This window comes from Malaya genurostris, chromosome 1, assembly GCF_030247185.1.
Source record: "Malaya genurostris strain Urasoe2022 chromosome 1, Malgen_1.1, whole genome shotgun sequence".
NCBI classification, from domain to species: Eukaryota; Metazoa; Arthropoda; class Insecta; order Diptera; family Culicidae; genus Malaya; species Malaya genurostris.
The window spans coordinates 18,733,352-18,877,530 of NC_080570.1; the positions used below are offsets into that span (position 1 = coordinate 18,733,352).

General features: G+C 38.7%; 9 protein-coding genes across 12 annotated transcripts; 7 read left to right on the forward strand and 2 right to left on the reverse strand.

Moving 5' to 3' along the window:
• Positions 1 to 26,373: 26,373 nt before the first annotated feature.
• On the forward strand, positions 26,374 to 33,083 carry LOC131434193 (protein HEXIM1). Of its 2 annotated transcripts, XM_058600856.1 has the most exons (3): positions 26,374 to 27,500; positions 27,564 to 27,848; positions 31,426 to 33,083. In XM_058600856.1, the coding sequence occupies exons 1-3, from the start codon at positions 26,879 to 26,881 to the stop codon at positions 31,812 to 31,814; spliced, it is 1,296 nt and encodes a 431-aa protein (XP_058456839.1). In that variant the 5' UTR covers positions 26,374 to 26,878; the 3' UTR covers positions 31,815 to 33,083. The 2 variants fall into 2 exon arrangements, with proteins under 2 accessions (XP_058456839.1, XP_058456833.1); XM_058600850.1 differs by having other exon boundaries at positions 26,374 to 27,848.
• Positions 33,084 to 36,213: 3,130 nt separating this feature from the next.
• LOC131434220 (single-strand selective monofunctional uracil DNA glycosylase) lies at positions 36,214 to 37,382 on the forward strand. The gene is made up of 3 exons (XM_058600876.1): positions 36,214 to 36,743; positions 36,800 to 37,063; positions 37,113 to 37,382. The coding sequence occupies exons 1-3, from the start codon at positions 36,330 to 36,332 to the stop codon at positions 37,380 to 37,382; spliced, it is 948 nt and encodes a 315-aa protein (XP_058456859.1). The 5' UTR covers positions 36,214 to 36,329.
• Positions 37,383 to 37,436: 54 nt separating this feature from the next.
• LOC131434229 (tRNA-specific adenosine deaminase 2) lies at positions 37,437 to 38,011 on the forward strand. Its single transcript, XM_058600884.1, has one exon. The coding sequence runs from the start codon at positions 37,437 to 37,439 to the stop codon at positions 37,920 to 37,922; it is 486 nt and encodes a 161-aa protein (XP_058456867.1). The 3' UTR covers positions 37,923 to 38,011.
• A 111-nt stretch (positions 38,012 to 38,122) lies between these two features.
• LOC131434210 (tetratricopeptide repeat protein 30 homolog) lies at positions 38,123 to 40,413 on the forward strand. Its single transcript, XM_058600867.1, has 3 exons — positions 38,123 to 38,262; positions 38,326 to 39,034; positions 39,091 to 40,413. The coding sequence occupies exons 1-3, from the start codon at positions 38,203 to 38,205 to the stop codon at positions 40,278 to 40,280; spliced, it is 1,959 nt and encodes a 652-aa protein (XP_058456850.1). The 5' UTR covers positions 38,123 to 38,202; the 3' UTR covers positions 40,281 to 40,413.
• A 13,264-nt stretch (positions 40,414 to 53,677) lies between these two features.
• LOC131434239 (WD repeat domain phosphoinositide-interacting protein 3) lies at positions 53,678 to 56,410 on the forward strand. Its single transcript, XM_058600896.1, has 4 exons — positions 53,678 to 54,085; positions 54,942 to 55,564; positions 55,623 to 55,845; positions 55,912 to 56,410. The coding sequence occupies exons 1-4, from the start codon at positions 54,019 to 54,021 to the stop codon at positions 56,016 to 56,018; spliced, it is 1,020 nt and encodes a 339-aa protein (XP_058456879.1). The 5' UTR covers positions 53,678 to 54,018; the 3' UTR covers positions 56,019 to 56,410.
• Positions 56,411 to 57,472: 1,062 nt separating this feature from the next.
• Positions 57,473 to 62,484, forward strand: LOC131434248 (uncharacterized). 2 transcript variants are annotated; one of them, XM_058600916.1, is made up of 5 exons: positions 57,473 to 57,559; positions 57,748 to 57,942; positions 58,418 to 59,473; positions 59,754 to 59,989; positions 61,368 to 62,484. In XM_058600916.1, coding segments are annotated over exons 2-5 (1,839 nt in total). In that variant the 5' UTR covers positions 57,473 to 57,559; positions 57,748 to 57,940; the 3' UTR covers positions 61,913 to 62,484. The 2 variants fall into 2 exon arrangements, with proteins under 2 accessions (XP_058456899.1, XP_058456892.1); XM_058600909.1 differs by lacking the exon at positions 57,473 to 57,559 and having other exon boundaries at positions 57,593 to 57,942.
• Positions 62,485 to 62,507: 23 nt separating this feature from the next.
• LOC131434263 (hatching enzyme 1.2) lies at positions 62,508 to 67,445 on the reverse strand. Its single transcript, XM_058600928.1, has 2 exons — positions 66,521 to 67,445; positions 62,508 to 62,815 (listed from the first exon to the last, which is right to left on the reverse strand). The coding sequence occupies exons 1-2, from the start codon at positions 67,164 to 67,166 to the stop codon at positions 62,544 to 62,546; spliced, it is 918 nt and encodes a 305-aa protein (XP_058456911.1). The 5' UTR covers positions 67,167 to 67,445; the 3' UTR covers positions 62,508 to 62,543.
• An 11,475-nt stretch (positions 67,446 to 78,920) lies between these two features.
• LOC131434258 (uncharacterized) lies at positions 78,921 to 84,980 on the forward strand. Its single transcript, XM_058600924.1, has 3 exons — positions 78,921 to 79,551; positions 83,751 to 83,857; positions 83,937 to 84,980. Exons 1-3 carry the CDS (start codon positions 79,494 to 79,496, stop codon positions 84,963 to 84,965), a joined length of 1,194 nt encoding a protein of 397 aa, XP_058456907.1. The 5' UTR covers positions 78,921 to 79,493; the 3' UTR covers positions 84,966 to 84,980.
• A 5,711-nt stretch (positions 84,981 to 90,691) lies between these two features.
• Positions 90,692 to 112,494, reverse strand: LOC131434272 (protein TRC8 homolog). Of its 2 annotated transcripts, none has more exons than XM_058600939.1 (8): positions 111,682 to 112,494; positions 100,633 to 100,909; positions 99,869 to 100,558; positions 99,669 to 99,810; positions 99,427 to 99,601; positions 98,886 to 99,082; positions 92,433 to 92,606; positions 90,692 to 92,360 (listed from the first exon to the last, which is right to left on the reverse strand). In XM_058600939.1, the coding sequence occupies exons 1-8, from the start codon at positions 112,007 to 112,009 to the stop codon at positions 91,929 to 91,931; spliced, it is 2,415 nt and encodes an 804-aa protein (XP_058456922.1). In that variant the 5' UTR covers positions 112,010 to 112,494; the 3' UTR covers positions 90,692 to 91,928. The 2 variants fall into 2 exon arrangements, with proteins under 2 accessions (XP_058456922.1, XP_058456926.1); XM_058600943.1 differs by having other exon boundaries at positions 98,886 to 99,067; positions 111,682 to 112,493.
• Positions 112,495 to 144,179: the final 31,685 nt, after the last annotated feature.

A 144,179-nucleotide genomic window follows, 5' to 3' on the forward strand; every position in this document is an offset into this window, starting at 1 on the left:
CTTTCATTGCCAGGAATGGAGCAATGAGCCGGGACCCAGACTATAGTGATTAGATAATTATTGTTCAATATGTCGTTCAGGCACTGTTTTATTTTGCCCAGGAAAAACGGTTCAGTCTTGCCAGTCATGTTTGAGCGAATGGCTTCAATTGCACTCAGACTATCTGTGAAGAGGAAATAATGGTTTGGAATTAATGTGACGATTACACTCAAACTATAATGAACTGCTGCTAGCTCTGCTATATAAACAGATGCAGGTTCTTGAAGCCTAAATGAGGCCGAAACATTATTGTTGAACATACCAAACCCTGTCGCTTCTTCAATTCGCGATCCGTCCGTGTAAAACATTTTCTCAGAGTCAATATGCCTGAACTTACTTGAAAATATTTTTGGGATTTCCGTCGAACGTAGATGATCCGGGATTCCACGCACTTCGCGCTGCATGGATGTATCGAAAAATAAAGTTGAGTCAGGGACATTTAGGAGGCTGACACGGATAGGAATATATCTTGAAGGGTTGATTTCCTGTGACATATGGTTAAAATATACTGTCATGAATTTTGTTTGAGATCGAAGCTCGACTAGTCGTTCGAAATTATTAATTACCATGGGATTCAGCACCTCACATCTTATTAGCAGGCGTGATGAAAGCTCCCAAAATCGATCTTTTAATGGAAGAACTCCCGCCAGAACTTCAAGACTCATTGTATGTGTCGAATGCATGCACCCTAAAGCAATTCGCAAACAACGATACTGAATTCGCTCAAGTTTGATAATATGAGAGTTTGCAGCGGAACGAAAGCAAACGCATCCATATTCCATCACTGAAAGTATCGTTGTCTGATACAATTTTATTAGATCTTCCGGATGAGCACCCCACCAAGATCCTGTTATTGTTCGAAGAAAATTTACTCTTTGTTGGCATTTTGTTATCAGAAACCTAATGTGTCCTCCCCACGTGCATTTGGAATCGAACCACACCCCGAGGTATTTAAAAGTTAAAACCTGTTGGATCATTCTTCCCATCATATGGAGCTGAAGCTGCGCGGGATCATGCTTTCTTGAAAAGACGACTAACTCTGTTTTCTCCGCAGAGAATTCGATACCAAGATGAACAGCCCAATCGGACAAGTTATCTAAGGTATCTTGCAATGGTTTATGCAGATCAATAGCTTTGGGTCCAGTAACTGAAACCACGCCATCATCTGCCAATTGCCTTAGTGTACATGGGGTTACTAGACAGCTGTCAATGTCATTTACGTAAAAATTATAGAGGAGCGGACTGAGGCATGAGCCTTGCGGGAGACCCATGTAACTATTTCTGAGTGTTGCCAAATCGCCATGTGAAAAATGCATGTGTTTCTCTGACAAAAGGTTGTGCAAATAATTATTTATAACCGCTGGGAGTCCATTTTGGTGAAGCTTGTCTGAAAGAACATCAATGGAAACTGAATCAAATGCTCCTTTAATGTCTAAAAATACAGATGCCATTTGTTGCTTTTGAGCGAAGGCAATTTGGATGTCAGACGAAAGTAATGCAAGGCAATCATTCGTCCCTTTATTTCTACGGAAGCCAAACTGAGTATCTGACAACAAACCGTTCGTCTCGACCCAAGTGTTGAGACGTCGTAGAATAATTTTTTCGAACAATTTTCTGATGCAGGACAACATCGCAATGGGTCTATATGAGTTGTGATTGGAAGCTGGTTTCCCCGGTTTTTGAATGGCGATAACTTTCACTTGTCTCCAGTCAGGTGGAACAATATTTTGCTCAAGAAACTTGTTGAACAATTCCAACAAACGTCTTTTTGCGAGGTTGGGCAGATTCTTCACCAAGTTGAATTTAATTCTGTCCAACCCTGGAGCGTTATTGTTACAAGACAAGAGTGCTATAGAAAATTCCATCATTGAAAATGGGTTATTAATAAAACCATTATTTGGAGGAGATTCCCGTATAATGCTCTGCGTAGGAACAGAATCTGGGCAAACTTTCCTAGCAAAGTCAAATATCCATCGGTTCGAGTATTCATCACTCTCATTGCCCACGTTACGATTCCTCATTCGTCTGGCCGTGTTCCAAAGAGTGCTCATTGAGGTATCTCTTGACAAACCTTCGACAAAATGTCTCCAATAGCTACATTTTTTGGCTCGAAGTATGCTCTTGTACTTGGTTTCTAAAACCATAAGTTTTTCAAAATTCTGAGGAGTTCCTCCTCCCCGTTTTAGAAACGTCTTGCAAGCATTTTGTTTTGCGAGTTTAGCCTCTGAGCACTCTTTGTCCCACCAGGGGTTGGGAGGCCTTCTGTTAGTCGTTGGCCCAGGAAAGCGTTTAGTTTGGGATTGTTCGGCTGCCTCCAGAATCGAACAAATGAGGAAGTCATATTCTTCAAGTGGAGGGAGCTCTTCCATTGAATTCAAAATACTAGAGATACTACTTTGGTATTTAATCCAGTCGATATTTTTTGTCAAATCATATGGAATACTAGCGGAAGTAGCAATGCAATTGCTACTGCTAATTGAGATGATGATTGGTAAATGATCGCTACCGTGTAAATCAGGCAGTATTTTCCAGGTGCAATCTAGTCGAATTGATGTTGAGCAAAGAGATAGATCTAATGCACTTGGGCGTGCCGGAGGTCTTGGGATCCGTGTCATGCTACCCATATTTAATACCGTCATGCTAAAATTGTCACAAATGTTTTGTATTAAAGATGATCTGCTATCATTGTAAACGGAACCCCACATAATACCGTGCGAATTTAAATCCCCCAGAATCAATCGTGGTGCAGGAAGGGCTTCAACCATTTCATTAAGCTGTTGCTGTCCAACTTGTGCTTTTGGAGGAATATAAACCGAAGCTATGCAAATATCTTTGCCTTTAATGTTTATTTGGCAAGCAACAACTTCTATACTAGAAGTTGAAGGGATGTTTAATCTATAAAAGGAATAGCATTTCTTAATTCCCAAAAGCACTCCACCATACGGAGAGTCTCTATCGAGACGTATAATGTTAAAATCATTAAAATTTAAAGCTATGTTTGAAGTAAGCCATGTTTCGCATAAAGCAAATACATCACATTTTTGACTATGCAATAATATTTTAAATGAATCAAGTTTTGGCATGATGCTTCGACAATTCCACTGCAGGACAGTGATTGTATCATTTGCGACGGGTGATAAATTATCCATCAAAAGATACAAAACCTGAGACAATTGGCCATTGAGCTGATAATTGCTTCAAAAAGGTTCTAGCTATTGGAAGGAATGCCATTATGAGGGTCATTAAGGGTTCAGATATATTGAATGCTGAGAAAATCCATTCAACAATTTCCGAAAACTTCAGTAATCCTGTTGGTGGCTGTGAAATGGAGCCCACTGGATTATTATCTTTTTCTGTACTAGATCCTGGATTGGTTTGTGAATTTGACAAACCAGGAGGCACAGTCTTTGGTTTTGACTTTTTTTGTTTAACACGGGGATCTTTTTTTGAAGATGAAATTTTAGGTGTCTTTTTTGGTAATTTGGAGGAAGACTTCTTTCTCTTAACTGACCCTTGGGTAGTGATAAACGAATTACCTTCACTATTTTCGTCAGAGTCAGAGTCCTCTGGTTCCTCTAGATTTGAAAACCCGTTTTCGGTTTCCAAAGGGGGGACATCAATGACCGTTTTAAGCATTTCTGCATATGTGAGCTTAGACCGTGCTTTTAAAGAAAGCTTAATTTTGTCTTTGTGCACTTTAAATGCAGTGCATACTGAAATATCATCATGAGGACTATTCCCACAATAAATACATTTTTCAATTTCCTTGTTGCAATCATTATCTTTATGAGGCCCTTCACACTTAATACATTTTGGTTTATTACTACAGTAAGTAGCTGTGTGGCCGAATTTTTTGCAGATCGTACAATTCATTACATTTGGAACAAAAAGCCGAACAGGGAGGCGAATTTTATCGACATAGACATGGGACGGCAACGCAGACCCGGCAAATGTCACTCGAAACGAGTATGATGGGCGATAAACTTTTTTTTCCTCTTCATGAACTACTGAGTACAGTTGTTTGCACTCCAGTATTTTCACACCCTCAAGCATAGAGTTCTTGAAACGACCAACACCATGCTTGAGTAAATCATCTACCGAAAGACTCGCTTCGGTAACAACACCGTCAATTTCGACATCTTTGGAGGGTATGTAAACTTTATACTCTTTACTGAAATGTTCCGAAGAGACAATATCATTCGCGTGTTTCAAATTATTTACCACAACACGAATTTTATCGTTATTTACTTTTATGATCTCTTTGATTGAAGAGTATCGTGATGTCAAACCTTTATTAATTTGAAAAATGTTTAATGGCTTTCAGGGCTGGAAAAATCACCAAAAATCAAAAATCACCAGTGATCGACGATCACTGCTGATCTTAAGATCACTGATCTTGAACTTTAAAAAATCACTACTGATTTGATCACTACTGATCCTAGCCTAAAGAAAAATCGTCGTTACATAATCGCACTCATCTGATCCTTATGTGATTTGATTTCGTGTAAGATCATGATTATGGAATTAGGAAATCAGAGAAGATTTTAATTCCAAAAAATCACTACTGATGCGATCAGAAATGATTTGAGTAGAAAATCGTTTTTGATGAAGATCAGCAAACATTGTACAAATGGGTGAGCAAATGATACAATTGTATAAATTTTGCATAATGCAGGTGATATGCGTGCGAGTGTTCAAATCGGTGACAATTTTCTGTTTTGTCGCTTTTGGGAATCTAATGATGGGTGAAAGAGCGTGTCAATGGGGCTTCAAAATCAATAAGTTTTGATGTTTCGAATTCGTGGAGGTGTTCAAATCAAATCAAAATCAAATCAAAATCAAATCAAAATCAAATCAAAATCAAATCAAAATCAAATCAAAATCAAATCAAAATCAAATCAAAATCAAATCAAAATCAAATCAAAATCAAATCAAAATCAAATCAAAATCAAATCAAAATCAAATCAAAATCAAATCAAAATCAAATCAAAATCAAATCAAAATCAAATCAAAATCAAATCAAAATCAAATCAAAATCAAATCAAAATCAAATCAAAATCAAATCAAAATCAAATCAAAATCAAATCAAAATCAAATCAAAATCAAATCAAAATCAAATCAAAATCAAATCAAAATCAAATCAAAATCAAATCAAAATCAAATCAAAATCAAATCAAAATCAAATCAAAATCAAATCAAAATCAAATCAAAATCAAATCAAAATCAAATCAAAATCAAATCAAAATCAAATCAAAATCAAATCAAAATCAAATCAAAATCAAATCAAAATCAAATCAAAATCAAATCAAAATCAAATCAAAATCAAATCAAAATCAAATCAAAATCAAATCAAAATCAAATCAAAATCAAATCAAAATCAAATCAAAATCAAATCAAAATCAAATCAAAATCAAATCAAAATCAAATCAAAATCAAATCAAAATCAAATCAAAATCAAATCAAAATCAAATCAAAATCAAATCAAAATCAAATCAAAATCAAATCAAAATCAAATCAAAATCAAATCAAAATCAAATCAAAATCAAATCAAAATCAAATCAAAATCAAATCAAAATCAAATCAAAATCAAATCAAAATCAAATCAAAATCAAATCAAAATCAAATCAAAATCAAATCAAAATCAAATCAAAATCAAATCAAAATCAAATCAAAATCAAATCAAAATCAAATCAAAATCAAATCAAAATCAAATCAAAATCAAATCAAAATCAAATCAAAATCAAATCAAAATCAAATCAAAATCAAATCAAAATCAAATCAAAATCAAATCAAAATCAAATCAAAATCAAATCAAAATCAAATCAAAATCAAATCAAAATCAAATCAAAATCAAATCAAAATCAAATCAAAATCAAATCAAAATCAAATCAAAATCAAATCAAAATCAAATCAAAATCAAATCAAAATCAAATCAAAATCAAATCAAAATCAAATCAAAATCAAATCAAAATCAAATCAAAATCAAATCAAAATCAAATCAAAATCAAATCAAAATCAAATCAAAATCAAATCAAAATCAAATCAAAATCAAATCAAAATCAAATCAAAATCAAATCAAAATCAAATCAAAATCAAATCAAAATCAAATCAAAATCAAATCAAAATCAAATCAAAATCAAATCAAAATCAAATCAAAATCAAATCAAAATCAAATCAAAATCAAATCAAAATCAAATCAAAATCAAATCAAAATCAAATCAAAATCAAATCAAATTCAAACAAATATATTTGATAGAAAATAATTATGAAACTGAATATAGATTTCTACTTTATGAAATGTAATAACATGAATTGTAATACAGTTAAAAAATTTAAATTTAGAACTCTAATTTGTATCTTTTGTATGTATTTTGCTAAAGCCGGTATTAAAGCAGTCCCTAGAGCGACTGCCAATTAGTGATATTATGCTGTCCAGATTGGAAACCTGGGGAGTGTTGCAATGGTCGTATTAGTGACGGCGCAAAAAAGGTGCGAAAACTTCAAAACTGTCGCAAAAAATATTTCAATTTGTAAGTGTTTTTAGTTGATGGCAAAACAAAGTCACTATAATCCGGTTTTCGGTAATAGTTGTCAAAAATCTTCTAAATGAAACTTATATTGTTTTCTTAAATATGTCCATAAAAAAGTCATCATTACAATACTAGGTATATACCCTTGCAGCAAATAGAAATTCTTAAAAAGTCAGGCTTATGTTAACTTAGGAGCGTAAACAGTTTTTGTTGCTTTGGTTGAAAATATGTAACATCAAACATATAGCATACTAAGTATTGCCATAACATAATTTATGTGACTATTGATAACAAAATCGTTTGCCATCGAATAAGATGGAATATAGGCTAAACGGCTTGAACGATACATCAAATGTATATGTATATGTATGAAAATGTATTTACTATTGTTGGAACCAAAAAAATGCTTTGTTTTCAACACACGTTCTAACACCAACAATGGATAAACAATAATTTTTATTCTGAGCATAACCTTGCAAGCATTACACTATAAATGCATTCAAAATTCGATTACATTAACATAAACATGGTCGTTATTGTAGAATTTAGAATCATTTTTAAACTAACCAGTTTTCCTTCTAACTCTTTTGAGATGGCATCTCGTGTCACAGATGCTGCCTTTGACACCATTTCGCGCAAGTGTTTTCTATTCATGTTAAGATCGGCAGCTTGCAACAATGGGCTTATCAATGTTTTGAATCCCATCCAGTCAACGAAATTTAAGGGCAGTGAATTTAGTGTTGCAAGCTGTAGAATGCCCAGTATTATCCGTTCTCTGTTGCTATCTACGGACATTGAAGATTTTTTACCTTTTTTAGCTGGCGCTTTCGAAATTGACGTGTTTGCCATACGCTTCTGAGCAACTACGGGCAAACCCAAAACACTTGTAACTTGTGGGTGCTTTTTACGCAGATGCCGCAGAAAATTGCTGTAGTTTAAATTATTGGTTTGCTTATACTCACAAGTCTCTGAAGCAACGCATTTAAATTGGTTATCATTTTTTTATTACACGCTCAACAAGCTGTTTTTGTGTAGAATTTGAATCATCCATACTGTATCGGTTAAGTATGTACTATCTATCACCTTGTAGCTTCAAACTTCGTTTCCAAACTAATTGTATTCCTTTACTCATCCTTTAGCTCATCGAATTCGAAAACAATGCCTTTTGTTCTAAATATTTGCATACTGATCTTAAATCGTTTAGAATATTAGAAGGCAAAACATGATCAAAATAAGACTGTCGTTTATTGTGAGGGTTTCTAATGGAAAATGAAGACGATCTGATTTACAGTCGCATTTATACAAGTTTATCATACATTCTTTAAACAGTTTGTATCTCATTTCACATATAGTGCCATTAGAATTAATATCGATTCACAGAATGTCATTTATATCATCTATTGCTTTTGTTTTTTTTTTAATTAAGACGTTTATCACCCAACTAATAATGCTGAATTATTTGCGTGTGAAATGATCAACTATCCTTTTGAACATCCTCCCGCATTCAATGCGTTGGAACTACCTCGTTTACAAGTCCTATTGACACACTTATTCACCCATCATTCTTGAAAGAAACATATATGAAAAAATTCATCGATTTGAACAGTCTCTCGCGTAAACAAAATTAAAACTTTTTCATTTGATTCAATTCGTTTCGTTTAGATTTAAGATTTTTTTTATTAACTAGTAACAAGTAAAAATGTTGACAAAAGGTTTGCCTTGTGGCCTAATATAAAAATATATAATATGAAGGAAACATAAAACAACTTTTGATATCGTTTGATTCGATTTGATTTTTGATTGATAATCCTATTGACAGGCTCTGTCACCCATCATTAGATTCCCAAAAGCGACAAAACAGAAAATTTTCTCCGATTTGAACACTTTCACGTATTCGAAACATCAAAACTTATTGATTTTGAAGCCCCATTGACACGCTCTTTCACCCATCATTAGATTCCCAAAAGCGACAAATCAGAAAATTTTCTCCGATTTGAACACTTTCACGCATTCGAAACATCAAAACTTATTGATTTTCAAACCCCATTGACACGCTCTTTCACCCATCATTAGATTCCCAAAAGCGACAAATCAGAAAATTTTCTCCGATTTGAACACCTCCACGCATTCGAAACATCAAAATTGATTGATTTTGAAGCCCCATTGACACGCTCTTTCACCCATCATTAGATTCCCAAAAGCAACAAAACAGAATATTTTCTCCGATTTGAACACCTTCACGCATTCGAAACATCAAAACTTATTGATTTTGAAGCCCCATTGACACGCTCTGTCACCCATCATTAGATTCCCAAAAGCGACAAAATAGAAAATTTTCTTCGATTTGAACACCTCCACTCATTCGAAACATCAAAACTTATTGATTTTCAAACCCCATTGACACGCTCTTTCACCCATCATTAGATTCCCAAAAGCAACAAAACAGAATATTTTCTCCGATTTGAACACCTCCACGCATTCGAAACATCAAAACTTATTGATTTTGAAGTCCCATTGACACGCCCTATTACGTACCGCTAATCTTTTGTTGGATGCATAATTTTCTATTGTCATCAATTTTCGCACCCCTCACCAGATGAAACACAACATCAATGATTTAAAATGTAAATCAATTTGCATTCATGTCTGATCACGATCACATTTGATTTTTGTCACAATGCTCAAAACAGATCAAATCATCCAATGATTGATCTTACAAAAATCTAGATCAGCTGTGTTTCAAAATCAGCAGTGATTTTGTGTAACGGAAGATCATTGCCGATCGTCCTAGATGTGATTTGGAGATGACTGATCAACTGATCGTAAAAAGATCAGATCAGTAGTGATCTTTAAAGGAAAGATCACAAGTGATTCATGATCAGTAGTGATCGTGATTTGATGATTTTTTGATCGTGATTTTGCCAGCCCTGATGGCTTTGATATACGTCTAAAAAAGACTATCCAAGGCCCAGAAGAGCTCTCCTGATATTTTTTCGTTCGTGGGGGTATCGGATTCATGCTAGGATTTACGTCCATGGATTCATCCATTACATTAAAATTTTTAACTAAACTTTAAAATAAAACTTGAAACCAACACTACACAGTACTCAATCAAAAGGAAAAGAAAAAACTTCTACCTTGAAATTGTTGTCTATCTCCGTTGCACTGCCGTGTAGATCCTCGTTGCTCTAGATGTTCTTGTTGGATGTATCTGGACGTTGATACAATGCTGAAGCTCACTGTAGCGATAGAATATGATGTGATGCTACTGCTACCTGACATCCAGCACCACTCGAATTCCGATTTGCTTTCGTCTTCGCCAGCTGTAACCAGCGCAGGTCACCGGTGTATACCTGCGTGTTGTATGGCAGTGGAAAGACCGAGTTGTCTTGTCTCCTTCTTCCTAGTGCTCCGCACCGATATGCTTCTGCACCGAAGTGCCTTCGCACCGGTGTGCCTTTGCACTCTCCTGCTTCTATGTGCCTTTGCACTCTTCCTCTTCGATGTGCCTTTGCACTCTCCTGCTCAGCACTTGTGGCTGTATATTGCGGCCTGGGTAGAGTTTGGGAAACGCCCTTTGTTGTTTCCTTCACCAGCTTGGCCCAGCACTAGGGCTCTCTTATGCAGCACGACTATACGTTTTAACGGCTGCTGCCAACAGGTCTCTACCTGTAGTTCAACCGTTGTCGTATTTAACGCGTGTAAACCAACCAGCGTTATTAAACTGTACGCTTCTATACACAACCTTCTCGGTTGAACGGCTATTACTGAATGAAGTTTCAGGCTTTGTTAAATCGTATTTGCCCATTTCGTACACTCTATTGTTCACTACACTGTATTGTCTTTGTTTCTATCGTCTCGACCGTAAGCAATTGTCGACTGTGTCTGATGAGATGCCAGCACGAACTGAGTTCAATAATTTGAAACTAGATTTGACACTGGTTTCAAACAAATGATTTGGCAGCAGTTCGGGTGGAAACTTAGTTAGCGAAAACGAAATGAGAAAGCCTTCATATGGGAAAAAATTTGATGATACTCAATGATAACCAATAAAGGCGCGCCTACTTCGTTTTTAAGCTGAATACTTGTTAAATAATAGGCATGCGACACGTCATGTGTAATCTGAAAGCATATGTTCGTTTATAATACTCCATTACAACGGTGTACCACCAACCTACCGTCGCTCGATTTTGACTAGAATTGAAGCATCTGCCGCGGCCAGAAGGTCAGCAAAAAGAAACGATAAGAAATTTGTTTCATATCGGGCTTTGCTATGATGCAAACATCGTTTTAATTCTGAAAGTTATGGTAGTTCCAAGTGAACAGAGTTTCACTATTCAACATCTTCAATGTGAAACACAGAAATGTTTTCTCTGGAAACAATTCAAATTGTCTTTGTAAAATATGTATAGGATAATTTACGCTCAACTGGGGCAATCCTGTGGGTTTCCTGAATAGTTAGTACTATTTGGATTTTCGGCAAGAGACGGAAAAAACAAAGAAAATGTTGTTGATAGATGTGTATGTTCACGCTCGACCAATACGTATCTGCACTGCTTAGAATACGTTTATCGCACAACCGTAGCATCAATCTTTGATATATAATTTTAGACACTACTTTGTTCTAAGTTGAAAAACAGCATGCCTAACATGTACATATGTTTGGAGCAGGCAAACTGTTATTGTATTCATTTCAGGCTTTGTATTGTTAGAATCAAAACTGGATCGCAGAGTGCCAATTTTATTATCCCAAAACACAGTTTCCCTCTGTAGATGAGCGTTTGATGGTATTACCTTTGAAATATAAGGCATAACGTATGAATGACACTTTATACAATAAAGGCCGTTGGAACTGCCAAACGGGGATGAATATATAAACGTTTACCTTAGAGAACCAATTTCCATTCTTCTGACTCGTCGAATCACGTAGGGTGACTTGACTATTTCAAATGTCACACACTTTTCAATGGTTACTAAACAATTCTCGAATCTAATTTAAGTCCTCATTTATCAACGAACTAACAAGAGAAATAATCTAATCAACGCGAAAAAACTAAGAGAATTGTGTGTAATAAACTTGTTGCAGAGAGAGAAAGAGAGTTCAATTAAAAAACATACATTTCGATTATCTTTTTTGAAGTGAGAATCATATTTCACTGAAATAAAAAACACACCTATAAAACTTTAAAATGAGTAGTGCGATATTTTGTGTTACAACAGTGTAGTGCAATTAGGCCCAACACCCTGGACATTGGTTTAAGACAAGGGTGGTTCTAAATTAGAACTGTGTTATACAGATTCATAATAGTTAGCAAGCAATCTATTTATAGTACAGGAATGGAAAAAGAAATGTTTTCTCTTTCGTCTGGTGTTAAATTTAATAACTTCGCCAGAAATTTCTCCTCATGGAACAACAGTTTTAATGTTTATAAGAAAACAACAACTCTACCTTTCCGTTTCGTCTTCGACGTGTCGGCGCACAACAGTTCCTGTAGAACTGCTAGTGCAGCATAGCAAGGCAGACGTACATTTTGACTCTACGGAGGTCGAATCTGATTCTCGTATGATTATGGAACTAAAAAAGTTGTCAGTTTGCCGACTGTGCCACCCTATCGTACACCGCTTCACGCAGTTGGGTATGTTTCTTCTTTTTTATTTTCAACAAGACTGTATTCGTAAACTGTCCATGTGTGCACATCGCTTGAGAATTAAACAGCGTATGGTATGGTCTCTATTTGAAATACACTCCAAACACTAGCACTAGCACACCTTCACAATCCGGTATACCAAGTCTTTTGCAGCGTTTGGTTTGCTTGCACCGATGTCGAAAACATGTTAGCGCTATACGTTTGCCAAACCATCCGGCAGAGATGAAACGGTACGAAGGGGGATAAAGCGATGGCTCACAAGGAAAGCAATAAACGCCAACTGTGTGTGTGCCATTCACCTAAAAGTATGAATTCGAAGTGAACATTGCTTGAACATTTAACAGACAACAGTAGGCTTATCAAAATTAAAAAAAAACTGGTATCACTTGGGGCTCCTAAAATAAATTCACGATTTTGCAACCGTATTGCCACGTTACACTTGATTACGTACTGATGATCAAGTGTATGAATTAAAATGGATTGTAAGCCTTTTCCGTGCAAATCGAGAACAAACAAAGTAAAGCATGAAAAAAAAATTCACTTTTGCTTTCATGTTATTTTCGTGCTGTATGATTATGCCAGTTCTTCATGCTACTACACAATCATAGAACAAAATCAAACAGATCTGTTGGATGATCTGGGTGCATACTTTGCATGACTTTTATCAGCTCGCTTTGGCTGACTGTACCCTTTATGAAATAAATTCTGCTTCAGTCGATCGAAGCTACTTTTTTCCAGTGATGCAGAAATAATGCTTGCTTACGGCATCGAAACGAAAAAAAAAATATATACATTTGACTGCTGCGTCATATATATTCACTCGAGTCGTCGTCGATTTGTTCATGGAAAACAGGTTCGCATAAAATTGCTCATCGCCAAACTCGATGCGTGTAGAGTAGCCTAGCCTAATATGGTCAAATGGTTGTGACAGAAGAAAATCAAAGGTCTCAGTGAACTGAAGAACTGCGAGCTAACGTTCAACGATTGTATCTCAATGAAATTTTCTGTTCGAATAAAATATCTGTTTATTAAATTGAGACAAAAACTGTCCACAATATGTCATCCACCGTACTGTTCATATTCCCCGTAGCAACGTCTATCATCGCGCAGTGTTGTCTACACCCTACAGCATCGCAATCACAGCCAGTTAATGCGGTTCAGGAAGGGATTGCTGAAACAGGAACGGTAATTTGTGGGCGAGGTAGATGATTTAGTGTGGTGACAAAGTTGAAATGCATCGTTTTGCCGTTAAGCTGCATAGGATTGCGTATTGTTACTACGAATTACGTGCCACAATTTCTAGCTCTTCAATGATAATAATTTTCATGGCAATAAATAATTATTCATATGTAATATTGCCACTCAGCCGCTAATTACCGACTCGTCTCTTTCCCGGTAAGCTCATTATTTTATTGAGTCTGCTGGATCAGAATCAAGAATTATTTTTACCGATTGGCTGATCAAAACTTGAAGGTGGAACATTTTCTGCTCTAAACGTTCTAAAACGAAGTTACTCAGGTAACATCTCGGGTATGAATTTTAGTTAAATGTCACGTGACAAGTGACTTTTAACTTGACAAGTAGTCATTTGGGAAATGTTTGGGCCTCAATCTGATCCACCCTCAGGTCCAATCATGAAATTATTCTAAACGATTAAAAACAAAATAAAAAATATTCGTGGGAAAAATTTAAAATCAAAGTTTCTGTTTTTTTTTCGCGGAAATTTCGTTGCATGTGTGAAAAATGTGTGAGTAGAAAAACAGTGCAGTTTATCGGTCACATCATTTATACGATAATATCTCCGAAATCGAATGTGTCCGCCATGAGCGTTGAAAAATAATATATTAAATAACCTAATAGTAGCGACTAAGATTTTTTACGAAATCGGATCAGGAATTTCTGAGGAAATTTTCCGGATTAAGAAACTGCGTTTTGTCGGTTAAGCCATTTATAAGATTTTATCTCCCGTGCCGGGAATGCGATTCAGTGTGTGTGTGTGTGTGTGTGTGTGTGTGTGTGTGTGTGTGTGTGTGTGTGTGTGTGTGTGTGTGTGTGTGTGTGTGTGTGTGTGTGTGTGTGTGTGTGTGTGTGTGTGTGTGTGTGTGTGTGTGTGTGTGTGTGTGTGTGTGTGTGTGTGTGTGTGTGTGTGTGTGTGTGTGTGTGTGTGTGTGTGTGTGTGTGTGTGTGTGTGTGTGTGTGTGTGTGTGTGTGTGTGTGTGTGTGTGTGTGTGTGTGTGTGTGTGTGTGTGTGTGTGTGTGTGTGTGTGTGTGTGTGTGTGTGTGTGTGTGTGTGTGTGTGTGTGTGTGTGTGTGTGTGTGTGTGTGTGTGTGTGTGTGTGTGTGTGTGTGTGTGTGTGTGTGTGTGTGTGTGTGTGTGTGTGATTGTGTGTGTGTGTGTGTGTGTGTGTGTGTGTGTGTGTGTGTGTGTGTGTGTGTGTGTGTGTGTGTGTGTGTGTGTGTGTGACAATTAATGTCACTCGATTTTTTCAGAGATGGCTGAACCGATTTTCACAAACTCATATTCAAATGAAAGGTCTTACGGACCCATAGATCGCTATTGAATTTTATCTTTATCCGACTTTCGGTTCCGGAATTATAAGGTAATATCACGCGTTTTATTTTATAAAGGCCAATAAGCCATCCATCAACATTCACTTTGAAGAGTAATTTCGAATGACTCGGCACTTGCTGAGAGTAAGTCATAATAGTAAACGGCAGAGAAAAGTTTTCTCTTTCGTCTGGTATTAAATTTAATACTCTATTTTTCATAGCTCGACGGCAATTTCTTTCGAAAGTGGAAGTTGACAGGGGGCTTATTGGCCGTTAAATAAAAAAACACGCGTGATATGTGCAAATCTATGAAAAAATGCGCACTCAATTCTCTCGGAAATTTCTCAACCGATTTCTACAAACTAAGATGCAAATTAAAGGCCTTCAAATTCCTTACAAAGTTTCCGAAAAGTTGATCCAGATCCGACTTCCGGTTCCGGTATTACAGAGCGATTAGTGAAAATTTTCAATTTCATGTGTATTTTTTCACAAGCGATGGCGAAACGAGGTGCACATTTTCATGAAACTGACTACTAAATCTATCTAGTTAGCAGATTTGCTCGTTAGTGGATATATAAATCTACTTTGGGACTACTAGTCCTCGGTTTCCGCTTCCGGAAGCACCGATAATAATGAAGAAAAGCTTCAAAACCGGAACTCACTTCGATTTCTCAGCAACGGTTCACAAATCATGATTCAAATTAAAGTTCTCAGTATCGTAAAAGATACTGTACAATTACAGTATGAAATCTTTCATACTTTTATACGAAATAATGAAAAATCGGTACGCATCGGTACGTGCTGGTAAAGAAGAAGAAAAAGCCACCGTCTAGCATAACTGACATAACTGCTTCCAAATTGAAAAAGTGATGGTTGTTTATACCAGAGATTGTTTTTGATTTTATTCAAGTTTGAAAAAAAATCTTGACAGAATCTTCTAGTGATGTTTCCGAAAATATAGGTAATATGAGAAAGGCATCATTGCACCACTAGCTGGATTAAAAAAGGTTTTTTTTTTGTTAAAAACTCATTAATTTGATGTGTTACTTTCTAACTATCCATATTGAACGGCCCTCCAAATTGCAGTATTGCGTGAGAAGATAAGTGGAATCAACCAGGTAGAGGTATTGAGGAACACTAGGAACAAATGTCTTTATCCGTGATATTTTTTCGGGATTTGCATTTCTTTTTATTTTGAATTAAAAGTGAGCATTAAGGGGAGGGTAAGGTCTGATACTTTTGCAAAATCATTTATTTTTTTCTTTGTATTTTCTTATAGTTAAACCGACAGTTAAACATTTCAAGAAAATTCTGTGGAATTTTCAAGCCTCTTGGTAACAAATCTCAGCAAATTATGAGCCTTAATCTTTGCTTATCTCATACTGCGAAGAAGTATGAGCTCGGCGCACAGGTCCATGATCTCTGCTTCGATTAACCTGAAAACTTGACAAAACATTCTTGAAATGTTTCATAATAACAAAATGCAAAAGAAAAAATATGATTTTTTTGAAAAGGCTAGAGCCTACGGGCTCCCTAGAGCAATAAATTGTAGGGATGGTCCTCGGAATATTGAAATATTGGGTATCGATATTCGCATAAAAAAAGTCGCATCGAAAAAACCGCATAAAAAAAAGACCGCATAAAAAAAAAGACCTTAATGTACTAGATAGTTAGATCCTACTACCAGAGATCAATTGCCTGCATATTTACAATTGCCTTTATGATCGCTGGTCACCCTTAATGGGGAGTATTGATATCAAACGTGAATCTCAATAAATGACTTATATCCTTTAAGAGACGGAAAAAAGTTCGGAATAGAAGTCAACTGTATACGATAAATAACATATTGTGTATCATAATAAATAAGATCATTGAGATTTCATGACGCTCTATTAATGATTGACAAAGGATGAGAACGCAACAGATTAACCCTTAAACCCAAATTTACGAATTACCAACCGTAAAAGGTATTTTTGTTCCAATTTTATATTTTCTTTATGCGAGGTCATGACTTTTATGCTGTTTGAATAAAGCTCAATTGAAATTCTTATTTTGCAACGACACGGACCGGAATGGGTTTGCCGGTGCAAAGTCAAGACAAGGTGGAAACCCACAAAGGATGTAATAGACGATGGATGGGGGATCCGAGTGGAATGACTGCAGTGGGTGGATGAAAAGTGTGCGCTAAGCACACGATACACCGAATAATACACAAGATTCAGTCACGGACATTTTGACCGTGCGAGGCAAGACGGTGATAACAGAGTTGGGTGCCAGCTTGAACCGCGTTGTTTCAATTCCGTTGCTTCAAACTCGAGATAGCAAACCCTATTTTGCGAAACCACTTTGCGGTCATTCTTGTGCGATGTAATCGCTAACAAGCAATTTTTTTTCTCTCGATATATGGTAGCGGATCGCTACAAGCCTAGAATGAGAAAATGATATTCGACACTAAATTCGTATTGGTTAAAAAAAAAGTTACCCCATCACGAGTAATGTAAACCATTGAGTATTTGGGGTTCTTGTGCAGCATGTTTCTTGACGGGAATGTCACATTTGACAGATCAGAAATATGTCGGGATCTATTCGCCAGCTATAGCTACATTTTGCCAAAGGAAACGAAAATGTTGAAACAATGCTCTACCCTTTTATCTCATGATAACAGCAATTTTGTTGCAGCACAATCCATCGGCCGCACCATCACGACTTCGTCCGGCAAACATCCGTAACGGAATGCTGTGGAACGTAACCGACAGAAAATAGAGAGAAGAAAAAAAAACAAAACTAAACACAAAACGGAGAAGCAAAAAAACATTCAAAATACCCTTGATTGAGTGTGTCGGTAGGTCGAAAAAAGAATATAAAAATTCAATCAAAATACAGATGCTTCTGGTGCGTTGCCACTGCATCGTGGTACGTGTCACGTCGCACAGTGCCATGGATCGTAGGTTAATAGCGCGTGAAAACAGCGCGCGCAGTAGGCCGAAGTGCCGTAGGAAGTGAATTATGTTTATGCCATTTTTGTGTATTGCGCTGCACAACGCCAGTGTAGAGCATCGACTACACTCGCTCTAATTTGACTGTAATCAAGGCATCCTTTTCTGTATTTCATACCAGCATGGCACTAGAAGTAGGAAAACGGAAATGCTGTTAGAATTTTCTTTCTGGTAAACTACAGTTATCAAACTGTTCTGGCAGCAGAACATTAAAAGCAATTGACTAACCTCTAAGCTACCGTAAATAATGTATGTACAGTATTTACTACCCAGTAAAAAAATCTACTCTCTCGTTCTGTTCGTTTTTCTAGTCGTTCGACCACTTTTTATTACTCTTTTAAAGTACTGGATTTAGCCAAATTTCTTTGTGTAAAATTGGGCGTGGTTACTCAAAAAACGCAAAAACGAAGCAATTAAAAATGGGTTTTATCAACGATGATAACAATTTGGCAGTCTTCAACAAAAATACTAATTTTACTGTTTCTGTGGCTAACGACAAGCTTTAAAATGGAAACAACTTCAAAAAAGCTGCAGCTCCTTTCATACGTATATAATGGAATCGTTATGCTATTTTGGGAAGTATGGGCCCCGTACAATGCTCGCCGAACGAAACCGAGCAATGCAGTGTAGAGCCCAAGTCTCCAAAAATACATTTTTGTTTGTTTCCAACCGTTATCATCCGTCGCCCGTCCGGCTTGGCTTTACATTATCTTAGACGCCTCTGCTGCATACCGCAGCCGATATCCCGAACAGAACATTTGATGTGTTTTATGAACGTGTTGAACTCCGATGATAAAAGGTAGTGAAAAAGCATGTGCATCAATCTGAGCAGAGTTTCGAACTTCCGGTCGAAATTGGACATTCTCTAGATAAATGCTTGGAAAATGAGGTGAAGTTGGTGATTCACATAATTCTCTCATTATGTCATCTCGACGCTTCTGGGTGAAACCTCTACACACTCTTCAACGTTAGGTCAGGAGCAGCGGTGAAATCATTTCCATAAAAAGAGTTATACTCCCGGTAGTGTTTTCACCTCCCACAACGAAAAAAAGGGCGACTGTATAGGGCAGGAAAACATGGGCTCAGACCAACATTAACTAGTGTAACAATTTTACATTTGACATGGTAACCGAGTTGCAATCATTTTAAAAACCGACACGAATGCGATCGTAGCATACTATTGAAATTATTTTGGATCCAATTCTGCCGTGTTGGAGGTATGCGTCAATTGATTATTAACGTATCAAATGTACAGACATTCACAGTTACGATTTAAAAAATAACAAGTTTCAACAATTGCTCATTTTAAATGCAATCCAAGAGAATCTGCATGAAGAGCTAAAAAGAACCAAAATTTAAACTAGGGTCACTATTCAGAGTAGCGTCTTACAATCCAGCCAAATTTTTGTTATGGCGTAGATTAATATAAAAGCAAAGTCTTGGCATTACATTCCTGTTCCAGCAGACTTCGCAGCCGATTCTTAGCGTACAGAATCATTGCATGGCTAGTACTATCCAAGGAACCATATGCATTATATCACTGCAATTTACACTAATCCTACATACTTTAAAGCAATGTGCATTAAATTTGCATTCGAAATGTAGCTGAGGATTTACTTACAACAACCTTGCGCCGTGCTATATATCGATATTCAATGCTATATTTTGAAGCAACGAAACTTTAATAATAGCAGTGCAAGAAAATTGAATAGCTGCATTAAATCAATGTCATGGTATTGATAAAAAGTGGAGTAGTTCTATGATTTAAAGCTAGTCTAAGTTTACCTTTATTCATCAATATATGTCGATGGAGCAGAAGTAAAATGGATTCCGAGTAAAATTTGCCCTTTACTTACATCGAAACATTCGAAAACAACACTGTTAACATTGTGCAGCGTTATGCATTGAAAAAATATATAAATGTTATGTAAAATTGTGAAAAGACTATAATGCTATTAGTGATAAAGTAAGATTCTTATCTGCGAGCAAAACATGTCAAGGTTCCAGGTGAATGGTGCTAACTACGAAACCAGAGAGCCACGGTTTATGGGTTCAAATCCAAATAAATATAAAATTAATACACCATAAACAACATTAATCGTGATAGTGATCTTCATTTATTTATGTTGAATAATAAATATATTTTTCAATATTTGAATTTCATTCGTAACGCATTATTTAAGCACTCTTATTGCTTTGTGACATTTATAATCTACAGTTGAAATTGTTACCATCGATAAAGTAGATATTTGCATTATAGCTACTTTAACAATGTGCAGTTCCTGCTTCACCTGTCAGATCCTATAAGAGTCTAATAATCGCCCTTTTCAGCTTTATAATAGCATTGTAAAAACAAGTGTAATTCCGCTGCATTTAATCAATTTCTTTTCGTGAATTTTTAAACCTGAAATAATGTAAAATTATTATGCGTCGTGGTTATTTGGGTACGATCCTACAGACACTATGAATCCGTAGATTAATATTGCAAGTTAATTTTCCTGTATTCCGATTGAATTCACGTGCAATTCAAACGACATAGGAATAATATGTGACTCTGTGAATGGAGGAAATTGTGTGCAAAGTGTACCAATCGCTATAAAGGGTGATTTTTTTGCTGGTATCTTTGTGGTAACACTGTTTCTGACTGATCACGCGTGAATCGTTTCTGGTGTCATTGTCAAACTTGTTCAGTTTGGTCTCTCATTAAATTATGAATCTTCGTTTGTTCTATAATTTAATCATAAATGGTTTCGGAGCGAAATGGAACGTTTCGTAAGATTGAGAGGAACATGGCCGAGTAGATGACAGTAGCGAGCCCATTATTTTCAACGTAAAGTAAATTTAAAATTTTGACCGGTTTTCGAAAAACTGTTGTTCGAGCCTGTATGTCTATGTAGCTTTGAAATGTTAAACCGAGTACGAATTAGTAGGAGAAAGTAGGGAAATTCTAACCACGGGGTAGTTCGAACCACCAGTCTTATTTGTCATTACCCGACATCGATCTATACGAAACATCTGTTATCGTCTATGAAATAGCACCAAGAACAGACATCCGAGTAGAATTTTCAATTTGTGTAAGAAAGTTAACGGTTATTTTAAAAAACAATCACCAAGTAGCAATTCTCCTGCAGAGGCGCTTCGAGCAGCCCAGTAATCCCTTATGAGCTCTTGCGTTCGAGCTTTCACACAATGGTAATTCATGTGTGCAAAGGCGTGCGCAACGGTGATTTTTAACGGAGTTACTTGTATGCTTTACACATCTTTTTCGAAAAAGTTTGTACTAAGGAGTGTATCGATAAGTAGTTAGCAACATTCAAACAGTTATTACTCTGAAATGGCTTAATTTTTTGCAGCGTGTTTTGCGGTGACATGTTTGTTTACATGTCAATAACAGATGCGCAATCGATTGGTTTCGGTACGGTTTATCGTTTCAATGATGAGTCGAATTGATCCGGAAACGCGAAAGAAAATTCTGCACACTTGGTGCTCAGAAAGTGGTGTCCCGTACAACGAAATTGCAAAACGGGTGAAAGTGTACCACACCAGAGTCAAAAATATTATCGAGAAGTTCGGTAAGACCCTTTCCATGAAGGATTTCCCCGATCCGGTAGGAAAACGGGTCCCAGCCAGCCCGGCCGGGACCTAAAAGTAGTTGAGTACATCAGGAAAAACCCATCGGTGTCGACGCAGGATTTGGCCATGCAGTTCAACACCAGCATCGGGATGATTCAACGGATCAAAGTTCGGAACTCCCTGAAAACGTACAAGAAACAGAAGCTGCCAAAAAGTCCCTGGTACAGGAAGTTCAGGCCAAAACAAGAGCGCGAAAACTGTATAACCGGATTCTACAGAATAAAGACGGATGCATCCTGATCGACGACGAAACCTACGTCAAAGAAGACTCACGAGCGCTGCCCGGACCGCAATTGAGGTTTCTATGCCCGGTGAAAAATGATGGGCGGCCCTACTGAAAAATGGATGGCCAACACGTTTCCTGATGAAAACAAAACAATATGTAAAAGCGATTCACACGTAGCATCAAGCGACTATCGCCTGCATGGAACGATTACGGAACAACAACATTAATTGTGAGCAATTCATATGAAAGGACACTACGTCAAGTTCACGGAACATTTCAACGTCGGATACGTGAGTAATATTCGGCTAAAAAAATTAATAAAAATAATCTGGACGTCGACGGAAGTTGATTGATTGTATGAATCGTGTTTAATGCATGCGTTTCCTGATGAAAACAAACCAATCTCATTTACATTTGTGATTGTAAGTGAGCTGTCAGAGAGCCTAATATTATACGAAATCGGTGTACAAGGACCTGGACGACGCTGACACCACGGTGGCGATGAAAAAGTTTGGGCAGAATTTGTACCTGTGATTTGCGGCCGTCGATTTTCTTCACGAAGGGCACAATTAACGCCAAGGTGTACGAGGAAGAATGTTTGAAGAAGAGAATGCTGCCACTGTGCAGAAAGCATAAGGCTCCTTCTCTCTTCTGGTGGATTTGGCTTCAGCCCACTACGCCAACTCCGTTCTACAGTGGTTGTCAAAAAATAATGTGCAATTCGTGGAAAAGGACATAAACCCTCCGAAATGCCCGGATCTTCGGCCAATTGAAAGGTATTGGGTAATTGTCAAGCGGCACTTTCGGAAAAACGCCACTAGTAAGTTTGTTTTTAAATAATACTTTCAGTGTCCCAAAACATACAGGAGTTAAAAAAAACTGGACAGCTGCCACCAGGAAAGTCACAAAAGTAACTGTGCAGAATTTAATGAATAATGTCAAGTCCAATATGCGAGCGTTTCACAGAAACTAGGATTTTCTTCAATATAATCAGTAAAATGTAAAAAAAATGTAATTTTTCGACAATATATCGAAAACTAATATCAACATATGTTTTTTTCGCTTTTTTATTCAATAATCAATGTTGCTAACTATTTTTCGATACACTCCTTAGATGGCTGTATTGGCCATCAGAAAAAAGTGATTGAAAGCTATAAAATTGAGAATTTGATCGATTGTGCATAAACTTGGTTTATGTTTTTCAAACTAAGATATATTTATTATCGTGAATACGACTTATTTTACTATGGGGTAACTTTTCAAAATTTATCCTCTGAGAAAGTGATAAGTTTTTGATCGTGAATATCTAACGCCATCGGAAATATGATAATCAATTTATGAAACATTTCAGTATATAATCAATTTCGGGACGTTCACAGAGCCGCAACTTCACTTCAAACAAGAGCGATTATATTATCCAGCTGCTGGTTGTTTGCATTGAAGCCAAATACAACGAAAAGTGAACAACAATGGGGAATATTATGCAAAATCAGCCCTTCTAATGGCTCCAAATGTTATCTAAAGAACTATTAGAATTACTTATCTGTTGAAATATGAAAATCGGAAGTGAATAAAATTAGTTAAGTGAAGGTTTACAGTCTGATAGATTCTAGAATTAGAAAAGTTTCGTATTTTTTTCTCGGCTGTTTTTTATTTGGATTTTGATGATTTCAGAGTGTGCAAGTGGTGTCAGATATGTTATTTTTCATTACATTTTTTTCGTATGATATTGAATAAAGAAGGTTTTTAAAGTGTATGTCTTCCTTTTTTACTATACAGAACTATGAAAATTATTTCATAATATTTAATTGTATGTCATTGATGTTACTCATCAGTGCTTTAGTGTGGGTGTATCGTTTTAAATTCTCGTAGTGAAGAAGGGGAAAGCTTGTACAATTCCCACAATCGATTAACTAACTGATGTTCAGAAGTGTGAAAGTAGTGTGCCAGTTTTATCCGTATTCACGCCATCTAGTTATGTCTCTGCTACCACCTGCTTTAAATTGAAAGTTTTGCTTCTAGGAACTTCTTACTGGCTGTCAATAAGCGATTTTTGTGAGAAAAAAACTCAAAACGTCGATGGTATTGAGCAGCTGCTGAGAAGAACTACTAATGATGAGATTATTTAATTAATGAGATCTGTTGTCTCTGTAAGAAAGATTGACTTGTGTCGCTATAACAGCAATATTGAACAATTTTCGAAATATTTTTTTATCCGGTATTTCTTCTTAGAGCCAAAGCAAAGATATTGTATTCGATTGTATTACAATTCGAGCAATCGGTAAAAAAAATTGAATGGTTTCATTCTGAATCCAGTCAATTCCGACGTTTAGCAAACTGCTTTTCAACTTTCGAGAAAGTTTTTTTTCGCGGTAATCATGCATACAATTATTAATTTAGCATTCGTTCAATCACAAAGCCATTAACAAGTTTGTTTTTTAATTATATGGTTGACAATAATTGAGTCAAAAGAAATATTAATTACTTTGTGACGCAGAAGTTTCACCGATTCGATTTATTTTCTACTGATAATGTTAGAACCAAGATTAGTAGAACAGTAAGGTTATGGTGAATCACAATTCTAGCTGCTTGCACCTACAGTTCTATAGGATGGGTCGTTTATAATCCAGAACTACTCATAAAACATAAACATTCTACAGGACACACTTTTGCAGCTTACATTCAGCCATTACCTTGCTAATAAATCTGACTTATTGAAGGACAATTCTACACGAAACATTTGTAAGTCATGCTAAAACTGCACATAGAACATGGCTATAGGTAGGCATATAAAGGGTGATTTTTTAAGAGCTTGAGAACTTTTTTAAACAATAAAACGCATAAAATTTGCAAAATCTCATCGGTTCTTTATTTTAAACGTTAGATTGGTACATGACATTTACTTTTTGAAGATAATTTCATTTAAATGTTGACCGCGGCTGCGTCTTAGGTGGTCCATTCGGAAAGTCCAATTTTGGGCAACTTTTTCGAGCATTTCGGCCGGAATAGCCCGAATTTCTTCGGAAATGTTGTCTTCCAAAGCTGGAATAGTTACTGGCTTATTTCTGTAGACTTTAGACTTGACGTAGCCCCACAAAAAATAGTCTAAAGGCGTCAAATCGCATGATCTTGGTGGCCAACTTACCGGTCCATTTCTTGAGATGAATTGTTCTCCGAAGTTTTCCCTCAAAATGGCCATAGAATCGCGAGCTGTGTGGCATGTAGCGCCATCTTGTTGAAACCACATGTCTACCAAGTTCAGTTCTTCCATTTTTGGCAACAAAAAGTTTGTTAGCATCGAACGATAGCGATCGCCATTCACTGTAACGTTGCGTCCAACAGCATCTTTGAAAAAATACGGTCCAATGATTCCACCAGCGTACAAACCACACCAAACAGTGCATTTTTCGGGATGCATGGGCAGTTCTTGAACGGCTTCTGGTTGCTCTTCACTCCAAATGCGGCAATTTTGCTTATTTACGTAGCCATTCAACCAGAAATGAGCCTCATCGCTGAACAAAATTTGTCGATAAAAAAGCGGATTTTCCGAATGGACCACCTAAGACGCAGCCGCGGTCAACATTTAAATGAAATTATCTTCAAAAAGTAAATGTCATGTACCAATCTAACGTTTAAAATAAAGAACCGATGAGATTTTGCAAATTTTATGCGTTTTATTGTTTAAAAAAGTTCTCAAGCTCTTAAAAAATCACCCTTTAGCAGTGTAGCGTACTCACGGCTAGAGTGAGATCTTAGCAAGAAAAAAAAAAGTTTTTTTACTGGATGGCTACTTGGATTCTTTAGGTTCAGTTGCCAGAAAACTCAAGGATATAAAACTATGTTTTAACTCTTTTTTTAAGTTAAATCGGTAATTTGAGCTGTCAGGTGAATGTTTTCAGGCCAAACTTTAACCATGCTTTTCCCCGTTCGTTGCTATTGTATTGGAAATACGGTAACGAAATTAAACATTTTTCAAAAATATAGTTTTTCAGTTAGTAATGGAATAATTTTGTAAAATAATGATAGCCAAAAAAAATTACCCTCTGCTTTATACTAAAGGCCCATGTTGTTCTTATTGATATAACTTTTCGTTACATTGGGCAAACTTCGCGAGAAGTTTGGGTATAAATTCGTTAATGCTGTATATGAAATCCGTTTGACTTTATAAAACACTAGCGGCGATTAGTGATTGGATATCTTCGAATCGAGGCAACTGACAAATTCGGCCGCGAAACGTTTCCAACAGAAATATAATGCGACCAGGCCGTGGCAAGAAATGAAAAACAAAACACGTTAGTATGGGTGGCGTACAGAAATAACGTAACTTTTTTGATTTTCGAATGGAAACTGTGTTCAAAGGAGAATTCTATTGAACTGTCGGTTTTCCGTTCAAAAAATTCATTCATTAAATTTGTTTGATCACCTTAGTGAAAGCTTTCTCAATTTCGATGGCTACGCGGTAAAAACATTTCCCGCCATTGTATTAACCTTGTCGTATTAAAATATTATTTAAACGGAAAGTTGCAAATTGGAAAAATTCCCGAAAAAATTGGTTACTATGCGCATCAAACAATGTAAGCTAAAAGTAAATACGTAAACTTTATTGGTCGAACCAACCAGTTCTCGTAATATATGGACACTGCCTGAGCCGAACACGATCCCCGCTTCGCCACGAACAACTAGACGAGCTGTAGCGCGAGAGGGTACGAGCGTATCACCGTTGGTCCGAACGGCACATTTCGTATCGAGAAACGTACGTGAGAACATGCTGCTCCAGAGTGCACTAGAGTGACTATCTCTACTTATACATCCACATCCCATATACGGGAAAGACATCGAGACTTGGAAAATCGTCAGCAGTCAGCAGCGACGAAAGAAGAACAGCAACGGAGTGATTATTTTATGAAGTGAAATCCAGTGGTGTACCTGGCAAGGGGTTCGGTATTCATTGTCGGCCGTGTCAAACGGTGGGAAGTGTGAGTTGGCATTGTGTGGGGATTGAAAAGTGATTTTAGAGCACATACCGTTGGATACAACCCTGGTGGTCGTTTCGTTTTCTCTTTCGCCTACCCTTGCTTGTATAAGTGCGCCACCACCGGTTCCAAGTGGTACCATTTGAGGGTGAAAAATGGCGACAACTGTTCGCTTCTGCAAGGAATCAGTGCTATTGAATAAAGTGAACGAATTTTGGCCAGTGCTGTAGACACGAAGTGAAAAATTTCAGTGAGAGATTAAACACATTGACAATTAGTCAAAATGTCGATTAAAAATGCCATAAATACGGGAGAAAAAGAAAATTTGCTGGCGAAGCAAAATGACGTCGCACCAACACAGTGTGCGACCGCAGCGGTTACTGAGACGCTACAAGCGGCAACCGAGTGTACTACAGCATCGGAAACACGATCTGAGCCGACCGTGTTGACACTAGCGCCGCTAGTTGATCCGTCGACCACCGGCACGATGCTCGTTGATGAAAACGACTCCGCCAGTGGGAATCAGTTCGACATTGCCCTAGCAACGTCCAGTGCTGGTGGTTCGACAAGATCGTCCAGTAGTGGGGGTGGAAACGGAGCAGATGCACCGGGTGAAAAACGTCGCAGCTCTGGCGAAAAGTCCAGCAGCAGACGGAAAACTCGTCGCGGTAAAACTAAGCGTGGCAAACGATCGTCAAGCCAGCGAGCGTTCAGCAAGAGTCCGTGGAAGTTCCAGGTACCTAACCTACGCAAACGACGTTCCGAAGTTACACTAGGGTCAACTGGTGGGGGTGTGATTCCGTTAATAGCTCCTCTCCGTCAGCTGGATCATCCACTGTTAGTGCCATACAACACCAACCGTTTTCTGATGGAAGACCACATGCCACATGTCCTAACTCCATCAGGTAGAACTCGTGATTCTAGTTTTTCTATAGATTCAGAAGAAAATTATTTCTACTCACTACCAGAGGATGAAGAGGAATTTTTGACTAAGGAATTCTCCAGCGTGTATGAGGACGCGCGTTCGGAACGGCTCGAAGGGTTGAGTAAAAGCCAGCTGATTCAGGAATACCTCCAGCTCGAGGCTAACTTCGAGCAAGTCACGCGGCGGTACAACGCCGCCAAATCGTTTGCGCTTAAGGAGGAAACCGAAAGTGCTGCGGGTAATACAGCGACCAAAGACCCGACCGAGGGAGGCTCGGACCGGCGGCGGTTGGAGGATAGAGTTCGGGAGCTCACCGCTGAGAATCTCGGTAAGTGTGTGGCGGCGGCGAATGTAATTTCGAATAATGCATTATTCTGCGGGATGGCAGATAGGTCATGGGGGTAAGAAAAATAAAAGGCAGGGGCTTATCGGCTGCAGCAGTAATTGGCCCACTATCTTGCGTTTCTTTTCTGTCAATGCTGGTGGGGCAGAAAAAGTGTTTAGTTCGATTGTTATTTCTTTTTTAAATTTGGTGATGTGACCAGTAAAAATTCAGAGAGTATAGCAAATTATTTCAATTAATAAAAAAAAACATGAGTGAAAATATGTACTTCATATCGCAATTCGTTAATATTATCTGCTCCCGTACACATCGAAAATCGTTCTCATCATTACATTTACAAAATCGATGAAAAGCATTTTGAACTTCTATATGAATGGAAATTTACAATGCATTCAATAATTTACATAATAAATAGATTCCGTCAACCACAAGACATACCTAAATTTTGTCTGTGGAATTGAATGGTATTTGAATCCAAGTAAATTGACCCATGGTCTTATGCATAACTGCCCCTCGTTCTATGGGAGTTTCGCTACTCGTGGGACAATTATGCTAAGAACGGTACACTACGAAAATCAACGAATTAAATTGAGCTGTAAACAATAAAAATTAACCTCAAAACCATGAGTTTTTGCGCTGTTCAAATATATTTTTTTTTACAAGTGACTATAATAAATCACTTTCTAACGTTCCACGCGTATAATTAATCGCATAGAGTTACGGTTCTTTTGCCTAAACATAATTAAGGTCTGCGTTAGCCTTTTAAGATGATAAAAATATGCCATTAAAATAAATACAATGTTATTGTTAAACATATTTTCAGTAATATAGTTCATGTTTCTCGATATGAATCAAAAGACAATTTTTACTTGTTAACAACATCCAACAAGAAACAGATTCAAGATTCAGTTTGGCGAGAGCTGTAGAGAAAAGTTAAAGATTTTACAGCAGAACAGAGAGAAGCAGAGAGAAATGTAGAATGGAGAGATTTGAAGGCACAAGATTCGAGAGATGAAAAACTGCCGTCGTATTTGTGACTGACTCTAAACAACAAAAATGTGTTTCTATGCTTTTAGATTGGACTGTTTCTGGAATTCATCCACCATTTGACTTTGTTAGTCACTGATTAGTCAGTGATTTCTATTATGTCACCTCTGCGTCCCTATTCTTTCTCTATGTATATCATGTAACAATACAAATACACGCATTTCAACACTTACTAACCGTCTAACGATGTGTAATTGTGAAAAATGTGTTCGTCGATTCTTCTGATACGACATGCTGGACCTTATAGTGACCCGAGTGAAACAACACACTGCTTATGTATGCTGTGTACGATTGGTGAATTTCATGCTTTGCCTACTGTGAGACCTGATATCGAAAGCTACATGATTAATTCTACATATTCATCGGTTCGCCCGTCTATATAATTCAAGAAGACAAGAAGACAAGAAGACAAGAAGACGAGAAGACAAGAAGACAAGACAAGAAGACAGGACAAGAAGACAAGAAGACAAAAAGACAAGAAGTTAAGAAGACAAGAAGACAAGAAGACAAGAAGACGAGAAGACAAGAAGACAAGACAAGAAGACAGGACAAGAAGACAAGAAGACAAGAAGACAAAAAGACAAGAAGTTAAGAAGACAAGAAGACAAGAAGATTAGAAGTTAAGAAGACAATAATACAAGAAGACAAGAAGACAAGAAGACAAGAAGACAAGAAGACAAGAAGACAAGAAGACAAGAAGACAAGAAGACAAGAAGACAAGAAGACAAGAAGACAAGAAGACAAGAAAACAAGAAAACAAGAAGACAAGAAAACATGAAGACAAGAAGACAAGAAGACAAGGAGACAAGAAGACAAGGAGACAAGAAGACAAGAAGAAAGGAAGACAAGAAGACAAGAAAACAAGAAGACAAGAAGAAGTCTTCTTGTCTTCTTGTCTTCTTGTCTTCTTGTCTTCTTGTCTTCTTGTCTTCTTGTCTTCTTGTCTTCTTGTCTTCTTGTCTTCTTGTCTTCTTGTCTTCTTGTCTTCTTGTCTTCTTGTCTTCTTGTCTTCTTGTCTTCTTGTCTTCTTGTCTTCTTGTCTTTTTGTCTTCTTGACTTCTTGTCTTCTGTCTTCTTGTCTTCTTGTCTTCTTGTCTTCTTGTCTTCTTGTCTTCTTGTCTTCTTGTCTTCTTGTCTTCTTGTCTTCTTGTCTTCTTGTCTTCTTGTCTTCTTGTCTTCTTGTCTTCTTGTCTTCTTGTCTTCTTGTCTTCTTGTCTTCTTGTCTTCTTGTCTTCTTGTCTTCTTGTCTTCTTGTCTTCTTGTCTTCTTGTCTTCTTGTCTTCTTGTCTTCTTGTCTTCTTGTCTTCTTGTCTTCTTGTCTTCTTGTCTTCTTGTCTTCTTGTCTTCTTGTCTTCTTGTCTTCTTGTCTTCTTGTCTTCTTGTCTTCTTGTCTTCTTGTCTTCTTGTCTTCTTGTCTTCTTGTCTTCTTGTCTTCTTGTCTTCTTGTCTTCTTGTCTTCTTGTCTTCTTGTCTTCTTGTCTTCTTGTCTTCTTGTCTTCTTGTCTTTTTCTCTTATTGCCTTGTCTTGTCTTGTCTTCTTGTTTTCTTGTCTTCTTGTCTTCTTGTCTCCTTGTCTTCTTGTCTTCTTGTCTTCTTCTTCACTTATCTTTTTGTCTTCTTGACTTCATTTGTAACGATAATTATGTAAATATCATACTTGATCATACTAGTTTGTTGTTCCAGTCAGTAGTGAATAAATAGTGGAAAATAGTAAGAGATTTGTCGAAATGAATGGGGTGGCGGTAACCGAACACCTTGGGGTGCTGGTAAACGATATTGGTAGACATTTAGCAAATGACAAAAAAATCTTTGGTTGCGAAAATTTTGATAGCATCCGGTATTAAATCACGAAATAGATCTCTTTCACCTCATAAATATTCAATCCACTCACCTTTTCGATTGATGCTTTTAAATTTATAATACTATAAAAAAAATGTCAGAAAAAACTTTTGTGTTGATTTTCACGCAATTAAAATTTGTTTTGAGCGCAGCAATAAGTACAAGCATCTGTTTGCTTTGGTATTCCGCACAAAAAGAACGTGCTGCTATTACACACACATGACATTTTTTGTCAAAAGTTACGGTGGGGTTCCGGCAACCGAAACCTTCCCCTAAATTTAATGTAGCATGAAATATCGGAAAAAATAACCTAGAAGAAACAGATAACACCACAAGCATATTATTAGTTTTACACATGATAGTTCAGCTGCATCGAGAAGTATGGCTTCCAAATGATTCAGTGGTTGTAGAATGGTGCCGTGTAATCAAAAGTGAGTTTATTACATCTAGATATCAGAACATGATTGGTCCTATTTTATCATGTTCTCTCCATTCTGTTTGTAATTGACTACGACATCGTTCAAGTGTGCACTATCGCAGAACGTATATGGATTTGATTTTCGCAACTCATCCTAATGAAAAAAATGCGTATTTAGTACCGACAAATTTGAATATCTGATGTGAACATTTTACCTGAGATGTTGTAACCAGTTCTCTCGTCTGTCTTCATTCACAGAGCTTCGCCGACAGCTCGAGCACGCGTCCCGCATCGGTATGGTCCTGTCGGCTAAATCGTCCCCACGAAACAATGGAAATCCGGTCGAGCGGATGGATAGTTCATCCTGTACGAGCAGTGAGGATAGTGAATCGGACAGCTCGACCTCATCCAGTTCGAGTACCACCGGAGATGACGATGACGGCGATGGCAATGGGAAACACCATGACGCTAGTAGTTCCAGCAGCATGAGCGGAGATGAAGAAGATCAACCAGGAGGAGCACCATTCGGCTTGCTTTTTGGTGCAGTGGAAAACCCGCCACTGCCGTTGGTAGGTGAGGATGTATCCTTTCCGATGGACGAAACTCGCACGATACAACAAAACGGTATACATCCCGATGAAGATTAAATATCCGGTTCCTTTTATTTCTCTGCATCCGCTTTTTGCATGGTGATGCAGGTCATAGTCACTAAGCGATAACCGGAGCTGCTTTTCGTAGCAGTTGCATAAGAATAATTTGATAATATTTCTTTTCTAATATTGATCTACATTAGCGGTAATCGGAAAACATAGTCATCTAGTTAAGCTTAACTGGAATTCTCAATATTTGAGAGAAGTTTTTCACCTCATATTTGTTTCTGCTTCAATTCAGTTTAGTTATAATTTTAAAAAGCATTGATAAAAAATAACACGAAAATAAGTCATAAAAGGAATATTGTTCACAAAAAGTATGCCCATGTTTTTTTTAAATAAAATATTGTGTTAAGTTTGCCCTTACAAAAGCAACTACTTGAGTTGCTACAGGCGTTGAATACAAACCAAACCACATCCACAAATTCTTACACACAAAGATGACGCAGGTCGTTGCGACAAAAATGAAATTGATATGTGATTTCTCGAGTAAAATAACGCTATTTTAGTATATCGAATGACAAGTAAAATATACATACATGAATTAAGCTATTAAGAGAGCTACATTTTATAGCGATAACAAGACGGAAATAAATTATGTGATTACCAGGCGAAACAAATAAGAATTGCATATATTTTCTAAGACACGGAATTACAATTCAAGGAAACAAAAGAAAAAAAAACAAAAACTTACCTCGGCGGACTCAATGTTGTTAATTTATATCTAGTTTATTTCCATACATGAATTTGAGTATTTGAATAATAATTTCGCTACTTATGATTATCTTAAATTTACACTCTTAAAAGGAATCGAGATAATAATCCTATCGCTTCATTCGACATTACTATAAATACAATAAAATGATTCGTTTGGCTAGAATCCCTTTGTATTTTGTCAATCATTCAAATTTGTAGGACATTATATACCAACGCCGATCTGCAAAAGTCGAAGTTTTTTTTTACAAATGTAACTGTAATAGATAAACAAGCGACATCACAATAATTGAATGAAGAATGCAAGGCGATTGTGTGATTGAATATTACTACTGATCTATAAACTGCTAAACGAACGCTTATTTCTGTTATACATTTTAAGGCATGCATTTTACAATTTATTCTATATTGTATTGAGGATATATTCGTAAGAATCAACCAGGCGATGATATGGTGAACAAAAATCGAATTTTGATGAAATGTGAGTTAAACTAGGTATACGTGTTGTTTGAAGGAAAAAAGTATATTAATGATCAAATCAATAAAACAAAACCTTGGTTTGATTACTACGTAGTGATTTATGACCGATCCCAAATTCATTAATCTAAAACTTATTAACTGAGAATAGGCGAATTCGAATCAGTATCTAATAGTTTTTTCAATACCTTACCAACAATTCAATCATTAAATCTTGAAATTATGTAAGTTTTGTTACATTCAAATTTTGGCACGATCTTATTATATAACTCAAATACCATGCCTAATCTCATGAATTTAAAGCTCGCATTTTATTGTGATAACGGCCTATAAGCCACCTTCATATTGAAGAGGAATTCCGAAAGACTCGGCACTCGCTGAGAGTAAGTCATAGTAGTTTCTCTTTCGTCTGGTGTTAAAATAGATACTCTATTTTTCATTTTTGCCTGCAATCCTTTTCAAAAGTGGATGTTGACAGATGGTTTATTGACCGTTATCACAAAAACCGCGTGAAATCAACTCTCGGAGCAAACCCTTGCATTATTTTGCATGCCCAGTAGAAAGTTAAAAATAAGTACTTCAAAACCGTTCAATATTGGTTCCGTGCAAGTGTAGAATGATTTACTGTACATTTCGTAGGCCATTGGTCAATCCAACTTCCAATAAATCCGGCCTTGTCACGACGCCATCTTGATGAAATGAAAATCGGAACTTCAAAATCAGCTGAAGGTGACGTGAATAAGCGATTAGTAATGCAATTGTTTTACAATTTACCTTTTTTGTTTTGAGACATCAAGTGGAAGTAATTATCACAATTTGAAAGTCGCGATCAGTATCAAAACATTGCAGTGTTTGGGGCTCAAAACGCGAGGGACTCAAAACGCGAGGGGCTCATCGTAATCGGTGTACTTTCAGATGGCAGGTGCTAACACATTGGTGTCAGATGGCTGAATAAATCGCTTCAGACGGAACCGAAACCAATATTGAATGAATTTGAAATACATTTGTAAGATTTCTTACTGGAGAACCTAACCTATAAAAGGACCTAACTGCAAATGAGAGCCTTACTTTGTTAACAAAGAGAAACTGTCATTTGCAGTTAGGCTCTTTTGTCGTGGAATTATTGATATGTACGAAGTTCATCAAATATGTTTTAAAGTCATGTAACAGTGGTTCAACTCAGCTCAACACAATAATTTGTCCAACACTGAAATTATATCGAGCGTTAGAGTGTGACGTAATTTGTTCATGAGTAGCATATATTTAGCAAAATAAGGAACAAAACACTTCCTAAATTATCCCGTAAGACAAATGAAGCGGCGGTCCGATGTCCCATATTTCAAAAAGTTTTATCTCTGTCTACCTAATTTGTGGAACTGTTCTAAAATGTGCTTGTTTTGATGTATTTTTCCGGTTGATATTCATCTATCCGACGGATATTTATTCCCAATATTTATGTTGATTCAAACTGAAGCTTTAGGTTGAATGGTTGAAAATATCCAAACTTTTAGGTGAAATCAAACAATTTTATTCTTGAAAAATATACTTATACCATCCGAAACTATTGAAAAGTTTATTTTAATCTCGATCTCATAAAAATACTGATTTGAACTTCCACCATGAAATTTCTTTTTTCAAACCAGGCACATTCTTATTCGTGTTACTTTGTTGCTAACAATTTCTAAACTTGAAAATTAGCCAAGGAATTTAAATAATTAAAAATTTATTCAAATCAGAAGGGACATTCAATTAATCAGAAAAGAAATTGCTAAAATGCAATGTCTTTTCTGATGCCTTGAACGTTAACGAGTGGTGACTTGTAGGACGCCAACAGATTGTGAATATATGGATTATATTGAACTGTTCGGTGCATTTCCCCGCATACGCATGACTGCCAGATGACTGACTAAACGCTGCCAGCTGGAAAAATATGGCTGGCAGACATTCTGGTGACCGACTGCCTCACCGCTGCCAGATATACAACTCAAACGATACAACCGTATCCACCAGGATTTTTCCACATTGAAATCTTTGACATTTTCAGCGAAGGTGAGAAGTCGAAAACGCTCGGCTTACTTAGATACAGGCGACTTTGTTTTGTCAATTTGGATTTGACAACCGTCACTGAATCAGTTTTGGTAGCCGTCTGGTGGCCATGGCTGCCCAGGTAGCCAAAACGCTATGCGGGTCGCCCAAACCAGTTACATGCGTGAATAAAACAACTAATGCCGTTCTCGTTTTTAAATTGCACTACACCGGTGTAGCGAAAGATGCACTGAAACCGTTCGTTTTTTACCAATTAGGTTTTGCACGAACATGACATAACCTCACAAAAATAAACAGAATGAACTTTTTTTGACAGTCGACGTGTACTTCTTTACAGTTCAAAAGTTCATCAGAAGTTCATCGTTCGAATGTAAAAATTGCAAGTCGCCTAACACTCAACAGATTCATACATATATCGCTCCTTGATGCTGGAAACACATACAGGGCAATCTTTTTAGTTATTTTCACTGTGGAATACGTTTTTAGCAGGCACTTTTTCGTCATTTTTTTCAATTTTTAACTTGCAATCGCAAATCAAAACAAGTACACGGCAACTGTCAAAGATGAACTTGATTCATCGGCAGTTCATTTGTGTCGTCATCGTGCAAAACCTAATTGCACTACACCAGTGCTACACTTTTTCTGCACCGATACCACTAGTGTAGCACTCATCAAAAGTTCGGTGTAACTCTGTGCAATGGAATTACTGTTTACGTTTTCATTATTTTCGTTCGTTTATTCATGCCATGGTGTAGCACTGCCCCGGTGTAGTGCAGTTTAAAAACGAAAACGACATAAATGTGAATGATTTTGTTTTTTCGTTACTTTGAGATTCTTGGGTTTAACTCTCATTTTGTTGATTTGCATACGCTTTAAGAACATACGATTGCATACGTCCAACTAATAAAACATTGATCGAAAATAAGGAATAATCCTAAATAGGAACTGAATCCAAAGACAAAGCATTCATTGCTGTTTTTCTCCATATACTGTCATTACTAGTTTCGCCCTACTTTAAAAAAAAAGAACTGAATAAAAGTTCTTTTTTGTTTCACTTTTTCGCGCGACTCTGATTAATACGAAGACTCTGATTCCCGTAATTTTGATTCGTGAGTGCCTTGTTTTTATGAGTTCCTGTTGTTGCGTGACTAATGAAATCATTGAGTGACTGGAACCGCAATTTGTTTTTGCTGTTCAACCAGTTTGTGACTTTGTGTATTTCGCTTTAGTTGTGCGTTTGTCAAAGGTAATAATTGATAACTGAAGAACATAAAGATGTTGCGCAAAAAACTATCGCTCCCCGATCAACCGGAAGCGACTCGACCATCCGAATTTTCTCTTATACAATTCAACAACGAACCCAAACCGAAACTGTTGACAGTGAAACCGGCAACGAAAGACGATAGTTTACAACCTGCGACCGGTGATGCACAACCTTTACCGAGCGAACTGAACTCTTCGGTGGCGGAACAACACGAACCATTATGGCAACGTGTTTACCAGCTCGAACTGCAGCTTTGTGATGCTTTAAAGCAAATTGCATTGCCTGCTGGAGCAGTGGCTACGTATGATCCGATAGAATACGCAGTTGAACTTCATCTAGCGTACATGCAGCGCTATTTAGATGGTCCGAAACCTATACTGTTTCTTGGCATGAATCCGGGACCATGGGGAATGTGTCAAACCGGGGTGATAGCTTCACGATCAAGCAAATACAAATGATGTTTGAATTTTCCCATTTCCAGGTTCCGTTCGGATATGTTCCTGCAGTCCGGGATTGGATGCAACTGCGTGGTCAGGTGTTGAAACCGATTTCCGAACTGTCTGTTCGTCCAGTGGACGGATTCGCTTGTACACGCGCTGAACAAAGTGGCCAGAGGTGGTGGGGTCTGTACCAAAAGATTTGCGAAAAACCGGAGAACTTTTTTCGAAATTGTTTTGTGTTTAATATTTGTCCATTGGCGTTTTTTCATGCTAGCGGTAGGAACATTACTCCGGCTGAATTTAAGGTATTGTAAAACGATTAGATATACAGAGTTTAATTTCATTTTTTTATAGGGTGCCTCAAAAACACGTATGCAACAGGTTTGTACTGAGTATCTTCAATCAGCGCTGGAATTATTCAATCCATTGATTATTATCTCTGTGGGACGTTACACAGAAGATCGTGTTAAAACATTGGTCAAACAGAACTTGTTGGATCCGACACGTGTTCAACTTAAATGCATGCCTCATCCAAGTCCTCGTAGTTTGAATAATACTAACTGGCATGATAAAGCGTTACAGTGGCTAGAAGATAATGGCATTATGCCTCATCTGAAAGCTTGATTCTGTAATAATTTTTTATTGAACAATCACATTGAGAACAAGAGTAAAACAAAAATGGATCATTTCATGGAACAGGCATTGGAACAAGCGCGGCAAGCCGATCAGCTTAAGGAGGTCCCGGTCGGTTGTGTATTTATTTATCGTAACATGATTATCGCCAGTGGGTGTAACCGTGTGAACGAGACGAAAAACGCTACACGTCATGTTGAATTTATCTGCATTGATCAAGTGCTCGAATATGCCAGAACGAACGAACTGAGCTATGAAGACGTGTTTCGAGAGGTTACCGTTGTGGTCACCGTAGAACCCTGCATTATGTGTGCTGCTGCACTGATAAATTTACACGTCAAGGAAATCATCTACGGCTGTCGGAATGATCGTTTCGGTGGTTGCACTGTGCTTGATGTTCCGACACTGCTGGAAACGGACATACCCATCCGAGGTGGCGTGCGTGCGGATGAAGCTATGCAGCTTCTGAAAACGTTCTACAAAGGGGAAAACCCTTCTGCGCCTGTTCCGAAATCAAAGACTCTTCGATGAATTATAATTTGGTTGCATAATAATTTGAAATTCAACTTTTTGTAAATATTTAATCATTTATCACTATAAACGTACTTTTTATAATGAAACTTGTTGCGTTACCTTGCCGAATTCCATGTATGATCGTTATGCGCCTGATTCCGAATAGTAACTAGCTCGGCCACGTGTTGCATGTTTGTAAACCAATTGCCATGACGACAAGAACGTTAACACAAATTTTGCTTAATCAATAAGACGTGAAAATCTACCTGTTCATTATTTATTTTCCAATTACTAAAGTATGTTTTCACAAAATATGCTTATTCGTGATGGAGAATACACTAAATCCATCTACACTATGGTAAGATTTACGCATCATTTAACGAAAATCACATCAAAAAGTAGCCATGTTCTTTATTCTCAGATCAAGGAAGAGCGGTTTCTGGAAGCAACTAACGTTCTAAATACTATCCCGGAGGTGTCGACAACACGAGCTGGATTATCTCTGCTGGGACATTGCTATTACCAAATGCAAGATTTCATTGAAGCATCAAACTGCTACGAGCAACTTGTGAACTTGGTTCCGGACGTTCCGGAGTACAAACTTTATTTTGCCCAGTCTCTCTTTCAAGCAGGACTTTTCGAAGAATCTCAGAAAATAGCTAGTACTTTGGAGGCCCCTCATTTGAAAGATAAAGTGCTTCAGCTACAGTCAGCTATAGCTTATGGTAACGAGGATTATTCCAGTTCGCAGTCCTTGCTACTTCAGCGACAGACCACCGGGCAGGAGGCTGCTGTTAAAAACGACGAGGGGTGTCTGCTTTATCAGGCTAACATGTACGAAGATGCCTTGCAGAGGTACGGGTCGGCTTTGCAAGCCGGCGGATTTAATCCGCATATCGCCTACAATGCAGCTTTATGTCACTACCGTAAAAAAGAGAATTCTCAAGCCTTGAACTACATCGCTGAGATTGTTGAACGTGGAATAAGAAATCATCCGGAGTTGGGTGTGGGTGCTCAGACGGAAACTGAAGGCGGAGCACGAAGCATTGGTAATCCACCGGCTCTAGCTGCATCCGGTTTGGCACAGGCTTTCAACTTGAAAGCTGCCATTGAGTACCAAGAAGGAAATGGTAATACAAGGTTTCGGTTCAATGTAATTTACTATCTAACGGATAACCCTTTTTAGTCGAAGGAGCTCGTGAAGCGCTAACCGATCTGCCTCCACGTTCAGAGCCGGAATTAGATCCTGTCACTTTACATAATATGGCTTTGACTGATCCTGTAGGGGGAGGTGCCGGTCTCAGACGATTAGCATTCTTGTTGGAACTAGGACCTCCAACATGCCCACCGGAAACATTTGCAAACCTACTTTTACTTTGCTGTAAACATGAGATGTACGATACAGCAGCGGACATTCTCGCAGAACATACACATTTAACGTACAAATATCTTTCCCCATACTTGTACGACCTCCTGGATGCTCTCATTACTGCTCAGTCGACACCGGAGGAAGCGGAGCAGAAACTTGGGGTTCTAGCGAATAGTATTGGAGGTAGATTGCGATCGCTGGCTGCCAAGGTTCAAGAATGCCGATCAGCTCCCGATCAGAACGCATTACGTATGGCCCTTCGCGAGTACGAATCTGCATTGGAAAGCTATTTACCGGTAGCGATGGCTCGAGCCTGGATACCGTGGCGTCTGGATGACTTTCAAGGGGCAGAGCGTGAGTTCCGTTCCAGTGCAGAGTTTTGTTCAGAAACCCCTACTTGGCGTTTACATGCTGCTCACGTACTTTTTATGAGAGGCGATCGTTACAAGGAAGCCGCTGCGTTTTACGAACCAATCGTTAGACAGAACTATGATGACATACTCGCTGTTTCCGCCTCGGTTTTGGCTAATCTTTGCGTAGCTTATATCATGACATCGCAGAATGAGGAAGCAGAGGAGTTAATGCGCAAGGTCGAAAGAGCAGAAGAGCGTAAAGGTTCCACCAACGGACAGTGTTTACATCTGTGTATAGTGAACTTGGTCATTGGCACACTGTACTGTGCCAAGGGTAACTACGAATTTGGTTTGTCAAGAATTGCACATGCCCTAGATGGTGGTTCTGGTGCCAGACTCTGTGCCGATACGTGGCTTCATGTCAAGCGGTGCGTTTTGGGACTGCTTACCGGACTGTCCAAGCAGACCATTGTCCTACCGTCGATAGCGATCCAAGAAACGATTAGCTTTCTGAAAACATGCGAGTCGTACGGCTCATCCATTCCTTCAGTGCTTTCGGGATTGCTGGAAGAAACTGGTGAACAACCTCCGACAATTGGACTGGAAGCACGCAAACTACGTGCACTTTTACTTAGATTGATGGAATACAAATGAGTTTTTTTTTACGGTACGCCAGCATATACGAATCAACGATTTAAGCACGCAGTTTTCTATATCAATTATTTCTAACATTATAACAACTTATTCTTCACTGTGAAATTCTAGATTTCACTATAAAACAATAGAATTCGGGAAAATGTCAATAAAAACATTTGTAACAAAATCAAAACCAATTGTTTTCATTTAGTTCTCTGTTATTAAAAATTCATTTTTATTATTCGTCAAGTTCAAACAATCACTTCAAAATTATTTCATTGAATAGTAATATAAATCAACTTTAAACATATAAAACATTCCTCTCCTGAGGAATTATCAGTCAGTTTTTTCAACGTGCTTCTCGAAAGTCAGTTTGAGCGCCTCGGACGGTTCCTTTTCCTTCAGCCATGGGCGACTCCAGGCAGTGATTTTATACATCTCCGCAGTATCGTCATCGTCAAATTTGATATAGAAAGTATGCAACGTTCCGGCCACTACCTGGCGAGTGCTTCGGATGATTTTGTAACTCCGTCCAACATGTCCATCACTGCTGGCTAATGCCGTTCGAATGAACTCGTGATGCTCCTCTTGATCTGGATTCTCAACCGGTTGAATGCCACCAGCTAAGCGATCTGCCATTGTCGAATGATGCAAGTAAACAGTACTGGGAGTACACTAGCAAGGTACTTTATATACCTCGAACGCAATGGACAACACAAACGCGCGGGTACTATTCTAGAAAACAAAGAAATCACGGCAAAACATAAATATTTAATCCACACATTTTATCGTTAAATAAATAATCAGTTGCTTTTAATATTATTCCAATGTTAACAGCATTGATAAGTAATGAAGCAAACCCATATCGAACAAAATAACTATTAAATATGTTTAAACCTAATTTCCATCAATAGAACGTTACGGAAGTCTTATGACTCACTATTGGATGTTGAAACTGAACTGGAAATACGCTGCGTAATTTCAACACCTTTTACAACTATTCTAACAACAGTTGTTAATTTGTTGCTCACCTGCAATAGAGTTAAAATGCAATTGAACTATTTCACCGCTAGTTGAATTAGTTTAATCCTGCTTTGTAAATTCATAGACTAATAGTAATACTTTGTTTAACGATCGCGGATATCAATTCCATTACAAGACATACAGCAGAAAACAGAGGACCGTTCACAGATGAATTTATGTTTTATGCAAACCAATATTTTACTCGCATGGAAGTTGCTGCATGCTAGTTTCAGTAGAGCTCTGAAATAATTTAAACAATTCTCGGTTGATTTTTCAAATGGCCGTATGAGCAAGTGACATATTATCTTTGTTTTATTCTATTTCGATTATTGTGACGTGATTGTAAAGGTTTTCTTGTACTTTAAAATTCTGTTTGAGAGTCGAAGGTTTCAGGTATCATTTTATACTAAGAGTTGAATGATAAACTTGGTGTAACGATGACAATCGTTACGATTAGTCCACAATTAATGCATTAGAATTTATTTCATTCAATAAGCGCGCATTTCTTCAAATTTGTCTACGAAGATGCGCACAAGCATTTTCTGACTCAAAATGTAGAACTGTACAACAGATAAAAATGTGCACCACAGACAAAGAGTAAACTCTGAGCAATAATAAACAAAATGTACAGACCCTTGAGTCATAAACGCTGTTCAAATATAGCATTGCAATAGGTCGGCTAGTCCTAAATAAACACGAGTTGTATATTTCGTTTCCTCCTTATATGATTAGATTCGTTCGAGCCGACACGCTGTTAGGGCTCAGTACCCGATAATTTTATTGCTCAGCTCAGACCCAAAACTAAGATAAGGGCCGACCGAATTAGCTGGGTTGGTCATATAGGCACCATCGAAGATTAGAAAAGGAACACGATAATGTATTCAGTCACGATGTTCGGTAGAGCCGAAATATGAATGTATATGTAAAAAGAACCAAACTGATTCAACTATCTGTCTCATTTTTGATGTACTAGATTAAGTTCATTTGTATATAAATTATGTTCTTTCGTTTTAATAGATCAGTCTCAGTCTAAGTCTAAATCACGGTGTCAGTGTTATTATCCGAAAACAACCGCACGATCCGAAAGCGTCTTCAGTGTGCAATTTTGTACTTGCGACTAGAATACTGAACGTAGTATCTCTTAAGCAAACGTCTAAATCCACTATCTGAAAGAGCGCCCGAAATTCTAACAGTTAGCGTGGTGTTTCTTCTTTCCTTCGCGGAAGAACCCACAAGTGCGGCTAACATTTGGTGGCTCCAGAGAGGAGTTAGATACTCTTGGACGCCTTTTTCCTTTTTGATTAAATTTGTGGTGTGCACGGCGCCTTAAGATCGTGCAGCGGGTTTGTAAGACGAAAAATTATCGCTATCATCGTACGACGATTCTCGCTACACGTGACTACTGCAAATTAGAAGCTCAATCGACGGCGAGTATAGCAACCCATAACCAGAGAAAATCACCAAAATGGCAACCGGTGTTCAATTTATCACCAATCTCAATGGAGATTGTCGTTTGTGCACGGAGAAGAACTCCCGTGACAACATGATCCAATGTGATGATTGCGACAGGTGGTTCCACAATGTATGTGCGAACGTCACAATCACTCCGGCAGCCAACGAGAGATGGGCTTGCATTAAATGCCGACGAATTGAAACGGAACTAATGGAGCTGAATAACTTACGACTGGACTCTAAGAAACCGAAACAAGAACCAGGTTCGAGTAACCAGTTTCGGTCAGATGATAATTGGATCATCTATCTGAAAAGGCAGTCATTAATGACATTGCCGAAATTTAGTGGTTCGACCAAGGAATGGCCGAAATTCAAGCAAATATTCGATAGCACCACAGAAGCTGGAGCTTTTTCGGACTTGGAGAACCTGACCCGACTTCAAAATGTATTGGAGGGACATGCAGCAAGATGCGTGCAGCAACTAATGCTGAATTCAGAGAACGTACCTAAAATTATAGAACGCTTGGAGAATAATTTTGGTAAACCAGAATTCGTATATAAGGAACTACTTTCGGATATCTTAAGAATAAGAAAGGAAAGTAGAACAGCTATCATAGAGCTCGCGGATGCTCTAGAAAATTTGGTAGCAAACGTAGAGGTAATGCAAAAGGATGCATACCTACAAGATCATAGGTTGATCGGTGACATTATGATGAAACTACCATATGCGGTACAAGTGAAATGGATAGAAACACTTCAATCAAATACAAGAACCCCTACCTTGAAGGATTTGAGTAAGTGGCTAAAGCCACAAGCAGCAACAGCCAGGATGATGAATGCAAATTTTCATCCTAATGAGAAAAGGTCTCGAGTAAATTTCCACGACAAAATAAACTCAGAATGTAGCTTCTGCAAAGAAACTCATTCATTGCCGAACTGTGGAAAGTTCAAGAAACTCGACGTTTCAGAAAGGATCCAGTTCGCGTATAAGCAGCACATATGCTTGAGCTGTCTTAAATCTTCTGGCCATTTACTGCGGAATTGCAAACAACAGAAACAGTGCAGTAAGAACGGATGCAAAAAAACTCATCATCCTCTGATTCACGACGATAATACGAAACAAAATCAGCAAGCAGGGCAATCAAGAAATGTAGAATCATCCAATCATCATATGGATTCTAAATCAAATATATTTTACCAAATCGTTCCCGTTACGTTGAAAAACGGAGAACAAAGTTTGAATACTTTCGCATTTTTGGACGCAGGATCATCTTTGACGTTGATAGACGAGCAAGTCGCTGATAAACTTCAGCTCAAAGGCATGATCGATCCGTTGCGTTTGAAATGGACTCAAAATGTGTCCAGAGACGAGCATAATAGTAGACGCGTCCATTTGTGGATAAATGGAGAAGGAAAAAAATCCTACGCGCTAAAAGGAGTTAGGACAGTTAAACAACTGCAATTACCTACTCAATCATTGGATACCGCGTTAATAAAAAACCGGTATAAACATTTAAGAAATCTGCCTGTAAAAGGATACAGTGAAGTTCAGCCAAAAATACTGATTGGGCTGAACCATACTCACCTATTGAATCCAGTTGATAGACGCCTTGGAAAAGAAGGTGAGCCAACAGCTATTAAAACCAAATTAGGTTGGCTTATCTACGGCAATATCAGTGGAACTGTTGAATGTGGACAGATTATGATTCATAGGGAGGACAACGATTTGCATCGTATGATGCATGATTACTTCACCACAGAAAATTTTGGCGTGAAAACAGTTGCTAAGCTACCAGAATCTAAATCAGACGAGCGTGCTAAACAGATAATCAAAAGCACGATGAAATATGTAAACGGACGTTTCGAAATCGGGCTGTTGTGGAAAGACGATCAATTCCAGTTCCCGGATAGCTACAACAACGCTATGAATAGATTGAGAACAATGGAAAAGGGTTTAAATAAAAACATCGAATTAAAGAAATGGGCAATCCAGACGTTTAATGATTACGAGGAGAAAGGATATATAAGGAAATTAACATCAGAAGAACTGAAGAAACCAGAAGCAAGAACATATTATTTACCTCATTTCATTGTTCAAGGAAAAAATAAACCAAAACCGAGATTAGTATTCGATGCTGCAGCTAAGGTAAAAGATATATCATTCAATGCTGCGTTGTTATCAGGTCCCGATTCGACTACATCATTGTTCGGGGTACTTATTCGATTCAGAGAAGGCTCAATCGCCATATCCGGGGACATAAAGGAAATGTTCCACCAGGTGAAAATTAGGAAAGAGGATCAACATGCTCAACGATTCTTATGGAGAAGTTGTAATTCTGATGCAGACCCCGACATATATGTGATGCAAGTGATGACGTTTGGTTCCACTTGCTCGCCTGCGTGTGCTCAAGCAGTAAAAAATTATAATGCCGAGCTATTCGCTGAAAAATATCCGGAGGCTTCAAAGGCGATAGTGAAACAGCACTACGTGGATGACTATTTGGATAGTTTTGATAATGACGAGGAAGCTATTCAAAGAACAAAGCAAGTAATCGAAATACATGACAACGCTAGCTTCTACATTCGAGGATTCGTTTCTAACTCTACAATTTGCACTAACGCCATTCCAGAGGAACGACGCCTTCACAGTGGTGTCAAGATACTCGAGGAAAAAAACAATGAGTACGAGAAGGTGCTCGGCGTATATTGGAATCCTCAACGTGACGAACTCGGATATCGTCTTAATCTATCCAGTTTATCGAAAGACATTCTTTATTATCACAGAAGGCCAACAAAAAGGGAAGTCGCGTCATTCGTTATGAGTGTATATGACCCCTTAGGATTAGTGGCGAATATTACCATTCGGGGAAAAATACTATTACGAGAGCTACATAAGGCTACTGAAAACTGGGATGCAGAGATACCCGAAAATATGTATAACCAATGGAAAGAATGGATCGAATCAATTAAACAAATCGAAAACGTAACAATTCCAAGGTGTATAACTAACGATCAATTATCACCGTTAAATATACACATGTTTGTCGATGCATCTGAAGAAGCATTCGCTGCTACAATCTACTTGAATATAGGAGACTCATTCAAACTAATAGCAGCAAAGGCGAATGTTGCCCCTATAAAGGTACTTTCGATCCCGAGACTAGAGTTACAAGCTGCGGTCCTTGGGACAAGGCTACTAGAAACAGTAGTAAATGAACTTCGGCTTAAAATATCAAAGAAATTCTTATGGTCAGACTCAAGAACAGTGTTAGCTTGGATCAAAAGCGATCACCGAAAGTATAAACAATTCATCGCTAACCGAGTGGGAGAAATATTAGATAGTACGACTATGGATCAATGGAATTGGATTCCAACGGAATTGAATCCTGCTGATGAAGCAACAAAAATAAATAAGGGTAATTCCAAATGGTACACTCCTGACCTGGAGAAGATAGTCAAGTTAATACCTCGGACAGATAGTCAGCCCAAGTTTGAAACTACAGAAGAAATGAAGGAATATGTATTCATTCACAACAAACAAGATTTTTCTATCGTTCAAGAAGCCAAATTTTCAGATTGGTGGAAATTAGTACGAAGTTTGGCTATTCTAAGAAAATTTGCTCAGTGGTATACTAGTAAAAATAGAATGGAAATTCAACCGGGAATACCCTACGGATTAAGGAAGGAAATTGAAAATGTCCTGTATAGAAAAGCTCAGTGGGAAATGTACCCACAGGAAATGAGTGAATTGGTAAAATATAATCACTTAGTTAAGTTGAGTCCACTAACTAAGCTAACGCCTTTCTTGGATGATCATGGAGTAATGAGATCCAACAGCAGGTTGAATAACGAGACAAGTATACCAGGTAATATGAAAATACCTATAATTTTACCACCGAAACATCATATTACACGATTAATTGTAAAGGATTTTCACGAAAAATTCCTTCATGCTAATATCGGGGTAACTATAGCGGCATTAGAACAACACTATCACATAAACAACATAAGTGGAGTTTTAAAAACAGTGAAAGCGGCCTGTTCGAGATGCAAAATCCTCGAAGTTAAACCAAAAAATCCACTAATGGCACCATTACCAGCGGCTAGAACCGAACCTGATTGTTTTCCCTTTCTACACACCGGCGTTGACTACTTCGGCCCATTTGAAGTAGTAGTAAGGAGATCAATTGAGAAGCGATGGGGAGTAATTTTCACATGTATGAAAACGAGAGGATGCCAAATAGAAATGGCAGACCGATTGGATACTGACTCATTTATTAAATGCCTGAGAGATTTTCAGGCACAAGTTGGTCAAATCACCGATCTCTATAGCGATAATGGTACTAACTTCGTAGGAGCCGACAACGAAATGAAAAAATTAGTAACCGACATCAATAAAAAAATGGGTTCTAGTATGGCAGCGAAAATGAACATTTCATGGCATTTTAATCCACCTTCTGCCCCCCATTTCGGAGGAGTATGGGAAAGGCTGATCAGAATCATAAAATCAGCACTCAATATAATGATAAACCCTTCAGGACCTAGAAAGCCATCGCCCGAAGAACTTAGATCATCCTTTAAGCAAGCACAAGGCATCCTTAATGCTCGACCTTTAATCGACAAGGCATGTAATTTAACGGATGTTGTTTTAACACCTAATCATTTCTTGATCGGTAGAGCGAATAATTACATTCCACCATATGACTCGAATGCTAAGATAGTTGATTCACAGATCTGGAAAAAGATTCAGCACAGATCAGAAATGTTTTGGGGATACTGGATAAAGCGTTATCTACCCACACTTCGTAAGAGGTCCAAATGGAACGATAAAATAGAGCCTATTGCAGTGAACGACATCGTTGCAATAGCTGAGGACGATAAAATACATTCAAATTGGATAAAGGGGCGAATAACTCAGGTTCATACTGCCAAAGATGGTCAAGTTAGATCAGCCGAAATTAGAACCTCGGATAGGAAAACATATACGCGACCAGCGGTTAAAATAGCTGTCATCGATACTCAAGATACACCTGAAATTTATACGAACAAGGAAATGAACAAGGATCACGTGATGATTATCGAAGAACTACCGCCAGACACGCAGAAATCAACATCGTCGTCGAAAATTAATAGGAGCGTCGATCTCAGTTTTCCTAACTGGGGAAAACATGAAAAAGTCAATATGGAAGAAATAAAACGACGAAGAATCGAACCAACTGCAGCCGTAAACAAGAGAAGGAAAATTAATCCCGGTAATTGGTGGAAACCAAACATCTTGGCTAGTACGATACTGGCAACCACAACTATACTATCGATGGTCGATAGTTTAAAAATACGTCCTGTTGACCAAGAAGGACTTATATTCGACCATCTTGGTACAACGCTAATAAGAAGAGGAGAGTGGACGACGAATATATATACAAATATATCAGTACCAGAGGACATCGAGACAATCAACTTGGTACACGCTTCGGTACGAAAATCATTTGAAGCAGCTGAAAAACATCTAAAGACGAGACATTATCGGCAGCTTATGTCTTCTTTGGATTACTATTGCAGCGAGGCAATAATGGAGATACAACGAGGAAGTCGATCAAGACGCAGTAAGGGAATTTTAGGCTTTCTCAAGGATTTAGTATTCGGAGGCAACGATATAGAAGATGAAATTCATGCAATGCAAGTGCACGAAGATCAGAAAATCCATCGTATATCGGAGTCGGTCGAGAAAACTAGGGAAAAAACCATGGCGATTGCAACTCAGCTACAGGCGAAGCTATCGAATCTGAATTTCACTGTTGCAGAGATGGAAGCCAGAGGAGACACAATGGATAGACTTCAATTCCAACTAGAATTAGTAGAATCAGTTATATTAGCCAGGGAAATGATTGATGATATTGTACTGAAACATAGGAAATTGAAAACACGTCCTTTGTCAGAAAAGGAAGTTAGCGACATACAATTAAATATTAGTAAGTCATTACAAAATGATCTAGTTGTTTTAAATCATAAGGATGCAATAACATTTCAAGTGAAAATAATTAACGATCACATTGTCGTATCTATGAAAAGCTTGATTATTAATCGAGAGGAGTTTGAAACATTTAGAATTATTGCAGTACCTCACTCACAGAATCATAGCATTATTGATATTGAAAAACCAATTATTTCAATCAACAAAAAAGGAGAATACTTTTATGATTTTTCAATGGCCTCGAAATTAAACGAAAGTTATTTCTTATCATCTCATGTCGAAGTAAAAAGCTCTCCGGATTGTATATCGGCTATGCTTACGCATACGCAATCAGAAAAAAAATGTAACCAAACCTATTTGAAAGTCCCGTATTCTAAATTAATACGATTGTCAGAGCCAAACTCGATTTTATATTATACTGATAGTTCTAAGCATATCATAATTCATTGTAAAAACTCGGTACTTTCTCCGCCATATGAGGCAGCAATGGTTACGATGGATTCTGACTGTAGAATTCAAAGTAAAGAATCAGTAATGTATGCTAGCATAACAGGAATCAGCAAAAGATTGCTTACGTTCTTTAAACCAAAATCAAATTTCGAAGATTTATTTGAAGCTATAAACCAAACACATTCAGAACATAAAAAATCAAGAAATAACGGATCTCGATTACCAAAGCTAGATTTCTCTGAAGATTATGATGATCCTGAAGACTACAATAAATCTGAAAATAGTAAAATACCTTTAATAATATCTGTAATAAGCACATGCATAATCATTGGAATAATTATTCAAAAATTCGGATTTAGAAAAATTTTGTTCAAAAATAGAAATCGCACCATTAGAAATCCAGACATAGAGATGTCAAATCTTCAGTCAACTTCAGTACGACCCTCAGGTCCACCAACAAGAAATTAAAGAGTTATATACATTAGGTAAATCAGATAGATTTACGAGGGCTGGGATGTAACGATGACAATCGTTACGATTAGTCCACAATTAATGCATTAGAATTTATTTCATTCAATAAGCGCGCATTTCTTCAAATTTGTCTACGAAGATGCGCACAAGCATTTTCTGACTCAAAATGTAGAACTGTACAACAGATAAAAATGTGCACCACAGACAAAGAGTAAACTCTGAGCAATAATAAACAAAATGTACAGACCCTTGAGTCATAAACGCTGTTCAAATATAGCATTGCAATAGGTCGGCTAGTCCTAAATAAACACGAGTTGTATATTTCGTTTCCTCCTTATATGATTAGATTCGTTCGAGCCGACACGCTGTTAGGGCTCAGTACCCGATAATTTTATTGCTCAGCTCAGACCCAAAACTAAGATAAGGGCCGACCGAATTAGCTGGGTTGGTCATATAGGCACCATCGAAGATTAGAAAAGGAACACGATAATGTATTCAGTCACGATGTTCGGTAGAGCCGAAATATGAATGTATATGTAAAAAGAACCAAACTGATTCAACTATCTGTCTCATTTTTGATGTACTAGATTAAGTTCATTTGTATATAAATTATGTTCTTTCGTTTTAATAGATCAGTCTCAGTCTAAGTCTAAATCACGGTGTCAGTGTTATTATCCGAAAACAACCGCACGATCCGAAAGCGTCTTCAGTGTGCAATTTTGTACTTGCGACTAGAATACTGAACGTAGTATCTCTTAAGCAAACGTCTAAATCCACTATCTGAAAGAGCGCCCGAAATTCTAACAGTTAGCGTGGTGTTTCTTCTTTCCTTCGCGGAAGAACCCACAAGTGCGGCTAACATTTGGAAACCGCTTGGAAATTAATAGAAGAGAAACGATTCAAAACGGTTCTGCCAGTCAGCTATGGCAAGAATCCGACAGAAATAGAAACATTGTTGCCAGACTCTTGTCAGAATTCCGACAAAAATTTCCGGCGGACATAGTGCGTCGTCTGGGGGGAATTTGCCAACCGCGTACAAGTGGGTAATTGTGAGATTCTCCCCGATTTTGAATTTCCATTCACTCGAAGTTTTCATTTTGTGTTTCGTTTTGTAAACTAGATGCATTTTTTAATAAATACGTCTGTAGTACTCAGAGAACTAGTGAAAAAATGATATAAAATTTGGTGGAGTTTACAGAAAAATATATAGAATTTGGTGGAGTTTAGAGAATTTTTTTTGAACAACCAACATTTGTTGGGAACAGTTAAATTCTAGATTTAACAAGGTTCCTAGCTTAAGGTTGGTGCCCATTGATAACACTATTATTTTGCTCTAGATAAAATCAGCCTCGAGGTCATGTGGTATAAGGCTGCCGAAATATTTCATTTCAGTCAAGTATAGATACACTCACAGTTTTAAAGGGAAAAAACGCAGCAGTTTCTTTTCTTTCACTTTAAACTTTCATAGGCTTTTAGTATTTCATTTACAGCATTTCACTGAAAGAAACCGTCATGTTTTTAACTAGTTTATACGCAGGATTACGTCATACAGGGTTTTGCAAACATACATATCGACCAGTCCAAACAAGTTTTCGATATCTTTTCACCTACGTCTCAGAAAAATTGCTCCGCATTGATTCGAGGAGATCAAACTATATAACATTTTTTTCTGATTTCCACGGTTCGCAAAGCCACTATCATCCCTTACAAAAATGACAATTTAGTTCACACAAACTCACTGTGAATTTTGCATAGCATACACGCTAGTATTTGAACATTGTCCATTTAAACATTGTAGATCTGGCAGAGTGATATACTTAACAACATTTCTGGCACCGCTTGCATTTGTATTTGTGAGCCTAGGACAAGACCAGACAACTGGCTTCTTTTTCCAAAAAAAAATATTTCTCTTCTTATTCCGCCCAAGGAACCATATGCATTATATCACTGCACATTTACAACTCTATTTGTACATTGTTATTGTATAATTACACTAATCCTACATACTTTAAAGCAATGTGCATTCAATTTGCATTCAAAATGTAGCTGAGCATTATCTTACAACAACCTTACGCCGTGCTATACATCGACATTCAATGCTATATTTTGAAGCAACGAAACTTTAATAATAGCAGTGCAAGGAAATTGAATAGCTGCATTAAATTAATGTCATGGTATTGATAAAAAGTGGAATAGTTCTATGATTTAAAGCTAGTCTAAGTTTACCTTTATTCATCAATATATGTCAATGGAACAGAAGTAAAATGGATTCCGAGGAAAATTTGCCCTTTACTTACATCGAAACATTCGAAAACAACACTGTTAACATTGTGCAGCGTAAATGTTATGTAAAATTGTGAAAAGACTATAATGCTATTAGTGATAAAGTAAGATTCTTATCTGCGAGCAAAACATGTCAAGGTTCCAGGTGAATGGTGCTAACTACGAAACCAGAGAGCCACGGTTTATGGGTCCAAATCCAAATAAATATAAAAATAATACACCATAAACAACATTAATAGTGATAGTGATCTTCATTTATTTATGTTGAATATTAAATATATTTTTCAATATTTGAATTTCATTCGTAACTCATTATTTAAGCACTCTTATTGCTTTGCGACATTTATAATCTACAGTTGAAATTGTTACCATCGATAAAGTAGATATTTGCATTATAGCTACTTTAACAATGTGCAGTTCCTGCTTCACCTGTCAGATTCTATAAGAGTCTAATAATCGCCCTTTTCAGCTTTATAATAGCATTGTAAAAACAAGTGTAACTTCGCTGCATTTAATCAATTTCTTTTCGTGAATTTTTTAAGCTGAAATAATGTAAAATTATAATGCGTCATGGTTACTTGGGCGGTTGCTCCCCCCTGTTAATAATAATACATTCCTCGCGATCACTGTTGCCAGTAGAGATAATTATTCATTCTGAGAAGCTTCTCCTCTTATAACATGCGATTATTTATCATTTGAAAACACTTAGACAAATGTTATATAAGTCAAAAATATAGCTCTAAATTCATTTTGATCGATTGTTTGTTTTAAAGAAAACGTTTAGACGAAACAGTTTATTAAAATTTCTAAAACATATTTTTGGGTTATTAATTTTTGCAGCTTTATTAACTAAAGTATCCAAAATTTTCAATTTGAAAAAAATACTAACAAATAGAAGTATCCAAAGATTTGGTGCTATTCTCAAGTACAACTAATATAATCAATATTTTCGTCCATTTCACACTTCGTGATTGCAGACTTTCTCTTTGTATCCAGTCATTCAGTGATTGTTAAATGTACTTGTTTACTTTCCACATTGACAGTACTTAAAAACAAATTGAACATAAATCCTTTTGAAATTAATAATTTTGGAAAGATGATCCGAAAAACAAAATATGCAATATCAAACTACATTGTACCGACGATACTGACAACACTTTTTCTACCACCCTGCAGTAATATTAATTTCAACAACTTGTACTGATTTATGTCCATTTCAACCAATCACGAGCTGGTCTGAAATTGGCCTTCGAAGTCATTTCAACCAAAGTGTGCCATAAAATCTCAATATATACAAATGAGCTACCGAATCGAAACGGTTCTCACGGTTTGACATTTGCATTATGAATGTATGATGGGAACTCAGCAGTGCAACCAAATTATCACCATTGGTGCCAGTTTCACGGAGGACCATCGATGTGCGCCAAAAAAAGATCGTGACTGTCATGTCTGGAAATTCGTTTGTGGTATTACATTTATAGCAAGTCTTTCCATCTGTTTCATTTAACATCTAAATCCCATTTTGAATGTTTCACCACTAATTGGAAGCAACAAATTTTTCTTCTTATAGTTAACAAATCATTTTGTTTTTCGATAATACAGATATTTATACGTTCACGTATGAATAGAAATCATCGAAATAAAATAGAAATCATCCAAATAAAATGTTTGCTTCTTAAGACCTTTATTTTAGATCACGCTTGATTCATTTATCATTAACCATAAATTACCTGGCACCCCTGAATGACAGTTTCGCTGTCAGAAAGCAAAACAGGCGAAAGACGGACATCATCGGAAAGAGCCAAGAGGTATCATGGGTATCACTTTCTCTCGTGTCATCAACGTTGATTGAGCAAAATAACTAAAAATAACACATCAGCCGTCAACATTTTGCGATTACCACCAGCTACCAGCTTGATCGAATACTTGAATAAACAGAACAACAGAAAAAAGACTAACAGTTAACAACAAAACAATCGCCCAGCATCCAGTGAAAATGATAAGCGCCTATAAAAACTTCGACGAAATCAATCCCTTCAAGTAGAGCGTTTAGTTGAACTAGGCCATTGTGCAAAGAACCCTCCACGGAGTTCCGATTGTGACGAAATGAACCTTCTGGATTGTAACCCGTACGGTAATGGTTTGCTGTACGCCGGATTCAACCAAGATCAAGGTGAGTCGTTGGATGGCAAGTTGCGGTAAGGCTATGAATCAGCAAATAGGGTGTTTTCACTCGAAATGATCTGTGTCGCTATTATAATTGGAGAATTGGGGAAAAACCCGGTTACCTTGTTTAATCTTTATCATTAATTACCATAAAAATTCGACTTGGTTCAATGTTTAAATACCTTCAAAATCGCTTTAGTGTATAACCTAGTATACAAACAATTTTTGAGTCTCAATAGCAGAAACGGATGAGATTTTTGTGTCAAATATTTGAACACGAATGACGAAACCATCATATGGGGCATGTGGAGCTCACTTTGTTATAGATAACCCACTTTGACTAGACAATCGTTCTATGTTAAGTTATCCTATGTTGTGATTGAGATTAAATTTAATGCTATTATTTTGTTGGCTATTTAGATAAGAATTTCTTGATAAGTAAATAAGCATTAATAGAGAAATCACATTTCATGTTGTATGCAAAACTGGTTCTAGTTATATATTGTTATTCAAATTCGCCGTTGGACTTTATGTTGAACAATTATTCACAAAGTTGTAAACGAAGCGCCGACCTCAACCGGGAACAAAATTAAAACTTTCTTCAAGTACCAGTAGTATACCACCAAAAATTAATAAAGCTCTGCTGGACATTTTCGTAGAGTAATTTCAATGTTGTACGACTAAACGAAAGTTAATTGTAGAGCTTGGGGATGGTTTTGATTACTATTATTATTAATGTTATTTTATTTACCCCCGATTTTACCTTCAATGGGAAGATGTTTTTAATTAATAGTAATTTCTAAAAGTCAATTAAATCATTCTCCGCAATCTAATTTTGACTGATATGATAACAATGGTTTTAGGATGCTTCGCCTGTGCCACCGACAACGGATTCCGCGTGTACAACACCGATCCGCTGAAGGAGAAAGAGCGTCAGTACTTTTCGGACGGTGGAATAGCCCATGTGGAAATGCTGTTCCGGTGCAACTATCTCGCCCTGGTTGGGGGAGGCATCCGACCGCTTTATCCACCGAACAAGGTGCTGGTCTGGGACGATCTCAAGAAAGCTCCGGCTATCTCGCTGGATTTCAACGCACCGGTCAAAAGTGTCCGACTCCGGCGAGACCGAATAGTGGTGGTGCTCGAAGGAATCATCAAAGTGTACACGTTTACCCAGACCCCGACCCAGTTGCACGTGTTTGAAACCAGTCAAAACTCGCAGGGACTGTGTGTCCTTTGTCCGAACAGCAACAAATCGCTGCTAGCGTTTCCGGGGCGTCGGACCGGACACGTGCAAATAGTGGACCTGGCAAACACGGAAAAAGCACCGCAAGAAATTACCGCGCACGAAACTGCAATCAGCTGCATTGCATTGAACTTGCAGGGAACAAGGTTGGCCACAGCCAGTGACAGGGGCACACTGATACGGATCTTTGATACGGCCAATGGTAACAAGGTAGCTGAACTGAGACGGGGCTCGAATCAGGTTAGTGGAAAAATTACGATTTTCGTTGATCAAACTTAGTGCTTTCATTCTATCGTAGGCTAAAATATTCTGCATCAACTTCAACCATCAATCAACGGCGGTTGTCGTTTCATCCGATCATGGAACGATTCACGTATTCAATCTGGAAGAACCTAAAGGCAAAGAGTCCACCAGTCTGTTGACGAAATATTTCACCAGCCAGTGGTCGTTCTGTAAATTTTCTATCCCGCAAGGTCCACCGTGTATTTGTTCATTTGGTTCTGAGAACAATTCCGTGATAGGTAAAAGTCACATCACTCCTAAATAAAACAGTTGAATGTATATGCCAACAAATACTCCATTTTCAGTGATATGTGCGGACGGCCATTACTACAAGTTTGTCTACAACAGCAAAGGTGAATGTAGTCGGGAAGTTTGCTCGCAATTTCTAGAAATGACTGATGAGCACACCTAATAAAAATAGGAAAAAAATACGAACACAGCAGTAATGCAATGAGAGAAGTGGTGAACTGTTTATGAGACGAATATTGCAAAAAGAACTTACGGTGTCTTCGAGGCTGGATGTTTTAAACGAGAAATAAGTTTAACGGCGGTCGCATCAGTTACTAAACAGTGTAAATTAAGTGGTTTTATTACTATTATTATTTTATATATCTTTTTTTTCTACATTTAGTAGCGAAAAATAATCCAGAATATTACTATCTACAGATTGATAACCTGAATATCAAAAATAAATAAAAAACATTTTCTCCCAAACGAAACAACTTTCGAAATGGATGTATCTGTGAAATGAACAACTTTATTGGACTATTTAGAAAAGTTAATAAATAGTTTCGTTGCGAGAACTTTGGTTGATGTTTTTTTCCTCAGTTTAAAATCCCAAGGTGACCTGTGTAGTGATCAAAATCGCATATACGAGGTGTGAGAATTAATTAATGAGTATGATTCCATAAAAGCTGTATATTTTAAAATGGCAAAATGATTTTCGGCGAAACGGCTTTTGGCGAAATGGCTTTCGACGAATTGACCCTGATCCGTTCGCGAGTACCCTCATCACGGCTGCCTGGATATCTGTAAACGACTCAAAATGGGTGTGCAGAGATGCAAGGTCAAATTTTTAAAAGACTCCAGAATTAGAGATGGTCTGGTTCGTGGTCCAGCTTCCCACTGACTAAATCGGGAAATGTACTTACAGCAAATCAAAGAGATCCAGTGATGAATTTCATGAATATCAATGGAAATTTGTCTAATTTCCAGATAATATCCAAATATTTTCGAATCATATGATGATTTATCCAGCGATTAGCTCTAGAGCTCCTACGAAAATGTTTAATATGTTCTTTCGTATTTTTTATGAAATCTGTATAAATCTTAATTGAATTTATGAAATCTGTATTCAGTATGGAATCTGTATGTGCATGTAAAAATCTGTATAATGCATACAATTCTGTATAAATGGCATATCTGCTGTACATTAAAAATCACCAAAATCATCATTTCATAAGATTAATATGAAAATAGTTTTCATATGAAAAACTAATGAATATATGAGAGAAATTATGTTTGTCATAGAAATTTCGCACAATGTTCCTAAAAATTTCGTATGAATTTAATGGGGTGTTTTATTGGAATTACAATTTCCGTGACTTCATAAGGCGGTCCAATGATTCGCATATGATGAGATATTCATGTATCTAAAACCATACGAAATCATCATGAAATTCCATATATTTGTTGTCTGAATGTAGTTCACCTGCAATTCCTTTTCAAAGTTTATGTTGATGGGTGACTTTTTGGCCGTTATGCAAAAAATAAAGCGTGAATTCGAGATTACTACTTCAAATTAAGAGTGTACAGTCCTACCCTGCACATAACAACTACCGAGGTGAAGTTTACTGTCAAAGTTCGGTTTTTCTGGTCGACATGATTCATCTCCATCGCACACGAGCAACATAATCTTGCGCTCGTTCTCTTTCCATTCGTGACTGTGATTAGGTAAGCATCGCGTGTGTGACTTCCCGTGCTGGTAGTTTGCCTCTTGTGTTTCTCCTGAACTTTTGCCCTCCATAGACGGCGCACGGCTGGGCCGTGTGAAAATTTTACTTTGACGAGCAATCTACCTCGTGGAAAATGCTCATTCGTCAGGTGAAACGTGTACTAATTGCCGCCACATCTGTTTGCAGCAAATCGACAGTCAACAGCAGCGGCATAAGTAGCGCACGTCCATTTTTCGCAACAAGACAGTTCAGCTTGCTGCGGCCGGAAGTCATTTTCCATCAACAGCTGAAGTCAACGGTGTTCCGGGCAGAATCTAACGGTTATTGTCACTCAGTAGCTGCAGTTGCCATAGACAAGGAGAGCAACGAAGACTTCGAAATGTAAGTATTTCCGCATGGAAGTTTCTGCACTGCTACTAGGCATTTGATTAGCACATGATATTTGTAAAAGAAAGTCGTAAATTCTCCTCAATTTGATACAAGTGTATTGTTTCAACTAGAGTCTAATATTAAGTGGTATCACGTTTACTTAATGAAATGATGAAATCGCGTTTAAAATGATTTTTAATTGGTGTCTAAAGCGTGGCGTGCAAATTCAAAATGGCGTCGATTTTTCAGCTGGTTGAAACTCACTTGTATGAAAACGTGATCGATGGTGACGTCACTCTGTACAGCGTATGGCAATCATCTGTGTTAAGGAACGACTGGAAAGTGAAATTCAAGATTTAAAGAACGTTATTTCAAGTAAAAACTAGTTATGCTTTTGTTCATTTGTTTGATGTTTACGTCTCAGATTTTTATGTACTGGTGCCAATTCCTGTAGTTTATAACATAACATGCATTTTCTTTTTCCTAGGGCTCCGCGATTTGAACGTGACGACTACAAGAAGGACTCTTACCGTGGCGTGAAGCGCACGGGAACGGAATTCAAGCGTAACACCGGCGGCCGCGATGGCGGTGGATTCCGTGGAGGAGCAGGAGGTGGAAGTCGCTTCGGTGGGTCAGCCGGTGGTGGTGGAGGACGCGATAAATGGTCCATGGAGACTAAACAGTTGCAGAAGATCAACTGGAGCAAGATGCAGCTGGCCCCGTTCAAGAAGGACTTTTACCATGAACATCCAGCAATCAGGAACCGATCGCAGCGCGATGTAGATCGGTTTCTGGAGAAACATGACATTACCCTCATTGGCAAATGTCCGAAACCAATAACTGAATTCGATGAAATTGATATGCCGGATTATGTCATGAACGAGATCGAAAAGCAGGGCTATGAGAGACCTACGCCTATACAGTCTCAAGGTTGGCCGATTGCACTTAGCGGGCAGAATATGGTCGGCGTCGCTAAGACCGGTTCTGGCAAAACTTTAGGATACATGCTTCCCGCTATCATTCATATCAATCATCAAAAACCCGATCCGAGCATCCGCGGTCCGCTGGTCCTAGTGTTGGCACCAACTCGAGAGTTGGCCCAACAGATCCAACAAGTGGCGACCGATTTCGGTTCGTCGTCTTACATTCGTAACACATGTTTGTTTGGTGGTTCCAGTAAGGGACCCCAAGCGGGTGATCTGCGACGTGGCGTCGAAATCGTTATCGCTACTCCCGGTCGTTTGATCGATTTCCTGGAGACCGGAACTACTACGCTTCAGCGTGTCACATATTTGGTGCTGGACGAAGCCGATCGTATGCTAGATATGGGTTTCGAGCCTCAAATTCGCAAGATTTTGGAGCAGATTCGTCCGGATCGGCAGATTTTGATGTGGTCCGCTACCTGGCCAAAGGAGGTGCAACGTTTGGCACGGGATTATCTCGGCGAGTACGTGCAGATTAACGTAGGATCTCTGGAGCTGTCCGCTAATCATAACATTACACAACATGTTAAAGTAATCGAGGAACACGAGAAGAACGATGAGTAAGTATTGTTTTTCTGTAATTGATAGATGAAAACCCGAGTATAGAGTCGCTGGTTGGGATGTCAAGTTAGAAAACTTTTGTTCCACCAGTGCTTTTGAACTACTCGAAAAATAAATTATTCGACACATACAAAACTCAACATTGTTAATATGATGTTGCAGTGTTTTCGTGATGAACGTCGAATGGACAGTTTTTATAGGTTTTGCGAGAGAAAATTACCATTAATTATCCAGCTTGTTATTCAATGCGTTTATTGAACATATTTAATTTCGTTACAGGCTTGGAAAATTGCTTGATACTTTGTACTCGAAAGGCAATCCGGGCAAGATTTTAGTTTTCACTACGACTAAGCGCAAGTGCGACCAGATTTCGACATACTTGCGTCGCTTCGGACAAGACTCGGTTGGCATGCACGGAGATAAAAGCCAACAGGAGCGCGAGAGAGCATTGAATCGTTTCCGTAATTCGAATAGCTGCATCCTGGTGGCTACTGATGTTGCCGCTCGTGGTTTAGGTAAGTTTGAATATTCATTTTTGCCTTATTCTCCCCGAATCGTACCATTCCACGTCGGTTAAGATACGAACCAAACGGTCATTTAGTCCGACCTGCTGTTGTAATAACACAACGTCAAGCGAGAGAGGCAACATTCGGCTAGAACGTGCAAGTAATCCTGATCCGCAAACACAATCCAAACGCAGCTTTCGTGCAGTTGATTCATCTGTTTTTCCCATTTTCTCTTTTCTCTCACTTTTCTGCTTACAGAGGCCGGAACTTTCCGCGGTGGGGATAATAACGATGGCAATCGCTTGCGACTGCCTGCACATCTCAATAGTTCTTGTAGCACTTTGCATATGTTTCACCCGGATATGGTTGCCGGTGGTGTTCCCTGAAGGGAACCGTCGCCGGAGAGCCGGGAAAAGTGTATGTGAAATGAATGTTGCAACGAAAGGCGACAAGTAGTAGTAGTAGTAGTTTGAAGAGCTGTTTCAAACGAAACAATGGAACAGCCTTGGCTCTATGATCCAATGAGATGGCAATATCCTCATCCAGTGAAAAGAAACATTCGGCCTCGCAGAATCAAATGGGGTTTGTGAAAAGAAAGAGAGAGAGTGTGTGTATTCCTGTCTCATCACGACGCAATCGATCAGCTCTCTATCGCCAATTGGAATCAGACTCCAGATCCAAGTATAAGACGGGAAAATAAGTAAATGTCAGGAGTAACACAATCCCTCGTCACATTGGTTTTCTGGTCTGGAGTTGGTTGCGGTCGCCAAATAGTAAAACACTCGCCAAGATGGCGGATGCTGCCGAAACAACCGTGGCGATGGAGTCAGCATAAACACAATTGTTGGCTGATTGATTGCGGAATAAACATCTTCCCATGACTCATTCAAAAATTGCTGGAAGATGCCCGTATCCTTGCCGATTAGTGGAAGAAATTATTGTGTGGGATTTTAACGTTGGATGTCGAATGGTTTGTATCTTTGGCTGATCTCTACGTTTTGTTTATACTGCTGCATAAATCGCAAAGTCACATTCATTTATCATTCTATCATTGAGGTAGTGTTTAGCTACTAACATCATTAGTAATATTGTGTCATCTTATTTTGAATTACACATCAATGATAATAACTTGTTGCGTAACCAAGTGTTTGTAGATATCGAATTTTTCGAAAATTACAATTATCGTTTTGTTCTGTGATTACTGAATTTATTATTTGATCTAAAAAGAGGATACACATGGATTTGCAATCAAACACATGCTAAAAAATAATCATATTCTAGTCAGTTAGTCCCTATATTTGTTGTTAGTTTCGCTACGAGTACGAAAGAACTCGGCTCATTTTCTTTTATTTTTCTCATTTCACATGAAAACGAAAAACACAAACAGACGTTGACGGAATCAAGGTGGTCATCAATTACGACTTCCCGCAGCAGGCGGAGGACTACGTGCATCGAATCGGTCGAACTGGTCGTTCCAATACTACCGGTGAAGCGTACACCTTTTTCACACCGAACGAGCGCAAAATGGCAAAGGAATTGGTGGCGGTGCTAGAGGAGGCTAAACAAGTCGTTCCACCGGAGTTGCTGAAATGGCGTCACATCGGTGGTGGTGGCTTTAATCGGTACGGTGGGGGTGGTGGTGGCGGTGGAAATCGCTTCGGAACTTTCAAAGGTGGACGGGGGAACGACTTCGGGCGAGATCGCTATGACAAGGGTGGTGACCGTGGTGGAATGAAGCGATCCTACGGTGCAGGAAGCTACGGTGCCTCTTCGTCGTCCAATGGTTATGGTGCTAGCTCAAGTTCGAAGGGATACGGTGCTAGCTACAGTTCAAATGGATACAGCGCTGGTTCTTCTTCAACTGGCTACCGGAATGCAGGCGCCAGTAGTAGTAGTAGTAGTAGTACAAAGCACATTAAGTTCGACGACTAAACTTGTCTTGTGTATCTCTGATTCTTACAAATTAAACTCACCGTTTAAACATCTCTTACTTGTTTAAGGTATGCTATTTAATTTAAACCAATTAATCAGTACCGAAGTATTGTTTTATATTTGTTTTGCCCAGAGCAAAAAAATAGTTTCGTTCATTTTATATACAATCACACATTAGATTGATAGAAATCTGAAATGAAAAAAAAAATTGCCCTCCAAGAAAACCAACAACGTGAGAAAAGTGCAAGGCAGCGACAGCGCACCGACAATCCGGAATAGAAAGAAGATAAAAACTACTTAAATTTATACTTGCTGTGATATAGCACAAGTCGTGTATCACTATGAATCAATAGAGTATCTTAATTTGAATTTCTCCTACTTTGATATGGCAATTATCGCTTCAACCAAATAAATGGATAATGTGAACACTTTTAAGAACAAAGTTTGTAAAGGCATTGTAGTTCGAGCGGGTTACATTCCCCTGTATTAGTTTAGATTGTTCCTCGATAAGAAAGAAAACATACGCAGAGCTAAAATAAACACCCACACTGCACTTTACAATAAATAAATAACTGTGTTTTATTCAATAGGTTTATTATTTGGTCGTCCTACGAAATGGCACGTGTGTCAATCAAATACCCAACGTCTTGCACAGGTTGTAGTACTTCTTGGTTAGCCGGGGATTGTCCAGACACTCGTACAGATCGTTGATCTTTAGGCAGTCGGTTTTGCTGAGCGCCTGCCGTTGTCCGAGCTTGATGTTCGGCATCTTGGTTTCGATCGTAGCCTTCCCTTTGCCGATGCTGAAGTAACTCTTCCCGTAATGCATGATGCTGTTGTAGTCGTACTCGAAGTTGTACGTGGTGTTCTTCAGCGATTGTTTCTCGAAGTTGGATTTGAATGCTGTTGGGGCCAAAACAGGAAACGGTTCATTTTTTTTCAGTATTTGAAATTTTAATATTCCTAATTCGTCACTTTTTAGGCTCATTAATCGCCAATGATTTTATATAGTTTGTTATTGTATCAAGAATTTAAAGTTTTGCAAATGCCTATAAATTGTTTAAGCTGGTAAATTCTTCTACTTCAAAAAAAAATCAAACCAACAGCAAATATTTCTTATATCAAGTTTGAAATAGCAGTGTTGCTAAATAGGTTAAAGATGCGATTTTTTAAATTGTTCGGCTAGTTTCCTGATTCTTGAAAAATCAGCTGTTTTCGAGGATCGCTTGATTTCTTATAATTTGCTCTTAGAGATTATTTTTTCTTTTTTTTTTCTTTCATTTTCTTCACGTTTCGGCTTCTGCTTATCAGTGATGTAGCTGCAATTGTTATCTAGCTGTTCAAATTGAAGCGCTAAGCAGTAGAGATGAGCAAAACACTTTCTTTCAAATTGTTCAGAGCTCGATATTTCTACCAGAAGAACTAATTCTGAACCGTTCATTCTTTCGTCAAAAATTTTGTATGTATCTGAGAAAACCACAAAAGCTAGTAATTATATTTCGTTGGTAACAGAACAACAGACTTCTGATGTCGTGGCAAGCAGTCGCCTCCTCAACCAGCAGTAGCTACTAGAGATGATCAGTAATTCTACTTTTGAATTCTGGATCTGGTGGATTCGAAAACTGAATTTTCGATTGAATTCGGGAACTGATTTCCGAACTAAATTTCAGGTTTAGAATTTAGTTTAAGAATCAAATTTCAGAGCTTAGTTCTAGAACACAGGTTCACAATCCACAGTTCAACTGTAAAAAAGTCCTGGCATTACATTCCTTTTGTGGGATTAGGCCTTTCTGTTTTAGCAGACTTCGCAGCCGATTCATAATCATTGCATGGCTAGTACTACGATCGTACTGACACTAAGAATTCTTCCAGGTCTAGGCTCAAACATGCGACAACTGGGTTTTTAAGATCCGGGCGACTCTGCAACTGATTACTAATTCTGGATTCTGGAACTAGATTTCTGAGACTGGTTTCTTGAATTCAGTTCCTTAGTTTCTGTTCGGAGTTCGAATCTAGAATTTTTATTCATGATTCATGATGATTTCAGAATGCTGAAACAAAATTTATAGTATGAATTTTAGATTTGAGTTCCGAACATGAATTTTGGAATTGACTTCTGAGCCAGAATTTATTTCCTGAATTCTGTATTAAAATTAACTTGAATTCAGAATTATAAGTTGAAAGTAGTGATAAGTTAAAAAGTAGTTTTAGTGGTAGTGTAAGTGGCATACTGTCAAGTCCAGGGCCTTTTGGGGCATCTACGTTTTTCAATACTGTCGAAATGACATGTTTACAGGGATGGAGCTGGAGAAGGCAGTTTATGTATCAAACGCTAAAATTCTACCGCCTTTAACTAAATTGAACACATATATGAGTGGATCGATAATCTGTTTTTGTGAGTGCTTTAAACTAGAAATTCATATTTATTTCCTTACGTCTCACATTTAAATACCATTCCATCGAAGAAGACACCAATCCATAGTGTCGAAACGTTGTGTCATTGTCATAACAATTATTATTAGAACGTTTTTGTCGTGAATAAGACTAGTAGTCGCCTTCAACTAGCAGCAGCATAGAACTGAATTTTCGATTAAATCCCACAACTGAATTCAGAATCTGGATTCCACCACCACCACCATTCCACTCAATTTACTTCCAGGTTACAGGTTCAAAATTAAAAATTATGACTGGACCTGACTATGTTCATGTTCGAGATTCGAATCCAGAATTCTGATTCAGGATTTCATCCTCAGAATTCATGAAAAAAAAATCAGGATATGAATTTTAGTTCTGGATTCTAAATACTAGATCTGAGCTCCGAACCTGAGTTTTAGAATTGACTTTAAAACTAGAATTTAAGGGCTGAGGCCAGTAGGTCGCGCATAACCACGTGGCTCGTTCTGCGTATTACATTTCCCTCAATGCTCTCTCGCAAATGTGCTTAAATGACTCTCGATGTGGCCGGGTGGCCCAGAAAGTTTCGATATTTTCGGTTACAAGTTTGACTGAGACGATTTTATGTCTCTCGCATGTTTCGTTACATTACCAGGTAACAAGAGCAGCAAAAATGGCGCGTGCATAGAAATCGACGTACCTTCGCAAAAATAACATTCACTTCATTTTTATCGCAACAACAGCTATGTTTTTATTCACTAATCGCATCTAAATTAAATTATCTAGACATTGTCAGGATAGATTTTTGATGCATGCCTTTGAAGGCGAGATATTCAACTAATTTTCTAAGAGATTGTCAGTTGGGTTTTCTGATATTTGTCACCGTTTCTGAGAAAATCAAATTTGAATCGTGAAAAAAAGACCTCTAGAACACACTGGCCTCAGCACTTAAGGTGAAATGTAGCGGAATGCAAAAATCGCGTTTTTGATCAATTATTCAAAAACTAGACCGATTTTCGAAAAACCAAAAACACTTAAGTTTTCGAAATCAAATTTATCATAACTAAGTATTCTTAGAATTTTGAAATTTTGCTTTGCCGAGCCGTAATTGGTTTTTGAAATGTATAAACGGTCACTGTTCCGTCCCACGGGGATGATTTTAGAACTGAAAAGTAGTATTTGTAGCAGAATTTCACAAAGAATCTGAAAATGCAACTCAAAATTATAAAATTTTAGCGAAAACAACCGAAAATTGAAAAAGTTTTCATAAACTTTTCTGCATTTTTTTTATTGCTTGCGCGCTGCTGTTTCGTATTGAGGTGGTGTGAGAAATGCACGGTGGGCACGGTGGCATTATATCGTGAGCAAAAAATAGATATAAAATAATGACGCGAATTTATGCAGCATTGGGTTTTGTGTTGAAATAAAAACGACTTGAATACAATAAAATGAGTATTGTAAGAAATCGTTTATTTTCTAAGTAGCTGTCATTTATACAAACAATGTGATAAACATTGAGGGCCAGCTTCGAGCCAGTCAGCATGGGAAACTTATTGGAATTCATTGGTTTTTCAATTATTATGAATACAATGAATCAACGCTTGATTTTGCTTTCAAAATCGATTGAATAATAAGGAACGAAACTTTATATTCAATTTCGTGCCCCAAATATGTGCTTGAGAAAAGATTCACTAAATAATTTTAACTGCATGGTATGATGAACTATTAGTTATAATTGGCGGGAAAGGCCTGGTGAACGACTGGCAAAGATATCGAAAATACTTGAATGTTCTCTTGTCTTTTCTTGGTACGCTTTGTGCGACGATTCGTTCAACTGAAGCGGATAAAATTTTGCGCGCATTTTATGACGCTACATTTTACCTTAAATCCTGAATTCAGTTTTAGTCTTTATTTCCAGAATTCAGATTTTTTTTTTGTTTCAATTATAGAGGCTTTAACATTAATGTCATTCGCCTCTTCGGGCCAGAAAATCTTTCTGACCCTATGTGCGGGGTTGGGAATCGAACCCAGGCGGGCGGCGTGAAAGGCATCGACTTACCCATCACACTATACCCGTCCCCTGATTTTTTAAAGTTTACATTTCAGTTGCAGAACGTAACTCGGAACCTAAATTCTGAAAATGAGTTCAGTTGATGATTTTAGATTCCGATTCCGATTGAATTTTGCAACCGAATACCCTGCGCTCAAACTTACCCGGTATTATATTGTCCCAGTTGATTTTGACGAACCGATCCCGATCGGCCCGCGACTGCTCGTGGAAGATCCCCAGGGCGTGCATTAGCTCGTGCATGGCGCGTCCTTCGTGACCCAGGCAGTTGACGCTCTGATGATCCGGTGGCTGCAGCGACACGATCTGCGTGCCACCGGTTTTACCCACGTAACTCCAGCAACCCTTCGGGTACTTGATGGGCCAGATGAGGAGAAAGTCCTTATCCTTGCCGTTCCATGGTACGAAACGTACGCACGTCATAAAATTCAGTGTTCGAATCGCCTTCAGGATCGTCACCTGATCGTCAACGTCGTACAATGGACTGATCGCATACGGCACCGTTCGGTTGGGCCAACGTCGCTCCGGAAATACATCCCACTTGAGACCCACTCTCCAGTATTTGTACATGTTATTATCCATGGCCATATCACCCTGGAAAAGTCCCGGTGTTACTTCCGGATCCTGTTCGTCGGCTAGCAAGTAGGCAGATTGCTCCACAAGATCGACGCTATCCGGTACGGGTGGGTTGAGCACATCCGGTACTCGCGGAAATATTATCGCCCCATACAGGAAGCTTAACGGAACAACCAACCATGTCACCGTTACGGTGTAACTTAAAGAACTAACCATTTTTTTTGTCTACTGTCTACTAGAAATCTGACTGACTAGCGAAACAAAACAACGGTTTCGACCCGCACGGAAAAGAAGTTGAAGCTAAACTGAGCCGAGAGAGAAATGTTTGGTTCCGGTCGGGTCCGTGCGGCCAACCCCAGGCAAGCCATGACATTGCCATGCCATTCGAGGGTCAGTTTTTTTTTATTTCTCCTACGTCTGCATATCGTTACACATTCTCTTTCACACCTGAACCGAACCGAACCGGGCCAGAAGGTGTAGTAGGAGGACTTATAGCCGGAGAAAGTACCGCGAGCAGTCGATCGTTCGAGTTTTCGAGCAAGTTCATGTTTTGTGTTTAGGCAGTCTAATCAGTATTTTTTTTGGTACAAATTATAATCACAATATGGCAATATGTTTTTTTTTCTGTGTAATAATTGCGCCTATCAATCTCCCGCCGAGGTGTCAGGTGCGAGTGAAAGTGAAACTCGTTTTTGGTTTTCGCGGAGCGCCTCCCTCGTCGTCGTCGTCTTCTTCATGACGAGTAACCTGTCTGGGGGGGCGAAATGATACAATAGAGCCTCCGCCGGCCACCCTCTCACCACTTCCGAGAGCATACGTTTTGCATTGACAATTATGAGTTGGATCGGGTATGCAAATAAAACCTGAGATAATGAGTGGCGACCGCGATCATGTCCGATTACGCGGTAATACGAAGCGATATTTCCCGATCGTTGGACAGCGGGCGTCGTTGACCACGCGGTAATCGTAGTGCGGCGCAACAAATTGATAAAAGGGGTTTGTTTGCTTTCGATCGTCACTGACGTATGAATTGGATGATAATTGTAATGGAATCATCGCTTTTATCGCTTCGTTTATTTTCAAACTGAGAACAACTTTATTATTTTCGTTCTAGGTTTCGGCACCCTAAACTGGCATTAACAGTTCAACATAAACATAAACTGCGAAATAAGTATGTACACCTCACAGTACTCTGCTGCTAATAATAGAGATGGTACTCGGAAAAAATCCCAAGAATTCATTTTATGTCGGGTATATTTCAAACTTAATGGATTCAACGCTACCCATCCAAACTTGTGCCTTTTTTCTTACACACTCCCATCCTCTCTTTGTTCAAATCATTATCTTTTTCGTCGCTTCGTACTGCTCCATCACCTGTTGCGCTTAACGGCACGATACCAAATTCAGCCAAAACAGACTGGTCGACGAAGGGAAGTCATAGCGAGCGAATGTACATCGCTTTTCGTGTTTATTTTTTAAAACAGTTTTTAGAGTCGATTTTTGAAAATAATGTTCGTGTGTTTTTTTTAAGAAGCTTTTGCGAGTAGAGTTGTTGTTGTAGTTGTTGGAGCAGTTTTTTCATAGTTTTTTTTTCGACTAGTTTTTTACGAGCACCTTTTTATTCTGTAATATGAACATGTAACATTAAATCTTTCACACATTTCAGACCATGTAAAATATTCAAAAGTAAATCTTTCCCACACTTCAGACCATACGCACTTGACAAATTTCCATCAAACACGTACTCGACAAATTTCCACTCGACACCAAGTCATGAAACCCAGAAACCCACTTGAAATATAAACTTCACCTACATAAGGCGATTAAGTTGTCAGCACTTACTTCAGTCCAACGAAAACACCGCGTTCATACGACAAATATAAATAAGGAAACATAAGCATCAAATATCACCCAAAAACAAAACAGTTATGTCATTTCCCCGCTTCTCCACGTTCCACACCTCTCTCAAACAGTGCCATATGGCATGACCTAGAATAACAGTAACCCAGGAAAACACACTGACTCGAACCGACACTCACGAGAGTTAAACCTAACTACTCTCAACCTCCCCTTTCTGTATCACACTCACACACTTGCCTAGAAACATTACTCACTCTCTCTCCTACTCAAATACAATACAATGACCGAGACATGTCATTGGTTAAATCAGATTTACGCTGCGCGTTCTAACTCCTCCCCCCGGATTTTTAGCAATCCATACTGTAAAATCCAACTAGCTAAGTTAGGAGAGTATAGGCTATAAATAAGTGATTTTTAAATAAAGCAAACAGATTCGTTTAAAACTTAAAGACATGCTGTTTTATATTAAAATTCGACAATTTGGTCGAGCAATTCCTCAAGCATTATTATCGATTAGTTTTTTCGAGTAGTTTATTTGAGTTGTTTTTTTCATGAAATTTTTTTCCAGTAGATTTTTCGAGTTGTTGTTTCGAGCAATTTTTTTTCAGTTTTTTATTTCGAACAATTTTTCGAAAAGTTATATTGAGCAGTTTTCTCTGAGCATTTATTTTCGAGCAGATTTTTCCAGCAATAGTTTCGAGTAGTTTGTTTCCAAGCAGAAATTTTTTCGATCAATTATTTTTGAGTGGCTTGTTCGAGTAGTTTTTTCGAACATTTGCAGTATTTTTGCGAGAAATGGTTTTCGAGCAGTTATTTATAGGATATTTTCAAGCAGCTTTACGGCTTCACACTTCCGACTAATTCATTTTAGCTGTTTTTTTTCGAGTAGTTTTCGAGCAGTTGTATAAATATTTTCTTTTTTGATCATTTTAATCGAGTAGTTTTTTTCGAGCAGTTTTTTATTTCGAGCAACTTTTTGAGAAGTTGTTTCCGAGCAGTTATTTTTGAGCAGTTTTCCAGGTAGTTTTTTTGAGTTGATTTTCTTCGGAGTAGTTTTGGAACAAGTGTTATCGACATTTTTCTTTAAAACGGTTCGAATGAATTTTTCGAGCAGAGTAGATTTTTTTCGAGTTATTATTTTTTAGCAGTTTGTTCGAGTAAATTTTTATTAAATTTTATTTCGAGCAGGTTTTTCGGGTTATTTTTTAGCAGTTTTCATCGAGTGGTTTTCCCGAGTAGTTTATATTAGTTTTTTTTTCGAACAGAATAATGACAGTTGTTGTTTCGAGCAGTTTTTTATTTCGAGTAAATTTTCGTGAAGTTATTTACGAGCAGATTTTATTGACCAGTTATTTTAGAGCTTTTTTTTCAAGCAAATTTTCCGAGCAAAGTAGATATCTTTTGAGTAGTTTGTTCGAGCAATTTTGTTTCAGCAATTTTCATTTCGAGTGATTGTTTGAGCAATTTTTTCGACTAGCTATATTCGAGTAGTTTTTCCCAGTAGTTAATTTCAGTTGCTTTTTTTACGGCTTCACACGTGGAGCAGTTTTTCCGACTAATTCATTTTAGCTGTTTTTTTTCGAGTAGTTTTCGAGCAGTTGTATAAATATTTTCTTTTTTGATCATTTTAATCGAGTAGTTTTTTTCGAGCAGTTTTTTATTTCGAGCAACTTTTTGAGAAGTTGTTTCCGAGCAGTTATTTTTAAGCAGTTTTCCAGGTAGTTTTTTTGAGTTGATTTTCTTCGGAGTAGTTTTGGAACAAGTGTTATCGACATTTTTCTTTAAAACGGTTCAAATGAATTTTTCGAGCAGAGTAGATTTTTTTCGAGTTATTATTTTTTAGCAGTTTGTTCGAGCAAATTTTTATTAAATTTTATTTCGAGCAGGTTTTTCGGGTTGTTTTTTTAGCAGCTTTTATCGAGTGGTTTTCCCGAGTAGTTTATATTAGTTTTTTTTTTAATTTTTTGGAGCAGATATGAAGATTTTGTTTTTCGAACAGAAAATAACAGTTGTTGTTTCGAGCAGTTTATTCTCGAGTAGATGTATTTTCGAGCAGTTTTTATTTCGAGTAAATTTTCGAGCAGATTTTAATGACCAATTATTTTCGAGCTTTTTTTCTTTATCTAGATTTTTTTCAAGCAAATTTTTCGAGTAAAGTAGATATCTTTTGAGTAGTTTGTTCGAGCCATTTCCAGCCATTGTTTCAACAATTTTCATTTCGAGGGATTGTTTGAGCAATTTTTTTGACTATATTCGAGTAGTTTTTCCCAGTAGTAATTTTAAGTTGTTTTTTTACGGCTTCACACGTGGAGCAGTTTTCCCGGCTAATTCAGTTTAGCTGTTTTTCGACTAGTTTACGAGCAGTTGTATAAATATTTTGTTTTTTGATCATTTTAATCGAGTAGTTTTTTTGGAGCAGTTTTTTATTTCGAGCAACTTTTTGATCCGAGCAGTTATTTTTAAGCAGTTTTCCAAGTTTTTTTGAGTTGATTTTTTTCGGATTAGTTTTCGAACAAGTGTTATCGAGATTTTTCTTCAAAACGGTTCAAATAAATTTTTCGAGCAAAGTGGATTTTTTTCTTCGAGCAATTTTTTAAAATAAATTTTATTTCGAGCAGGTTTTTCGGGTTGTTTTTTTAGCAGTTTTTATCGAGCGGTTTTCCCGAGTAGTTTATATTAGTTGTTTTATTTTTTCGAGCAGATATGAAGATTTTGTTTTTCGAAGTTATTTTCGAGCACATTTTATTGACCAGTTATTTTCGAGCTTTTTTTCTTCGAGATTTTTTTTCAAGCAAAATTTTCGAGCAAAGTAGATATCTTTTGAGTAGTTTGTTCGAGCAATTTTGTTTCCGCAATTTTCATTTCGAGTGATTGCTTGAGCAATTTTTTCGACTAGCTATATTCGAGTTGCTTTTCCCAGTAGTTCATTTCAGTTTTTTTTTCTCGAGCAGTTGTCATGAAGATTTTTTGGTCGAGCAGATATTTCGAGTTGTTTTAAAGTAGCTTTCGAAAATATTCGTTCGAGTAGCTTTTTTTTCGAGTAATTTTTCGAGAAAATGCTTTCGAGCTGATTTTTAAGCAGTTATTTTCGAGTAGTTTATTCAAATTTTTTTTTCGAGTAGTTTGTTCGAGTAGATTTTTCCGAGCAGCTTTTAATTTAGTGTAATATTTTGAGAAGTTATTTTCGAGCAATTTTTCACAGTAGGTGATTTAAGTTGATTTTTTTTTGGAGTAGTTTTCGAACAGTTGTTATCGAGTTGTTTTTCAAGCAAATTTTTTGAGTAATTTTTGTGAGCAATTTTAATTTTTTAGCAGATTTTTCGATTAGTTGTTTCGAGCTGTTTGTATTCGAGTAGATAGCAGTTTGTTCGAGTAGATTTTTAACGAGCAGTTTCTATTTCATGCAATTTTTGAAGAAGTTGTTTTTTGGGAGTTATTTTCGAGTTGTTTATTTTAGTTGTTTTTTTTCGAGCATTTCTTTTCGAGAAGTTGTTTTCGAGCAGTTTCTGAGCAAGTATGCAGTTTTTCCGAGTAGCTTTTCTCGAACAAATTTTCAAAATCGTTGACTTTAAGCAGTTTTGTTCGAGCAGTTTTCTTCGAGCGGATTTCCGAATAGTTTTCAAACAGACTTTTTCTAGTAAAAGATTTTGCTTTTGAGCAGATTTTCTAAGCAGTTATTTTCGAGAAGTTTATTCGAGTAGTTTATTCGAGTAGTTTCGAAAAGATATTTTCAAGCAACTTTTTTAAGTTTGTTCGGGTAGAATTTTTTTAAGTAGCTTTTAATTTCGCGTAATTTTTTGAGAAGTTGTTTTCGAGCAGTTCATTTAGTAGTTTTTTCGAGCAGCTTTTCACAGTAGTTTATTTATGTTGATTTATTTGGAGTAGTTTTCGAACAGTTGTTAACGAGATTTTTTTCAAGCAAATTATTCAAATAGTTTTTGTGAGCAATTTTTATTTTTTAGCAGATTTTTCGATAAGTTGTTTCGAGCTGTTTGTATTCGAGTAGATAGCAGCTTGTTCGAGTAGCTTTTTAACGAGCAGTTTCTATTTCAAGCAATTTTTGGAGAAGTTGTTTCCGATTTGTTTTTTCGTAGTCATTTTCGAGTAGTTTTTTTTAGTTGTTTTTTTAGCATTTCTTTTCGAGTAGTTTTTTCGAGAAATTGTTTTCGAGCAGTTTTTCCGATTAGCTTTTCTCAAACAAATTTTCAAAATCGTTGACTTTAAGCAGTTTTGTTCGAGCAGTTTCCTTTAAGCGGATTTCCGAATAGTTTTCAAACAGATTTTCCCTAGTAGAAGATTTTTTCGGGGAGGATTTTGGTCGAGCGATTTTTTCGATAAGCTTTTTTATAACACTTGACCGAGCATTATTATCGATCAGTTTTTCCAGTAATACGAGTAGTTTTTTTTGAGTAGATATATTTTCGGGATTTTTTTTTTAGATCTTCGGAGCAGTTTTTGGAGTATTATTTTCGAGCAGTTTTCCAATTTTTAAGCACCCGATTACCCGATTTTGTGTAATATTCTAGATATTTTTAAACGGCGAATGTATTATTAACGTATGAGAAAAGTTAGTATTCACTGTGATTGCATGGCCTTTCTGCGTGAGAAATACAAAAATGACACACAAACAGTAAAACACTTTAGTAACGCAATCTGCCTTCTATTGGTGCGAACGAAAAGGTTTCAAGCCCTTTTGCGCCTTAATGCGTTCCGATCAGTGACGGTGTTTGGGAAAGTGTTACACAATTAAGATGTAATATAATTGGATTTAGGTCTTGGAGATTTTCATCTATTGTCCGTAACGACTTGGAGTAACTTGCTGTCAACCGTCTAGCGATGAAAAAGACGCCTGATGTGTGTTCAGGTCGGGTGAATTTCAATGCAATTTAAACGCGCTAAAAGGAACTAACTGCTTCATTGAGAAAAATGCTGTTTTTTTCTCGCTCTCTCTCTCCATCAGACGCCTGCTTTACTGAACGATTAACATTGCGCATTCTGTCTGTTTTTTTTTTCTGCCGTTCGGAAACTGGGTGACAGTCAAAGTAGGCCCTGTTCAGTCAGTTGGTGAAAATTTCGTTTTATGGCTGAGTTGTGTTTGGTTGAAGGTTCAGGTACAAACATTCAGCAGGGTTATTTCTGTTTTATGGAAATATTTCAACCAAATTTCAACCCACAGACCTAGTTTCCTAATTATTGCACGTGCAACGACGCAGCTTCATCGCAAATTTAACAAGACAGCCACAGTGACATAATTTAGCAGTTTATTTACCACTTCAGGTCCACGTAAAGTATCACAATTTTGAAAGATTTTATTTAAAATCCAACAAAGCTGAGGCAGAGGTGCGGAGATGGGCGGCCGACGGCGAATACAACGCCTTCAAAAAAAAAAACGACGAACCCAGAAAACAATGGACTTTTGAGAAGAAAGTGCGCACACAATTTACGACTGGCTTTGCTGCTGCGTAGATTTTTTCCCACCCGATCGACTTAATTTCGTTTGATTGCAACAGATTTAACTGCCACAGCATTGCAGTCTGTTATGTTGCACTGCAGCCGAGAGTGATTTTAGTGGCACGGATCGGAATGAAATAACCCAGGTTCCAGCCGTTCATTCGGATGTAATTGACTGTTCTTAAACAAACAAGTCTCTCATAATGCTTAATTGGAATGGAAACTCAACTTCCTTGGTTATTGTTACGTTTTGGCTTCGACCGCTGCGGTGCATGGCAGCCCAAATTAAACTGATATAGCAGCCTATCTTGAACCGTTGTCTGCAGATAGTGGTTATTTAGGGGTTTCGTTTAACGAAAATAAATACGATGTAGAGAACCATGTATCCTATTTGATTTCCTTTCTCCCCGGGTTGGCACTGACCTAGCAACGAACCCGTTTCGATTGTGCGGCCGCCACCGGTCGAAGTCACTGGTGCAGTAAAGCAATTCCACAAAACCAAATGAATGCAATGCAACTACTACGTATAACAACGCATAATGAAACATGTTTCCAAGCCTCCAAGTCCTCGACAAACACAAGTGTTTGCCAGATCTTTTACTTTCTATCTGAGCCGGTAACGAACGAACGAACGAACGGGAATTGAACTTTTCAGACGATCAACTGCAGAAGGTTTTTCATTGCACCGACGGAAACGGAGTTGTAGAACTCGTTTTGTAACGGGTTCAAATCACTTCACTTTTCATTGCCATGAGCCAAACATGTGTCAAACGGAGCATGAATGTTAATGTACACAAAGCCACACAGCGTCTTTCCTGTTCCCATCCGACAAACAAACAAAACAAAAAAAAAGAGCCCGTAGAAAGGTCTCGGGTGTATAAATAACTAATTATGTTTCATTATAAACCACTTCCCATAGCATAAGTAAGACCTTTCGGTTGGACGATTTTAGACTGTGTGTTTGAATGCAGAAAAGATTTTGATCAATCTTGAAATTCATCTAACCCCATCTGCTAATTATGCTGCACGCTATTTGGAATCGTTCGTCGGAAAGCACTGACAGGAACCGAGAGAAAATGAAAATAAAGCAACAAATCAGCATAAAAAGAGCCCTCGCTGAACAGTAGGCTGGTAATGAAACCTGGTCTATTTTGACTGTATTAAAATTACAACCGCTAGATTTTCCTCAAAACCTCCTCATTTCAGGAGCTAATCCAGTGAAGGCAATGAATGCAATTTTAAAAATGCATAAGATTCGCATGAGAAAAAAGTATAGATTTCGACATTAGGCGGCATTCAAAAAGCATAACGTATTGCCGCTCAGCACCCGGTCCGAAACGCTTTTCACGCTACAAATTTTCCACCATAATCATCGCCGTCGTCGTCAGCGCTTGCTTTGCTTTAGCTACTCCTTCGAACCGAAACGAAATGTCTACCACAGTGACGATCTTTTCGGGCGCATCGACACCGGAGTGGTAGAGGCCCGGAGAAGATGGGTGCTACAGTGCAGGTGAAAAGTGATGGGACTCGCTCCTTTTAGTTGGAAGCTGATACAAATTTTGAGTTCCTTGTGATATCCTGAATACAAATTTCTTCAGTGACGTCTCGTCCTCCAGTGCACCTTGTGCATTGAACAACCTGTCAAATTGAAGGAATCAACTTCATTCTCATTCACATTCAAATATTTTTCACTATTTCTCTATTTAAACGATGAAAGCAGGTACTGAATATAACATAATTAGCGATTTTGTCCCCAGCACAACATGCACAAGTTTACACTAAACTCGCGCTTGCTAGTCAATGACTGCCAAAATTCAAGATAAGATGCAATTACTAAGCTCAGGACTGAGATTTGTTGTTCTCTCTGTCAGAACTTGTATGCACACCTTCAGGATAGACTTCAGTGGTTTATGCTTATGGCAGTTGAAAACAAATTGCTGTCTCAGTTGCAACATCGAAGCGGTTTTATTGATAAAGTTATTGACAGATTTGTTCGACCTGCAGAGCGCCGAGTACTTCTATTGTACCGATGATACAAAATAAGTTTAATAAAAAATGTTATCAAAAAGTATATCGTTATTTCAGTGTTATAGACAGTTTTCGCTTACAACAAAATATTACATCTGATATCATACCACATAAGCAGTGCACAGCCCATAAATTTTGTCACGAGACGCCACTGCATTTCTTAGACCCGAACCCGATCGAATATAAAAAAAATACTCGAAAAAACTTTGGTAGTCGGGTTCGAATACCAGAAACTCGACCAAATTTTTGAACCCGAAACCGACAAACATTTTATTATTTTGAAACCATCGGGTTCGGGTCGGGTTTCGGGTACCAATACCCGAAACCCAACCATTTCTAATCCTGACTCATGTCCAATCATCACACGTTGGACGCATATCCTCTTCGAATCGAACTCTCCGGGTACCGCGATGTCAGGTCTCTACTAAAAAATTATTCGCGTTCCCAAGGAAAATTATTCAAAAAAAGTGAATAAAATAAATTATGAACAGATAATTCAAAAATAAATGTTTTTTATGCAATTTACATCATCTAATCGTTTAAAGAAAAATGTGTTTCTTGGGTAGATTAATTAATGCATACTAAAGGCAAATAATAATAATAATAATTACGAAAGCTAGTTTTAATATGCCTTACTAAATACAAATAGTTTTGAATATAGAGGAATTCTTATATTACACAAAATTACACTGCTACGCAAAGAAAAACAACGTAAATGTCTGTAAACTACCTAAATAAATAAACGTTTTTTTATCATAAAAAATGAACGGTTCGTTATTAACATTTTTCCCTATAAATTTGAAGTGAAAATTATGTCATTTCTACTATTGCAGGAAAAAACGTTGTTACGTGGTTATGGTAAAACACCCATTTATGAGTACCAAAAATACCCACTTTCAACTTCAATTTGTCAAAGGCTAAGGTTTAGGCTATTTCGTTGACCCGCAATGGTTAATATATAGGTTATGTTTCACCCAGTTTTACATGCAAGTGAGTGACAGAGGTATTGAAATTAATTTTTTTGTTCCAGTGTTCCTTGACTTGATATAGTTCATGATCAGGTACTGTTTCTTAACTCTTTCCTTAAAAAGTATGTAAATATCTTCCACAGTTATACGATCGACACCAATATTTACGATATTTGAAGCTCGATTTCTCAATCCATCGGAGTGAATTTCCCATAATGAAAGGAACGTGGTGTGGTCAAAATAGCACGAATTATAATTTTTTTAAATAATAGAATCATCTGTATCTCGGTAACGAATTGACGTACAAATAACGTTTATACATCAAAACAAAGGTAATTCACGGTACTTCGGGGAAAAAATGTCAATATAATACAATATTCGCACTTTCTTCTTGATTCCTCCCATCAAACGCTACACACCTTCGGAGTCAACTTCCTTGGCACATTTGTACCACATTTCGGTCATCTGAGTCGCGTCCCGAGCCGTTTTTCCATTTTGATCATACTTCCGCTTTATTATTGCCTAAAATCGCTCGATGAGGCGGCACTGCGGGCAGTTGGGGAGATTTATGTTTTTATCGATGAAATCTACGTTATTATCGCGGTACGACTGGATGATTTCCCGGCAGTAGTGACAACTCGCCAAATCTGACCAAACGTTCACGGAATCTTTAATGGGCTTCAATGAAAGGAAGTACGCGGTTTTCGAGGCATTCTTCCTTGTACAGCTTCGAGTCCACCGTCTTATTCGTCACGAACACTTTGGTCTTTGCTCCGCAGCTACATATACATTGCCAAATCATCAGTTACTCGGCAGATTTGTCCATTAAAGCGAAATAAAATTTCACAGGAACCTCGTACCGTCGCCATGTAAAAATTTTGGCCAAGAAGCTGTTCGAAACTCATTTTGACGTAGGTTTCATTCCTGGTACTCAACCTGTTCAACCTGCTGGTACAATTTCCGAGTTCGAGTTTTGGTGACGAAACTTTGCTGTTTGATTTCTTGCTGGCTCGATAAGAATGAAATCTTGCTCGCAAACGAGTTCTTCGGACGGCACTGCAAACAGTAGCAGCGTAGTTTTGTGCGATTTCATTAGCTGATAGTCCAGGGTTTGTTCTCTCTCTTGTTTTGACATATACACTCTTGTTCTCAATTTCGGTGTAATTTTGGCGTATTGCCATGACTTCAGCTCTATGAAAAATCTTATTTATTACTTCAATCGATAGTTGGGTTATCTGAGAACATAATTGCAAATGTTCAAAGCCGAAATTCACGCCTAGAAACCCTTGTTCATATAATATAGCGATAAAACGTCTGACCTAATCTTTCCTAATTTGATATGATGTCGATCAGAATCCATCGTGTCCGAAGGTTTGATACAAAGAAAATGAAAAGAAACGATGATGACCAAAGTCAGGAATTTTGTTAAACAGATAGCAAACAATTTTATGACTATTTCGCCAAAACCGAATTTCTAGTACACATATTTTTAGGAAAATTTTATAATTAGTTTTAGAATTCGTATTGTATTTGTATTTGTTCGGTATGTCGGTAGAAAAGAACCAAAACCAGGAAAATTGAAATTTATCAGCAATTCAAACGTCTCTGGGGCGTCTGGTCCCAATCTGCCAAAAGCCCCACGAAGGACTGTTAGGGCTCTAGATCGCAAAACTTGCAGCAGTCACTGTGTCACTGTGTTCCATAAAGGCGACTACTGCACTGACAACCGCATCGCAGTAGGCTGTGGGGAGCCACCGCTTCGTTCGTTGCCAGTTACCCATTCAATTCAATTCAATTCAAAAGCACCATCAGAAATGTGCTCTCATTAGGTGGGCTTATCCGTGCAAGGGTTCCCCATCAGCAGCCACTGGCAGAGCGAAGACCTCTCGGCTGCATTGCGTTTGCGGGTGGAAAATACGTTGCTGTCTTTCGGGCTGCTGCTGCTGCTGCTGGCATGGCCCCAGAAGATGGCAACAGTCTGGCGATCCAAAAGTAGAGCCCTCCTCGGCATCGTCAGTCGATCATGATCACTGTGAGCAATCGGAGGCGGAATTGGTTTCGGTGCCGGAGTTGAGTTGTGCGTGTGGGAAATCTTTGTGATTTTATTTTTTTCGGAGTTGCAGTAATCGTTTGAGGACAAACTATAAACTAAGAGAAACGATTTAGTGAAGCTAATTAAAACGAAAATGTTGCACCGGATTGTGCAAACGCTGTGATTTATGGACAAGTGAAGAAGATGAACACTCGCGTGTGGATATTTTTGCTGTACTTTTTTTTCTCCGAAATAGCCGTTGGTGAGGAATAGTTTCAATTCGATCGTGATTTAGTTGATTTCAAACAAAAATTACTCTTACGACTCGTCTTCATCTCATCAGTGCATAGCAGCTCAAATTCGAACCATCAGGGCACCATAACCACTAGACAAACGTAAAGTTTGATCACTTTTGGACAGGCTTTTTATTTTTCGCGCCTTTTGTTTTGTAGAAAAAAATTATTAGCCAAGTAGGGACACACTTAACTGTCTGCTTTACGGTTCGTGTTGAACTGCTTTGGTGCAAATGAAGTTCAACATGTACTGCTATGCACATACGAGTCGAAGATGAAACGTAAAAAAACTAGTTAAAATGGTTAAGTGCCCTTCCTAAAACCCCTCAACAACTTCGCAACGTAATATTAAAAAAACGGTTGAAAATGTACAAGTGTATTTATGGTTGGCCAAACTCTAATTAACGTGTTAGGGATCAACAGTTAGAATTTTGTTACGAAACACAATTTAGATCCTTATTGTACTCCGATTGCCAGTCAATTATTCCAGAAATGACACGTAACTACATTTACTACATGGAATAAAAAGTCCCGGGACTCTCACAGAGAAGACGTGAATAGTTCCGAACCGTGTACATTTTTGTTGAAAACAAGCCTCTTGATGGCCCAATTCAAAATTTCATGACAATTTATCCACTAGTGTTTGAATAACAGCTGATCGTGTCAGACGAGTTCTATTTTTATCAAGCTATGAAAAAAGATGAATAAAAGCAACGGTGACATTGGATGATTTGCGGTACGGATTGGTCCATCATCCTCCGTATTCTCCAGACCAGGCCCCCAGCGACTATTATCTATTTTCAAACTTGAAAAGGTTTCTCCTGGGAAAGAAATTTTCATCGAAGTCTGAGCCCATTGCAGAAACGGAAGCCTATTATGAAGGCCTTGATTTTTTTTTAATAGCATCAAAATGTTGGAGGACAGATGGATCAAATGTATCGCTCTAGATGGAGATTATACTAAAGAATAAAAAAATTTTCACGGGAAAAAACTTGACTTTTTATTTGTTAGGCCCGGGACTTTTTATTCCATGTAGTATATTTCGGTTAAAAAAGGTTTTAACCGTTTTCTTCGACGATTCAGGACAATGGCTTCTATAAGGACCTAATTTCTGTTTCTCAACCAGACACGCATCATTCAACCCACTCTCGAAAAGTTGCTTTATCAGAGAAAATCGTCTCGATTTTCATAACTCTCCGTCCACGTAAAACGTTTTTGTTCATATGACTTGCGCTGAGCAATGATTTTGAGCTTGTTGAGCGGTGTTGCAACTTAGCTTTGGAAAATGTCACCTGATTGTGTTAGTTAAGACTGACATGAATTCTCTTTCTGGTAAATTTAACCTTGGCTTCACTCAAGATCGGAAAAAGGCGGGTGGGTTATTTCAAAGACATAACAGTGTCGTGAATGTGAATAAAATTGGCTTGGCGCTTCCTTCACACTTCCGAATATCAATTTTAGTCGATCGATTGTGTGAATTGTGCAAGCTTTCCCTTTTTTCTCTTCTAGAATTTGAAACGATGCACCTACACTAAAGTACGGATAAGTTACATAAAACATTCTGACACACAAATGAATAGCAGAAAATAATTTTTTTAGTTCTTTATAATAAAATTATGGTGGTGAACTTAAAACACTTACTCATAAAATGAATGAATTTAATATTATCTTGTATTGAGGCATCTATATTGAAATTTCCCACGAGAATATAAAAAATGGGGCGTACTCAATTATCTGCATCTGTGGATTTCTAGCAGTGTTAGGAAATTCTTTCTTTATTTTTCAAGAGAAATAAAATATAGATTAATCTTTATGTTTGGCAACCTTGTTTCGGACGGTATATTTCGAAACGACACCCATACTAGTATAAAGATGTGTTGTTACATCAATACTTTCATTTTCGCTTTGCGTGAAAGCCTTGCCGTCGTCATTGAATGTGTTAGTGACGGCGCAAACTTTTTTTCAACTTCCATTTTGATGAATCAGATGCCCTTGGTAGGAAATGGAGAAAATTCAATTACCCTTAATCAGTGTTGGTGATTGCCGAAAATTTGACAGAAGCTGCTATATTGCTCTCTATATTGTATACAACATTTTCAATCCGTTAGAAGATGCTACAAGAACTCGAGTCATTCAATGCATGAACCGCGAGAGAATTTTTCTACATTTCTTCGCTTCACTTTATACTCTGAGTATTTCACGGCCCTTGAAAAAAAAAACAGTCTGATAATGATCGTTGCTGTGTGGAATTTCCCAAGAGAGGATCGCAAGTTGACAATTATCGCAGAAAATCGAATCGATGGTTCAACTTGATGTTTCTCATACTAGGTTGCAGTATTTCAAAACCCTTGAGTGGAGCATTCACATACATTTTCATAGACACAACTTATACAAAAGTTATACGCACATAGTTAGAATAAGCGGCAATAGTAAAATGATTCTATCGCAATTATCCACTGCCTATACAGAATCGGATCGCGAAACGAGAATAAGCGACCGATTGTTGCTTCAGAGAGGATCCCCACAGCAGCGTGCTAACCTTTGATTCTCAGAAATGTCATCGAAAGAAATTCGCTCTCGCACTGGTGTCCATTCTATGTTAAATGAGCCATGCCGGGTGTTTGTTGTTGCGATGATATTCGCCCTTATTCTGAATGACGACGTATTGAGTTTTCGATCGAATGTGGTTCGATCGAATCATAGCTACCTTTGATTTTGCTAGCGTTATGGGGAATGCAAATGAAATACGAGCGAAAAAACGATACGACGTTATTCAGAATAAGGCCGATTAGTCTCACTTTGATGGCACTGATTCAATCGTGTGAAGAGTGAAGAGTGAGCATTCTTTGATACGATAAAAGCCATCCTTGCCCTTAATGATGATTTGTGGTACTGAAAAGTGCCTTGAATTGTCATGACAAACAGGATTTGCATTTAGACAGAACTGAGATGGCTCTTGACGTGTAAACTCGGTAAACTCCTCTGACTGACTGACGACTTCCACTGACAGGCTTTTGGTATGTACCCGGCTGCGACACAATTCTGCTGTTCGGCACTCGCTTCATACCAAAAGCGTGAGGTCTTCGAAGTTGCTCTCCCGTATGTCTTACTTCGACAAGTTTTGCTCAGAAAATGATGGGAAAAAGTGGAATGTTCATCTTTTATACCGATGCAGTTGTACAGCAGCAGATATTCTGTTCTCTTCGTCAGAACGCGTTCTGATTGGCTAGTGCTGGCATGGGTCAAATCAGACAGGTTTTTTAATAGTGTACCATTGAAACACTTCAGTGTTGTAGCAATACACGTCTAAGTTTAAAAATTTCGAATGTATTGGTAGTTAGATTATATAAATCCTTCTGCAGACCATTGAGCTATGAGCTTTCAAAACACGAGAATGGCAAACACGTGTCATGAGTTGATACCAAATATTTCAAAAAAGTTAAAATTTGAATTATTTGAGATTATGCCACACAACTGAAAATTTTATCATAAAATTATGATCATATTTCCGATGGCATGTAGCAAAAATTATGTTGATACGTTAGATACAACAAGAGATATTTACGATAAAAAATATGTCGCTCTCTCAGAGGGTAAATTTTGAAAAGGCGCCCCATAGTAAAGTAAGTCGTATTCAGGACAAAAGTATCCCAATTGTTGGATTTGTGCATTTTGCAAGATTTACAAGATGGTGATTTGCTCGTATTTGCCAATAAATTTTATCAAATTCTTGATTATGTTCGTGCTAGCTTTCGCAGTACCACATTAGTATTTCTAGGTGCTTCTAGATTTTTTTCCATGTACAACATAGCCTCTCGACTTCGAATCGTGCGGCACCCGATTTACAACTATTTGGATAAACTTCAAATCACCTTTAGGTTCCTCGAAATTGTCTTAAGTGTCCCAATCACCACTTTTGATTTGATTGAACTATCGACAAACTAAGTTTTCAGGAGCAAATATAGAAGCATTACCCACATTCTGATGAATACATTTCAGAGAATTCAACTCTTGATCGCTTATTCTGTCAATTAGTTTTGAATGGTACACGAATTTTCAAGCGATAGACACAAAATTGTGGAAAAGTCGTTGACTGAATCATTGACATTGAAAAGCTTAAACTATTGCATATAAACACGTAGTTCTACCGAATCTTTTCCCGTTTCAGGCCGGACACGATCGATTCGTAACACCTACGGCCAGAAGTGTTCCGCTAGACTGGAATCTGCGCTGGATACCACCTTGAAGAGAAGCCAACAGCGATCGGGAGTTGGAGTAGGTGACAATAAACAACTATCCGAACTATCCGGCAAAATCCTGTAATCCGGTTTGATGTTTTCAACTATCGTTTCAGTCGCTGATAGACTTCTCGGACGCGGGATCCCAGCGGCAGTCGTTGTATAACCGATCTCCCTACAACAACTACGACGAGGACATCGAGCAGATTGTGTCCGACTACAAGCAGAAGTACAGTAACCTCAAAGTGCCGTCCAGTTCGTTTTTCCCGGCGTCGGGACTGTCGGGGACGTCCCAGGTCGAGGTGGCAAATCTGCGGGTTCGGATACCTCAAAATCTTCACTGGGTTGTGGTGGACCGGTGTCACTTTATCGAGCAGAATAGAACTCTGGATACGAAACTGGAGTTTCCGGATCTACAGATCAGCGGAAGAGTGATTATGCATCCTTCTGGAGGTCGCTGTGATATGATTCTTAGGTTGAGGAGAGCAGGAATCGAGTTTCGAACGATACCGTTGCTTTACAGTGGGGGAGTCGGTGAGAGAAGCAGGCAAGCCAATGTGAGAACAGATTCTCATTTTTCCGAACCGGGATTCATATCGGTTTTCGCACACAGTTGCGAGGGTCCCACCGGGATTAAGTATCGAATCAATTCGAAGAGAAGACACTTTATCAGCAAACATCAGTTGAATGCCGATGGATTCTACAATAACGAATACACAAACCCTTATCAACGCAACATGCAATACAGGCGTTCTCTGACCCAAGACGAGGACGACGGTCTAACAGATAAGGATATATTCAAGCTGACGGACGGAGACTCTCTCTTTTTGTCTCCCTCCTCGCTGGACGATGTGATAGCTAAGGATCCCACGGCTGATGGATCCAGCTTCGCAGCGGAAGGTCACAGCAGAACTCTGCATTCGGTGCGAAATCCGTTCTCCTACAATGCATATGCGGGAAATGGTGCGGGTTGGCAAACGGTCGAATCCAATGACGCCCTGGATGAGGCCTATTCCAACGAGATCGACAATCTGTTCTCGAAAGGTGTGCGGGGACTGTTGACAACCTACATGCAGAAGGCACTGCAGCCAGCGATCAAGGAAACGCTCATGGAGAGCATGGGGTACACGCTGTCGTACGGTTAGCGAAGGTTCACAGACACAGGCTGATAATAAAATTAATTTAAATAATGTTGTTACATTTTCTTCAATACGGGAGTTCTTATGATGACAGATAGCGGCTTTTTCGTTACAAGATACTGTGAAACCCTTCAATTTATTTATTGTACGTGATTAATAACAATACGTTGCATACTGACCTCTCATGAGCAGGTCAGCAACGATTAATGAGACTTTTCCTAGAAAACTCACTCTAATAAGACTTGTCTGGAATTCACTCTATGCAAACTATACGATCACAAAATCGAATTTGACAATCTTCAAGCCCAAAGACTTGGAATGCTGAGGATTTGATCTCATTTATAAATCACAACTTTTTTCCCACAAGAAGCAAATTTGACATCTAACTCAAGCAACGCCTACCTTGTTATTTTTTTGCCGCCCTACAGTTCCTTTTCTGCACTGCTAAAAATCGACACTCTTTTAATGGGTTTCTCTGAATTCTATCTAGACGCACTAAAAATGAAATTCGCTCCATTCGTGCTTTGTGCTTGAAGTGTGTCGTCGAATGTCTTAGGCAAATATAATCACATCGTAATGTTAAGTGTCGGCGTCAATATTTTGCATATAAGATGAAAGTGTGTAACTTTACGACCTTTGATTTGATGTTTTCGGTAAGGAATATGCTGAATTAATTCTGCTATACCTTTGCATCTAAAAAGCGATTTTGTTCAATTCATCTTTAGTCTTGTTGCTGTAATGATACAACTAAGTTTACAGTTTAAATGAACCATATTAGTTCTATTTATTTAGAAACACCGGAGCAATGTTTTCTCCCGCGGAAAATGTTTGTGCGCGTTTTTCAAGTGAAATTTTATCTGCTTCATTGATTTCCTAGAGAGTATTCAACAATTCAAGCGTAAATATATTTGTTGCAGAGATCTTGACCGGACTGATGAAGCGCCAAATCGTTGGATTCTAATCAAAATTCCATAGCTTGATTGTGGTCTTGGAAATCATTCATAAGATATTTTCGGTTACAAGTTTAACTACATCACATAAAATCTAATAAAGCTATCGCTTGTTTGGCAGCCTTGCTGAACCGATTTTATTTCTCTCTCTAATTTTTTATTATGTTACCAGGAAACTAGAGCAGAAAATATGGCGCGTGCAGAGAAATCGATTTACCTTCACAAAAATAACATTCACTTCATTTTTATCGCGACAACACCTATGTTTTTATTCACTAATCGCATCTAAATTAAATTATATAGACATTGTCAGGATAGATTTTTGATGCATGCCTTTGAAGGCGAGATATTCAATGAACAAGTTGAAAGACGGCGTTTTCAGATATACAATTCTTCCTTCAAAAAAAAAAAGACTTTCCCGACCGCTAAAGTCAATGAATCATTCTGAAATTTTCACAGAATAATCTAAATTAATTTTCTAAGAGATTGTCAGATGGTTTTTTTATATTCGTCACCGTTACTGAGAAAACCAGATTTGAAGCGTGAAAATAGCCCTCGAAATCACACTGGCCTCAGACCTTAAGTGGTGTTATGGCCGAAAATTGGTCAAAAAAGAATGAGTGAAAAAAGTTTAAATGTTTCAATCTACCCTTGGCATCTTAGAGCTTAAGCAGTGTGCCTTAAAATTATATTATATTATAGAATGAAAAAATGTTTTGAGTCCAAAATCTTGTTCAAATCCAGAACTAAGGTCTACAATCCTGCTTTCCGGATTAGAATTTAGGTTTTCTTCAGGAATTCAGATCCAGAATCTTGGCATGGGATAAGAGTTCATGTCCAAAACTGAAGTCCAGATCCATGTTCAGAATTCAGGTCACAGAAAGAGTTTAGAACCCAGATCCAAAATTCAGGCAGAGAATTCGGATCCCAATTTTCGGTCAGGAATCCAGGCTCATGTTCTGAAACTAGGTCCAGAATTCAGGTGAAGAGTCAAGGTTCAGGATCTAGTATCAAGTTCCCATCCTGTATCCAGATCCGGGATCAGGATTCTGGCCCAGAACCAAAGTCCAAGTCCAGATTGAGAATTATTTTCCAGAATCCAGGCTCCGGGGAAAAACTGCGTCAAGAATTTTGGTCCAGAATTCGGGTCCAAGTTCAGAATTCATTTCCATTCATTTTTTAGTTGAGGTCCAGCATCTCGTTCCAGAATCCAGATCCAGACTAAGAACTCTGGTCCAGAATCGAAGTCCCGAATTTAAATTCAGAATTCAGATTCTGCACTCGGATCTCAAATTTATATTCAGAGGTTAGGTCAAGTTACTCCATTCAGGTCCAGGTTCTGAATCGAAGCAGAGAATACTGGTTCTGAGTCAGAATACAGATCCAAGGTCAGAATCTTAGGTACAGGTACAGAACTCAGATCCAGACTTAAAGCCCTTAATCAGGCTACAAAAATTCGACCTAGAATCCAAGTCCAGAGTTCTGTTCCTGAATACAGGTTCAGGTTTAGAATCTAAACTCAGGATCAAGTTCCAGGTGCACGATTCTAAACAAAGTCTTGACATTACATTCCTTTTGTGGAATTTGGCCTTTCTGTTTCAACAGACTTCGCAGCCGATTCTTAGTGTACAGAATCATTGCATGGCTAGTACTATGGCTCCTACTGACACCAAGAATCCTGCACGATTTTGGTGCATGTCAAATTATCAAAGTAAAAAATCTGGTTTAGAATCCTGAATCCAGGTTTAGAATCCTGCTCTAGATTTAGACTCAAAATCTATGTCAGTAGTTCAAGTCAAGAAACTAGGTTCAGATTTAGAATCCGAATCCATGCTCTGAATCCTAGTGCAGATTTCTGCTTCAGGTTCAGATTTTTTCTGTCAGCATGTTGGTTCAAAATCCATTTCCAGATTCAGTGTTTCAGATCCAGAAAACTTGTCGGGCCCTGAGGTTCAGAATCCTGGCCTAGGTTTAGAATCTATGTCAAAAAGTCAGGTTCAAGTTTAGAATTGAGGAATGTGAATAGTGAACTCAGATCCAGAATCCAGTCAAAATTCACAGTCCAAGGGCAAAATACTGATCAAGAATCCAGGCACAGAACTTACGTTCATATCCGGATAATGAAACCCAGTCCAGAATCCATTCAGTATTCTGATCCAGAAACCTTGTTCGATAGCCAGATCCACACTGAGCTAAGTTTTCTTTTTCACATTATATGATATTCTAATGATTTTGCACTATTAGCATTTCCAATAATAGTTACAAGATGTGTTCAACATCATGTCAAATATATGAGATAATCTTATGAAACATAAAACTCTTCTCAACATTATTTTTACAGGATTTCCATATAACGAATGAAATTCCCAGTCTGAGTCACATTTATTGGCGCGTCTTATAACCATTACTAGATATCCGCACAACATACATTGTAACAATTTATGAAGCGCATATTATATTCACTTCGAATTTATTTAGATAGGTTCATATATACCATATGACTAGTTTAGTATAATAACTAGTAACAACAAGTAACTTTTATAATATATATAAAACTTTCAATGGAGGTCATACGAATAGTAGATAATTGCAAACTACTACTTTTCTTTGAGGATTCAAGCTATACTAGTATTCCGTTCGGTAAGGGAGCACCTCATGATATTTGCGAAAGAGAAGTGAGATCCCGAGACTGAAAATAAAAAAAAAATGAATCTTACTAGACAGATAGAGTAATGAAACGTACCGGATATATATTTCATGGTCCGTTAACACATATCCTTGAACGAAGTTGGATGAGCTGTTTTTTCAGCGATATAAAATTACATTGAGATGCGAAACTTCCTGAAAAAAAATGGTCTGGAGCAGTTGACGAATATCGAGGACACAACTATTCCTTCAGCTTCAAGCAGTACGATTCACGACTTTCATCGGATTTCCATATAAATTATATGGGATATTTTTATAACTTTCATTATGATAACGTCCATTTAGATTTGACGTCCACATTAAATAAAGATTATAAGTTTCTATATAATTTCTATGAATTATATTCGGCATATGATTCATATGACAAATCTAATGAATATAAATAAGATTTTCATTTCAGTGCAGTGTTCAGGACCAGTATACAGATCTAAATATCTTTTTTACTTTTTTCTTTTTGACGACTAAGTCAATATTTCTTTTTTCTTTTTATGCGATATTCACCTAACCAGAGACCATTTTTGTAGAAACAGAAAATGAAAATTATAGAATGATAGTACTCAAGAGAGAGCAAGGATGTGAATATATAGAACGGAAAATGAGAGACGTGACAGAGAGTCATTTAGGTAAGCAGAAATCTTTTAGTAACTTAACTTTTACCTTCTACCAGAGGAGTCGGGCTTAGGCATCTGAACAATGCGAATCGCCCAAGTCTCTGGTATGTCGGAAAGTAGTGATAAAGGTCTTTTACCATTTACTATCATTCTATAATTTTCATTTTCTGTTTCTACAAAAATGGTCTGGTTAGGTGAATATCGCATTAAAAGATCTAAATATCGCTTAGTTACTATCGAGTGAGAGGACTTGCGAGTTTTCTAACTATCATAGAATCAAGTACTAACAACCTTGTGGGTCGCTAATAAACTGTTTGATTTCAAATGTTTTCGTTTATGTCTCTTACACAAGTAGAACCAAAACCATAAATGACTCGAAAAATTACTTACATACTCCACAAGTCAACACACCTAAGGCATAATTTTTCTCTATTACCCAACGAAAAGACAGACAGAAATTGCCAGAATAAAAAAAAAGAAATCCAAAAACTGACGTTACAAGCTCTCAGAGACAATTACAAATCGAATCGTTCTGCCAACTGAACTACTGTGGATGTGATGATACACAACTCAGAAGACTTCCCGGGTAGCAAAGGAACCTGGTATTCAATCTGACTGTTCACGGCCGGTGTTGTTAATTTTTTAGTCGATCCCTGTGGTAGAATTTCGCACACAAAAATTTATTGCACATTGCCCTTCCAGGCGATCTCTCTTAAATTCGTCGGTTGGGCAATTGTATGTTATATTTCGTCGTGTCTCGATTGACTTTTATCGTGCTTGCCTTGCTCTTAATAATATATTCAAAATGGGCATTCGATCAGAAAAGTTTGGGAACCACTGCACTAGGTGAATTAAAACGTGTCGATTTCTATCAGTGTATAATGTATAAGTATAAATTCGGGGGCTTACCAAGCTGATTTGATGATTATGAGCAGTAATTTTGTAATACTCTCAACCAATCTTGTATTTTTGTCCACAAAGATTCGCAACGGTAAGCACATAGCACATTGTTGCAACAAATTGGCGAGCGAAAAGTGGAAAAATAGAAGTAGAAACACCAATTTTATTCAAATCATCACATACTCACATGCATTCTCTCCTACAAAACGGTTGCTCATTACGCGGTTCCACCCTACGACCCCGAAGAAACGAGATGCCCGAGACCGATTGTGTGAGTGTGTAGCAAAGTAAACGCATCGCACCGAGAGGGCGCAACCAACCGAGGGCAACTGAATAACCTGCAGACAATGCGATAAAATTAATGTGATCGAAGAAAGAAGACATTCTAAGATATTTGTTGTGCAGCCTTCTTTTTCACACTCCGAAGTACGATGCACGGTTTAGTGGTTTCGCTTTTTTTTCTTCGTCAAAGTGAAAACAATCGTCAGGCTTAGAAAAATTGCGCCCTTGAAAAAAATCCCCCCGGGGACCATTATCGGAACGTTTTAGTCAATGAGCATCGTCGTTTGGCGTCTGCTTTTTAATACGAACTTAGTCTATTATTACTCCGTAAACGGGCATTTCCTCACATTTTCAATGTGATTACAACCTCTTCAATGAAGTTGATAGCTTTTGTTTGTTTCTTTGTTTGCTATGTACACGCACGTAAATGATTTTGTTTTTTTTTATTTCTCCAGGATTGCAACTAGTATTTGTGGTATTTGTTAGTCGAACGAATAAAAAAAAACATAACGACGGGACAAAAAAACCGGTATGATTGTTCCGGTTTTGCTTCCTTCGTTCGACTGGAATTAACTTCTAAGTTACACAGTTTTTAAGCTAGCCCACCCACGAATAATTGCCTTCTAATTCTTATCGGCTACAGGATTAAAACAAAATAAAGAACAACACAAAGTCCTCCGAGGAGGTTCCGGAGGACTTTGAGAACAACATATGAATTTGATAGTAGGTTATAAGTATCACTTGCAGTACAGCATTCTGTGCTAGGGAGCGTCATTTGCGTTACCGACGAAACGACAGGAGGTGTGGATTATGATGGTTTGATTGTAGTTAGAAATCGAAGGATCCGGTTTATAAATTTCAATGAGCCGTGCCGAATTGTACCGACATAGCATCTTTCCCAACATGCACAAACGTCGTGATTTGTAGGTTGGATCAAACCAGTTTATTTCATAGAATCGTTGTAAATGCTAAAAAAATACCGGAGAAGCTTGAAGTCTTGGTGACTGTTTCGTAATTTGAAATTAGAGCACTGAAGGTTAAACTGTCTTTTTTTTGCGTACTGTTTCCACCATCCGCCTTCAATCATCTCGTGCCGTTTTCGGGCAATCAAAACCTATTATTTATTTTGTAGCTGCTAGACCGCTATGCTTCAGACGGTCACCCAGTTTGTTACGAGTTCGTTGTTTCATAACAAATTTAATTTAACCCTTATACCATTGTTCACCCTGTTCGCAATAATTCACTAACTGAAAATGGGGGGAAAATACAATTTAAACTAAAAACAAAAAAAACAGGAAAACTGTCCCGTCCAAGCAGACATTCAATATTCACATAGGATAGAATTCCCCGTCCGATCCGATCCGATCGCTCATTTGCTCGCTTTACGCCGATGTATGAGAAAACAGCGCAACATAAAAACTAGTCAGCACCAATCATTCACTAAATCTTTCTCTCTCTCTCTCTCTCTCTCTCTGTCTCGTACGTACGGTGGACCGACCGTGAACCTCCCTTTTCCTCCTTCACTCCAGTTCATCGAGAAAATCCCGTTCGACGGAGGATCGCACTTGATGCGACGGTTGCTGCAATTGCTGATGTCGAAGGATGTCCGACAATACTGACGCCGTGGCAGCTGCCGAATCGAACGAAGCCGTCACCGATGCTGAACCGGACGATGAGGATGATGCCGACGAGGACGATTCCGACGTGATGCAGGAAGGAACAGAAGTAGAAGAAGTGATAGTAGTGCTAGCCACCGACGGATTTGGAATGTGGAATCCACTGACCGTTAGCGGGTGGTGGTGGTTCCGACTACTGGTGCTGATCCCATCGGTTATGGTGCTACTACTGCTGCTGCTGCCGCCGCTGCTGCTACCATTCACACGTGTTGACGTTCCACTGCTGGCAGAGGACGAGTCTCGGTGTGCGTTCAATTGTTGTGCAGGAATTACCCCCTATAAAAAGAAACGAAAAAAAAAACATGAAATTAGTCCCGACAAATATTGTCCCCGAACAACAAGCCTTACCTCTTCGTTACCGGTTTCCGTTCCGTCGTCCTCACTGCCGTCGCCATTTTTCCCGTTCGGGTTCATGATAATTTCGTGGCACAGGGGACAACGATCTTGCACGTAGAGCCACTTCCGGAGGCAAACCCCGTGGAAGTAGTGTTTGCAGCGAGTGATTTTCGCCGAGGTCATTTCCTGAAATCAAGTGGAATGCGAATACGATAGCTTATTAAGATTTGCACGGCTTCAATTCAAGTTTCTCTAGTCTTGCACATAAGAATAGAGATCACCACTGATTAGCTAAAAGATCTTAGTAAATTGTGCTCTGAAATTAAGACCATCCCCACCAGTATTATCCGCGGCTCCCGCAATCATCGTCCATCGTTCATGGTTCACCTAACTAACGGAAGGACGACTACTCGCCTATGGGTTTCGCGGCATCTATTAGGGTTATTCGTGCCGTTTATTATTTTTTCGAAATTTTTTTAAACTTTATTGACAAAAAAATTATTACAAATTGTCTATTACTTTTTTGCCATCTTTCTGACAATTTACGGATAGCCTTTTTTATAAAAAATCGACCCGACGCTTTGACCACATCGATCTTTATTTTTCTTGATTTCATCATAATTGGAGTAGTGCTAGTCAGTAAGGTCATGCGGCATCGACCGGAACAAATAGTAATCAGAAAGAGCAATGTCTGGGCTATATAACGGATGGTGCGAAACTTCCCATTTGAACGTTTCTGAGTATGGTTTTGCCGGTTTTACAACATGTAGGCGAACATTGTTATGTTGTAAAATTACATTCTCGTGTGGACGGTGCATTGTGGACGTTTTTCTTACAATGCTCGGCTCAAACGCATCAATTGTCGTCGGTAGACTTCCTCCGTTATCCTGGGGAATGTGATGAATGCATAATTTTTTGTTCGTGTTCAAGTGCTCATGCAAAATTGTGAACACAAGTCCTTTTGGTATCAATACGATATCAGTTCCTTCGACATCAGTCCTGACAATTCACTTCCCGATCCTACATAACGATGGAATGCACTTTTGAGACTATTTTCAGAACCATAGCCTCATTTGGATGACTACAGCGTGGGGCATCATCGGGGTTTGCACGACCACGTTTTTTTTTGTTTCGATTATAGAGGCTTTAACCTTAAAGTCATTTGCCTCTTCGGAACAGAAAAACATTTTGACCCTATGTGCGGGGTTGGGAATCGAACCAGGCGGGCTGCATGAAAGGTATCGACTTACCCATCACGCTATACCCGTCCCTCAACCACGTTTAAATTCAGCATATTTTCACTTTTGATTACTAAATTATCTAGTCATTCAACAGAAAGGTTTTTTTTTTAATTTTCTCCTCATTTTTGGACAATATTTTTTACCATGTTATTGCTTGTCTTGATTATGAATTGAATGATAAAAATCAACTAATGCGAAGATGTGATTAACGAAGATAACATAGATCGGTATATTGAATAGGATACTAGGAAAATACTTATTTGTTTGATAAAAAATAATAAGCCGGCTGCCCAAATCAACCAATATAACCAATTATTGATTTTTTGCGGTAAATCTATTATTTACATACATTCGTTTTAAAACATACTTCGGTACATCAAATGGGAAATTTTTTGCTGTCTAACCTCGCTGCCGTTCGTTCGGATGTAACCGAAGCATCAAATTCAGCATACGATAAGTCATACAAAACGAGTTAACCTAGACATATGTGCATTGTTCGGAGGAGCGACCTCCCTGCAGTCAATTGTTCCTGTTTCAAAATTGCTCCAAAAATAGCCGCGATATTGTTTCCTCAAATAGATTCATAATAGCCTTAGAATCAATTCAAAATAGTTCCAAAAACGTCTAAAAGTTGCTTCAGAGAGCTTTCGAAAATGTTTGAAAATGGCTTCTAAATTACTTGAAATAGTATCAAAATTGTCTGTTTCAGAATGGTTTTTAAATTGTTTCAAAACGGTTTCAAAACTGTTTCAAAAAGGCTGTTTCAAATTGATTTTAAGATTGTTTCAAAATTGTCTTAAAACTGTTTGTTTTGTTTTGAAATTGTTTCAAAATTGTCTTAAAACAGGTTTCAAAATGGTTCAGAAATTGTTTCAAAATGTTTTCAAAATTGTCTTAAAATTGTTTTAAAATGCTTTGGAAATTCTTTCAAAATGAGTTCAAAAGTGTTTTGAAACTGTTTCAAAAATGCCTTAAAACTGTTTTAGAATAGATTTGAAATTGTTTTCAAAATTGTCTTAAAACTGTTTCAAAATAGTTTTAAAATTGTTTCAGCAACATCAAGACGCGTGAAATCTGTTGCCCTTTGTTCGGTGATTTAAAATGTTTTGATATATTATTGATATATATATTTTTCATTTTCCTGTCGAGTATCGAGCGCAGGAATTTCTTTCGAGCACACTGAGAACTAAAAAATCTGAACGTTTTCGCTAGTAAAAGCTTGTTACCACCGCCCTCCCCTTATAATCAGTATTTTTGATAGTGATCCAGTTGTTTTTGAAGCAGTCGCCGACGAAATCTATTACGATTTCAAGAAGGGAAATTTCACCGCTATAAATCATTTTTTTCTGAGCCTGAATTGGAACTATTTACTTTCTGATAATGACAGTAATTCTGCTGCTCTATTATGGACGGGAATTGTGTCATATGCTATAGAACAATTTGTATCTAAAACAATCCATCGCAAATCTATTCACCCGATGGAATTCCATCTATGGTTATAAAAAATTGCTCTAACAGTCTATTGGTTCCTCTATCCATTATATTCAACTGCTCTTTACGTTCCGGAACTTTTCCTGAAATATGGAAGAATTATGTGTATTTCCAGTTGATGAAAAAGGAAACGAGTGTACAGTATCCAACTACCGCAACTTTGTGCGTCGTGTCTAAGCTGTTTAAAATTATAGTTCTGGATTTTATAACACATAATTGCTCTAATTATATGTATGAGACTCAACATGGCTTCATGCTGAATCGTTCGACGTCTAAAAATTTAGTATCCTATACTTCCTTTATCATACGTTCGTTACAATCACGACTACAAGTAGATTCTATCTACACCGATTTCTCCGCTGCGTTCGACAAGATTGATCATCACGTTACAATCTCAAAGTTAAACAGACTAGGATTTAACGGGTCATTTCTGGATTGGCTTTACTCCTGGTCGCGAAATAATAGTGAAAACAGGAGACTGTACAATCTGACCATTCGCTCTTATCTCTGGAGTTCCTCAAAGAAGTCACCTTGGACCGTTTATATTTTCACTTTATCGCACCGATCTCTTTTATCGATCGAGTGTCAATCTCAATCTATTCAATCTAACTGGTGTAATATCAACAGAATGGTTTTGAACGCCTCCAAATGCTCCGTCAACTCTATTAGTCGCAAACAGCCTGTAATCATTTTCGATTATAATATTTCAAAAATTGTTCTGGAACTTACATCGTCTGTGAAGGACCATGGTGTCCTATTGATAACATTGCATTGCGCTTTAGTTCGCTCTACGCTCGAATATGCCTCGGTTGTCTGGTCACACATCCTTGATCAAGTGTCAAATCAGCTTCCTAAAGAAGCCATATTCAGCCTGCTTTGCCAGAGATTTTGGCATTTTACTTAATTATATGCTTAATCCGGAATCAAAGAACAGGTGAGGAGTCCTCAACTAACACCAGATGAACATCTGGTCTACCGTAGACCATCCTTTTAGAAGTTCGCATTGGTATTCTTCGAGCTCGATTTTATCAAAGGGGCGAAGTCCTTAGAAAATAAGATATTTCCTAGAAGGAAAAAATTCCTCGGACAAATGTGCAGCTTTTGTACCACGAAAACTACACGATAGCTACCGTAACACCGTACTTTACGATATACATATTCTATTCCTTAATATTTTCATTATATCCCGAATAATTTCTCTGTCCAATCGCATTTCTATGCGGCTCGGTTTATGGCCGCTCTTCGGCAGCCGCTCAAGGTACGGATACTTCGTGAATCAACCTCAACTTCGTTGCTGAACTCCTCTTTTTCTTATGCCTACCGGATTAGATTCAAGAACCGATTTTCGATGTGTCATCGTACGACATTCTAATGGCATGCTCAACGCATAGCGGTTGTCTGTTGCAGTTCGCAGTTCATACGCCGTGTCCACACTCAGTCTTCCAAGTACACTTCGTCATAAATGATTCGAAAACACTATAGGCGTGATGATTCTCGGTCATTATAGTCCACGTCTTATGATCATAGAGAACAAACGGGCTAATGAGAGTTCTGTAGGAGGTAAATTTCGTGTGATGTCGTACTTTTTTCGAGTCCAATATACGCTTGATTTCCTGCTGAAATACGCATCTGTCGACGATCACTAGTCAGCTTCAATACCTGTACTCGCCAACCTTCTCGATATCGTTGCCATTTAGTAAAGTCCGTGGTGGAAGGTTAGTGTTTTCTGTTTACAGCCTCTTTTATTCTCGACGCATTTACAGCCATTCCGATCCGGCTAGTTTCGGCATTCAGTCTGATGTATGTTTCCATCATCATCTCAAAGTTACTTGTCACAATATCAATCTGTACAGACTTATGTTTCAATCCTCGCTCTGCGCAACACGGCATCGAAGCCAATATTAAAACTCAAACGCTCGATTTGAGATAAGTTGTTAACTGCAGCTGGTGTACTTTGTTCTACAGGGAATACTGATGGTTTCGTTGAGGGGGATGCTTAATTGTTGTTGGAGGCTGTCACAGATGTGCTGGGGTTGGTGTGAAGAAAGCACCGTTGTCCTTTGGTGTAGTTGTCTTCTTGTCCAGTTCATCACATTGCTTACCGCAGAGAACAGCTTTTTGGCAATATTGACATGTGGCCATCTGAATTGTCATAGGTAACAAGTGATTTGCACGGGATTCTTGTATCCTGACCGAAGGTCACGTAAGAAGGTATAGCCCTCTTTAAGCGTACGCCATTTAGAATACCGGGGAAAATATCTTCCACTTTTCTTTTTCGATAGAGAGAATCTCTCCGTATTGGAACATAGTTTTGCAAATATAAGAATCACAGATGCTTGAGGGCAGTCATGTCCATCTCCTCTGTGTGACGAAGAGCAAGCGAAATTTCTCCCCTCGTACTGACAACTTCAACGAGAGCTCTTCTCTTTTACATATATACACCACTGTTGTATAAAGGGTGCACGCATCATGAGTGCGTTTGTTTATTTCCTTTTACCTCTTCCACTGAATCGCACCGAAGTGCTAGAGCATCAGCTAATAAATTCTCTGAGGTGGATGCAGATACTCTCACGCAGGTGTACACGCCGGTGAGCACTCTGCTGTATGGTTTGCGTAGAAGAAGCGTGGATACGCAAAATCAGCAAAATAAAACAATTTATCGTAAAATTTTCGGTTTTCCTTGCAAATGTTTCATAGCAAGGCCAGATCTACTCTATATTAATTGAAGTTCACAGAAGTGTTCGCTCACCATCACGCGCCAGTGGTCACTTGGGTGTATTTAGACGAGAGCGCGTGTGAGCGATTCATGCGAAGAGAATGTGTTTCACTCGCGCCAGCTGCTTTAACCACAAGCACAAACTCAAATGCTGTCTATTCGACATTGCGATGCTTCGTTTTTTTGCATCCTCGGTGTGGACAAGAATCTGACGCCAGCGTGTATCACTCTGGTGAAATGCCATCTCTGCTTGAGGGTAGACCATGCAAACGCACTTCTATATCTTCCATATATACTGGAATATTGTACATGTTTTCGTGCTCCACATAGTGCACATTGTTATTGTCTTTTGCGAATTGAATTGTATCCAACTCTTTATAAAACTAGGTGTAAACAACATTATTTGTCTTGTTGTATTTAAGTAAATGTACACGTTTAATGTCAAGATGCATTTGCTACTTAAGCAAACCTTCAAGTTCTCCTATCGAAGGTCGAGTTTTGCACTGCCTGAAGTAGCGGTAGCTTTTGTTCGTTTGGTTCACTCATTTCGAGGTCGTTCTATTGTTCACTACACAATACTGTACTTGATTTTTTTCCGTCCCGAACGTAAGGGGTTTTGTTTTATCGACTGACTAGGATGAGATGTGAAAGCGAACTGATGGTGTTGTTTTATCCTTCAAACCATCTCTAAGAGTCACTGTTCTTCCGTTATTAGCGCTGACTCCGGAACGGATGCGCATAGATCTCACCAATACGTACTCCACGTTGCTCGTTCATCATTGAGTCTTGGTTTTTTGTCCAACCTCAATAATCGACCATATTTTTCCCATCATATGCTGGGTAATGACATTTGAAATTTAGTGTATGAGAAAACCCGAAGATAAAAATAACCTAGTGGAGACTGTGCTCACGTTAACATGATTTTATCAAACTAACAAATACGCTTTTACTCAACTTTAGGAAGAGAAGAGCGGACATTCCGCTAATTTCCGAGAATGAATAGGTTTGAACACTCACCTGGTAACAGATCGCGCACACATCGTCGAACGACGTCAGCTGCAACGGTGTGGCCTCCGGCAGCGAACTGATCTTGTGTACCGCCGTCCGGCGTTTCATGAACACACCCCAGCCGGCACGGGCCTCGCACCAGATGTTGAAGTACGCGTGGATGCACATCATCAGCGCCCGGATCGCACCGCCTACAGGAATGGTAGCTAAGTAGTAGTAGTTGTCATGTGGCACCGTAGTTCAATCGAGTTCAGTCGCAAATGGTTTTTTAGGAAAGCAACAGAATTGTCGCAAAAAAAAACAAGGAAAGAGAGAAAGAGTGTGTGGCAAGGTTTAGGAAATCAAAAGAAAAAAAACTTGAAAAAGAAAACTTTTCAACCTACTACTACTATTAAAGTAACGTCAGTTCAGTACGACATAGACATAAAGGACAGAAGGCAGTGTAATTAGCAAACAAAGCAAAGGACAACACACAAACGTGAGGGGAATTAGTTTCATTACTCCGGGGGTACTCGAGTTCAGTTTCGATCGATCGGAGCGAAGCACTTACCTGATTCGAATATGAGGATCCAGGCACCGTTGAAAAATAGGAAAATTCCAAAGCAGAATTCTATCGAATTTCCAAAAGCTCGGATGTAGTACACATAATCATCAAGCTTCTCCCAGAAGGTTTGCCTTCTAGCATCCAACAGGAAGAGGGTGTACGTTGCTAAGCTGACTAATACCTGAAAGAGGCAAATAAAATTGGGTTATTACTTTCGTTCAACTGTTTGTGATTGATCGTTTGGGTACTTTAACTATCACTTCGACCGAGAATGCTGTCACCGCTAGAAGCCAGGTCGATGGTGAGTGACGAGTCCACAGGATGCTCAACAGTACGAGTGGAGTGAGTAGCAAAAAGGCGCACACCATCAGGGCGCGTGCGTGACGTTTTCTGCAATCAGAATTGAAATAAATGAAATGAAGGGATGCACACCCCGGCCGGTACTTACCTCGATGGATTCCTAGCAGCACTAAGTGACATCAGAATCGGTGCTACGATGTTATGCAGAAAGTGTAGCAGTGCGGTTATCAGCAGACACAGATTCCGACACAACCGAATGAACCGTTTGTCGGGAGTAAGCGAAGTCAGTCCGGTCTGGAGGGCCAAGATGTAGAACAGAATGGCGGACACGGTACCGATGGATTTATCCTCGTCATAATCTTCCGACAGCAGAAACAACTGGAATGCCTTCCCGATGTAGTGACAGATGAGGGAAATTATGCTGGTCATGCCGAGAACGGCCGTCAGTGTTTCGCAGCCACTGACCAGCAGACTCTGGACAGTGGCAGCGAATCGTAGCGGAACGTCCGAATTCATCAGCAAACTGATCAACTGCTCCGTCAGCCGAATGGTCCAGAAGGCCCTCAGCACACACGGCACATTCAACCGTTGCCATTCGTTCTCGATCAGTGCCGAGATGCCAAAATTGCTGGCGAAATTCCGGGCGTGCTGGTAACCGCTGAGAATCGTCTTGACCACATCAAACGAGGAACTCCAGAGTGCTATTTTGGACAGTGCCAGTGGCAGGATGGCGGCAAATGCGGGGGAATGTTTCAACACTACCGTCGGCAGGGGCAGCATCGCCAGGAACAATGGCATCAGGAAGCTGAATGGCAGCGCTTTCTGGGTAAGTTTGTATCTGAAGGGGAAAAATAGAGACAGAAAAAAAGCAACGTGAAAAATTCCCGAATGCCTTCGCGGTAGCTAACTTACTTTGGACCCAGGTGGATGTAGGCGAAGATCACTCCCATCAGCCACTGGGCCAGCAGGTGAGGCAGTATGGACAGAGCGACACCCCCCGGATCCAACAGCCGCTCCATGTTTAGCGAAAGAATGTCCTCCAGCAGGCTCGGCCCGTCCGAAATGACCGACAGGGCCGACACATTGCTCCAGTAGGACAGAAAGATCAGCCCGACCGAGATGATGTACATGTACACGATGACTAGGTGGCGTGTCCAGAGCATGAAGACGCATGCCGCACTGAGGCAACCTGGCGGTAGGCGAAAAATAATAATTAGTATGTTTTTTTGACAAATTTTTCAAGGTAATAAATTAACGGTAATTCAATAATTCGATCCCTTCTATTGCACAGTGGATCAAATTCATGTCCAAATGAGAAAAAAACAGACCGAGACAGACTCTCATATTACTCTTAGTTTCATCAATATTACTAAATAATTCTTTAGTTCCGTTTTAGAAGTTTCTGATCACAGTTTCCAGTACTTTCGGAACCAATATAGCCGGTTCCCAGGTTCTCTGCTGAGCATCTCCTAGGCACCCATTCTTTTTCGTCATTCTTGCTACATGTCCAGCTCACTGTTGTCTACCGTGTTTTATAAGCCTTCCAATGTCCGCATGTTTGTATACTTGGTACAGGCTCGTGATTTATGCGTCTGTGCCATTCTCCATTCTCTTTTTTACCCGCGAGTATTTAGTGCAGGATTTTTCTTTCCAAAAACACCGAATACTCGAATATCTGCTTCTTTCAACGACCATGCCAAGTTTTGTGCGTGTCTGCAAGCTACGGGATTTCAGTAGGTTACGGACTCCGTAGAAAGCCCTATTAGCTGCAACGCACCTGTTTACCTCGCGGATCATATCATTTTCGCATGTCACTAGTGTTCCAAGATATATGCAATCGTCAACAACTAGTTGAAAGTGGTAAAGCTAGATCCGGACCAACGAAATCATTCGTTGCACCAGCTCTAGCCAACTCATCAGCCCATTCATTTCCAGTAGCCGGGTACCCATAAGAAGTAAACAGCATTTGAGATGCTAAGGTCTTCAATTTGAGTTCGACATGCGATCACTAGATTCGACCGTGAATCATTCGAACTGAGTGCTTTTAAGGCTGCCTGACTGTCGGAACAAAAATAAATTCGTTTACCACAGATTCTCTGCTGAAGTGCCGATTGTACTCCACACAGAATCGCGTAGATTTCTGCTTGGAACACAGTACAGTATCTACCAAGTGAATTAGACTGTTCTAGCCTCATTTCACGATAGTAGATACCAGCACCAGCACGACCATTCAACAAAGAACCGTCCGTATAACAAACTATGTGTTCATCAAGTTGTCGTTCCAGACAACCAGACAACCATTCCTCATGAAGAGGATAGCTCACATTGAATGTTTTGAAAGGAAAACTGCATGTGAGAGTTAGGTCACTAGGAGCGAGTAAATACTCATCCCAGGTAACCATTTGAGACCACAAGCGAGGGTGGCTGGTAGCATAGTCTATAGGGTTACTGTTCTAAAGCCCTGTAACCTTAAGACGGTATGCACAAGATAATGCTTCTTGTTTTAGAAACACAAAAGCAAAGCCTTGGTATTACATTCCTGTAGTGGAATTTGACCTTCTGTTTCAACAGACTTCGCAGCCGATTCAGGTCGGGACTCGAACATACGACAACTGGTTTGTAAGACCAGTGCACTAGATATTGAACCGTCAACCCGGAACGTTGTTTTAGGAACACGTGTAGTGGTTTAATGCACAGTAGCGCCTCTAGAGCAGCAGTAGGAGTTGTCGTGAATGCTCCTGTCATCGCCATTAGGACCAACCTTTGGAGATGATTTAGCTTTGACTGAACTGTCGCAATTTCTCCTTTCTGCCACCATACAAGACATCCGTATGCTAAAATTGGTCTAACGATAGTAGTGTAGATCCAATGAATGTATCTGGGTTTGAGTCCCCATGATTTTCCAAAAGCTCGTCTGTATTGGCCGAAAACCATGCAAGCTCCTGAAGTCAATGTGAGCAGACCAATTCAGATTTGAATCAAGAACAACCCCGACGTATTTAACTTGATCAACCAGTCACCTCCGAATCGAAGAACTGTAACGGACGAGCTCCTGTGATTACGACGAGTGGAAAGCACCATTGATGTTTTGCCTGGATTTACAGATAATCCAATCTGACAAGACTATTGTTGAACAGATCGCAGGGCTTGCTGCATTAAATCAAAGAGAGTGGTAATGCTTGTACCGGTCATCAATATATGATAATCGTCGGCAAAACCATAAGTCGGAGATCCAAGGTTATTAAGTTTCCTTAACAAACCATCATCGACTAGGTTCCAAGATATTCCGTTCACGACTGCATGGTTTAATCTCCTGCAGCCATTCAGTCCTCGGCACGGAAATACACCTTGACTTAGGAGTTCCTATTTTTGTGGCCTTTTACGACATGGAACAGGAAGCCGCAGGATGCCACACGGCTTACCTGTTTGGTGGACTTATACCACCGGTACAGGTGGACCGTAGTATTATTCTTAGCCAGTTGAGAAACCGCTTTTTTCTTTTACGGTTTTCTTTGTGTTTATTTATTTTATTTCGGCTGCGTTACCCAGTCTCGTGATGGGGCTGCCACCTTTTTTCATAGCTGACCGGACACAGCGATTTATCTTCAGTCGTCCGATCCGGGTCAGACGCTATTTTGAGCTGCCCCTAACATGTGGCAACAGACACTCTTTTTCCTTCCTTCTCTGTCAGCATACGACCATAGCTCCCACCGCGGTTGGTTACCCGATCCTCACTAAGGTTGTTCGCACCCTAGTCGGCTTTACCGTCTATTACCGAATAAAATACTCAACACAGATTAAAACTAAGCAGGTAGGCGATTTTTGAAAAGTCAAAAATCACTAGATTATTGGGTCGTCAAAAGGTGATATAACTAAGTGCTTACAAGTTTCTATCTCAATACCTTTCCTGTGTTTCTATGATGACATTTGGTCACAAGAACGGCGGCGACTGGGTGATTTTATGTTAGTAGCAGAATGAGAGGATGCGAATGGTTTCGTATGTTGTGAAACTTGAAGATTCTTTTTAAAATAAAGTGCACTTCTAAAATTTCTGAGCAGTTATCCCAAAACAAACACTGAAACGCTTCACTTAGCGTTGATGTTTTAAACTAAGAAAGCAAAGCAAAGTCTTGGCAATACATTCCTTTTAGTGGAATTTGGCTTTTTTGTCGTGAATACGACTTACTTTACTATGGGGCGCCTTTTCAAAATTAGCCATATGGAAGAATGGGCAGAACTTAATCGCGAATATCTCGACTTGTATTAATGGTAGCAACATAATTCTTTCACCATTTCATCAAAAATATGATCAGGAATTCAGGATAATATTTTGAACAGTGTGCGATAACCACAAACAACTCAAAAATTAAGTTTTCTTAAAATTTGAAAACAACGCGGAAAACTTTTTACTTTCGCTTGGGTTTTTCGCGCAAGGACGACGATTTTGAGATAGTCAGGCACATATCTTCAACTGAATGCGTATAAAAGGGGAACCGTGGTCGAAAATCGATCATTTCTTCTTGTGCGTTCGATGGAAGCAGACGTCGTGGGAGTGGAATCATCAACCAGCAGCGAGAGAGAATGCACCTTCTGCGTGGTTAATAAAAACCTCAAACGCTCAGGTCGCATCTCTCATTCGCTTGCTGGCCATCGAGGCGCGAGGACCAGCCAGCAGCAGCAGCGGGAGTTAAACTTTCCACCAGCAGCGAGAGAGAATGCACCTTCTGCGTGGTTAATAAAAACCTCAAACGCTCAGGTCGCATCTCTCATTCGCTTGCTGGCCATCGAGGCGAGAGGACCTTAACCAGCAGCAGCAGCGAGAGTTAACCAGCAGCGAGAGAGAATGCACCTTCTGCGTGGTTAATAAAAACCTCAAACGCTCAGGTCGCATCTCTCATTCGCTTGCTGGCCATCGAGGCGAGAGGACCTTAACCAGCAGCAGCAGCGAGAGTTAACCAGCAGCGAGAGTGAATGCATCTTCTGCGTGGTTAATAAAAACCTCAAACGCTCAGGTCGCATCTCTCATTCGCTTGCTGGCCATCGAGGCGAGAGGACCTTAACCAGCAGCAGCAGCGAGAGTTAACCAGCAGCGAGAGAGAATGCACCTTCTGCGTGGTTAATAAAAACCTCAAACGCTCAGGTCGCATCTCTCATTCGCTTGCTGGCCATCGAGGCGAGAGGACCTTAACCAGCAGCAGCAGCGAGAGTTAACCAGCAGCGAGAGTGAATGCATCTTCTGCGTGGTTAATAAAAACCTCAAACGCTCAGGTCGCATCTCTCATTCGCTTGCTGACCATCGAGGCGCGAGGACCAGCCAGCAGCAGCAACGAGAGTTAACCAGCAGCGAGAGAGAATGCACCTTCTGCGTGGTTAAAATCCTCAAACGCTCAGGTCGCATCTCTCATTCGCTTGCTGGCCATCGAGGCGCGAGGACCAGCCAGCAGCAGCAGCGGGAGTTAAACTTTCCACCAGCAGCGAGAGAGAATGCACCTTCTGCGTGGTTAATAAAAACCTCAAACGCTCAGGTCGCATCTCTCATTCGCTTGCTGACCATCGAGGCGCGAGGACCAGCGAGCAGCAGCAGCGAGAGTTAACCAGCAGCGAGAGAGAATGCACCTTCTTCGTGGTTAAAATCCTCAAACGCTCAGGTCGCATCTCTCATTCGCTTGCTGGCCATCGAGGCGCGAGGACCAGCCAGCAGCAGCAGCGGGAGTTAAACTTTCCACCAGCAGCGAGAGAGAATGCACCTTCTGCGTGGTTAATAAAAACCTCAAACGCTCAGGTCGCAATCAATCAATCGCTTGCTGGCCATCGAGGCGCGAGGACCAGCCAGCAGCAGCAGCGGGAGTTAAACTTTCCACCAGCAGCGAGAGAGAATGCACCTTCTGCGTGGTTAATAAAAACCTCAAACGCTCAGGTCGCATCTCTCATTCGCTTGCTGACCATCGAGGCGCGAAGACCAGCCAGCAGCAGCAGCGAGAGTTAACCAGCAGCGAGAGAGAATGCACCTTCTGCGTGGTTAAAATCCTCAAACGCTCAGGTCGCATCTCTCATTCGCTTGCTGACCATCGAGGCGCGAGGACCAGCCAGCAGCAGCAGCGAGAGTTAAACTTTCCACCAGCAGCGAGAGAGAATGCACCTTCTGCGTGGTTAATAAAAACCTCAAACGCTCAGGTCGCATCTCTCATTCGCTTGCTGACCATCGAGGCGCGAAGACCAGCCAGCAGCAGCAGCGAGAGTTAACCAGCAGCGAGAGAGAATGCACCTTCTGCGTGGTTAAAATCCTCAAACGCTCAGGTCGCATCTCTCATTCGCTTGCTGACCATCGAGGCGCGAGGACCAGCCAGCAGCAGCAGCGGGAGTTAAACTTTCCACCAGCAGCGAGAGAGAATGCACCTTCTGCGTGGTTAATAAAAACCTCAAACGCTCAGGTCGCATCTCTCATTCGCTTGCTGGCCATCGAGGCGAGAGGACCAGCCAGCAGCAGCAGCGGGAGTTAAACTATTAACCAGCAGCGAGAGAGAATGCACCTTCTGCGTGGTTAAAAACCTCAAACGCTCAGGTCGCATCTCTCATTCGCTTGCTCGCCATCAAGGCGAGAACCAGCAGCGACTGAAACTGGATTCTGAGTCTGTTATTGGATCTAAATTTAGGTCTTGAACTCAGGGTCCAGTTCTCTATTCCAGACTTCTATTCGGTTCTTCTTAAAACCATAATAATACTCCTAAAGAATTATGCGGAATTTACTTTACTGTACCTCTATACAACCCATTTTGTCGTGAATACGACTTACTTTACTATGGGGTGCCTTTTCAAAATTTACCCTCTGAGAGAGTGATAAGTTTCTGATCGTGAATATCTATCGTTGTATCTAATGAATCAACATAATACTTGCGACATGCCGACATGGAAATATGATCACAATTTTATGATAAAATTTTCAGTTTTGAGACATAGTCTCAAATAATTCAAAATTAAACTTTTCTGAAATGTTTGGTATAAACGAGTATCAAAGAGGATAATTCATAAGGCGCGTTTGCCTTTCTCGTATTTTTAAAGCTCATAGCTCAGTGATCTGTGAAAGGATTTATATAATCTAACTACCAATAGAATCGAAATTTTTCAATTTAAACGTGTATAGCAAAAGCAATGAAGTATTTCAATAGTACACTATTGAAAAACCTGTCTCATTTGCTCCATGTCAACACCAGCCAATCAGAACGCGTTCTAAGGAAGAGAACAAAATATCTGCTGCTGTACAACAAATCGTCCGGGAAAAATGTTCCGAAAAGTGGTGAATATCACAGTGAGTTCCTCAATTTGGTCCTTGTGAATGCTAGAAACGAATGCCTACAGCATATTGATAGTTTCTTTCAATAAATTATGCAAATCCGAAATGAAATAATCGACAATAAAATTCTGTATGCGGCTATTTTTATAGCCGTTAGGACCGCCCATTAGTGAAAAAGCTACAAACGAAATCACATAAAAGGAAATCTCTTAACAAAAATTCAATCAGTTTGGATTCAATCGCCACTGCGAGCAGATGTGTTTTGTGTCGTCTGCACGCTTTCGACAAGAGCGATTACGTCACAGCTGCCAGTCATTAGCATTGGGAAAAAACAACGGTGGAGAGCATTGCACAATATCAGCTGTTCTAATGGCTCTAAAAGTTTTCTAAAGAACTATTAGGATTTGTTGTTTGCAAATCGTAGGGAAATATCCTCAGTTTACTGCAAATCAAGAACAGTTTGCTTAGATTTGTGCACTTTTCGCTGTGTGAAATTCACAGTAATCGAGATCAAGTGAAGCGTTCTTTGTTTTTGCGAAAAATGTGAAAAAGGGGAATGCGTACATAATTCATACAATTGATATTCGGAAGTGTTAAGGAACATGTCAGTTGTTTTCGTATTCACGACATCCAGTTATGTCTCTGACATTACCCACCCGCCTTTTTTCTGTTTCGACCGACTTCGCAGCCGATTTTTAGCGTACAGCGAATCATTGCATGGCTAATAGTACGATTCTACTGGTCTCAGAATAAGAAGATTAAACTTAGCAAGTGTTCAATTCCGAAGGATTTACTGCATAGATTCCTAATCAATATCGCCGTTGATTATTTTCGTAACAAAAATAGCTTCCTGAATTTTTCTTCGGAATTGTGGGCCGACATCTTTTGGTTTTTGCACCACGATAATACACCGTCGCATAGTTCGTGATTTTTTCGCCGAAAATTTCACCAATATCGTTCCGCAACCACCGTATGCGCCTGATTTAGCTCCGTGTGACTTCTGGCTAAACAGAGATAAAGGTTGAAACAATGAAACAAGTCATTCTACAACAATTTGTTGGTTGTATTTTATATCATATATTCTCGTTAGCCCCTCCTTTTTGAATATGAACTTGTATTGACGAGAATATTTGAAAAGAGTCCTGTCGAGTGCAATTCTACTGTTGGGTAATTGTATTGCCTGGCGTTCGCTAAATACCCGCGGCTATTTACAGGTTCAGAATTAGAATCCAGGTCCACATTCATGATTCAGATGTATTTTACAGATCAGTATTTTAAGTATTCGAGTCCAAAATCTTATTCAAATCCAGATTCAATGTCCAGAATTCTGCTTCCCGGATCAGAACTTAGATTCAAATCCAAAATTTCTTCAGGAATTTAGATCCAGGACTAGGTCTGGGATAAGAATTCATGTCCAAAACTGAAGTCCAGGTGATGTTCAGAATTCAGGTTATGGAATTCTATGAATTCCTGTCCCAAAATTCAGCCCCAGTAATCCAGGTCCATGTTCTGAAACTAGGTCCAGAATTTAGGCGAGAGTCAAGGTCCAGGATCTAGTTTCAGGTTCCAAAACTCTGTCAGGAGTTCTTGGCCTGAATCCAGATCCGGGATCAGAATTCCGGCCCAGAACCAAAGTCAAAGTCCAGGTTGAGAATTATTTTCCAGAATCCAAGTTCAGGTAAAAACTCTGTCAAGAATTTTGGTCTAGAATCTGGGTCTAAGTTAAGAATTCATATCTATAGGTCAAGAGCTGAGGTTCAGCATCTCGTTCCAGAATCCAGACTAAGAATTACGGTCCAGAATCGAAGGTTCAGAATTTAGATTCTGCAATCAGATTTCAAATTTATACTCAGAAGTTAGGTCAAGTTACTCCATTCAGATCCAGGTTCTGAATCCAAGCAGAGAGATTTGGTTCAGGGTCAGAGCACAGATACAAAGTCAGAACCTCTATCCAGAATGCAGGTACAAAACTCAGATAGAAAATCCAAAATCATGATCAAGTTCCAGACTCACGATTCTGGTGCGTGTCCAGGATGTCTGTCAAATCTTATTTAGAATCCTGAATCCAGGTCCAGAATCCTGCTCTAGATTTAGACTCAAAATCTACGTCAGTAGTTCAAATTAGGTTCAGGTCTAGAATCCGAATCCATGCACAGAATCCAAGTGCAGATTTCTGCTCCAGGTTCAGTATTTTTCTGTCAGAATTTTGGTTAAAAATCCATTTCCAGATTCAGTGTTTCAGATCCAGAAAACTTGTCGGGCCCTGGTGTTCAGAGTCTTCGTCTAGGTTTAGAATCTATGTCAATAAGTCAGGTTCAAGTATAGAATTGAGGAATCCTAGTGAACTCAGATCCAGAATCCAATCAAAATTCACAGTCCAATGGCAAAATACTGGTCAAGATTCCAGGCACAGAACTCACATCCTCAGCCTAGATTCATAGGTTAGTTTCAGAAACTTTGTCAAAAGTTGCAAGATCCAAATCCAAGCCCATGTTTCGAATTCAGGTTCTGGTTCACAAACTCGATCCAGCTCTAGAATCCCGATCCATGTTCCGAATCCAAGTACTAAATTCTGCTTCAAGTTCATCCATATCCGGATAAGATTCTCAGTCCAGAATCCAGGTTCAGATTCAGTATTCTGATCCAGTAAGCTTGTTCGATAACCAGATCCAGTATTCAGGACCAGAATACAGATCTAGATATAACTTAATTATTATTGAGTGGTGGGACTTGCGAGTTTTCCTAACAATCATAGAACCATGTCCAGAAGAAACTACGGAGATTCTACATAAAATTGGTTTCTCCAGCAAAGTTACTGAAAAAATTACCATGACCAGCAGGAAACTAGTTTTGTACCACTGTGCGCTTGTAGTTAGCAGAAATGCTTAAACAGCATGAGCCTGCACAAATCAAAACATTCGCTTCTGCGTCGCTTATCGACTAACCGTTGGAAGTGTTTCGGAATTATCAATCTATTAGTAAGTTGATTAAACGCCATAAACCGGTGCATTTCGGTTACTTCTATAATCTCTACGAATACACACTCAGAGAGAGAAAAAACAGCCCCGGCAGAACACAAACACGCTCCACATAACTTGATAAAACAGACGAAGAAACGACGATAGATTACACGACCGACTCAAGGTTCAATCCCAAACCTTACAAGTCATTGTTTAGCCAAGCAGAGAAAACACCGCGAATCGATGAATCATCATAAAATTATACCGCTTTTCGTGGGTTCCACCGACTGAGACTTCGCTTGCTTGGAGTTTGGGTCCAAGCAAAGCATCTATTTGTTGACTTACACCGTTGTAACAAAAGCCGCTTTTGATAAGTAGGCTACGGTTTTGTATTGTTTTCATTTTCTCGCATTGACAAACTCACAGTTAAAAGGCAATTTTTCGTATTTCGACGGTTACGGCATTACCTAAACTTTTTGAGTTGCTTTTGTGGAATCGAAACTTGACATTTCATAAGTGTTATTGATTTAAAAAATCGATCCTAAATAGAGCGAAAAAATAAGTTAGTTCGATTTATTTATTAATCGGTTGACCAATCCGTGGGACGTTTTTTTTCTGTTTTGCTCGACAGTTCGATCCTTCCAGAGATGGAGTTGAGCCTTTTTTTTGCTCACTAAACCAACAAGGTCGGCGGCGTATTTTAATTTGCTCCGGGCGCTAATTTTGCTGACAGTTCCGCGACACACACTTTCTGACAAATCTGTTGCTACTTTTTAAACATTATCCGAACATCAACATCCGTCTTTTGAAACGATGCAAAAATGACAAGTACACACTTCGTGGCAACTTGGAAACAGGTACGGTACGGTACATTTGCCTCTAGTAATTTAATTCTTAGATAACCGCATTAGAGATTAGACAGATGTGTTTTTTTTTCTTCTATCGAAGTAGGCTCCCGTCAAGTAGGTGAATGAATATTTATGTGCTAATTTTCTCGGTTTTGAACAAAGCAGTCTGCTGCGATTTAGACGTTCAATGATTTTGCACGTTAAGCTTGTTCAATGATTATCACTGGTTAGTTTGACTTTTTGATTTTCATCGACACGGAATTTGGCTGGAACTAGCGCATTATTTATAGATGGGATTCTAGCGTGCTAATATTATTTTTTCCAAAGCAAATTTGGCTTAGAGTGTGGGAAATTACAAATATGCATCCAAAAATTTGATCGTAGTTTGACCTGAAATATAGTCAACGTAATCTCTTTTCCAATGTCACAAACGATAGTATAGAAATAAATTAATCTAAAATTTTGTTAAATAAAATGAAAACTGATAATTAAGACCTGCAATAACGATGAACCATTCTCTCAAAAACACATAATTCACACAATCTACTTTACCACCCCAACAATCTCAACAAGGCAAATCCATGCGGTGGTCGATGCGGGAGCATCGAACCAAACGAACCATACAGACGCAAATAACTACTGACCGAGACTATCCGACCAACTACGTCAAGGTTTTTGCCGTCAGAGGCCCCCTCGAAGCAACTGCATGAGATTACCCAAGAACTGTATTTTTTTTTGCAAACGGCACAACCAGTTCTAAACCGAACGATCAGATGTGCGCACGAACAACTTGGCAAAACCATAATAAATCGGCCGATAATAATGTTGTTATCCACTAGGATAGGAGAGGCCAGTAACTTACCGAAGAAGCACAGCAAAAATTTGAGCGTCGTCAGCGACACAATCTTGTAGAACTCGATGTCGTCCTTCAGTGTGCTGTGGTCCGGGCCTATCTCGGGCGTACCGCCCAGTACATCGGCAGCAATCGATGCGGCCACTTTGGCGGTAGCATTTGCCGTCAGATTGACCAATGATTCCGACGACGCTACGTTGGCAGCCGAACCGGACGACAGCGATGCCGAATTTGGCAGTCCCATGCCGATTTTGAGTATTTCATCTATGATAAACAAGCTGGGAACGCGCATTATTACGTCCACCAAGCCGAGAACTTTGGTCCGTACCACCGACATCTTACAAAATGCTGCGCTTGTTTTCAAGGTCTCAAGAACCTCCCGCAAAAAAAAAACGAAACCTGCGATTCGGTTGCTTGGCACTGGCAATGGCTCCAAATATTACACGCTTGCTGGCGAATAGCTTTCCAAAGGGGAGGCTCCGTCTTCGTCTTCCCCCCGGGAACGTTCACACTCGAAAAAGGGATTTATTTATTTTCTTCAAAAGAAAAATCGAAGGAAAAAAAACTTTCACATTTTAAACTTCGAGGCCATCCTTTCTGCACCACTTCCGGCTGGCTTGAAAAGGGCAAGATTTACTGCACTATCAACACCGGAACAACACACGCGACGTCTGCTCTGTAACGGGACGCAAATTTTGAACCGCGATCAAGTAGAATTTTTTATGATTTATTTTCCGTAAAATTTTAGCAGTCGCGTAAAAAGTTCGAAATTGGTATATGACTGAGTCAAGCGGATTTTGACGTTCTCCTTTCAGCCCGTATCCATGTGTGCGTGCGATCGCCAACAAACCGTTTGTGTCAGATGACGGCGGCACCGTAGTGGGTTCGGGTTGATTTGTGCTATAAAATGCTGTATTGCCATAAAATTTGATTGAGCAATTTTTGTGTTTTTTTTTATAATGATAAATATTCACTTCGAGTGGGGATTCTAAACAATTCAGAACTTGCTGAGAGTTAGTTAAAATAACATACGAAAAATAAAGTTTGCTTTTTCGTCTGGTGTCTTTAGTTGCAATAGTTCAACCGACGACACGACCTGCCACTCGAGTATCAAAACTGTATCGAAAATTTAACTACCCCTCAGTAACTGGTAATGTCAAAACGGATTCGCTTGAAAAAATGTTGGAACTGGCAACACAAGTTGGTAAAATATTGATTTTGAAAAACAGTTACCAGTAGCCTTGGTAACTACATATGGAATGTAAACAAAAACAAGAGATTCTCACTTAAAACGAAACCAGTGAGTGTAGTTGGGCCACTGGCAGGTATTAAATTTATTATTTCTGAGAGTTTTGAGTCATTTTTTATTTAATTTGTATCTTTTTTTTAAAGAACTGAAACAATACAAAAAATAGTATATCTTACTATGGAAGACTTAGCGAATTATGCAAGATTTCTACTAAAATCTGGAATTTCAATTTCTCCGTTTTCGATCGCCTCTCGTTCTTGTTGCTTTATTAAATCGAGCGCATCCTTACAATTTAAACCATAATTGCTCATGAAAATTCGGTTGGCCCATTCCCATATAAGAACAATATCAATAAATTCCGTAAACTGCAAAAAGATATGAAAAATGTACAATATTACTTTATTCATGCTTTTATTACCCCCCCCCCCCCTTTTTTTGTTGTACTGGAACTATGTTTTCTTCCAGTAATTAAGCCATGTATACTGCCAGTTCGTCTTTTATTATTGTGGACACTTGTTCCCAGGTCGCGAATTTTCCTATTGTGGTCGCAAAACGCCATTTGTTTAGTGGCGTCTTTTAGTTTTGGCCAGAAGGTTTTATTTCTAACAAGTATAAATTTACTTTATAACAGTATAGTGGTACCGAGGTTCTTCGGACGAATTATAAGACCATTGAAAAGTGAGATTACGAGTGATTTGTTGTGTAATTCAATTAGGTACAGCATATTTTGCAGCTAACTGGCTGAGAACAATTCCGGTTGGGTACATATTTGATTGTCTGGAATTGGCGGGTAAATTCAATCACTGTCACAAGGATTGGTTACGCAAATTGGGAGAGTTATTGGCTAGTTTCTGAGAAGAAGAACGTCGTATTGAACAATTTTGTGGCTTTCCATGTGATCGATAAAACGGTGAATTGACGCAACCGAGGGTGGATAGTTTCGCTTTTGGTACAGAATTTATCGGTCACAATACAAAACGATAGCAGTTTCTGGGAATTCTCTAGAACGAATATGAAGAAAATGACATTATATACTGGAGGTGCACTCACTACTAAAATAATCTGAAAATGATTGATAATGTGTACAAGATTTTAATCTGTTCAGAACGAAATGCAATTCACAAGAAGAACTATATCAGAAAAATTTAAAATTGATTGTAGGAATAGCTTTTGTATCTAAATTTGTATATGCAATAGTGTGTAATTGTATCTGAGTTTTTCATATGAAATAGTGTCATTGTTTTTTGTCAGTTTTAGAAAATCATGGTTAAAGATAATTGTGATATCTTTCCTTAAGGAGGAAGAGCTGTAATGTCAGCGTTCTGAAAATGAATTTCTTTCAATGTAGATGTGCTTTGACACGATCATGGACAGAAAATAAACAGCTTAAATAATGTGTTCTGATGAAGAGCTGGTCTTTTTATTGGTTGATCTTCAAGCAAGCAACATCTTTTATTTCAACAGTACCGAAAGTCCTGAGGATTTTAGGAACAATCAAACAGTATGTAACGAAGGACATAATAGAACCAAATTATTTAGATTTCACTAATTCACTAAATAACCGGAAAAGACAAAAAAACTCAAATCGGTGGAATTGTTCCACAACTATTTCAAACTGTTTGTTTATTTATTCTGGTACTCCTTGGTAACTAGTTCATAGCAACTTAAACAGTGTTGCTCGAATAGTTAGTTTTTGTCATTTTCAAGGGGTCGCTATATTTATGGTAACTGGTGGTAAATCGCTCACGAACACTTTTTATTCCGATTTTTCTTCGGAGTGTCTGGTCGTGTCGTCGGTTCAACGGTAGTTTTTCGTCAAAGTGAACCTTTACAGATGGCTTATTGGCCGTCATCAAAACAAAAAAGGTTAGTAGATAATGTCAGGGACACAACCGGATTGACGTGAATACGAATTACCCTAATTTAATGCAGATATACAATAAATTATCTGATACCTCCAGGGATGCCAAGTGCCAAAAAATGAAACCTGGTCCGTTCGGAAGAAAAATTTGACAAAATCTGGCATCATCTATGATAACAAAAATAAGTTCTATTTGCTCCTTAACATCTTGTCTTCGACTCGTTAGTGAATAAGGATCTCGTGCATAGCAACTGGAAGCTTCATACAGACGTAATAATTGACTCTACTTGAGCGAAACTTTGTAATTATGCTCTAGCGTCATGTCTTTAAAAGAATTTATTTTCGTTGTTTTCTACTTATTTGACGATTTTGAACCATTTGTTCCGAGAAAATCTGGCATTTCATATGCAGAAAATTTGAAAATTTGCTTAATCTACAAAATCTGGCAGAAGATCTTGTTTGTCAGTGCTAGGGTGATCGTGAGGATTTTTGGTTGTTAAAGGAATCGCATTTTCAGGTGTGGAATTCTATACCCAGACCTTTTTTTAGGTGTGGAGTTCGCTCCCAATAGGACTTTCACCACCCCTGCTAAAGTCGCCAAAACCGACTTATGGCTCTTTTGTAAACGATACTTAACAACTTAACCATTATATTGTAAAAAGTATGTTCACAATTAATTGAATAGTGTATAACAATACATTTAAATATTTTTCAATGGTCAAAGCAAAATTGTTGAAGGTTTTGTAACAGCAAATCGTATTGTGTTTCTACAATATTTTTTATTCGGGTTAACAAACCAAAATAGTAGGCTGTTTCAAACTGAGATATCGAAGATTCAAATAAAATAAGCTTGCTTTAAACAGTTCAACATAAACTGTTATACGCTGATGACCCGTAAAAAAATAAACCATTGACTTTGCATCATAAACAACTGATTCACAATTAGATCTAATGGTTACAATACATTTTATTGTATCTTGACAAGATAGTTTTCATTTCCAACCATTAAATATATTGTATCTCCGATTCTACAATTGAATTTATTGTACACGTGGTGTTTCAAACAATATGCAATCTGTACGTTTAATTGTTTCCCAAGAAAAAATGCATGAGAAAATTGTATGATTTGAATTGTTACGATACTTAACAACCTATACATTCTATTGTAAAAAGCATGTTCACAATTAATTGAATATTGTATAACAATACATTAAAATATTTTTCAATGGTCAAAGCAAAATTTTGGAAGGTTTTGTAACAGCAAATCGTACTGTTTTTCTACAATATTTTTTATTCGGGGAGTCTGAGACGAAACGTAAAGATAATATAATATGGTTGTTCAAAGCATGTTGGTTGGTTGTTTAAAAAAGCATTGATTGAATCAAGCCAGAATTGTTATTGTCAATAAAAAATAAAACCCGTAGTCTATTTATTTTTGCAATACTTTATCCTGCGTGCATAATCAGGAACTGAATTATTGATACTGGAACTAAAGTTCTGGACCTGAACCAATAGAAATGAGGTGCTAATGATGTCATGAGCGTACGACAATCACGATAAAAAACTTATCAATGGATTCGGGAGCTGAATTTTTCGATTGGATTCTGAAATTTGATTCTAAAACTTAATTTTGGAAGTAAATACAGCTTCTGGAATGTGGTCCACCTGAATTCTGATTCATAATTTCAGATTTAGAATTTAGTTCATAATTACAGATTAAACAATTAGAACTATGACTTTGGAGCTGAATCCTAATTCTGGAAGTCGTTTCTTGACTGGATTTTGGAACTGAACTTAGTTTCTTGATTTATGTTTGGAAATTGAATCCCGAATTGTGATTTAGGATTTCAACTATAGAATTCTGAAACGAAATCCAGGATGTTGTAGCAGTTAGAATTATTTTTAAGGGATCTACAGTCTACCTAACATCGACAAACCCTGTGATTTCGTTAAGTTATATTTTACATGTACGAGCGACACATCCGGTCATCACTTCCTAGCCACAAGCCACAGAGACAACGCTTTTTCCTATCGAGCGACTGCATAATTTAGTCTAAGCCATCGGCAAGCCTACAATGTGATAATTTGATCTGGATTCTGGAACAAAGCGTTAGATCTGAACTCCAAATCTGAATTTTAAAACTGACTTCTAAACCAGAGCTGAATTCCAGAATTCAATTTCAGAATCCATTTCTAGAATTCAGTTGCAGAATTCATTTCCAGAATTTATTTCCTAAACTCAATTCCAGAATTCATTTCCACAATTCAGAACCTGCATGCAGGAACTGAACTCGGAACTTGAATTCAGTTCCTTTATTCAGGTTCAGAGTTTAGTTCTAGCGTTCAGTTTCATAATTCTCGAAACAAATTTCCTTAGTTCCGAACCCGAATTTTGCAACTGAATACTGAGCCTTTTCTAGATTTCGAATTTTGTTCTTGTATTCAGTTACAGTTCATGAATCCTGATCCAGAGTTTTGGTTCTGGTATAGATAAATAAATGACAGATAAATAAATGATAGATGGATAAATTCCGCAAAATATTCTTTTAAGAACCATTAAAACATTCCCAGTTTTGAATCATTTCATAATTTGACATTTCCAGTCGATTTTTCAAAGAAGTGACTCTTCAATATGTTAAAATTGGGATACCAAAATTTTTGTAACGCTTTTTAACAATCATAACTTACAAAAAGTAACCCATATAACACTTCGTAGCACATATAACTTTAAAAAAATAACGGGTGTCACGCCTCGTAACGCTTGTAAGAAAGTTACGCACGTAACGATTTGTAACACCCATAACTTACAAAAAATAACGCATGTAACGCTTCGTAACACCTATAACGTGCAAAAAAGTAACGCAGCAAGAATCAAACCCCCACAACAGTTTTTAACATTCATAATTTCCCCAAAACAACTCACATGATTTGTAGAATTTAATTTAAGAAAATTATCGTATGCAACGCTTTCTAGCTTCTAGCAAGAGGTTCAGAGTTTTGTGGATGCTCGTTCCAAAAATAAAAATCTCGGGAGTGATTTTTCCAGTCTATCTGAATATTTTTTAGGAAATCTTTTGAACTGAGTTTTTCCACGAGTGATGATAAAAAGAGAACTTTTTCTGATCATGATTTTCACAACACTGTTCTGAATAACGGCATATTGATTGTTCGATCGAATGTGAAACTATCGAATCCGAGCAATTAGAGGAAATTTTGCTGGCGTTATGAACCGTGAAACAGAATAAGGAAAATTATTCACTCAGCTGATGATATTTTTAATCTAGATACTAAATTCTTCTTTCGATGTACAGCATTTCATGTTATTTTTACGGTTATAAATTGTAAAACATTATTTCCACTGGAGCGTCTGTAAAACTGATCCAATTTACGGTTATCTGTCAAGGAATTACTGGATTTCGGTTTTATTTTACTGACATAGTTTGTTAACTTCGAATCCCATTTTCCTAACTTAGTACGAAATTGCCAAATTTCGGTGAATCAATTAATAATGATAAAGAGCTTCAGTGAACATTACTGAGTACTTCGGTGAGAATCATATCTATCAAATTAATTTATTTTCGGAAGTTTAGAAGTAAAAACTTAACCTGGCCTAGAGAAAATTGTATGAGAAAAACTCATTTCTTTATAATTTCTATAATTTTTTGATGGTAAGCAAGATATTCAGTATATAAACTTTTAATGCTACCTAAAGATCATATTTCAGATTCACATACCAAACGCTACCGTCAACTATTATCAAAACGTCCTCGGCATCTTAGAGCATAAACTCCTCAGGCTTCAAGCTTATATTATTAAGGCTGTGAACCATTTCGCGGTTCATTTTAACTTTTGGTTGAAATCTGACACTTGAGTGGTTATTTTGTGTCGAGTAATTAAATTTAACTAAAACTGCGGCCCATTTCAAAATTTGACGGACGGAAAGTTATTTGGGCTTATTGTCCACTGGAAATAATTTCAACTAAAGAATTAATATTAGAATTTTCATTGCAAGATTTGGTTCAGTGTCGGAAAATAACCATCGATCTGTCAAAAATAACCATGCTCTCGGACAGGGTTATTTTTGACAACATCAAATTAACCGCTCGAGTGTCAGATTTTCACCAAAAGTTAAAATTAATCGCGAAATGGTTCATGGCCTAAATCAAAACAACTATTATCAATTATTGAACCGCAATTATAATATTAGTATAAATCATTACTAAATCTAGCAATAATACAAAAATTTACATGTTAGAAGAAAATTTTACATGAGTTATTCTATTTTAATTAAGTGTCCTTTAATTTCACGAGTTTCAGTGAAATTTACCGAAAAACAATAACAGTCCACAAGGTTCGTTTATTTACGGATTATTTGTAAATTTCATCACACGTCAGTATAACTTTGACAGGAGGATGTTCAGAGAAACGTTCAGCAAATCAAACTGATTACTGAACAGCTGTTTGAAAGTTAGTAAAATTTTACCGACAGCGGTAAATATGATTTGATGTGTAATTTAATTTTTAGTTTACTTAATTTTGGCTTAAGGAGCTTTATTCGTGATGATTGGTGAATTTTCTCTTTGTTTCTTGTTAAGTACATTACTGATTACATGATAACGGCGATATTAGAATCCACTCCAAATTCAAACGGTTTCGATTCGAGTGTAGTTTAACTCATCGTTTCATACTTATCATTATCCTCCATAGATGGCACTTCAATCTCAAAGGTTGGTTTGTGCCTCGACTATAACAGAACAGTGCAACGAAATTCCTTCACATTGGTTTTCACCGGTACCATTCAGGGATGAGGATGTGATCGGTGCTCCAGCCACACTTGCCGGCTGATGTGTGGAACGAAAAATTGCACAGAAGGAGGAAACGTTGCACAAGAAAATCATTGATAATCGATTTGCTTCCCGCATCTGCCATGTTCGCATTCGGGTGACCATGGCCGGTTAAAGACGGAAGGAAAAGTGGGAGGCTCTCGGGACCCTCTTTCCACTCAGCCACCCCATCAAGCCCCACCCTCCTTTCTCGCTGGATTGGAGCGCTATCGCACAGATAGAATTCGATTCAGTCGCTCATCCGGACACGTTGAATGGACATTTCTGGTTGGGTTGGGAGTCGGGAGCAACGGCAGAATGTGAATACAAGTTCTGGTCAATGTCAATTAGCGCGTAATTTATGATTCTAATGAAACAAAAGCGATTGGAGTTTTACACTATTATGTCGTCGCGCGGTTCGCGCTTGTTTGTATCGGTTATTGGTCGTTTTGCCTCCTTCAAGATGGACGATTATTCCCGGGTTTGATTATATCTTACTTTTTTTCACCTTGCTCAGCCAATTTAATTTTTGTTCGGTTTCGTTGAACGGCAGATTCGTGTGGTTCTTTTGCTAAATCCACAGTTGACCTGATTCCTTCTGTTGGTCCGGAAATCGGGAACGCTTCGGAGGATATTACCATGCACGACCTCCGTAGGACAGTCCGTACTGAAGTTTTATTGTCCCGTGATTAATACACCGGACCTAAAAACTGGAATCAAGCAACTGCCAGGCATTTATTTCTTCTCTCTCTCTCTCTCTCTCTCTCTCTCTCTCTCTCTCTCTCTTTCTCTCTCGGTTGGCAGCTAAAACCTCTAAGCTTGAGCTGTTGATGGCTACCGTGGTCGGTCGGTCGGTTGGTTGCTTGGTGGTTCCGATTATGGCCATGGCACAAGCCCTGGATGCTACCGCATACAGCTTCTATAGCCGGTAGGTATTTCCTGTCCTATAAGGCCATCGTTCAACCGGTCCCGGGGTTCGTCGAGCTCATGAATATTTATTTGGCCACATCAGCACAGCACAGCAAACGGTGCGCTTGGTGGTGGCCAATCGGGAATCGATAATAACCGCTGGAACAAAACGTATAAAACAAGAGAGAGAAAGACAGAGAGAGAGTGCGAAGAAGAAAAAAAAGCGAGAGTTGAACCGTTCTTAATAAAATAATGTCCCACCAGAGATCAATCTCGGTATGAGCACAGAAGGGTTAAATAAGGACGGAACTCGGTCCGTGGGGCTTATTTGCATAATGTAGCCGATAATGATACGCTGCCTGGCCTGGCCTGCCCTGCCCGGGGACTGAACGAACGGAGGACTCCGGTGTGTTGTTTCGATTAGAAGGATCTGTTCTCGGACCAATTGGACGCGATTTATGGCCATCGTGACTGATCGTGATTGTTCTGAACCAGTTTTAATTAGTAGAGAATGGGCAGCCGATCGGTTGCGTTAAGTTCGTGGCGATAATTGACAGGATGGATGTGAGGAATTTTACCATAAAATCATCGGACAGTCAGCCAACTGTCATCACCAGACCAGGGCTTAATTGTACGGCCGCATGCCGCTGGAATGTTGATTTTTGAATAACCAATGACTTAATGCTATTTGCCAACAAGTCAACAACAAGTGCAGAATAATGTTGGACATTGGACAACGCAAATTTTATGCTTTTATGCTGTCTCAACTGTTCAACTTGAGTTATGTGTTCTGCAAATGGCGTTTTCGCTCCAGTAGCTTTTGTGTAAACAACAAAGCAATTTCTTTTTTTTCGGTTTCCAACCGAATCCTGGCGTTGGTAGTGAATTTAGGAACCGAATCCGTTGAACAATGTCGTGGTCGTTTCTATTGACATACCCTGAACTTTGGTTAACATATTTTCTACTAGAGACTGACTAAAAGTAAATTGGTAGTGTAGGGAGTCGAAAATTTTTAACAGTATGGATAACAACTGGTGTAAGTTGGATCAAAGTAGTCGATCACGTTCGGAAATAACGTCAAATAGAACTCGAAAGAAGGAAAATTTTGTACACAAACACCTAGAAAATCCAGAGTCTAGGTCTGATTCGGAACTGACTAAAGTACTGAAAATGCCGACAACAACACATTATCGAGTGCTCATAAACTACTAGACAACTCTGAGTGTAGAAAGGAATCAGCATTGAGTAGTTTTCCGGTCAAAAGTTTTACATCGCAACTGGACGTGAGGATGAACTGCGAAGAAGTTTCAGACAATGCATGCCTAAAAACAAGGCGGGTATTGCCGTTCATCCGCAAGCCAAGGGACAAAGTCTTCTTTTGGTGTGATTTGGCCATCTGCCACTATTTTAAGGTGGTTCTGGAGTGGTATAATGCCAATTACTCGGAATTTTGCGCAATCGAAAAATACTGGGCAATTTTAGAGTAGTGACTTCAACGACACGGCAGGGCAGTCGAGGACATTCGGTAAATGCGGGCTCCGCTTCCATTATGTGAGCGCTGAAGGGCTTCATCAATTGGAAGATTTGAAATTTCGTTTGAACTGAAGAAAAAATAACCATCTACTGCTGTAACTTCCAAGTTTCAATAAAAGAACGGCAGGACATTAACATTTAACGGACTATTTAAACTTTTTGTATCCAGCTTTAACAAATCTCGACGTTTCAGATAATTCTAAGACATTTGGCATGAAAAAAATTCGATTTCGGTGTCGATTGATTCCAAAATAATATGCATTTCATGCATTTCTAAGATAGTTTGGCGGTTTTTTTTATGCAGATTTCCATAGTCACGCGATTTTTTGTTACGCGGATCGTATCCCCCGCGCAAAAAAGACCTCAGTGTAATATACTTTTTTGCTGTATCGTGATATGATGCACAACTTGCACACCTAGTAGTTTGTTTGCATGATACTCGGTAATCAATCGGTAGATTCTATAGTAGAATAATCGGCTTAGTTTTCCATTTATTTTTGGCTCACATTAACTTCATACTCTCTCATTATTTACATATAACAGGCTAACATAGTTATTCAGTTTGAGACACGCAAAAACGCAAAAGTTAAACAATATGATGATGCTTGCAGCATAACTATTTAGGATCTGCTCTGGTTGAAGACGTGGCCCTGTTTCATAATTGTTTACGGAGATTTCATTTTATACACTTTCTATATTTTTCTCGTTCTTTACTAAAAACTTGTAATAGGTATACGAATATTTACAAATTTTCAAATCGATTTTAATTTTTCTATTACATAGAACCATAACACATTTCAAATGGGAAAATATGAGCTAAAAACTAAGCCTATTTGATTGTACATTTTTGTAGAGTTTCACTTTATTTTTCTTCAAATCGTTGTCACTCGAAGACAGGTAATTGCACAAATACGGTGTTCGAGAAAAAGTTGTAAGAAATCGATTGGCAACTTAAAAAAAAGTATACACAGCGAAAAAACTCAACCAAAACTAGAGTTTTGTTGGATTTTATTTCCAAATATCACGAGAATGATCACTTCTAAAAAAAATCACTAAAGTTGAATTTATCGCCAAAGATCTGTAGAATAGCTGACTATTTTTGATCAAAAACTTTGTTTGTTTGGCGAATGCATTCAAATTTACCAATAAAATTAATAAAAAAGTTCTGAATACAATGTATAATATAGATTTTTGATAGTAAGTTGTGTTAACATTTCAACAACAGTCGAAGACGAAAAATTCTTTTATTTTCGGATTTTAGAAAACTACACATATTCACAAAAACAAAAGAAGAAAATTCAAACCTGCTATGGTTTTATTCCACGAAAAAAAGGGTCAAATGTTCCGGCTGACCGGAATTATGAGCACCATTCCAAAACACTGCACAATCCGTCGAGTCCACCAGGAATTACCCTTGAACGATTTGTGTAGGCAGCAAGTGGATAAGTGATACAAAATTATTTCCTGCCCATAAGGAAACAAAAAGTTTTTAGTGGTTGTAATGTTTTAAAAACTTTAGCACCTGTACCTCAATCCATTCGATGAAGTCTACAAGATTTTGATTTGATTAATAAAAAGACACTTACTGAAAATTTGATCAACTGTTTGACAGTTAGTTTTCACGACAATCAGTATTTACAGAAGTTCGGTTATTGAAAGATTATTTTACCATACTGACGGTATGGGTTTTACCGTACTAGGCGACTATTCAGATTTACCGTATGAATTGTATGTATGTAATTTTTGTAAAATGACGTTCATATACCGAAATATCGGTAATTTCTATTGATTACCGAAAGTTTTCGTCAAAAAAACTACCGAACAACGGAATTGAATCTTAGTGTGTACTCTATTATCTGAAAGTTGTTTTGACAGTGTAAAGTGACGTCTCAATTCAGTATTGTTTGACAAATCACCTTGAATAGGTTAACTCCAGAACAACGCTTTGGTGCGGTCTATGGGCTGGTGGAATCAACGGTGCGTATTTCTTTAAAAATGAGGAAGAGGAAGGACGATGCAGAAATCGATACAGAAACATGATCAATGATTTTTTGTTGCAAAATTTTCAAGATATGGATGTAGACGAAATGCGGTTTCAACAGGATGGTGCCACTTGTCATACTGCGGCCGAAACAATCGATTTATTGAAAGAACATTTCTACATTATCAATATTATTTCTAGAGATGGCCTCCGCGTTCGTGTGATTTGACCAAATACAAATAATGATACCCCTAAGTCCCATACAAACGAAATGTCAATGTTTGGTTCACAGCTTCACATGGTTCACATGGGTACGATTCGTATTCGTACTACGGAAACAGCGATTAGCGCTCTACACGATAAAATAAAAGTTAAAAGAGAAACAAATGCAAGCTGTGTATGCGTTTTCCCAATAGTCACTCATCTGTGCGTGACCCAGACAAATTGATTATAGCCCGAACGGTGGCAGACACAACAGTTTTTCTTTCACGATGGATAAACTTATTAATTGAATTATTTTCTATTAGTATTATGACGTAAAGGTTCCCCGCATTTAGCAGATGTTGGAAAAATTCCTACTCCTCTGACGGGAGTGATTTGCAATGAGAAGAACGGATGGCTACCATAACGATTCGGTGAACAGTGCCGAGACATTCTAAATACTGAGCAATTTCCGAAAAGCCAAGGAGCAAATTTCTGAAAAGCCAAGGAGGACAAAAAACAAAATCCGATATGGAATAACCATATCTCATACACAACAACATAGTTCAAGTTTATTTTTCACTACAATAAACAGTAACTATGGTGAACTTGTTCTTACCCTTCAGTGTTGCTAGTTTTATAGAAAACTCGTTAAAGTACATTGTCACTCTGACAGTGTATCATGACAGTGTACCGCACGATGCAAAATGTGTCCTTGAAAATTTGTCGAAGTATTCCGTATTATAATTTGTATTTGATTTGACGCCACTCGATTATTTTATTGTGGATAAACCAGCAACGATCGATGCTTTGAAAATCGCCAAATATTCAACTTGTTAATACACTTAAATGCTTGAAAAAGTGGTCGAAAATTAGACCTCCAGAATGACCTTTGTGAAAAATGATCGTGGCGGCCATATGCCCGAAACCATATTTAAACGTTAAATGCCAAGAAATTATCTACCGAATAATCAGCAAGCTCTTAAAAAAACACCCTTTACAATTTATTTCAGGCGCATTTCGGAATCATTTTGGAATTGCTTTTAAAAAATGGATAAAAATTGTCGTTTTTTCCTTTATCTTATTACCGCACTGACGAAATCTTGACGTTTATCTTCACCAACACTGACGAAACTACCCGTGGAGCATCAATCATAGTAACCCAGGAGTTAGCAGACAAAATTTGACAGCTCTATCAGTCGAACTCTAACCGTAATGTCAAAAACAGTGAAGCAACTCCGTTTAGAAGTGTCGAAAACGGACATCGTGCGGCATTTTGTGGACGCCGGGTACGCCCGTTCCGGGATCTACAAATGCTTGGCTCTATTAGACAACAGTCAGAGCATCGAAAGAAAGCCCGGTTCCGGACGGCCGAAGAAGTTCCACAAGAAGCTGAAGAGGAAGATCGAGGGAAAAGTGGTTACTTCGCTGCGTGCGCTTGGCCGGGAGTTCGGCGCAACCGGTCAAACAGTGAAGAAGTGCTTGAAGAACACGAACATACATGTTAGGAAGCGGAAGTCGCTTCCACAGGTTACGGAGCTGCAGGTAACGAAGTAGCGCAGATGCTGAATAAGATGGTCAACTCGATTTTCCCGGCGAATCGCGACGTGACGGTGGTGGTGGACAACAAAGTTCAAAGTTGAAGGATCTTTTTTGAGTTTTTTGAGCTCGTTCAACCTTTTTTCAAGAACGGTACTAATAAGAAAGTTTCGTCACGAAACCTTAGTTCTACTTCGAGGGAACTTTTTTTCCTCGCTTAAGCTTACAAAAGTAAGTTCTCGTTTAGTCTTTGAACAAACAAACCAACTTTGAATAGAACGAACGAACGAACGGCTCTGGAGAACTAGTTCTTTCAACAGAACTCTGCATCACTGAAGTAACGATTTTTAAAATTTCGTCACATCAAACATGGCAGTCGGTGTTTTCCGAACTCCAATGAATAAATACAAACGAAACTAATTGCAGCTTCCACTCATGTGCTAGCCAATCAACTGAATCGCTAAATAACATTTGGAAACATATGTAGCTAAAAGTTACCGCACTTTTCCTTTCCGCTATATTTCATGTCAAATTAAATGATCATTTGGCAGTTCAGGCGCTTACGGTCCTCCCCTCGCATTACCGATTACCGACTGCCATTTATCCTAAAAACAGACATTATTATCACGATCATCATCATCATCATCATCAGCCGATGCTAGTTTTCCCTCTTTTCACAGGCAGCCACAAAATTCAGTCCCGGTCCCAGTCCGGAAGGATAAAACGAGGGTGATAATGATAGACTATCAAATGGACATTTAATTCAATAATTCGCTTTCGCCTAGCGACTTCATTCGACGGACGCGTAAAGTCAAAATTCATCGACTGGAAGACGGCGATAGGGCGGCGGCGGTGGCCGCATGTTTCCTTAGGGGGAGGAATTGAGTGTTCGTAAACATCTTGCTTTCGTTTTTTTTGCAAATCTGTCTAATAATGTTTCCGAATGAAACCATCGGAAAATCTCTCCCTCCCTCGAGGCAGCTGAAGTTGACAACTTTCTCACGCTTGTCCTTCGGAGTTAGAACTAGAGCTCTAAATCAACTTGTTACCATTAAATTGCAACCAGTTTGTGTTGGTAGTTCAAAAGAAAATTATCAGCAAAGAAAGCCTCGAAAGATCTACGATCGGATTCCAAAAGTTTTATGACCGATTACGATTACGACCGATTGGCCACATAATGTTCGTTTTTTTTCGTTTCGGTTTTTCGCCCTCTGTCTTCACCTTCTCGATCCGTATTCCGTGCAGCAATGAATGAATCGAATTTCTTTCACTTTCATTGATCCTTTATGACAGCTTCATTGACCATCGAATCGATGGGCAACAATTAATGTTAGTTCGATTGGTTCGAGTTCCATTCAGACGCGGGTGAAAAAAAAAATATCACCCAAAGATCCTATTCATAAAACAAACTCAAGTTTCAATGGTCAGAGCAAAAAAACGAAATAGAACCGTTTGATTTACGATCGCCATGCGAACAACAATTAGAGAACACAACACTTCACTGGTGAATGAATGGAGGACAGGTCCTTTGCTTGATTTCTGGGAAATCGAGCAGCACCGAAATTCCGCGCGTGGTGGGAAGATTTCTGGACACATAAATGGCCTATGGGGTGACAAAACGACCGGCTATAAAATTATTGAATTGAATGGGTGATCATCACTGGCTAAATAGATCACCGACCGTCCACGGATGACATGCCTAATGGGTCATAAACGGGGACACCGGATCGTTTGATTCGTGCAGCTGGTGGTCAATTAATCATTTTTTTTAAGTTAGTTTAACTCAACGCCGCAACAGTATGACTAGGGTTTTCGATCGCGTCACGCGGTGTTAATTACTCTTCAAGCCAAACCAATCCGGGTCCCCAGGCCTTCCACTTTCATCTCAGAGAGATCTGTGAAACCACCACCTTGTCTAACGGTACGATCCTACAATGGTAATGAGCAGAAAAGTGTCAATGATGGCCGCCGCCTGATCAAGCGCACGATCCCCGCGCGATCAACTCATCCATGATTGCGTGAACGCGCGCGGCCAACCCCAAAATGGATCCTCACCGTCGGTCGGTACCATAAGAGGTCCTCGCTCGCACATCACCGGATGGAGCCAACCGCCGCCACGCAACCATCTAATTCGAAACCAATTCCAGCAGTTGTCGGCCGACAAGAGGGGGTCCGGAGCCGGGTTCCGGTTTGCAGGGGCAAACACGATCACGAACTCTCGCTTCTCTCTCTCTTGGCCATTAATTAGCAGTCGTAGTCCATTTACTCACCCAATGGGCAGTTTGTTCTGTCCATCAGATTTGCACCTTAACCGGCCATTTCGCGCTCGGGAGCCCTCTGGGGTACCTTATCGGGAGTTCACTGCAGCCTCACCCCCCGTCTCCACTGCAGTCGGTTACGTTACGTGACGGCCGCATCGGGATTTCGGCTTTTTCCCCGGATTCGGATTGAAGAAGTACGTTGTCAACCGCGAACCGCGAATAAAGATGCGAAACGTGAGTGGTAAATTGATATTCAATTGACCAGTAGCTGCTGAAGCTAGTGTCTATCTCGAGGGGACGGGAGGATCACGCTTCACAGCTTTTGCACCGGTGCAGAATTTGTCAACCACACGAAGCCAAGCCGAGGCCAATTATCGCTAGGCCAATCGAAAAAAACATCGCTTTTTTATGTTGAAAACCTGTCAAAATAGCTAAAAATACAATTTATCAGTTCGTTGGTTCGTTCGAACCGGCTCTACGCGACCGCGCTTGGAGCTTCTGTTTTTGCATCGATATCGGGTTTTTTTTTTGGATGAAATTCAAAATTAATCGACTCCAGATAGTATTTTATCTCTCAATTTCCTTGGATCGAAGCTTTCCGGCGGGGGGACTGTCAGCGGAACGGTAGTGACAGGTAGCGAACAAACAAAAAATAAATAAATAAACTGCACAAAAGCAACCAGCCAAAAAATGGTCTCACGCTGTTTGCCTCCGGTTCGGGGTCCGTTTCGTGCCGAATCTCGAGCTCACAATCCGAGAGCGAGTTCGCTGTTCGTTATTAATTAGCGAAAACAGTAGCTGACAGATTCTCGAATGGACTGCTAATTTCGGTACTGCGGCCTATGGGGGCCCTCTACCGGGACCGAGACGACGCACAGTGGTTTGAATCGAAAAAAAACATGAGCTCAGTTCAGTAGTTGCCAAATCGCTGTTTACAAATATATACAGCGTAATGTAATTTCATGGTCTACTTTGACAAAAAAAATATAATCATTACTTTTCTTCCTGAAGAGACAGAAAAATGGTTTCTTCTACAAATTCTCAGAATTATAGAAAAATAATTTACTTTGTCAAAAATATCAAAAGTCTAAGTCGCACCGTTTTTCGAATATACAAAGCGATTTTTATGGCAACCCCTTTAAAACCTTAAGACGAAAAATTTCAATTTGTTTCGAGTTATTTTTTATGAGTACTTTGTTTGGAATAATTGTAGAAAATATAAAATCCCATATTTTTGTTGAAGGTTAAGGAGTGTATCGAAAATAAGCTATCCACATACATTTGAGTTCTACGCATGTATTTGTAATGGTTTTTTTTTGCTCAGATCACAGCATGCTGTGCGTTTGGCTGTCAGCTTTCGTTTGTTTACTTATTTGTGCGGTTGGAAATCTGCGTTTTCAAAATGTCGTTTATTGAAAAGGAAGTGAAAATTAAGGTTGTCCAGAACCATGGCTAAGTCAGAAGGGTATTACTATGCGAAAATTGGCGAAGCGGTTTGGAATTCATCATGCCAGTGTTAAAACCATCATTAATAGGATTGGGGAACACTATTCTTTGGATGAGCTACCAGAAAACCCGGTTCTTCCAACCCGAGATTGGACCAGAAAGTGGTATCTCTAATAATGAAGAAGAAGTCAATGTCAATACGTGATTTTGCCAAAAAGTAGGAACGAGTGTCGGAATGATCGAGCGTATCAAGAGGCGAAATTATGTGAAGCAGAAAATCTCAAAACAAAATGTAGAACAGAAGAAGCGAGCAACAACAAGGGCCCGGAAATTGTATTCGCGTCTTTTGCAGTGTCCGGATGCATGCGTTTAGATGGACGATGAGACTTATGTAAAAGAGGACTCAAAAACCCTTCCAGGTCCACAATACTTTACTGTCGTCGTTGAGGAGGATGTGAGCGATGCGGACAGATCGATTCAAGTGGAGAAATTCGGTCGAAAGGATCTTTTTTGATCATAAGGTATTATATGGCAAGCAATATGATCCTGTGGTTTGAAGTCAACCATTTTTTACACTACCGGAACTATAAATGCAGAAATCTATCGATCTGAGTGTCTCCAGAAGAGATTACTACCTTTATATAAGAAAGGTAGTACTCCTCCACTGTTTGGCCGGATTTAGCATCGGCTCACTATACTAAAACCACTCTCAATTGGCTTGCGGAAAAGAGTATAAATTTCGTTGAGAAAAATATCAATCCACCAAATTGCCCTCAGCTTCGACTCATCGAACGTTACTGGGCAATCGTGAAGAGGTTCTTCAAGAAGACGGGTAAGTCAGCTCAAAAATAGTTCAAGGAGTTCAAAAAAATTTGGGCTCAAGCGTAGAAAAAATGCGATGCAACACTTGTCCGGAACTTGATGAAGAGCGTTCGATCAAAAGTTCGAAAATTCGTGAAGGAATAACTTAAACTTCATCCGGTTTTCATTATACTCAAGTTTAACCTCGTACAATAAAGGATCAAATTTTAGTTTGAATTGGTTTTTTGGTTAAAGATTAATTTTATTCATCAACGTAATCTTCATCAAGAGCAACACAATCATTCCAGCGCTGCTCTAACATTTCAATACCACTTTTTTAGAACGCTTTATCTTTTGCCACAAAATAGGCCTCAGATTCAGCGATAACCTCTTCATTCGTGCGAAATTTCTTCTGGTCTGCGAACAACCAGTAGCCGCTGGGAGCCAAATCTAGCGAATACGGGGGATGTGGGAGCGATTCGAAGTTTAAATCATGAAGTTTTGCCATTGTTTTGATTGTCTTGTGACACGGTGCGTTGTCTTGATGAAACAAAAAATTTTCAGTTTTTGACTGAGCGGAAACATATATTGGAGAAGCCAAATGAATGAATAAATCCAGAAGTCCTGTCTCTAAGCGTATCTTCTTCCAATAAATCATCTTTTCTGTTAGTTTTTCATTCATTATGTTTATGCCCAGTCATTGCAAAAACTGAACTTAGTTATGGCGGCTTTACGTCAAACCATTTAAATTACGTCAAATCATTAAAAATTCTTTTTTTTTTGCCATAACCTTTTCAGCCGATCGTTGTGCTTTCGGGCGCTTCGGACGAGGTTCATCGGTTGCTGTCTACTCAGATGACGATCGTTTTGATTCCGGAGTGAAGTGATGAATCCATTTTTCATCCATTGTCACATATCGACGGAAAAATTCCGGTTTGTTACGATTAAAAATGGCCAAACACTGCTCAGAATTATCAACACGTTCTCGTTTTTGGTCAACAGCGGGCAAACTCGGCTAACACGTTCTTTTAATATCTTTACGATGTCAGCTTACTCACGCAACTTCAATTTTTGATTATTCAAAACGATTTTATGGATTTTCTTTTAATGTTTCTGGTGTTATGGTGGTGTTTATGCATCGTCGGTGTCTCTACGACCACGTTTGAAGTCAGCAAACCAACGTTTTACTGTTGTTCCTGACGGAGCGGAGTCTCCATAACACTTTTCAAGCCTTGCTTCGCTTGAACGGTATTTTTTCCCATCAAGAAGTAGTGTAAAATAAAAATACGGAATGGTTTTTGATCCATTGTTCTGAAAATAACAAAAGTAGCGTCACTCGTAGCAAAATATCTTTAGAAAAAGCGTTATATAATATTGTGAAAGTTTGTCAAAAAACACGTAAGTTCTTAAAATTCATCGAAGGTCAGTACGGACTTTTGACCGTCTGTTTTTCAGTTGCAGACCACTGTGCCACGTTCGGGACTACCAGGAAACCCAGCTTCCAGAATAAAATTGTCGTCGGTCCGATTTCCGAATAATGATATCGTTTCCCGATGCCGAGGATGAAGGCAATGGGTTGTTTTGGAAAAAAACCAAGGGAGACTTATTGGGGCAGTTACGAACTGATCCTCAATTCACGGAAGTGGCCCGGCAGCATTTCTGTTTTGGAGAAAAAGATTCTGTTGCTATTGTCTATTTTTCTTGATAGAGTAAGTGAGTAAGTGAGTAAGTGAGTAAGTGAGTAAGTGAGTAAGTGAGTAAGTGAGTAAGTGAGTAAGTGAGTAAGTGAGTAAGTGAGTAAGTGAGTAAGTGAGTAAGTGAGTAAGTGAGTAAGTGAGTAAGTGAGTAAGTGAGTAAGTGAGTAAGTGAGTAAGTGAGTAAGTGAGTAAGTGAGTAAGTGAGTAAGTGAGTAAGTGAGTAAGTGAGTAAGTGAGTAAGTGAGTAAGTAAGTGATTAAGTGAGTAAGTGAGTAAGTGAGTAAATGAGTAAGTGAGTAAGTGAGTAAGTGAGTAAGTGAGTAAGTGAGTAAGTGAGTAAGTGAGTAAGTGAGTAAGTGAGTGGGTGAGTGAGTGAGTAAGTGAGTAAGTGAGTAAGTGAGTAAGTGATTAAATAAGTAAGTGAGTAAATGAGTAAGTGAGTAAGTGAGTAAGTGAGTAAGTGAGAGTGAGTAAGTGAGTAAGTGAGTAAGTGAGTAAGTAAGTAAGTAAGTGAGTAAGTGAGTAAGTGAGTAAGTGAGTAAGTGAGTAAGTGAGTAAGTGAGTAAGTGAGTAAGAGAGTAAGTGAGTAAGTGAGTAAGTGAGTAAGTGGGAGTGAGTAAGTGAGTAAGTGAGTAAGTGAGTAAGTAAGTGAGTAAGTGAGTAAGTGAGTAAGTGAATAAGTGAGTAAGTGAGTAAGTGAGTAAGTGAGTAAGTGAGTAAGTGAGTAAGTGAGTAAGTGAGTAAGTGAGTAAGTGAGTAAGAGAGTAAGTGAGTAAGTGAGTAAGTGAGTAAGTGAGTAAGTGAGTAAGTGAGTAAGTGAGTAAGTGAGTAAGTGAGTGAGTAAGTGAGTAAGTGAGTAAGTGAATAAGTGAGTAAGTGAGTAAGTGATTAAGTTAGTAAGTGAGTAAGTGAATAAGTGAGCAAGTGAAGAAGTACGTTAGTAAGTCGTGAGTAAATGAGTAAGTAAGTGAGTATGTAAGTAAGTAAGTAATCAAGTAAGTAAGTAGATAAATAAGTAAGTATGTAAGTATGTAAGTAAATAAGTTAGTAAGTAAGTTAGTAAGTAAGCAAGTAAGTAAATAAGTATGTAAGTAAATAAGTAAGTAAGTAACTAAGTAAGTAAGTGTTGGTATTGTGAAAATATCAAAAATTCAGATATGACCACAAAAAAAAACCTGCTCAATTTTCGGTATCGAATATCATTATCCGAAAAGAAAGATAAGAGCAAAATCTCATCCCGTTCAATGTCACTATAGTGATGTTCTATAAACTCACACACGATTATTAGCCATGCAGCGATTCTCGCTGAACGTGATGCTATTCAGTGCAATGAGTGGTGGCGCAGTAACACCGTCAATAGAAACAGCAAGTGATATTTTCAAACATGATATGATTAACAGCAATTATAATGACTGTTTCATAAATCTTACACCGTTTATTCGAATATGGCCTACATAAGTAACAGGAGCGCAGGATTTCGCTTGTCTAGTGACCCCGACAAATACAGCGATCACAAACATGCGCTACCACGCTAAAAATGCAGTAAAATTCTGCGCTCCTGTTACTTCTATAAATGAAGGTCATGCTAAATAGCGTTTAATTGGTGCATGAGATTTAATCAACCAGCCAGAATTAAGACAAAATCTCTCTTTGTCTCTGAGCCCGGGTTGGTGGTTCAATGCGTAGTGCACTGGTCTTACAAACCAATTGTCGTATCTTCGAGCCCCGACCTGGAAGAATTTCAATGCCAGTAGCTCTAGTCATACAACCCTTCCGTACACTAACGAATTGGATTGCATTCACAAGGTGGCACTATAGGGCATTCAATGTTTGCCCTGTTTCCCAATGAAGATGATTTCCTGACTGCTGAGTAAATTTGCTTATGATGATGATGATGACGTCAAATATTAAACACCCCAAAAAGCTACCAACAGAGCTACCTCGGTTATCAGTGCCAAGGACTCGACTGGAGCCTAACAGCAATTCTCGTTAAGATGTGAAAATGCATTGGTGAAAAGTTAAAGGATTCATTAAACCAAACCCCATTAGTTCGCCGAAAGCCGGTCAAGATTATCCCTGCTGTTTTGTGAGAAACGCGATAGCCTCCGAATAGCGGCAGTAAATTCGCTTTTTGTCGTCCTCCGCCGCGCGGCTAACAATCTTAACCATCTCGAACGGCTGTAAAATTGGCTATTTAGTCTCTTGTCGATTCCACCCCATCCGACAGCATCCCGTCCCTTTCAATGCCGCTCCTGATCGCAGGCCTTTCAGGAGATTCTCGCGACAAAAAAAAAACAAGAGAGGAAGCCAATTTATTATCCCAATTAGCAGCGATAAATTTGAATAACCTTTTTCTTCGCCTTGTCTCTCTCACCAGCAGCCAAAAGCAAGCGAAAGGCCTTCTGCCGTCGTCGTGTTACCTGCGAATGTCTCCGAGCATGGCCAATAACTTGTGTGCCTCTATGGCTCGATCGATTCACATTCGCTTAATCGATGCTTCACAACTTTCAACATATTTCAGTTTGCACTTCTGCGATTTAGGTATTCCTCTCCGGTCGCGGCGGGGGCTTCACCGAATTCAACCACGTCGGGGAAGAGAGAAAGAGAGAGAGAGAGAGCAACCGGGAGGACCCATTTTTAGGAACCCTTTGCCACCGATATAATTTAAGAAGAGGATCGTTTTCCCACTCCATGCCCGGCTCTCGATGATGCTATCTTCATCTGCCATACAAAAAACTTTGTATGATACCGGAGCTGTCATATAAGGTAGCAATTGTTTTATTTTATTTTAATTGGATGTTGCTACCACTTTTAGTTTGCTTGTTCATGCCCGGTTCATCGTCGATCGGCAGGAAGCAGACCGGGCGATCGTGCCAAATTAATTGGAACCCTCGAAAAACAACCAAAAAAATAAAACGACGTTCGCCATTCGCAGCGGGCCGTGGTCCACTTTCAACAAAATGTGGAAGCTGCAGTGCGTCGCGAATCGATCAGGTGATGATGACTTGGAATCGCTCAATTCGTTCTACGTTTCGTCAGTTTGCAGCGGAAATTTGTTCCTATCAGAGTTAGATCTTTATATGCGTCATCAATTAACTAACTAACAAGCGGAAACATGCGCTATCAGTTAGGAACGGAGAAAGCAATCAAATTTCGTCGCATTTCCATGCATCTGAGCTGGATGAAGTTGTCTTGACAATCGCATCAAGCTAGCCTCCAGTCGATTTGTTTGTTAAAGTGGAACGAAAAAGCCATAAGTTTTCGTCGTTGACAGTTTGTCCGTCCGTGATTGGTTCGGAACCGAGAGGGTTCCCGTGTTTTGGACGAGTCACCTCATTAGCCACGATTAAATTAATTAAGGAAAAGATCCGAGGAAATGCTTCGCTTCTGTTAGTTTTGCTATCCATATGATATTGAACAAACCTTTGAATAACTTTAAGAATAGAACAAATATCAATTGTTATGAATTTTGAATTTTGTTTAGCTCCCTTTATATTTAAAATTTCAATACTTTCATTTTCAATTTTCATTTTTCATCTTTCATCTTTCATCTTTCATCTTTCATCTTTCATCTTTCATCTTTCATCTTTCATCTTTCATCTTTCATCTTTCATCTTTCATCTTTCATCTTTCATCTTTCATCTTTCATCTTTCATCTTTCATCTCTCATCTTTCATCTTTCATCTTTCATCTTTCATCTTTCATCTTTCATCTTTCATCTTTCATCTTTCATCTTTCATCTTTCATCTTTCATCTTTCATCTTTCATCTTTCATCTTTCATCTTTCATCTTTCATCTTTCATCTTTCATCTTTCATCTTTCATCTTTCATCTTTCATCTTTCATCTTTCATCTTTCATCTTTCATCTTTCATCTTTCATCTTTCATCTTTCATCTTTCATCTTTCATCTTTCATCTTTCATCTTTCATCTTTCATCTTTCATCTTTCATCTTTCATCTTTCATCTTTCATCTTTCATCTTTCATCTTTCATCTTTCATCTTTCATCTTTCATCTTTCATCTTTCATCTTTCATCTTTCATCTTTCATCTTTCATCTTTCATCTTTCATCTTTCATCTTTCATCTTTCATCTTTCATCTTTCATCTTTCATCTTTCATCTTTCATCTTTCATCTTTCATCTTTCATCTTTCATCTTTCATCTTTCATCTTTCATCTTTCATCTTTCATCTTTCATCTTTCATCTTTCATCTTTCATCTTTCATCTTTCATCTTTCATCTTCCATTTTTCATCTTTCATCTTTCATCTTTCATCTTTCACCTTTCATCTTTCATCTTTCATCTTTCATCTTTCATCTTTCATCTTTCATCTTTCATCTTTCATCTTTCATCTTTCATCTTTCATCTTTCATCTTTCATCTTTCATCTTTCATCTTTCATCTTTCATCTTTCATCTTTCATCTTTCATCTTTCATCTTTCATCTTTCATCTTTCATCTTTCATCTTTCATCTTTCATCTTTCATCTTTCATCTTTCATCTTTCATCTTTCATCTTTCATCTTTCATCTTTCATCTTTCATCTTTCATCTTTCATCTTTCATCTTTCATCTTTCATCTTTCATCTTTCATCTTTCATCTTTCATCTTTCATCTTTCATCTTTCATCTTTCATCTTTCATCTTTCATCTTTCATCTTTCATCTTTCATCTTTCATCTTTCATCTTTCATCTTTCATCTTTCATCTTTCATCTTTCATCTTTCAGCTTTCATCTTTCATCTTTCATCTTTCATCTTTCATCTTTCATCTTTCATCTTTCATCTTTCATCTTTCATCTTTCATCTTTCATCTTTCATCTTTCATCTTTCATCTTTCATCTTTCATCTTTCATCTTTCATCTTTCATCTTTCATCTTTCATCTTTCATCTTTCATCTTTCATCTTTCATCTTTCATCTTTCATCTTTCATCTTTCATCTTTCATCTTTCATCTTTCATCTTTCATCTTTCATCTTTCATCTTTCATCTTTCATCTTTCATCTTTCATCTTTCATCTTTCATCTTTCATCTTTCATCTTTCATCTTTCATCTTTCATCTTTCATCTTTCATCTTTCATCTTTCATCTTTCATCTTTCATCTTTCATCTTTCATTTCTCAACTTGAATTTTTCATCAATCAATTTTCGACCTTAAACATTACAAAAACTCACATTCAATTAATAGTTAAAATTCAAATAAATTAAAACTTTCAATTTTTCACTTCTAGTTTGAAATTTTTAATATAAGCATTCTCACTTTCAGTATTTAATTTTGTAACTTCAATTTTCAAAAACGTTCAATGATTTGTTTTTTGTTAAGACGCAGAACCGTCTTGAGCTTGTTTCAAATTTGATCAGTATTTAACGAGGAAAATAGATTGGAAATTGACAAGCGAACGCAACTATGTAATGAAAACCGCGAAAACGTAACGGCAGAGACGGGACTCGAACCCATAGCTCCCTTACCGAGGAAATCTAAAATCATTGTCATTATCTTTACGTTTCGTCTTAGACTCTTCAGTGCATGACAGTTTATGTTGAACTTCGGTGCTAAATATAAGTGTATTGCAAATAGCAATAACTTTACGTCTGTCTAGCGGTTGAACTGCAGGTGGCATAACAGTTTAGCATAAACTGATATGCACTAGCGAGTCTAACACGAAACGTAATCATAATGAAATTGGTTATGTGCCCTAGCATAAACAAGTTTATTCCCTAAATGAAAGTCAAATCACTGTCCTACGACAAAGCAGAAAGTGAAAAGATAGACTTGTGACGCGATGTTGTGTGTTTGTTTTCTGTTCGGTTGGTTTCCATGGAGATAGGACTGTGATTGAATGCTGTGGCGGCCAAGTAAAGCGAAGCATACTTGGTTCTTCTGCTCAATTAGGCTATCTATTCATATGCCGGGTAGTTTAATTGGCAAAACCAATTTCCCCGGTCAGGAGAAAAGAGATTTTTGTTACATAGTTGCATTCGCTTGTCATTTTTCCAACCAGTTTTCCTGGCATAATCACATTTAAAGATTTTAACGTTACCGGTAATTTAGAAGGACTTGAATTGTTTCGATTCTGCGGGACGAATGAAAGAATTGGTATCTAGATCCAATTTTCACAAACTTCGATGGAGTGACCGATTTTTACAAACTTAGATTCAAACGAGTGGTCTTATGGTTCTATACAAAACTTATAAATTTCATCTAGACCCGACTTCCGGTTCCGGAGTTGTAGGGTGAAGTCAAGCAAAACACATAAAAATATTTAAATCTGCCTTAAAACTACTTCAATCGGTAGTCATTATCAGTAGACGGTCAAACGAACCAATTTCGGTTATTCTTTCAAGAATCGAAGGTGCATTAAAACAGATTTTTGTTCAATTCATGGTTCAAATTGATTACTTTCCACATTCGCCAGTGTCAATTCAATGTAAAACTTATTTTTTATCGTGTCATTGAAGCAAAATATTTTTTCGTTTTTTCATCTGTCTTTCATTCAGTTCATGTGGCACCCGTTTTCCACACTTTTGGACTCTGCCCATAGCTTTTAAACGATCCGAAAATGTTCGTTGGGCAACATTGAACATTGCTGCCATTCGCTTTTGACTACAAATATTATATTCATTCAATATTGTTTGCAATTCGGCCTCTTCAAATTTTTTTGATGGTCTTCTACGTTCTTCATTTCTCCCATAATAATCGTTATTTGTAAACCATTTAAACCATCTTTTGCATGTTGCTTCTGATAGAGCACTCTGCAGCACTTTTCAAAGAACGCTCACTAGCAACTCTTCACACGATTCAATCAGTACCATCAAAGAGAGACGGATATCATCGCAGCAACAAAAAACCGGCATGGTTCATTTAACACAGAATAGACACCAGTGCGAGAGCGAATTTCCCTCGATGACCTGTCTAAGAATCGAATGTTAGCACGCTGCTTTTGGAATTCTCTCTGAAGCAACAAACGGTCGCTTATTCTCGTTTCGCGATCCGATTCTATATGGGCAGTTGATAATGTGAATGTGAATGCTCCACACAAGGGCTTTGCAATATTGAAACCTAGTATGAGAATCATCAAGTCGAATCATCGATTCGATTTTCTGCGATAATTGTCAACTTGCGATTCTCTCTTGATAAATTCCACACAGCACCGTTCATTACCAGACTGTAATTTTTAAGGGCAGTGAAATACTCTCTCGCGGTTCATGCATTGAGAGACTCGAGTTCTTGTAGCACCGGATTGAAAATGTTGTATACAATATTGATAAATATCGAGCAGCTTCAGTCAATTTTTCGGCAATTACCAACACTGCTTTTCTTTAAATAAAAACAAAAAAATTATTCGTCACATTCTGGTGCGAAATTTGACATTTTTAACACAATGGAAAAATATGATGTTGTTTTTCTCAATGACTTGATGTATATTAAATACTACATGGAATGAGAAGTCCCGGGCCTACCGATCGATTTTTTACCGTGAAAACTTGTTTATTCTTCAGTATTATATCCATCTAGAGCGATGCGCTTGACCCATCGGTCGTCCAACATTTTGATGCGCTTTGAAACAAAAAGCAGATTTTTCAAGGCCTCCAAAATAGGCTTCCGTTTCTGCACTGACTTCAGCATTCGACGAAAGTTTCTTTCCCAGGAGAAACCTTTTCAAGTTTGGAAATAGATAATAGTCGCTGGGGGCCAGGTCTGGAGAATACGGGGAATGGAGGAGTAATCCGTACCCCAAATCATTTCACCGTTGCTGTTTTATCAGGACACGAAACTCGTCTTTTTCCATAGCTTGATGAAAACTAGAACTCGTTTGACACGATCAGCTGTTATTCAAACACTAAGGAGTGTATCGAAAATAAGCTATCCACAACTTTTTCTTTCAAATTATGATAAAAAACGATATTTTATTCAAACTAAAAATTGATCCTTTATTGTACGAGGTTAAACTTGAGCTTAATGAAAGCCGGATGAAACTCAAGTTATTCCTTCACGAATTTTCGAACTTTTGATCGAACGCTCTTCACCAAGTTCCGGACAAGTGTTGCATCGCATTTTTTGGACACTTGAGCCCAAATTTTTTTAAACTTCTGCATGTTCCCAGCATGTCTTACCAGTCTTCTTGAAGACCCTCTTCACGATTTCCCAGTAACGTTCGATGGGTCGAAGCTGAGGGCAATTTGGTAGACCGAAAATTTATACCCTTTTCCGCAAGTCAATTTAAAGTGGTTTTGGCATAGTAAGCTGATGCTAAATCCGGCCAAAACAGTGGAGGTGTATTATGCTTCTTATTTAAAGGCAGCAATCTTTACTGGAGACACTCAGATCGATAGATTTCTGCATTTATAGTACCGGTAGTGTAAAAACTGGTTGACTTCAAACCACAGGAACATATTGCTTGCCATACCAGTTCCTTTCGACCGAATTTCTCCACTTGAATCGACCTGTCCGCATCGTTCATATCCTCCCCAACAACGACAGTAAAGTATTGTGGACCTGGACGGGTTCTTGAGTCCTCCTTTACATAAGTCTCATCGTCCATCAAAACGCATGCATCCGGACACTGCAAAAGACGTGAATACAATTTCCGGGCCCTTGTTGCTGCTCCCTTCTTCTGTTCTATACTTTGTTTTGAGATTTTCTGCTTCTTGTACGTCTTGAGGTGATTTCGCCTCTTGATACGCTGGAGCATTCCGACACTCGATCCTGCTTTTTTAGCCAAATCAAGTATTGACATTGATTTGTTTTTCATGATCAGAGATACCACTTTCTGGTCCAGTTTCGGGTTGGAAGAACCGGGTTTTCTGCCTCTTCCTGGTAGCTCATCCAAAGAATAGTGTTTCCCAATCTTTTTAATGATGGTTTTAACACTGGCATGAAGAATTCCAAACTGCTTCGCCAATTTTCGCATAGTAATACCCTTCTCACTTAGCCATGTGTCCAGAACCTTAATTTTCACTTCCTTTTCAATACGTGACATTTTGAAAACGCAGATTTTCAACCGCCCAAACAAGTAAACAAACGGAAGCTGACAGTCAAACGCACAGCATGCTGTGATCTGAGCATATAAAACCATCACAAATACATGCGTAGAACACAAATGTATGTGGATAGCTAGCTTATTTTCGATACTCTCTTTAGTGGCTAGATTGTTATGAAATTTGGTATTGGGCCATCTAGGCTTGTTTTCAACAAAAATATACATGGTTCGAAACTATTCACGTCTTTTCGGCGAGATGCTCGGGACTTTTCATTCCATGTGGTATATTTCACCTCAAATGTTTACTATCGACTAAGCAGCCATTCTTGGTCAACGCTGAAGCACGACAACGGTGAAAACTGTTCTTGAATATTACAATAATATCGATTGTTATTGAATATTAAATTGTAGCAAGTAGCAAGTATAGTTGCTGCTGTTTCGTGCAGGATTAGGAATTGTATATTTATTGCACTGAGAGATTTGTTCAATCGGATTTCTCTGCTACAGCTTCACATCAAATGACACTAAGTTTTCGGTGTTCCAAGCGAACACTCGAAGTAGCTCACTTATTCTCAGTTTGCTGTTGACATCATTGCTACCGGTAATGTTTAACCAACACGATTGTAGCGTAAAAAACTAGTAAAAACAACACAATCAAAGCGATTTTATGATTATGGAACGTACCGACCCCTGTCACGTATGTCAGATCGTATCAGTCTGTCTGCGGAATGTCTGTGATCAGGCATCGGAGCGATTAAATTATCCGGCAGTGATTTCAGTCACAGCTCAACAGGTTGACCCCCGTCACATGTCTGACAATCTGTGACGCCCCACGACCGGCAGTGGGGCCATCCTACGCGGCCAACGCACGACGACGACGGAAGCCAAAGTCGGATAATTAATTAATGAAAACGGTGCTGCCGGGCCCGGGGACGAAAGTGTGGTGGTGGTATATCGGAAAATAAATGCTTCCAATCGGTCGTAAATTGAAAAGTTTTATTGCACTTGCGGGCGAAGCTGGAAGCTGCTGGCAATGGTGGCCAGTTCGTGGGCGGTTGACAATTCCCAGGTTGACAACTATTCCTGCTGCTGCTGCTGCCGCTACCTGTCTGTCGAATGGAAAAGCAATTGCTGTCTTCGGGTATTCTTCGATCGCGATCTATCCCACAGCTGAGAATTATTTCTTCATTCCAAGTGCGATTCCTTATATGTCAAATCAATCGTTGCCGCGAAGCTTGACACTGTTGAAAGCTGGAACTACAAACAAAAAAAAAACAGCAACAAAACCTCGAATCAACAGCTGATTGGCAGCGCGACCAGGTCCGTATATCTCGGGAGGCGCAGCGATCGGATAACAAACACAAAAAATTAATAGAAATCACTGTTGTTTTTTTTGCTTGGGCCTTCGACCAACGCTAGCTCGACTCGCAGTTGATTATTGTTGCAGTTTATTTCCGCTGTGTATGGACCTTTGATTTTGCGATGCCAGATTAACGGCCTAGAAGTTGAATTTGATTAGCTTTCCCCGCAGCAGCTGGCAGCAGGGATCAAACCGAGTGAGCTGCCGATATCTGGCAGAGGCAGAAGGGGGGACACCGCGAGGTGGCAAATAAAAACTATTAGGAATAACTAATCTCTCTATATGTTGTGCTAAATTCCTGCCCCTTGCCATCGGCGGTGCCGCGAGGCAGTAGTTTTTTTTCTCCTGTGCTACTTGCCAACTCAGGGACGATGGTGGCGATGGCGGTGGCGGCGGCGGAACTCTGTTTGCACCATTTATATCGATCCATTCGAAGTTACCTCAATCTAGATAAGACTAGGTTTGTTGGATTTATGTATGGCCACGACCTACCTGCTGCTTTGATCGGTCGAAGTGACGACACGAGACGGTCCGGGTCTCTACTGGATTTGCGGAGCGGTGGACGGGGTCTGAGTTCGGTACGCGAGATTTTTATCACCAATTGTTGCTTGATTGGCGCGTTGTGTCGACGGGAATTTATAAGTGCCTGGTGTCGTATTCCGTACGTAACAAATTTCACAACGTCGACGGATTAGCCATTTGAACTAGGTAACAAAGCATAACCCTCACTCTGACCCGTCGTTAATTCCCGCGAACCATCTCGGGCTCGGTTGAACGAAAGTCGATTGCACCCGCCTTTAATTGCCTTCCCCAATTACGAGGCGGGAACAGTTCACGATCGGAATTCGATTCTCACGATCGCCATCTCAGCACTGTTTTTGTCGCGCCCGACGACTCACGACTGAAGGGGGGCCGACGTGGTGATTCCCGGTGACGTGTCAGCCGGTCTCGTCTCTTTGACAAACAAAGAAATTATTCACAATTTGTCGTCAATTTTATTTCACTTACACACCGAAAGCAGCCAGAACCCGCGGCGAAATGGATCATCAATCCGCAGGCTCGGTTCCTAGTGCTGGACCCCTTCGCCGTAAATGGCGAAGATCGATGTCGTGCGAGGCAAGATTTCTCACTTCATTACCACGGTGGCTGATCCTTCGTTTGCCGGATTCCGGATTCGGATTGATGAAAAGCCTCCTTTTTGGGATGTTCTCTTTCTCTCTCTCTCTCTCTCTCTGTAATCCCGCGGACAGAACCGATGGAATCGATAGTGAAGCTTTGCCCGAACAGTGCTAATGATTTTATAAACTGTTACTTTTTTTTCCTGTTCGCGCGGGGCAAAGCCGTGCGCGGAATTGGTCGCAGGTTTGTATGAAGATTGATTTTAAATTGGTCGAAAGTGATGTCCGGAGTCTGCCCGACGGTGCTTCGTTCGTTTGAAGTGACAGGACTAAGGATGGCGTGAATTACCTATTCGAGATTGTACGGAATTGGTGGAGGGGGAAGGAACGAATGCCGCGCAGAGAAAGTGGTTAGAAAATTGAGACTTTGGCACGTTCATTGTCTATAGTTTTCATATATAGATTCTACAGACGGCATACCTAAGCTAATATCCAAATCAACGATTAATTTGTTTCATAGATATAACAACGATTTTTCAAACGATGTTTCGAAAAAAAAAGAAAAAAATGCAGCTCGTTTAAGTGTTTCGATTCTGAAACACGAAATCAAACATGTTATTTTAGGCGTCGTCCTTTTTTCAAAAACATAATACCTTAATTGTTAATGATTCAGATTCAAAAACAAATTGTCGTGCTTTAACGTACATCATTTGTGACATTACCCAGGCAACCAGTAAGCACTAATAATGGCATTAAAAT

What these genes read in the sequence shown, in the direction of transcription:
- LOC131434193 (XM_058600850.1), top strand. Translation starts at nt 26,879, where the DNA reads ATGTCGATTAAAAATGCCATAAATACGGGAGAAAAAGAAAATTTGCTG. An exon ending in GCTCACCGCTGAGAATCTCG is followed by an intron (nt 27,849 to 31,425) that starts GTAAGTGTGTGG and finishes CTTCATTCACAG; the next exon opens with AGCTTCGCCGACAGCTCGAG.
- LOC131434220 (XM_058600876.1), top strand. Translation starts at nt 36,330, where the DNA reads ATGTTGCGCAAAAAACTATCGCTCCCCGATCAACCGGAAGCGACTCGA. An exon ending in GGGGAATGTGTCAAACCGGG is followed by an intron (nt 36,744 to 36,799) that starts GTGATAGCTTCA and finishes TCCCATTTCCAG; the next exon opens with GTTCCGTTCGGATATGTTCC. An exon ending in TTACTCCGGCTGAATTTAAG is followed by an intron (nt 37,064 to 37,112) that starts GTATTGTAAAAC and finishes ATTTTTTTATAG; the next exon opens with GGTGCCTCAAAAACACGTAT.
- LOC131434229 (XM_058600884.1), top strand. Translation starts at nt 37,437, where the DNA reads ATGGATCATTTCATGGAACAGGCATTGGAACAAGCGCGGCAAGCCGAT.
- LOC131434210 (XM_058600867.1), top strand. Translation starts at nt 38,203, where the DNA reads ATGTTTTCACAAAATATGCTTATTCGTGATGGAGAATACACTAAATCC. An exon ending in CTAAATCCATCTACACTATG is followed by an intron (nt 38,263 to 38,325) that starts GTAAGATTTACG and finishes CTTTATTCTCAG; the next exon opens with ATCAAGGAAGAGCGGTTTCT. An exon ending in TGAGTACCAAGAAGGAAATG is followed by an intron (nt 39,035 to 39,090) that starts GTAATACAAGGT and finishes AACCCTTTTTAG; the next exon opens with TCGAAGGAGCTCGTGAAGCG.
- LOC131434239 (XM_058600896.1), top strand. Translation starts at nt 54,019, where the DNA reads ATGAACCTTCTGGATTGTAACCCGTACGGTAATGGTTTGCTGTACGCC. An exon ending in TGAGACGGGGCTCGAATCAG is followed by an intron (nt 55,565 to 55,622) that starts GTTAGTGGAAAA and finishes ATTCTATCGTAG; the next exon opens with GCTAAAATATTCTGCATCAA. An exon ending in TGAGAACAATTCCGTGATAG is followed by an intron (nt 55,846 to 55,911) that starts GTAAAAGTCACA and finishes CTCCATTTTCAG; the next exon opens with TGATATGTGCGGACGGCCAT.
- LOC131434248 (XM_058600909.1), top strand. Translation starts at nt 57,695, where the DNA reads ATGCTCATTCGTCAGGTGAAACGTGTACTAATTGCCGCCACATCTGTT. An exon ending in GAACACGAGAAGAACGATGA is followed by an intron (nt 59,474 to 59,753) that starts GTAAGTATTGTT and finishes ATTTCGTTACAG; the next exon opens with GCTTGGAAAATTGCTTGATA. An exon ending in TGTTGCCGCTCGTGGTTTAG is followed by an intron (nt 59,990 to 61,367) that starts GTAAGTTTGAAT and finishes AAACACAAACAG; the next exon opens with ACGTTGACGGAATCAAGGTG.
- LOC131434263 (XM_058600928.1), bottom strand. Translation starts at nt 67,166, where the DNA reads ATGGTTAGTTCTTTAAGTTACACCGTAACGGTGACATGGTTGGTTGTT. An exon ending in CTGGGACAATATAATACCGG is followed by an intron (nt 62,816 to 66,520) that starts GTAAGTTTGAGC and finishes TGGCCCCAACAG; the next exon opens with CATTCAAATCCAACTTCGAG.
- LOC131434258 (XM_058600924.1), top strand. Translation starts at nt 79,494, where the DNA reads ATGAACACTCGCGTGTGGATATTTTTGCTGTACTTTTTTTTCTCCGAA. An exon ending in TTTCTCCGAAATAGCCGTTG is followed by an intron (nt 79,552 to 83,750) that starts GTGAGGAATAGT and finishes TTCCCGTTTCAG; the next exon opens with GCCGGACACGATCGATTCGT. An exon ending in AACAGCGATCGGGAGTTGGA is followed by an intron (nt 83,858 to 83,936) that starts GTAGGTGACAAT and finishes CTATCGTTTCAG; the next exon opens with TCGCTGATAGACTTCTCGGA.
- LOC131434272 (XM_058600939.1), bottom strand. Translation starts at nt 112,009, where the DNA reads ATGTCGGTGGTACGGACCAAAGTTCTCGGCTTGGTGGACGTAATAATG. An exon ending in CGGTCGAAGTGATAGTTAAA is followed by an intron (nt 99,602 to 99,668) that starts GTACCCAAACGA and finishes TGCCTCTTTCAG; the next exon opens with GTATTAGTCAGCTTAGCAAC. An exon ending in CGGAAACCGGTAACGAAGAG is followed by an intron (nt 92,361 to 92,432) that starts GTAAGGCTTGTT and finishes TTCTTTTTATAG; the next exon opens with GGGGTAATTCCTGCACAACA.